Here is a 129,486-nt window from a genome sequence, read left to right on the forward strand (position 1 = left end):
GGGTATTTGCAGCTCTTGTTTTCTTAAAGAAGATAATTGCACATACCTAAAAATCGGCTTTGATGTGCTTCTAACACAAAATCAATGCATTTCATTAAGAAAAAAGGAGACATTTGGATCCATTCATATGCATTTCTTTTTTCTCTGTTTGCTTTGTCCTTCAGGACTGAATTCTCCAGCAGATTTCAAGCAGCCAGAAACCAAACTGGACAAATACGGTCTCCCTGGCAGGTTTTGCCCGCTGCCATCTGCTCCTGGCCCCTCACAGCACAGGGCTCCAGGGCCCACCCATCCCCAGGACTTCTTCCCCCGGTCCCTGCCCGGGTTCTTGCATCTGCCGTTTCTGCTCTGCCCAAATTGCCTCCTGGTCCATCAGGATGCTCTGTGCCCTCCCTGGGGGGTCTCCCAGGCGCGGGGAGCCCCCACTGCAGTTGCCCCAGAGGGATTAGTGGCTGCCTCGTCTGATGGGATGCAGGGCAGGGAGAGGGGCTGGGGCAGCTTGGCTGAGCAGATGTGAGCTTGCACGTTTAAAGCCTTCAGCTTAGTTGTACCTGGTTGCGTCCATGGAGTCTGCACTGAGGAAGCCTCCCCTGCCTGGGTCAGAGCTGGGGAAGCTCACATGAGACTGGTCACCTCGAGACACTTATGGGTAGACTCCTACACTGGGTGCTAAACTCACCCCGGGAAAACTCTGTCTTTCGAGGCCCTGTAAAGGAGACCATCTCAAGGGTGCTCTAGGCCTCTTGGGGAATACTTCTCGTTGGCGATGATGGGGAGTCCTAAGGTTTCTGACCCCCCCTGGATCGTTTAATACTTTGCAAAAGCTCTGGGAATTGCACAATGTGCAGTTTCAGGACCTGATCCCACCACATCCCCAGGCCTCCGGGGTCTCGCCACCACACGAGGAGTCACTCGCTTGCCTCCCCTCTTCAGGCCTGCTCTTCCCGATGCTGCGCTGTGGTGCTGCAGCCTCAGCCCTGCTCCTGACTTCCGTGCGCTGTTGAGTTTTATCAGCACGGAAAGATGTGAAGTTATGGAAAGAGCCTTAGCAACAGCCTGTGGCCTTCTAGCATGCTCACAGGTGACACGAATGTTCCCCCAGCGCCCTGTCCCCTCCTGCTCCCCTTTTCCTGACGGCGTGGAGATCTCAGCTCAGCGCTCCAGGGACACAGAGGGCAGCACCGGGCTTAGGTTGCTCCAGTGATTCACGCCTGTTACTCAAGACCTTTCGATCCATGAGGAGAAGGTCAGGGAGCCTCTTACATGCCAAAAAAGCCCGTAGACAAGCACAAACCTGAAAGGTTTTCTCGTGAAACCTGTTTCATCCCTGTTAGTGAGTCAGGGCACTGAAGGCTAAGTGGGGATGGAGCGTGTGCTTCGATGCACGATGCTGTTCTCCCGTGGCCTGCTAGATTGCTTGTCATCAGCCTTTCGAGCAATTTTCTTTCTGAGCATTTTTTGCATGTGGAGAAAGGAGGCAGGTAATAAACGCGGAGGAGGCGGCTGCATTACGCCGTAATGCCCTGGTGTGTTTGCTCCAGAAACGGCTGCGTTTTGGGACTGGCAAAATGAAGTTCATAGGTGCACAGCATTAGCCTTTGGGGATGCGCGAATGAAATGTGTTCTCCAAATGCACAGGACCTGCACAGATATTTTAGAGAGTGAGCACAAGGTGAGCCAATATGAACGCGTGTGGGTTCAGGAAGGCTATCGGTGGTGTTGCAAACTTGGTGTACAAGACTAGGAAACGCTGAAAGACATGCAAATATGTATCACTAGATATCCATCAGCAGATATCCATCGCTAAGGGTCTGCAGAGCTTATTAGCTAAGGTTGGAGGTACAACAGGATATTAAACAGACCAAATAAAAAATTGTAAATATCAAACTGTCTCATGAACAGGAGTGTTGGGCCTATGGAAAGACCCATGGAAGAAGCCCATAAGGGAATTCAGAGGGTTAAAAAGAGACCCTGACTGCACTAAGTGGTGAGTAATAAAAACGTCAGTCAGCAAGCTGAGATCTTTCAGTGTATGAAACTCTGCTTCATACTGGATGGAAATTTCCAGGTGTTCTGAACACAAGTGGATCCGAACACCAGAAAACTCATTATTACTTACCAAACCGCTTCCAGTTCCAAGGGAATCTCATTTTATCCCGGCATGGTCCTTCCAGATCATTAGCAAAGATGTTAACTCAGTTCGATCCTTAGCCCTGACTCTTTTTCTACCCTGATAAATGTGCAGTGCGGTGCATTTAGGACTAGTTTTTGCTTTTCAGTATGTTTTCAGTTCATACAAACCATATTTCAGGCCAGCGCATTTTCTTCTAATTTTTATTTCCTATGACAAAGAAGCAAACACGTTAGTCAAAACACAAATACGTGTTTATAAAGGCTGAACTCTCTTCATCCTCTGGCTGTGCCATTATTTAAAAGCATTTCTCTTCTCAACAAAAAAAAAAGAAAAAACAGGAAAAGAAGAAAACCTGGTGGGTCTGTGCCCATCACCCCAGGAGTCTGACTCTGAGCTCATGGTAACTTTATTCAGCCACTGGCTTCTGCAAAGTTTCTCAGTATTGACACTACTGCGCGGACAGAACCAAGCTCAAAGTATTTCATCATGACATTTTCTTAAATATTTGTTCTACTATTTTTATAGGCTGGTGATTGCCAGGATTATGCTCGTCTCCCCTTTTTGTTTTAGATCACCACTGCATTCCCTTTTCTCTGCCTCTCAGGATAGTGCTGTCCGAAGATTTTAAAAACTAGCCATCCAAGGATCAATATGTTTATTAACTATCATCTTAATGAAAGCTGAGAATGAATACCAGAGGATGACTGCGACCTGCCCAGACTGATTTATTAAATTTAAGATTTTCCAAGAACCTCTTCTTTCTCTTCATCAATAGCTACTTGCAGAGCATCTCCCTTCCCTTCTCTCTGCACTCTCTGAGGACAGCATTTTAAAGAGGACGCAGGGTATCGGCCTTTTGGGCTCGTCAATAGTTTCATTTCCCTCTTCACTCACTTCCCTGCTACATTTTCTGGTGTAAAAGCCCTTCTTACATCTTTTGATGAGGTCCAGCTAGTTTTGCCGCGTGGCTCACTGACCTCCTCCCTGCAATCCTTAACTGCCTCCAAGCGTTCCCGCTCGGTGACCTCCCTCTCCTCTGCAGCCGTGGACAGATGTTCGCCCCACAAACAGCTGTGCCAGCTAAAAATGTCACCACGCCCCGGCTATTCGTTGTTGTTCTCGCCTGGAAACGACGGCCTGCACAGCTCTGTCAATGGACGGTATCATGTGAGCGATCTCTAACCAAAATCAGCCGCGTCCACGTGAGGGATGCTGCTGCTTTGCACTAAGCTGGCGGATGTTGCTGGAGCTGCTGGTGGGTGGGGAGGAGCAGCCGGAGAGGGGAGCATGTCCAGTGGCACAGCTGGATCCCAGAGTGCACATCTGTCCATGACTCCCCATCCCTGAGGAACGTCTTGAGATTCAGCATTGGCCAGCTTTTACATTGGACAATCTTCTGGCCTCCAGCCACGAGTAGAGCCTTGCTTGGGATTTTCCAGGCTTCTCCCTCACTACTGGCTTTTACATGCTCTTCTTGCCATATCTTCAAGCAGTGATTTAAAAAAAAAAAAATCTTCCTTTTTTGCATTCAAGCCTTATGCAATCCTCTCCATGGTTTTGCTGAACTCCACTCAGGGCCTGCGTGTCCAAGATTTCCCAGCCATTCCCAGTCTGTAAGAAGCAGATTCAGGTGGGTCTTCTGAAGCATAGCTCATCGCAAGAGTCTGTGTGGCTCCTCTTGCACCGGGATGGGGAGCTGAGCTAGAGAGAAGTGGAGAGGAGGCAGAGAATGGGCTGGAAGATTATAAAATCTTAGTGTAGTCTCCAAACAGCCAGAGAGCAAGGTCCCGTGGTTTTTCGGAGGCTGGGGTGGTCCTTTGGCCTGACAGCGTGAGCTGTCTACTGCTGGTGCTGCAACGGGTGGTGCAGACTGGCCACGGGCTCCCTTTCGAACCGTCCTGTTATCCTCTGGCTCCAAAGAACTGGCAGCTCACCTCAGGTGACGCAACCGTAACGGACTGGGACAGCTCGGATTCTGCCTGCACTTGCCGTGCTGCCTCCAGACCCTGCTGCACGACCCAGAGGAACCGGCCCTTTCTCACAGCTTCGTCACCTTGGGCTGCCCGGAGCTCCGTGCCCCGACAGGAGACGCTTGGGAGGGCCGTTCCCTAAAATAGGAGGGGGGCTCCTGGCTTTGGGGCAGATGTTCCCTGCGTTGGCTTGGTTGCGGGGGATACACGTTGCACCTATATTTCTGTACTCACCACCCAGGTGGACGCTGCTGGAAGGGGGAAAGGAGGAGCCTTTCAAGTGCTGATGCGTTTTGGGGGTCCTCTCTTACGCATGCAGCCCACCCCCCTTGCAAGGAAAGCAGGGACACCGGGAAAGCCATCCCACTCTGCCTTCATACGCGCCGTCTGTGACTAAATCCGGAACCCGCAACGATTTAGGATCGGATTTCTGCCCTACGGGGGGGAACAATCAATAAATCACAGGCTCGACTGTCATCACTTCGCCGGGCAAACAAGACGGGTGATGTCAGTCTGCAAGCGTGCGGACAGCCTGCGTGTACTTTAGCTTTTAGGCTTTTCCGCTTTTCCCCGGCACGGGGCTGTGAATGGATTTCTCTGAGAGCAGCTCGTAAATTGGGTGCGATTTTGACAGCCTGTGCCCAAAGGATCCTGGTGCATGGCGAGAACACGCCGTTGCCCAACGCAAAGCCCTTGAAGGTCTTACTGCTTTATCTGCTCACCAGGTGGGCACGTAGGTACGGGAGACTGAGCAGCGAGGGAAGGTCACAGGCTGAGGGGATCGCGGGGCTGGTGGGGAGATGCCTGGCGTTGCGCTCTCCCGCCCCGGCCGCAGTTTTGCAAGGAAGAAAGGCAGGTCCTTCCCGGGAGGAGACGCCAGCCATCCCCCCCAGTCAGGATCTCACAGCCCGAACAAGCGAATCATTTCACATGGAAATACCCCCAAAGTCCTCATCAATTTGCCTGTCCTCACGTTTTTTCGCTCAAACTCAACCACAGCCTGGCTGCTCTATTCTCTTCCAAATCGCAGCAATTTGCCTTTTCTCTCCCAACTCCGTGATAACAATAGCTGGTCCTTAGAGGGCCTTTTCCCTGCATCACCCCATGCCGGGCAGCTCTGTTGTTCATGGTTTAAACAGAGGGAAACCGAGGCAGAGACAAGGCAAATGCTTTTTTCCCCCAAGCTGGAGAGAGCTCTTGGGACTTCTCCGAACTTTCGCCATCCCCCAGCATCCTGGAAAAAGCATGTGGAAAGCACAGGGAAAGAGAAAACGGAGTTATTTGGGAAGACCTTTCCAAAAAGAAGAGGTAAATCCTCATGCCGCCTCTGAAGGTATTTTCCCCGCTGCCACCGAGTTTATCCGGGAATCACAAATGAGGGCACGGAAAGGAGAATATTACTTAGCAGCGCTAAAACCCTGCCACGGGGCTATTAAGCCCTGGTTTTCTGAACCTGCGTCTCCTGAGTGTGATTTATCGGCACGTTCGTGGTTACTGTTTATTTGGAAGTCCTCGGTTAGCACCCAAACCTGGCCTGGAGGTGTTTTGCCCCTTCGCCAGGAGGTTTGCATCGGAGAGCCGGCCGTGCAGGGCACCATCCACTGCCGGCACGTACCGAACCATCCCAAGAGACTCAGATGAAACAGTTTTTGCCGTGTAAAAGCCCAGGGCCCAATGTACCCAGCCTGTATTCTCAAGGCTACGACAACGCTATTACTCGTACCGAAATCCGCGGTGAATTTTCCGTGGGCTCCCGCTCCGCAGAGTCAAGGCCTACAGATGGCACTAAGCCGAAATACGATTTACAGCGCTCTGAGCACAAGCCAAAGGTGGGTGGAAAACGCGCTTTAGTCACCGGTTTGGTATCACTTCTGTAGTCCTACCAGGATGGGAAAGCGTACCTGGCATTTTGTGGCTGGAAATACGGTCTCCGCAGTCATATACAGCGCTTCCAGCTGCACAGATGCTACTTATCTTTGTGTTCTCCTGGAACAAAACCTCGTTTTATTTTTCTCACTTCCAAAATAAACTTCCTTTCCTGCACTCCCACAGAGAATCGCCACCGGGAAGAAAAGCTGTGCAGAGTTTTCCATCCAGCAGATTGCCTCTCTGCTCTCTCTACCCTGAGAACCTGACAACAGAGCAAGGCTACTGTTTACAGAAAACCCAGGAACATTTAAAGCTGCCTCATTTCTAAATACATCCCATTCTGATTGAAAGAAGCTGAGCTAGCTGCATTGAAAGAGCTAATTAAAATGTAAACAGCGGCGCTTTTAATTGCTAGCGCTACAAATTGTCTTTATTTATTTTAAAAGTCGAGGTGCATAAGAATATGCGTTTAATTGCAAAAAGGAGGAGGAGGAGGCGAATTTTAAATGTGCTTCGGAGACGCCGCAGTCCAACTTTCTCGCTGGTTGCTCCCAGGATAAAATTCAGGGCGCTATTTTATCCTGCAAGCCCTTTGCTACAGCCACGCGATTTGATTTTTTTCCTCTTTTAACGCATTTGTTTGTTTGGCCTTTCTTACTTGTTTCACATCTTTCGCGAGTCTCACTCATGGAGGAGCCTGGAAATCAGTCCAGAGCTTCAGGATCAGTCATTACTGGATGCTTTTTTGCTCATGCTGGTAAATGGCTCGGTTGTGCATAATTAGTTAAAGATGTGAAGTGCCGACTAAGTGCTAAGTAATGTTACATAAGTGCAATGTATGGCAGACACACTGTGCCACAAAAAGCAGAAGCGTATTTTGCACTTAACTAGCACCTTTTACCCCAGGTTGGCAGAGCTCCTCGCTCACGCTGCCGGAGGCTTTCAGCACCCCGGCGAATTAGGATATTGCTTGCAGCTGGGAAAACTGAGGCACGGCGCGGGGAAGCGCCCTGTCCCCAGTCCCGCGGCGAGCCAGGAGCCGAACCGGCGGCTCGCATCGCCCTGCTGCCCGGCCACCCCTGCTCCGTCCCTCTTTCCGCAGCGTCCGTATGTCCCCCCCCTTCCTTCTTTCGGCAAGCGGACCAGGTGGGGACCTCGCGGCCTCTCCCTCCCTCTCCACGGCGGTTTCCCCGGCCCTTGGCTTCTTTTCGTAACTCTGCCCTCTTCGGATTTTTCAGCATCCTCTGGAAAATGTGATTTCACGCTGTATTTGTACGTTGAACAAAAATAATTCCAAACACCAAAAAACAAGCCGTGCCCTGCCTGGCGTTACGTAGCATTTGTGATAATTGGATTCTCAGAAAGCCAGGCACTTTCGGAGCTATAATGAGATTCAAACCCTAATTACTGTGTCCCTTTCCCAGGCATGCAGGGGAAGCGGGGAGGAAAATGACCGTAATCAGGTCTTCGGCATGCTGTAAGAGGCGGCCTCGATGGATCGCGTCTCGGCGCCTTAATGAGGGGGCATTCTTGCCACGCACAGTCGGAAGGCCGGTTTCTCTTGCCTCGTGGCCTACACTTCCATCCCTCGGGATTTTGACCACAGCCTGCGGCCACGTGCTTGTGGAAGATCTCATGGGAAGCCAGCAGAGAGAGCTCCTGGGCTTGATGCCCTGCAGGACAAGAGAGGGAGCCAAGGATGAGTTGGGGAGCGCCAACCCGCCTTTCCAGAAGGTCTTGAGGACCACCGATATTTTCCACGGGGTCCTTGGGCAGGCTACGGGGGACCCGCAGGAGCAGCATTGGCTTCCCGTGAGCCCCGTGCACGGCTGCTCCCTTCCTGCGCCGAGCAGATCCCAGGCAAGTCTTGCCCGTAAGGCTCGGATGACTCATTTGCTGGCTTTCTCACTTCCCCGCCTCCATCCCGGAGGATGCGTTGTTTTGCCGAGTCTTATCTGCGCTGAGGTTAGAGGAGGCAGATGAACGCAGGGGTTTCATGTCTGCGGAGCAACTGCTCCAACAGAGGGATGGAGGCATTAATAGACATGCTTAAGCTTTATCTGAGATCAGTCAAGATACTGCCTGGTCATCTGAGAGGACCTTCTAATTGCAATGTTTGGCCTGCGTGATGAAGTTCGGATCCAGGCCAAGAGAAAATAATTTTTAAAAAGAGGCTTTGTAAGACACGAGATCAAATTCTTCGTGAATGAGTTGATATATTGCCTTCACCGCGTTCCCACCATTTTGTAGACTGATAGAAAACCCTATCTGTCTAGCTGTCCTTCATAACCCCATGGCTTAACATTCATTACTCCACTATCTTTTAGATGCCCAGAGATTTATGTCGGGTCCTGCCTTTCCCCTTGCTTTATTTGGAAACAGAGTCAGAATTGCCAGGTAGAAATTCCCAAGATTGCTTTTCTTTCCATTTCCTAACCTCTTTCCCAAGGACCCTGCTATCTATCTCCCTGGTTTTCCATCGCTTAAAAAAGGTCACCGCTGCTGCTGCTTCTCCTCTCTCAGCAATCTGGAGTACGTGCTGTCCTTGCCTAAGATACAGAACGGTTTTCTTGGAATTACCATCTTTTTAGTCACTAGCTGGTTTCGCATTTGGTTGTGTGCTCTAGATGTCTACTCAGGGAGACGTGACAACCTCTCCTTGCTGGCAACCCAGGTCCAAGAGGTCAGGAGCTGTGGGTGGCCTGAGTCACTCACCACCGCTCTCTGGACACGAGACACCCCAAGCGTCAGCGCGGGCAGGTTTGGCACCTCCTGGTCTCCATCACCAACGTCATGCAGCCGTTTTCTCCGTTTGCCCACAGGGCTCGCGTCCGGGCTGGACATCGGCAATGCAGCTCGCTTCGGAGGAGGAACCTGCTCTTGGTGGCGGCGTCTGCAGCGACGGAGGCGGGAGCCGTTCTGCAGCGGTTGCCCCTGCGCTCGGCGCTTTGCTGCTGCCGCTGCTCCCCCGCCTTTCCTCTTGCCGTGCAAACCTGGCTTGACTCGTGCTTTCTTCTCCTCTTGCTTTGCCCTTTTCCATTTCCAGAATGAGTTATTTTTATCCTCAGAGCTTTGCATTCCCAGGGGGAGCCGCGCTGGCTGCCGCTGCCCTGCGCCGGTGGAGGCAGGGCTGCTCTGCCTCCTGGGACGGGTTTGAGGGCTCCTGGACATGCAGGGGCAGCAGGCATTGCACAGTCCGAGGACATAGGAGACAGGAACAACGAGCAACGCCGGAGCTTTGGGCCTGGAGCGTAGGGGAGGATTTGGTGAGGTCGCAGCACGCCCTTGGGATCCTGCCAGCTTTACACGGAGCCGGTGCGACTCCCCACCTTTGGCAACACCAGGTTCTCCGCAAAGGGCAGAAATAGGGACCTTGGGGAAGGTGACGGGGAGCCGGAGGGCTCCGCGGGCTCAGCCTCACCTTGCAGAAGGGCACAGCCAGCCTTAGGCAGCGGCAGGGCAAATCCCGGGAGCAAAGTGCCTGCGCAAAGGCTCTTACCCTGAGGCTTATGTAAAGCAAACACCTTCTCTTCCCAGGGCGATCAAGGACCTTGAATTTCTTGCGTGTGCCTCGGGACAGGAGCAAACACATCAGCAGGTAACGTGGGATGGCGTCTGTGGGAAGCGAAGGCCCTTGTTAGGCATCCGGATGGGAGAAGGATTAGCTGTCTTTCGGGGCGCTTGGTTTACACCCCGGACTGGGACACACTGGGGTCTCCTTGGCTTGTGGCAATGCAGCATGCCCACGGAGCAGGCAAGACTCCCTGCTCTGCTCTGACCTCGGATGTTGCCTTGTGTCCCAGCCTAAACCAGCAAGGGAAAACCCTGCAGGGTCAGGGTCCTGCAACGGGCTTGGCAAGAGCCAGGGCGGCATCCGTGCTGGATGGAGTTGGGATGCTTGTTTTGGGAAAGGAAACTCGCCTTTTTCCAGTGCATGCTGGGTTGATGCTCTCTGGACTGGGCTTTTTCCAGGTGATGCTGGAGACCTTTCCAAATATAAATACTGAGTGCTTATGGCTCCAGGCACTGGTGGGGCTGGATTCATCTTAAGAGACATCAGCACCCTGGCCTTGATGGAAGAGCCAAAAGTCCAGAGGAGACAGGGTACAGGCGCGAATGGCTAGAGAGCGTCTTGTTGGGCTTTCGCTTGACTCCTCGTAAGACCCTTGGGCCAAGAGCTCATTGCTGCTCGCCAGCAGCTCGATGGTGGGACCAGCTTCTCGGGCAGCTCTGGGACCTGCAGCCGAGAGCAGCCCGGTGCCAGGTCACGGCACAGCCGTGGTGTGCGGGAGCGGGTCAGGAAAGTGGCGCGGGTGGCACTCGCGCAGCCTGCAGACCTCGAGATCCAGCGGCCAAGACCACACGGATAACTGTCCGTAAGCACGAGCCTCCAGCAATCCCAGTGCCTTTGCCTCGCTGCTCTTTCCAGGAAGCAGATTGCAAAATCACGCAGCCGCGGAGATCAGCAGCGTCTGAACCGGCTCAGGCAGCCGTCCATGCCCATCTGTGGTTCCCGGGAAACAGCCTTCCTACGGAGCGGGAGAAGCCGAGCGTGGGGAGAAGTGAAGCCTCCTACCGGACACGCGACTCTCCTGCCTCCAGGGGGAACAGAAATGTTTTTCTGTAATGGACTGCAAACTCCTGGACCCGCGGGAAAAAGCGGCCGTCCCGGAATTTCAGCCGCTGGGTTGGGCTTCGGGGACCCGGCAGACCTTGTGCTCTAGCAGCATCCGCAGCCCCCTCTCCATCTCCTCATACAACCCCCCCAAACCACCCTTCCTACCCTGGAAGAAACCTCCTTGCCCCGGCGGCAGCTCCTGTTGCAGAGGACCGGCCATGATGTCCTGGCCCCATAGCATTGGGGCAGCCCCTGGGGTGAAATATCGGAGACTCGCTGCCTACGTGACTTCAGACCCCCTGAGCGTCCTGCCCTGAGAGAAGATGCTCCTTCACATGGGGAAATAATATTATTTTTCCCTTTGCCCTCGGGAAAACGCGGCCCTCTTCACGGGCGCAGTGGGCTCCACTTATCTTCCACTTGAGCCTGAGAGCTGAAGAGGGTCTCAAGTGGAGCATCTAGCCATGGATCGGAGGCCTTCTCGATAAATAGGTATATCCTGCCCCCAGCCCTGCCCTTCCCAGCGCCGCTGCCAGTATTTCCATCTACTTAATACAGAAACAGAAATAGCCAAAACAGGAAGCGATTTTCTAGAACATAAAACAAGCTTGCTGCGACGTCGGAGACGGAGACGATGCTGTCCCCAGGGGAGCGCTGGGACGGGGCCGCGGGCTTGGCACGCTTCCGCTCCCCGGGAATGCCGGGCGGCACCGCAGCCTTGCGTTCCTGATGATGAGAGGATGCTCTCCTTCCTCCAGCGGCCAGACATCCCTTATGGACGGCTTGGCAGAGATGGGGAAATGCAAGTGGTAGAGGCGTCATTCCCAGACTCCCAGTGTTTTTTCTCCTCCCTGCTCCGCGGCGATCCGGAGCAAGACAGTCTGCAGCCGGCCAACCACCGCCGGGGAAGAAGGAAAACGGCCGGCATCATCTCCCCGTGGCCTGCGGCAGGACGCTCAGCTGGCAAGGGGGAGAGCCCAGCAACCCGGCTGGAAAAGTCATCTTCCGCACAGAGCAAAGCGGGAGACTGTCTCCCAGACAGGAAACGAAACGGCGTGAGAAATCTCAGTTCGTTTGGAAAAGAGGCACAGGGAAAAACGCGCTCTCTTCGCACGGCCGGGGTGCCGCCCGGCGCGAGCTCGCGAGCCGCATCCGCGGAGGTGGAAGAGCGGGTCGCAGCAGCGCTCCCCGCAGCGCCCCGGGACGGCGCTGACAGTTGACTCATTTTCCGATATGACAAGAAGAGGTTAAAAGCATTTGTTTGCGAACCCGGAGCGTAATTAGCAGTGAGTCACAAGAAGGGTTGTTCCAGCGATGGTGAAAACAAGCTGGCGCTGAACAAATTTGCTGGTCATTTGAAAGCATCGAGAGCGTAAGCCCAAGATTTTTTTCTTAATTGCACCACTCGCTCTAAATTAAGCGGACAGGAGCACAAGAGAGCTAACGCACCGCTCTGAAAGGCAGACTATTAACCCAAGCGTCTCTCAGATGTTTAAGGATACACGACCGAAATCTCATCAGTTACAATCAGTGGACATGAGAAGGCTACAGAGGTCATCCATAACATAATTTGCAGAATAATAAAAAATAAAAGACGTGAAACTTCTTCTAGGTCAAGACTACTTGGCTGCCCGGGGAGGGTTGGATGGGTCTCCACGTCCCGGTTCCTGCTGTGCTGCGCGCATGCAATAAATGCAACGCGAGCAAACTTTCCCTGATGCACTTCCGTGGTTCGGAGTTGGCTGCTGTTTAATATTTATTTCACGATGACGGACATAGGCCCTTTCGGTGCAGTGCTAGGCGTGTTCCCTGCCCTCGTCTTCGTTCTCAGCTTGCTTTTGCCAAAGCCCATCCGGTTATTCTCACAGCTCCGCTCTTGGATCGTAAACAGCTCTCCGCTCCCCTTGGCATCCTCTTCTTCTAAACACTTAACACAAGTCCTCTGCTGTCAGCAGAGCAGTCAACGGGAACAATGAACTTAGGGGAGACCGTGACATTCCCGCTTTAAAAACAAGATTGAGCCCTTCATTCCCCACTGTGCTGCTGACAGCAACACTACTTAGCGCTCCTATCCTATGAAGCATTACCCAAACATTAGCTAATTATCGTGCCTGACTCCTTACAAAGTAGGCAATTAAGTAGCTAGCTCCATTCTCCAGATGGGGAAGCCCAAGCACGGAGAGAGGTTAATAGGGGAGAGGCCAAGCTCAGGTCTACGGCAGCGCCTGGGCTGTCCAAGGGAGCAATGCTGAGCTAGGGTTACCTGGCTTCAGCTGGCTTCCCCGCAGCCGAGCGTCTTCCAGAGTTGGCCAAAGAAGATCAGGAGATCTCGGGAGGGAGATTTGTCCTCGCCCGAGACGTGTCCCATGGACCCGTGGGCTGCGTCATTCCCGAGGGACAGCACGCAAGGAGTCTACCTTCCATACGGCCCGGCAAGGCGGTGGCACCGTGGACAACCTGAGCAGAGGGCTGAGTATTTCCCAAACTGTAGAGAGCAACGCTGCCAGGATTTGCGTTGAAGAACTCCTGGATCCGGGGAAATATTCTTCTGACGTCGTTTTTGCTGACCTTGACGGACACTTTGGAGCGCCCATGGCCAGAGCCCCGCGACTCCGACGGCCTGTGCACCAGGCTGCAACCTCCTCCTTCCTCCCTCCGATCCGGGGATCTACGCTCCAGCCAAACCACAGATTCGGGCTACCTTTGGAGAGAGACAAATGCGGAAACGAACTAATTTTAACGCACAAAGGTGGTGTATAATAGAAAGGTCTTTAAAATAAAGCGGCAGAAGGAGTCCAAACCCAGCAATAAGAGCTCCAGCCACCGTGACTAAGTACTCCATAAAACGTGTAATTAAGGCGCTATAGCAACTATTGAATTCCGAGGCACATTTTGCATCCGAAACGCAGGACGGAGCATCCTCTCGGGGCGCTTCAGAGGAATAATGACAACGCGCCCGCTCCTCGCGGGAGAACAGGGAAAAGCGGCGCGGCGCTGAGCTGCCGCGCGCGCGAACCACCTGCCAGCAGAAGGGACCAGCAAATATTTTTAGCCCGCGATACAGCCGGGAATATCTCGCCGGCTTCCCGGGAGCGCTCCGCTTGTGCCGCTCCCATCTCTGGAGCTTTTCCTGCCCTGGGGCACCCCGTTTCGGTGCGGATAGGGGCGGACGCTGTAAGAGGGGAGGAAGGGGACTCAGGCGGGTATTTAAGCGCATTGCCGAGGAGCAGATGCTCGGAGCAGGGCCCGGATAAGGAGTGTTTTATCGTTTTGGAGGAAGTATTGCTTTACACTGCTGCAAGGTACAGGCGACCCCTTCTCCAAACGGGTGAGGGCAAGGGAGAAAGGAAATAACCTGTCTCTGAGGCTTGTCCTCGCCTCTTCCCAGCGTGGAAATACGTCAAGGTCTCACAGAAAATGGGTCTCTCAATCACTTTTGCAACTTTTTTTCGGTGGTGTCACCAAAATGAGAAACAAAGTCATTAGTGAGGTCGGTCCGGGGAGTTTTTTGGAATTGCCCCTGGTCCTGCTCTGGCTTCGCTCACGGATTAGAGGTATTTTTCTTTGAAGCCGCTGTGCAAGGCGACACGTTTGGCTCTAGAAGATGCTTCCCAGGTGCTGCCCACGGCAGGCAGGAGGGTTTATCCCCCCTGCCAGGACTCGCAGCCCCCCAGGACCGGGTTAAAACGACGCCCCGGGGTTGCAGAGGGCCCCCAAATGTTACAGCTCTGCCTAATGTCCTTGTCTCCGTCCCACTCTGGAACGCAACCAGGGACTAGGAGAGCGGGGCCGAGCAGCGGTGGTTCCCGAGTCCCTCCTACGCCGCCGCCGCGATGGAGCGCCGGCAGCCGCCCAGGGCGGGACGCGGCGAGCTCGGCGGGACAGACCGAGCCCAAAAACCCGGAGGATGGGTCTGGCAGCGCGGTTCGGGGCCGCTTCGCTCCCCCCCGCCACCATCCCGCGCTGCGGAGGAGCAAAGGTTTTCCGGAGCTGCGGAAAATCTCACCGGCGTTCGGTCCCCGTCGTCAAAAACGTGCCGAAAATAAGGCGGCTCAGGGAGCGCGTTGCTGCGTCCTGCGCCGCCGGGTCTCGCCGGGAGCGGCGACGGGATCGCGGGCAAAGCGGCTCCCGTCGAGCCGCGAGGTCATCGCCTGCCCTTCGCTCCTAAATCCTCAAATTTCACGCGCAGGCTGGATTTTGGCATCACCGGGAGCTCCTCTCGCCTCCCAGTTACGCCGTAGCCTCTCCTGTTCTGGGGCGGGTAATATGTTATTAGCGAGATCCTTAGCAAACTGTTACTCCTGCGGTGGCTGGAGGGGGGGGGGGAAAAAGAAGGAAAAAAGGAAAGCCCTCCGGCAGAAGTTTGGGATGAGCGAAACCTTAAATGCCAGGGGAGGGCTGCAAACCCGCAACCCCGTCCCCGGAATGACCGCGGCGGTTCGCGCAGGGCTCCGGGGACGAAGCGCTCGCCGCCGCTTCGCAAAGACGCGGCCGCCGTTCGGCCGCCGAGCGAGTTTTTCCTCCGCCGCCGGGTTTCGTTGCGGCGCGCCAACTCCCTCTCCTAAAATAAAGGGGGTGGGGAAAAAAAAGAAAGGAAAAAAAACAAAAAAACCCCTTGTGTTAATTTAATCTAGTCAGGCGTCTCTCTGTCCTGCCTGATAACAACTCTCCAATCTGTCATTTCCAAGCCGCATCTGTCTGTTGGCTTTTTTCTCTCGTTCCCCGGCCTCGAAATATCGCCTCGCCGTTCCCGAGCGGCCCGGGGGCGTCGCGGCGACGTCCCAAACCTTCCCCGTCCCCGTTAACCTTGCCGTCAGGTGAAACCGTCTCCCTTCTAGAGGTCCCTTAAAAAAAAACAATAAATAAATGAAATAATTGAGGGAAAAAAAAAAAAGCCAGAAAAAGACTCTAACCACCGCTCCTGCAGACGCCTGTCTAAAAATACCCGCGCCACCAGCCGGGGCGGCTCGGCGAGTCGTTAAAGAAGAGGACGCAGGAGGCGTGGGAAACGGGCGGCGTTTCTTCCCGCGGCCGGGCCACCTCTCCGCGCCGACGGACAGACGGACGGACGGATGGACGAGCCGTGGCAACGCCTGGGGGAAAAGGATAAAAAAAACAACAAGGGAAAAAAAAACCCTTCCGACTAATTCTAGTTTCCAGTCGCCGGCGTATGGGACGACCGGCGAAACGCGCGACTCCGTTAAATCCACATGGCGATCCATCGGGCGGAAAGAGCCGCCCCGCCAATGCGCAGCTCCGGCGGAAAAAAGGGACGGCGAAAACACGGAGGGAGGCAGATTTGCCGCCGGTTTGCTCCGCGCAGCCGTTCGGGAGGCGCCGAGGTCGTTCGTGTCGTCGGACGCGCGAGCAAGGCGTCTTTAATCAACTTTATAGTTTAATTCTGCTTATTCTTTACTTTTTATCTGTTTATTTTTGTTTACATTTAATTGCTTTAATCCGTCTTTGGGAAAAAAAACCCCAAACAGCGTTTTCACACGGCATAATAAGCGTCCAGACTGAAGTATAAAAACACGCGGTCAAATACGTAGCTAATAAAACCGAGCGGGGCAGAACGCCGGCGGCGGCGGCGGCTTCCGACACGCATCGGCTCGAGAGCCCGCGCGCCCCGAAATCCCACTCCGGTTTCGCCCGACCCCCCTTTTCCCCGCGGCGCACCAGCGGCTTCGGTCTGATGGGCCGGGCTGTAATTTTAAGTTATTCCGGGATGGAAAAGACGACTTCACGTCCTAATTAAGTCCGTGTCGCGGCGCTTCGCCCGGGGGATGAAAACAAGACGAGGGGCGAGCGGCGAGGGAGGGGTTCATCCCCTTCCAAGAAAACCCGCGGCGGCGGCCGGGGCAAAAGCGCCGCGTCGGCCCGGCGCGAAGGACGGAAGGACAAGAAACTTCTTCCCCAGGGAGAGACGAGCCTCAAGGCGGGGAGGAAGCCGGAAATTGCCGTGAAAATCGCCCAAACGCCCACTGGTGACCCATGGCGCCTGCTCTGCCCCACGGCGTGGCCACCATGGGGACCGCATGGACCACAGCACCCACTGGTGACGCACGGCGCCTGCTCTGCCCCACGGCGTGGCCACCATGGGGACCGCATGGACCATAGCACCCACTGGTGACCCATGGCTCCTGCTCTGCCCCACGGTGTGGCCACCATGGGGACCGCATGGACCACAGCACCCACTGGTGACCCACAGCACCCGCTGTGCCCCACGGCGTGGCCACCATGGGGACCCCATGGACCACAGCACCCACTGGTGACCCACACCCCCCACTGTACCCCATGAAGTGGTCCCCATGGGGACCGCATGGCACCCGCTGTGCCCCACAGCATGGCTCCTGTTGGGATCCCATGGCCCATGCACCCACTGGTGACCCACGGCCCCTGCTCTGCCCCACGGCGTGGCCACCATGGTGATCCCATGGCCCACGCACCCCACTGGTGACCCACAGCCCCCGCTCTGCCCCACGGTATGGCCACCATGATGACCCCACGGCCCACGCACCCACCAGTGACCAATGCCCCCTGCTGTGCCCCATGGGGTACCCCACAGCCCACACACCCCACTGGTGCCCCACGGCCCCGCTGTGCCCCACGGCCCCCGCACCGCACCGGTGCCTCACGCTCCCCGCTGCGCCCCATGGCGCGGCCCCTGCGTGCACCCCACGGCCCCCGCACCCCACTGGCGACCCACGCCCCCGCACTGCGCCCCACAGTGCGGCCCCACAGGCGCCCCAGGGCCCCCGAACCCCGCTCATGACCCACAGCCCTTGCGGCCCCCGCCGGACCCCACGGTGCGGCCCCCAGGGGGGCCCCGCGACCACCCCCCCCCCCCCGCGGGGCGCGCGGCCCCTTTAAGAGCGCCGGCCCCGCCCCCGCGCTCGCGGTCGCTGCCGGGCGCCGCGGCGGCCGCTGCTGACAACAAGATGGCGGCGGCAGGGCCGGCGGGCCCCGAGAGCCGTGTGCTGGGCTACACCCTGCACCGCTGGAGCAGCTTCTCCTCCACCTACCTGCCCGAGTGAGTGCCGGCGCCCGCCCGCCCGCACCGCGCCCCAACCGCGCCGCCGCCCGCGCCCGCCACCGCCCGGGGAGGGCGGCGCTGCGCGAGCGGCCGGGGGGCGGCGGGGCCGAGGCCGGGCCAGGCCGGGCCGGGGCCGCCAGGGCTCCTCGCCGGGGGGAGGAAGGGCAGCGAGTGGGGGAGGGGCGGGTCACGGGCTGTGGGGGGCAGCGAGTGGGGGAGGGGCGGATCACGGGGTCGGGACAGCGAGTGGGGGAGGGGCCGGTCATGGGCTGTGGGGGTCAGCGGGTGGGGGAGGGGCGGGCCACGGGGCCGGGGGGAGAGCGTGTGGGGGAGGGGTGGGTCACGGGGTCGGGGCAGTGAGTGGGGGAGGGGCGGGCCATGGGCTGTGGGGGAGGGGCGAGTCACGGGGTGGGGGTCAGCGGGTGGGGGAGGGGCGGATCATGAGGTGGTGGGGGGAAGGAGTGGGGGAGGGAAGGGTCATGGGGTGGGGGGGCAGCGTGTGGGGGAGGGGTGGGTTATTAAGGTCAGATAAGGCAGTGGGGGGGGCCCTGGGTGTCAGGTTGGGGGTGGGGGGACGTTGTGGCCCTAGGTGGGGGGAGAGAGGGGCCGCCCGGGCTGTGGGAAGGGGGTCGCTCCCCAGGTTTGGGGACAGGTCTGGTGCCTGGGGGTGGGGGAGTAACCACCAGGTTTGGGGGGGGATTTTGTTTGCGTGTCAGGAGGAGGCCGGTGACCAGTTTTTGGGGGGGGATTTGGCCCCCGGGTTTGCACCCCCCCCCCCCACCCCGCCAGCGGCCTGCCGCAGGGGGCAGGTTTGGGGCACGTCAGGTGCCTGCGGCCGGGCGGTTTTTGGCAGCCCGGCTTCCTCTCCTGCCCCTGACCTCTGAAACGCGGCTGGCGCCGATGGGCCTGCAGCGTGGGCAAGGGCGAGCGTCCGGGGCCGTCCTGTCCTGCTCGGGTCTGAGGAGTTAGAGCTTGGGCAGAAGGGAACGGGATTTGAGCCCTCCAGTGATCGGTTTGCGCTCCAGCGCGAAGAATCCCACTTGGGATGAGCTCACCTTAGGCATAAGGCGGTCTTGTTATGACCTGCTAAATTTCTGCAGTTGCCGAAACTAAAATTCGGAATGACTATTATTCGATGTAGAGGTGTGCTTTTTCGCTGCGTTATCTTCAGCGCTGATGATCAGGAGGGTTGTTAGAAATACGCTGTTTGGACACCTTAGTCATTACAGGCTGCCGCAGAACTTTGTCTAATGATTGATTGCGTTGAATTTTTTTTAACCTTCGATTGCGACTAGATGACTCAAAGATATGTTTCAACACGTGGGGAAGTTGCCTTTTTCTTTGTTTGTTAACTTCATGGATTATCTCCGTAACCTAAAAGGAAGTAAAGCTTTGTCAAAAGTTTTTCTGACTACAACTTCTAATCGCTGCATCTATTAATACATCACACTGTCTCTTAATGCTTGGTTAGATATGAAAAGAATCGGAACTCTTTTCTCGTTGTTAGTCTTTGGTGATAATTAACTCATCCCTTTTCCGTATTAAAAAGATTTAACTTGCACAGTAAGGCATTTCTTTCGGGACTGTCGTCGTTCTTGTAGTTTTTCAGCGTTGTCTCTGGTTTCCATGATCATGTTAAAACGTGGTCCCTGAATGGAAGGGCAACAGTCCGTTATTGATCTCGCTGATGCAATATAAAAAGATAAAACTGCCTTTCTCCTTGATACTCCTTTCCCAGGCTGCCGTTAGTCCTTTTGCCACAGACTTGTGAGAAATTAATGTTGACGTGGTATCTGCAGTGCTGCCCAAAGTCCTTAACGTCATTGCCTTCCATGATACAATTCCCTTTCCTATAACGTGGTTGGCGTTTTACAAGTGTATGACCTTGCACGTGACTGGTTTTTAAGACAGTCTTTGGAAGTGCTTGTCATCCAATAAAAATAATTAGAACAGGTTTTAAGCTGTGTTCAATAATTCCAGCTATGGGGTTATTCTCTAGCGTGCTGACCTTGGTCCGAGGAGTATTGTTCCTAATATTTATGTGCCTTCTTCTGGCCTGCAGTGAAAATACTGGATAGTGTCGTGATGAAAGCTGCCCTTATGAAACTTTGTTTTTTTTTGCTTGATGTCTGCTAACTTTTTATCTCTTATATTCTGTGAGAGAACTTAAATGTGTTCTGAAATGGAAAGGGAAGGTTCTGACCTGAGACTTAAGATTAGATTCTCAAAAGGAGGAAAAAAAAATACACAGAAAATATATAGGGGGAAAATTGGGGAGGGAGTGCTGATGGAAATCCTTAAAATTGCTGGTAAAGGAATATAATGTGCTGTAGGATGAATATACAGATACAGCTAAAAGTTGTCTTGGTCTTTAATACATGGATCAGGATTATGCTTTCCTGAAGGAGTACTGGGAATTCTGGTTACACCATAGTTTAAATAAGGTTGTTTACAAGCGTAGGTACAGCTAAAAGTTGTCTTGGTCTTTAATACACGAATCAGAATTATGCTTTTCTGAAGGGATATTGGAAATTCTGGTTACACCATAGTTTAAATAAGGTTGTTTACAAGCATAAATAGGAAGAAACCACTTCCACCTTAAAGTGGGAAAGGGACTTCTCCCATAATATGTGCAGGAATACACTACTTTAATATTGTTGCTTGTCATTGGGAGCATGCTTACTACTGCTGCGCTATTGCTAGCAAACTGTTTTTTGGAAGAGGAACAAAATAGATTACCCATGTTCAATGTCAGCTAAATGTGATTTAAACGCACATCTTAAGTAATTGTATGGCTTTAAATGTAAAACAAAGCTATAAAATGCAAATTTTTTATCCCTGCTGTTCAGGGGATCTGCTTATCTGAAAACTGATACCGACACTTGTGTTCTGATCTACAGAACACTGTGAAATCATCTATTAAGTGTTCTTTTTCATAAAATTAAAAAAATAAAGTTTTCGGAGAGCTTTCTGGCAGTATTCTGATTTAGGATCAGTAGTCTGTTTAAAAAATACCAGCTTCCTTCCAATGACAGATTTTTTTTTTCTGATGAACCTTAGTGTCTTTTCTGTTTTGTTTGGTGACAGTACTGGAGGATTAGCTAGTGCTGAATCCAAGTTGTGGCTGTTTTACCAGTGCTACAATCATTTGTACGTTTGCAAAGACCCTTCCAAATGTAAAAATGAAGATTGTGCTTGAATCTGCTGAAAAATAGTTCTAGTGGTTTTTTAAACTGTTTGAGTTGCCCTCCATTGGTTTGTGGCTACTTAGCCGCAAGACTGACCTGGATTTTTATTTTAAAAACTCCATGGGTGGAACAGAAAGAGTCAATCTAGTTATGAGCTAGACTTAGTTCAGTCTGTGTTTTGGGGAAAGTTCTGCCTTTGGAAAGAAAGTTGATCCAAGAGCAAGTTTGTTCTTGGAACATCTGGCTTTTCCGGAGGCACTTTGCCTCCGCAGACGCAGCAGTGTACTGAGAGGCTTTAGCCTGTCCAGCTTGGAAAATGTTCAACCCAGCAAGTTGTCTGAAACTTCTACTGTCGGCTCCCTTCCTCGCCTCTTGGCAGTTGCTCTCTGAAGGAGCGGAGCCATGTGGGGAGACTGCTTCTTCCTGTTGTTTCGCGAGGGACCGGCCTAAGGATTCCCCCTCACCCTTCCCTTCGCACACCGGTACTTGTTTGTGTAGCTTGTAGTTTGACATACGCTGAGAAAGACGTGGGCTTTATTTCCATCTCTGGTGTTCTGTAGAAAGGGATGAGCTCAATTTCATCTTTTTTTTGGACAAAAAGGGAACAAATAGTTTATAGAAGGCAATATAACATCTGTTCAAGCTGTGTTTTTTTTTTGGGGGGGGGGATAAAAGTTTTTTTTTTGCATTCTGAGAGAAACACTTCATCTCTTGGTCTTTTTAATAGCCCTTTTTGTACCTGCTCTGGCTTAAATTGATTGCTCTTAGACAGAAGTGAAGTGTTGCGCTCTGCAGAATGGTAGCCATGTACCCCTTTCTGCTGGAAAATGCTGAATTACTGTATCCTAGGATCATGTTTTCTTGTGGTTGCATCAGACTTGTGACTCATCTTGTAGTCGGCTAATGCACTCAGGTCTTTCTGTCCCTATTTTAAACAGCTGAATTCCTGCATTAGAAATTCACAAGAATTGTTACTGTTATTTTGCTAGTCCTGCTCCTTTGCTAGGGAGTTTCACCTCATTTCTACTGCTCAGGTCTTCAGAGTCAGTCAGGTCTTCCTGTATGATATCTGTACAGAGGAGGGTTAGAATCTTTCCTAGATTTGGCATTAGGGTTTTTTTTCATTGGCATGCAGTTATTTCTTGTGCTAAGGTCATTAATAAGAATATAAAATAAGATTTGTTTTGAAGCTAATCGAGTTTCATTAGTAGCCTCCTTCTAGTTGATAGTCACTTTTTCACCGCAGTTCATTTTTATGTTTTTTTCCATTTCACTGTGGACTTCAGTTATTCTAGTAATCCCAGTCTTTTCCAGTTTGACATTTTATGTGGTGCTGTGTTTCCTTTCTAGAAAGCATCCTGGCACAAAGAGAGACTTAGCTGATTTGTTAGATGTTTTCAGCTGATCTTGTGCATTTTTGTCTGTTTTTTGTTTCCATCAAACCAGGAGAAGTGAAGTAGATTAAAAAAAAAAAAAACACAACTGCTACATTATGAAGGACTGGTAGCCTTCCAAAGAAAGAAGTGGTGTTGTTGTTTTTTTTTTTTTTTAATTAAGAGGATAAGGCAATAAGTTTCTGCCCAGTCTAACTAGCCATCTGCTGCTGTCTTTTGTGTACTCTGAAATATGGATATACCCTCCTGTGTTTTCAAATCTATGTATTATGCTGCACTAGCAAGAAGGTACTGAGATCATGTGTAACTAACTTTTGTTTGGAGTTGGTACGGTTTCAAAAACACTGAAAATACCTTGAATTACAGCTACCGTATTTTTTGAGTTTTCTGTAACCGAAAAACACAGATTTGTGGCCCATGGAACATAGAATTTTGAGTTTCTCTTCCTACCATGTGAGTTTTTCCTCTTGCCATGTGAAGCTAATGATCCTGATAGGTTCTTAAACCATTTTATAGATACATCTACGGGTTGGGGAATCTCACCTTTGAGTTGAGATCAGTCATGACTAATGAAGTCCCCCCCTTACTTAGGAAGCTCTGGTTCCTTAACTAGGTGAAGATATTCATTTGTTGGGATCTTGGGGTCTTAGCGGTGTTTCAGGACTGCAGCTTCAAATGATATTGAAAATGGTTTTAATCACTTTTGTAAGTGCCGAACTCAAGAAGAGTTTCAGTTGGTCAGGAGTAGCAAAACTTGACTAGCAAAGTGTGCTTTAGAGCTTTTCTGGCAGGGTGGGCTGTGCTCATCCACCATATGCTAGAAGTCTTAATGATTCTGCTCGTTTCTTCTGGTATCTTAAATGACGTCTCAGTAACTTAGCTGTGATGACTTCCGTTTTGGTTGTAGAACCTCAGCTTTGCTTTTTTTGCATATATGAACCTTAATCACATTTTTCTGCTGAGAAGATTGTCAGCATTTACTTCAGCATTTCAATTTAGCCAAATCACTTGCTTTGTTCTAACCACTTCTCTTTGGATGCACCCGCTGATTATTGGCAATTACGCGCTCACGATGTCTTTGCAATATTGATCGATACTTTTAACACTTACTCAGATGAGCTAAGAATACAAACACTGGCAGATCAAATAAGCTGATTGACTCTGTTCCCTGTAATAGTTGCACTCACCCTCTCCAATGGTTTTGGATTCCCGTAAACCCTGCGTATATAAATGTTCACAATTTTGCATCTTTGTTTTCATTGTCCTGTGGAAAGTAGTTTCTTGTTTGTGTGTCTTTTCTGGATGGTTTTAGAAAATTTCATGTCCTAACAGACATCCTCCCCTGCTTGCATCACTTCTGTAGCCTAGAATTTTCCTCTGAAACCTGAAATTGAGTACTTCCAAGTCTGAATACGTCTATAGAGGAAAAAAAAATAACCTGTGGATTGAATACTTAAGTAATACTCTTTGCTTCCCTGATGTCAGTGAAAAGGTGAGAAGGGAAAAGGTGAGGGGTAAAAAGGTGAGAAAGATCACAAAATTACGAACTTGTTCATGTCATACCTTGGCATCAGAAATCTGATAGCTCTTAACAGAAGTTCCTTCCCAGATAGGAGCGCATGTGCTATACTATGAGAATAAATTTCTTCAGGCTCCAGTTAAAATATAGTCATTATTTAGGAGGGTTTGGACAGAATTTTTTTCACTGGCTGAAGGATGAAGGTAAACTGCTAATCTGCTTTAGTTCCCTAGTGTGATTAATTTGGGAGAATCTGTATTAATCCGATTGTTCAGCCTTTTCTGGCTTGGTGTTTTGGAGGAACATTAAGAATGTAAGAGTTCCATAATAGGTGTTAACAACATCAGATCATGGCTCATTTGTTCTCTATATGGCTTTATGTCTTGCAAGTTTAATGAAGAATTTCTAGCTCCTGATTTCTAATTGCTTGTTTAATGAGTAAAGCACTATTTCAAACAACACGTTTTCCTTGTGATAACTGTTGTTACTGCTGAATTACGAGACAGCATGTACAGTCTATCTGATTATATATATTCTTTAATGGTGAAGTATATAGTTTCTTCTGTAAAATCTTTTTGTCTTTAGAACATCTCTGTTAAAATGCACTGTTAGTTTTATCTCCACGTTTGATTTTTGATGTGATCAAGCTTTTTCTGTTAAAATAAGTGGTGTATTCAGCATTGCTTCGGTGGGAAGTTCTCTAGAGGTTGATATGTTCTAAACTTCCAAAGTAAGTACTTGATTTGTTTTAATAACATGTTAATACAAAACTCTAAAAATGAATGTAGTTTTTCTTTTTTGACAAGAGCCCATAGAATTTTGTAGAAGCCGTGGATTATAATAGCCTGGTCTGAATCGAATAATATTCCAGTTATTGTTAGGGGAAGAGAAAGGAGCACTGAAGATGTTGAGTGGTTAGTCACCATTAGAAAGTTGCTGTTGCAGTCATTACTTGACACTCAGTATGCATAATCTTTGAGAAATTATTTCCTGGATCGATTTAAGTGAAAGAACACAACGGTATATTTGAGAATAGCATTTGATATGTCGGAATTTAAATTGCAAAAACAAATTTGGGTTAATAGAGCTTGCCGCTCTGCTAGTGTATTCTGCAATTCCTGGAAAATGGTATGATCTTTGTAATGGATAAAAATTGTGTGCTGGTTGTTTTGGGTCTGATGGTATTTTGCTCAGTCCTCTCTGGCTTTTCTCTCCAGACTGACTACTGGGTTCATAGTGTTACTTCAAGCTGTGGGAGAGAGTCTGAAGAAAAACAAAGCTATAGTTAGTATACTAACCATATTCTTAAATGTTTTTCTGTAACTACTTAGTTTAAGCAGCATTTGGATCTTAAGGTAACTATTTAAGTAGCAATTCACTAGCTTCCTCTAACTTTGAAACTTGTATTAGTAAAGGGGTGCTTTTAACACAGAACGTTAAAATGGAAGAGAAAATTTCGGATTAGGTAAATTGGCCTCTGAGTAGGGAATTGTTCCCACACTTCTCTTCCCTGACAGAGTGCTATTGCTAAATTTTTTTTGTCTTCTAAAAAGCTGTCTGTCTGAAACCTGCCAAATGTGAAAGTAATGTTGACTTGGGATACGTTGTACCCTTTGTCATGAATTTATTTACATTACCTCCAACTTAGGAATTATTCCATAATGTAGCTCTGGGGGGAGGTGTTTCTGATTTGTAGCAGAATTCCCCAAATAACCAACACTTAAGCAGGGTGGTATGATTTTTATTTTATTTTTTTTTGGTTGGTTTGGTTTCCAGAGTCAATATTTTGTTTTTTGGATTCTGCGAGTAGAGTTATATTGTTAGTGAGATACCTTTAGGTTTGAAAGTAAAGCTAATACAGTAAAGATGGTTCCCTCTAGAATTAGATGTTACTTTTCATAGAATTTTGGTGAAAAAGTTTCATACTTGACATTAATTTGTTGTGAAGGGTTTAAATCTGTTTTGTTAAACGTAGAACTTAAATGCAAGATTTCAGAGTTAGCTTTAAATAGGCACCAATCGTGTTTTTTGGGTGAACTTTTTACTAAGTGTGAAGTTGCAGTGCTGATGAATATTACAAGATGTGTTTATGGCTTACATTATGAATTTATATCTTTATGTGTAATCACTTAGTCTGGTTTTCTGTGGATTCCTCTTTTGAGTGGAAATATTAGTCATATTGTCACACATAAGAGCATTGTTGCAATACTGTGAAATCATGGAAGACTGAAAGCTACTTCTTGGCCTTCGTAAAACTTTTCCACATGGGTATTTGTTAAAGAAAAATGTCCCAATAAACTTGTTATGCTTCCAAAATATAACATAGGAGTTTCACACAGATGCTAGCCATTGCATTCCTCTAATTTTCTTGCAGCAGGCTTGTCCTTTTCCAAAATACAGAATGAAGGACAGGGACTGCTCATCTTGAATAGTCCTGTATTGTCAAAGTAGTCTATGGTTTACAGGGATAGTTGCATGAGGACAAACATGCTTATAGTATGTGTTTAAAAACACAAAAGAAAATTGGGGCAGAGATGGAACTAACCCAGAAAAATAACTTCTGTGGCCTGGCTGTTCTGATCTGTATATAACTGCAAGAAGCCAAAATCTTAATTTGAAAATGGTGGTGCTGAAATTTGTCTTTTGTACTGCACTCATTTTTATTTCTGGTTTAATATATATAAGAATGTAAGCTTCAGTCTAATTTTCTTGGTTTTAAAATGTGGTTGGCAAGGTGCATCAGTTATGAAGTGGAACTGTGTTAACTTTGTTTGGGTCTTGGGTAAAAGAAAGGAGAGGAATTGTTCTGAATATGATCCTAGAATGTGCTACATGTGAGGACAAACTTTGATCTTTTGAGGAGAAAATGTGTGTTTATAAGCGATGCAAAAGCTTAAGCTGCTTCTGATTTCATATCATTACATTGGAAATAGATCTAATGTACATTTCCCAGAAAGCTAAATTTGATTTATGGCTTATTTTGAAGTTGAGGCTTTATACTTAGCTTGGTAAGATCAAATCTGAAATGCATATAAACTGTAAGTTGCTGTAGAATTGGTTCCCCCCGCCCCCCCCCAAAATTAATCACTGGTAATTTAGATTTTTTTTTTTTTAATGGAAAAATTTAGATGTCTGTTTAGGTTTGCTTTCATGTCTTCTGTCTTATCTGTGTTGTTTTTAACAAAATATTCGTGAAAAGGAAGCCCTCAATCCGCAAATTCATCTAATCACTTCTGACAAATGGCTACTATTTTCAAGTAGAAATCGTGTCCTATGGAAATTTGTGCTCCCATAATACAATATGTATTTGCAGTTGTGATTCTTAGAACTGAACTGTTGATGAATAAGGCTGGAGAACATTGGAGTGGCTTTGTATGATGCTTTTCAACAAGTTCTTGGAAGTGAGAGCGATGAAGTACTGGCATGTGCTACTTCACCAGTGTTCTGGAAGATTTGGAAAGTATAGGTTTAGTGACTTTTCTGATGAATATTGGAAGTAGAAATCTTTGAAGTTCAAAAAATCTGAACTCTGTTTTCTCTGCAAGAAATGAAAACTGAACTTTGTTATGAAGTGGCTGAAGGCTGGTGGTTTCTTAAAATAGTCGAGTAAAACTTTCTGGAGTTTATCTATTGAGTACAGATTCAGTGAGCTGAAGAACTTAATCGCCTTGTCTTTTTCTCTGAACATTTAGGGTTGAATTCATGTTATTCTTAGTTTTTCCATCAAGCCTGGAGTTTATTTCTTTGCTGTGAACCTCCTGGAACCTCACCTAAGTTACATGTGCACCATGTTGCTTGTGTTAGTACCATGCTGATCATCAAAAAGACTGAATTTCAAATATCCTTGTGGTTTAGAAATGTAGAAATGAGCACTAAATATGAAAAGAAATGGGCAAAAGAAATGATTCCAGAGACCCTTAAATTCAGTAGTCAAATTTTGAGGAAATACGGTAGAGCACAGGTTATTAGATGAAGCAGTCTTTCTGTAATCGCTGATTAAACCAACATTTTAGGTTATTTTACTTAATGTCTATCTAATTTTTGAGAAGAAAGTACATGGAGAAGATCTGTTATTTCGGTCAGCTAATAATTCTTAAATTTAAAACAAAAGCTTGCTGTTGAAAAACTCTGGTGGGGGAGAGAACAAACTGATAATTTTTAAGCTTAAAGGTTCAGAATCTCTTAACAGTTAAATTGCATCTAAACTGTAATCCCTAAACATTGGGTACAATTAAGCTCGTAGTCATCTGTGATACTTGAAGTCGCTGTGGTTATCAATATATGCAAATATGCCTGACTTTATTTTATTTTTTTTCCCCCTCCAATTGTTTTTCTGCTGCCCTAATATTGCTGTTACCAATCTGGAACTGGGAACTCTTGCGGCTAAGGATTTGGGTTGCTCAGTGCTGTGATACAGTCAGAAGCTTAATCTGTGATTTAAGGTTATTGAGTGCTACTGAAATAGAAGCTGTTTACCAGGCCTCTGATAACTGGTTGGGAATTCACTATACTGCTGCAGTTTTAGTCAGGAATTAAGTCCCGGCATGTCGGGAGGAAGCACTGACAAATCAGAAATGTCTTGACTGAATAGGGGGAGTTAAAACGAGTACTTTCTAACTCGCGTTACTGGAAATGTCTGCAACGTTGTCATTTTGTAGTTAAGGATTAGGCTGGCCGTGGTGAAAAGCAGCTGTAATGGAGGAGGGGGGTAAACTGATCATTGGATGAAATAATTGAGAAACTGACTTTTAATGGTCCTATTTCTAGGCCAGAGCGAAATAATACCTGTTTCATTGTCCAGTGCAATCAGCTGTGATCTAAGTTCATCTCTGTAAGGTGATTTCTAAATTAGGTACTTTATTTTTATATGACCACACTTGCTTAGCTATTTTTCTTTTGATAGAAGTAATCTTAATTTATAGTAAGTGGTGGTGGTGGGGGGGGACGCAGTTCACTGAGTAGGTAGAAGCAAATTTGAACAGTAAGCTGACGAAGCTCGAAACAATCTGGACTTTAAAATTGCACTCTTTATGTAAGAAATTACCTGAAACTTCTTTTGCCTTATCATGCAAGAGGTCCCCCCTTAGTTCTTTGTAGTAGGATTAAGTTATGTGGTGGGAGAGGGGGGGGAAAAAAAAACAAACAAACCCTGAATGTATCATTATACTGCATAGTAATTGCATGTATTCCGACAACTAAATTTTCTTGACTTCATGTCTTTTATGCCATTTTAAGCAGAGAAATTTCCCAACAGAAAGGAGAGAAGCTCTATAATGAAATCTAAAGAGCTTCTTCCTTTAAACTGCTTTATGGGAGAGCTGTAGATAACAATATTGTTCTTTAAGCATTGCAAACCAAATAGTTTGAAATTAGCATTAGCTGCATTGACTTCCACAGAATTTCTCTCTAGTTTTTTCCAGAGCCATAGAATAGTGGTGTGTGGGTTTTTTTTTCTTTTTTTCTTTTTTTTTTTTTTTTAAATTAAGAATGTGTGCATATTTCTGCTCCTTTTTGTTAGGAGAAGCAGTCAGTATTTATACCAATGCATCTTGTTAGATAAGGACACCGAGTCTAGGCTGGGCAACAGCATCTCAGCTGTTGTTTTGTACTGATTAGGTTGATGGTTCCTCATGTCTGAAATAGTTGGCCCGCCGTGCCTTGTGGTCCTCTGCAAAGTGTCTGGCCTTGGTTGAAATTTTAGTCCGTGTGTGTTATGCTGCTGTTTTCTTGCTAGTCTTTCTTGGGATGGTTATAGGGCAAAATGAAAGTAGTATCACTTGGACGACCCTGAAGAAAACATTTTGTCGGTTTTCAATCAGACTATTTTCATAGCACTCTTAAGTCTTTTTTTACTCTTTAATGGCTTGTTACTTCAATGGTTTTCTAGAAGAGCTACATTTGAGTTCCAAGTAATGTAGAGACCCTCGTGCCCTGTTCGACATAGCTGTTCTTTGAAGAGTAATTCTGAAACTGCCAAACAAAGCTAGTATTTTACATTTGTTTTTTCTTACTTGAGGACTCATTCCTAAAATCGTGAATTTCTTTAATGCAAACTTTATGATATTTAGGTTAAATGCAAATTATATCAGAATAACATTTAATTTCCAGTATATCTTGCAGAGTCATCCTGTTTCTCTTTTCCTTCTTCCTTCCCTCAAAAGCAGACAAAAACTCACCTTCAGTGATTATCGTGTCTTAAGCTACAGAGCTTGTTGCACAGAAAAGTCGTCTGAAAATACTGGGAGTGGTGACATCTCTGTAATGTCCGTGGAGCTGGTTAGAGCAAAGTAGCTGATGTGCCGTAACATCTAATTTCTCTAATAGTTACTTGTCTGGTGGGACTGTGGCATGACGACTTTGCCCCAGTATAAACCCGTGGTCCGCATCCAACTGTTCATCTTTTTTTCTGCTTTTGTGCTGGCACTGGTGTTACTGTAACTGTGGTAAGCTGAATTGGAGAACTGATTTGACCGAAAACCAGTTGTTTATGATAGTTGTTTTTAGTATGGCTGCTGGGTTGGGGGGGGAACAAGCACGAGTGGGTGAAATAGTCCCTTTTGGCAGTGCTATGAATTTATGCTAGAAGAGAACTTGTATCTACAGTTTAAGAATATGACTTAAATCTGGTTTGAGTTAATGATTTGCTGCTTTTTTTTTTTCGCAGGAAAAGCTTGCACAAAATAATTGGCACTTGTAGCTTAAGGGCTTACAAATACCTTCTTTATTGTCTTGTGAAAATTACATGGAAAATTATCAAGTTATTGTAGTTTTCTCTCTTAAAGTTTCTCAAAGATTTTAATCCAGGTTTCCTATCTGACCAGCCTGCTTCAGGTACTCTAAGATTTCTGTAGTGTCCAGACGAAGAGCTTTATATGGAAAGAGTCATCTGTCATTAGGATATGCATCTGTTTTTCTTACTGTCTCATGACTGCTGGAATGTTTGAATTCTTCCAAGCTTTTGAGCCCATAAATTTTCCTGAAATGTTGTGGTAAACTAACTTCATGCATACCGACTTCTGTCTTCAACATTTGTTTAATCTTAATAAATTAATAACCCATGTGTTTTTAAGCATACTTACAAATCTCTTGACACTGCTTTTTGCTGTTTTAAATTTCTTTAGCCTTAATTCTGTGTGAGCTACCTGCCCCTTTTCTGTCTCTGCAGAAGGATTCTTATCTTGTCTAGTTGTACTGAATGAGGTCCTCTCTGACTGTGGCAAACTGATCTTTGATCTGGAGAAGCAAACAAATTTACTTCTAAAATTACAGTCTTTGGGATCTGTCCCGGTTATAAAATGCCTCTTTCCAGCAGGGCAGTATCTGACCACATAAGGTGCCAATTTCAGCAAATATTGCTCAACTTGTGAAGGGTTTAGGGTCTAATGTTTAAACAGATATAATAAAGGCATAAATAAAATGTGTTCTGTATGGTGAACTGTTTTCTTGCGTGCTGGGATAAAGCTCCATAAAGAAGAAAAGCTGTACAATGTTACCTGTTTTATGTCTGCCTTGATGTCCCTTAAGTATCTGGTATGAGATTCAAATCTTCAAGTACAGCTTCTCATTCTGAAATTATTTATTTATTATTATTTCATTCTGAAATTATGAAATTTCTAAATATCCTTTTACCTTGTTCCTGGTGTGACGTAGCAGAATAAGAGTACGATTCCTCTTAACTTGATGGTTCTGCCCTTCAGACGAAGTTGTCCCTCCTTATCCTATTATTGAGTGATTTGTTAAGCAGATTTATGCGTTCTTCTCACTGTCTGAAGCAGAAGGCTTCTCCAGTGTTAACTTTCCTACACATAATTTAGTCACACTGAAAAAGTTTGAAATAATCTAGAGCATTTGAGTTTTAGTGGGGAATCTCTTGCCTAAGATGTTTAGTCCTTAGTTTTCAAAAGCTGTAATAGAAGGGAGGAACCATTGGAAATAGAGCCAAAAAATTAAGTGTTAGGTTTTTCGTTAAGCTGTTTCGGTATCCGTCGTTGTTACAGATGTTATTTCTAGTTAGCCTATGTTTTCACTGCGTGTTCTGTGGCTCTGCATGGCTGGATTTCTGAGACTGAGAAAGCAGAGTTCATCTCTTGTATTTTGTGGTATCTGTCCGTGCTGCGTGCCTGATCTGCTCATTTTGAGCTCTTGTTCGAGAGGAAAAAAACAACTGGAGAAAGAAAACACAGAAATGTAGCAGTATGAGCATTTAAAAAGGCCAAAAGAGGGGCAGTGTCAGAACCTAGTCAGAGGTGACTGAAGAAGAGCGACAAGTAGTCGTTAGAAATAACTGAAATGCTTTTCAGAGTTCCCCGCAGAAGATAAATACTCCGTGCGTTTTGATTTCGAGCGGTGACTTGGCTTTGAGGCTGGCAACCTTGTTAGAAATCTGGTTGTCAAATCAATCCCCAAATTCTCCCCTTCAGCTTGGGGTTTTCTTCTCTTTTGTTTTATTGTCCCTGTTGTAATCGGGGAAGGCAGGAACTACGTTTTCTTTTGCAGTTGAGCCTCTTCGCACTGCAAATTGCAGGTTCCTTGCTGGATATGCAACTATCCAGACCTACGTCTTGACCTTTCCTATTTTGATGGGGGTTAAATTGGTTTAGAGCAAGAGGGTGGTATGTGTCCGTGTGCCGTTGAAATGCATTTCCTACATTGGAGGTGTGTGGAAAATCCGCTGTAGGCCTGGGCTGCTGGTGGAGTAGCTGTGTTACTGAATGCCGTGCTATGGTGGAAGCTAGTCCCATCATTTCGTGTCTTGGGATCTCTGGCGAGCCACTGGCATCTTTTTGCCTTTTTTTTTCCCCCCCCATTAGCTAAAGGGAGAGGGGGAGGGTCTGACTTTTGGATCTAGGACGTCGAAAAACTGCGACGTGCCGCCCGCAAAGTCAAGCGGATGGACAACGACTCGTGCAGCTCTGTTGCAGTACAGCCGGATTTTAAGGAGCCTCCTAGATCCAGCCGTTCGCCTCTTCCCCGGGCGCCGCGTTGGACTGCTTGGATACTGTTGCTAGTGTGGTGATTTTCAGTGTGGAAAGAGCGAGCTAATTTCTGTCTGCCTGTTAATGCTCAACCTCTGACTTCACCTCTTTCCCTTTTGAGCTTTTATATGAGCTTTTTTTTCCTGCAGCCCTTTGTAGTAGTCCAGATGCTTGTGTACTCTTCCTCCTACACAGCAGATGGAGATGGCATAAGCCCTTTTGATGACTACTTCCTTCTTTTTGCATAAGTTTTAGGAGCTGGCAAGTTCTTTAGTTAGACTTAATAGAAGTCGTAAGCCCTGTCCAGCAGGTGGTGCATCGTTACCTTGCCGACAGAGAGAGCCGAACAAATAGCGGAGTAAATGTTTCTTAATTTTGATCTGGGAGGTGAGTTGGGGGATAGCTTTGCAGTGTGGTTAAAGGCAAGGGGAAGGCAGGTCATTTGTAGGGTAATACTGGTTAATCTCGCTCATTTTAGCCAAAAACTGTTCCCGATTCGTGATGTTAATTACATAAATGCTGTAGTATTTCAAAGTGTAAGAAAGCAGTTCAGAGGTAACTTTGGATAAAGAGTTGAACTTCTGCTTTCCTGTGCGTTGTCCTAGACTTGTAGCACACGTGAAAAATTCTTGTTTAAATTTGGGGTGAGTTAGATGGTCATCTTCTACATTACACCAAAGCTTAAGTAGCTTAGCAGCTCCCTCTCTCCATGCCAGCATCTCCTGTCTAGTAAAGGACACTTTTTGGCTTGCTAACCATTATACTGCTCATCGTTTTTAACCTCATTGAAAAATTCTTATCCCAGTGAGGTGAATGAGACCATTTTTTCCACTTAATTGCAGGCTCGGGCCTATGTAAATTCATCTGTTTTACATTTATTTCACAATTTGGATTTTTTTTTTTTTTATTTCGCAACTTGGAGTTCTATTTCACAACCACAAGGCTTGGAGGCGTATTTTAATGGGTCCCGTAAAATAGCAATGTAGAAAACCTCCTTTACTAAAGAGGGGGGAGAACCTTAGTCTCTGCCCAGTAATTTGAGTAGTTGCATGCATGAGAATGTTTTTGACAGATCTGTGTGTATGACAGCTCTTATTGGAGATGTAAAATACAATGTAGCAGTTGCTTAAATTAGTTTTGGCTTCTCTTTTTTTTTTTTTTAGGAATATTTTGGTGGACAAGCCCAATGATCAGTCCTCAAGATGGTCTTCAGAAAGCAACTACCCTCCCCAGGTAAGCGTCTGAATCTCAGTGTTACTGTTCAGCCCTGTTGCAAGTTAACGTACTTTGAAATTTTTATTTTAGATGCAGGCTGCTACTATTTTATATTGGCAGCCTTTATAGGTTACTTACTCTCACTTCAACAAAATGTATGTTGTTGGTACACTAGGTATTTACTTTTTCAGCAATTTGTGATGTTTAAAGGAATGCTGGAGGGGGGAGAAGAAGGAAGAGTTTGGCATTTCATCTTTCAAAATCCTGGTAATATTGGAAGTAATCTAACCTCACAGGTAGATTAAATTGCTAATGAGGCATACAGGTGCCCCTGTGTCAGCACTATTGAAAACTATTATAGACTGCTGGCCTTGAATCCTACATGTAAGGAATTTGTATTTGTTACCCTTAATAGCACATTTATAAATCTAAAATCTGTCTAGAGAGAGAGATGAATGTCACCTCTTCTGTTGGTTAATCACCTTATTAAAATATGACTTATTGATTTTCATATCTAATTTGCTGTTTCACTTTTAATCAGCTTTTTAGGTTATCAGGAAAAATGGGCTTATTCTTCTACTTAAAACTTTCCCCAATAAATATGTAATCCTTCTCTTTATCCTAGATCTGTACCTTATAACTGCTGTACTGTTTGATCCGCTTCTCCTGCATCTTCTTATGCTGGGTGTTTTATATTCATTTGTTTAGCTACTGATGCACAGCAATATACATTTGACAAAATATCTCTCATGAGGTTTTGCTCTGCTTATCTGCCCATAAAAATAAAATATAAGAACATTTAATCCAAGTATTTTCTGCAAGTTAAGTCTCATAGCATTTTTCTGTATGCAAATCTTGCTACTTCGCTTTGAAGGAGTGTTTGAAAACCTAGAATCTGGACTGGCAGTTTCCTGTAGCAGCAAAATCATGCAATCTGGTTGAAAGGCTTTTTCTAGATTTTTTTGATGATTAAAAATGTGTTCTATACTGTTATGTCCATAAAAGTGAAGAGTTTCTTGGGGGGGGGGGGGGGGAAGGGAAAGCTATCTTGTCCATACCCTAAATGTTTTTCATAAAAACAAATGCTTGAGAAGACTGATTATGCGTCATGTGCTTTGATCTTCTTGATTCCTTTGTGCAGTTGCTGCTCTTTTAATTTGAGGTTTTTATCTTTAATATATATTTTGATAACGTAGGAGTTTATTCCATAACTTAAAGCAGTTTTAGTCTAAGAATAATACATTCAACACTCATTACCTTCAATCTATTTCATCGCGGTCTGCTATCCTTTTCTTCCTTTGGTGCAGGAAGCACATCCTTTTCTTGGGACTGTTTCATACACTCAGAAGGCAAGGTTGGCTTGTGGCATAGCTTTGGACTGGGTCTTTCATCTGAGGTGCTCTTAGTTCTGCCATTAATTTTCTGAGTGATCCTGAATATTTGTGCTGCTTCTCACCTGATTCTGGAAAGGGAATAAGGAGCCTTACTTGCCTGTTGTGGCTCTCTGAAGTCCCTAGGCAAATAGCTGAATAAAATAGATAGGCATAAATGTGCTGTGACTTAACTGAGGTGCTAAACCTTGTTATGCTTCTCTGGGTATGACGTTTGAAGCTAGACTCGTGTGCTTTTGAGACTTAAGAATAAACTGTTTCTAACTGTTTGTCACTTCTGATCAGTAAAGGGTGCCTTTTTGCGAAGAACTGAACAGATTAGGTTTTTGAGTAACTTTTTTTCTCCCCAACTTTCAGTCTGTGTTTAAAATTTGGGCACTTTTTTTTCCCCTCCTTTTGACCCCCAAATCACATCTTTTAACTTCCAGTTTAATAGATCACTTTATTTTGATTGTGGGAATCTAATTAGAAGTCTTGGTATTTGTAATTTGTTGGCCAACTGAACACCTGGTTCTGTAATATTTGAAACTTTATGCTCAGGCCTCTAATCTTTACCCCACTGAAATCTAGATAAGTAGGCATGAGTGCTTGTGAGCTTTAAGGGTTTAGAGGCACTTAATTTTAGTCCAGTTGATGTTATAGTGGTAGGCTTTTCTCAGACTATTTCTTTTTGTCTGCCTTTGGTAATAGTTCTAGAGTTGAATTAAGGTAAAGCAAGCTAACTTACTCTTTTAAGATGGAGATAAGTTAATCTGAATCAAGCATCATTTTCCTCTCCTTCCTCCTCTTTTCCTTCCATTCAACCATGATTTCATGGTACTTTTGGTGCTTTTTGTTCAGATCTTGCTGTAAGACCTGGCTCTATTATAGATGTGGATGCAGTTCTGTGGAATGGAGAATGATCGGGTTATAGGTTCACTTGGCTCCTTAATTTCTGCTTGGATTTATTTGCTTAAGGAGATAGCTTAAGAATTTTTCAGGATAAATATTCTGATCTTAAACAAGTATTGCTACAGACCTACTATTGATCTTAACTGACGGGAGCATTGCTAGAGGAGCTTCACTCTCGGCCCATGGATTGGGTATTTCACTTGTCAAGAAAAATTCTTCTATATATTTGATGCCAGAAGCATAGCACATTCATTTATCTCTCCCCATGTGGAAGCTTGTTCCTTTTCATTTGCTTTTGGAAATCTTCCCTGGATGACTGGGAGGGGACCTACACACTAGAATGCGTTTTAATATGCAAAGTTCTGTATGACTCATGAGACTTACTGCAGATAGCTCTTGAGATGCATATTTGATTTTAAAGGTAGTATAGCAAAACTTTTTTTAAGAGGCTGGAACACAGTATTTTCTTTCTAGTGTCAAGTACAACAAACATTGTATTTACGTAGCTGTATTTACGTAGCTAATACTTGTCTTTGTTTGTCATCTAGGGTTGGGATGTGAGGAAATACTTCTTTCATTCAGTTTGAACTAAAAAGCTTTGGGAAGTAATGCCTATAAGGTCTTGTGATGCTTACAAAGATTTAAAACATGTTCAAATGTCTATAGTAAGTAAAACTCTAAAGAATAAAGCTGAAACTTAATATATTATTGGAGAATTAAAACTGCCCCTGCAACCTTAACTTGCTTACCTGTGTATATGCATAATAGCATACCATTGGGAAAAGATTATATAGTTCACTGCATAAAGCTGGAACTATATATTCCTACATCCAGCTGTCTGAAGTGAAGGAATGTGTGATATGGGAGACTTGTGACAACTGCGGAAAAGACCCTATCGAAGAATTGGAGGGCTTATAATCTTACTGGAGATAAACATCTGTTCTTAAATTGGTAAACTATTTTGTGAATCTGAAAGTTTTTATTTGACCTGAATGTTGCTCTGAGGAAAACCTTCTGTTAAAACTGGATGCTTCGGAGTATTCACGTCCTATGTTTAAAATTGAGAGTGATGCAAGTTATATCGAGAGCGTAGATTAAGCAGATGATAACCAGAATTACTTAAATACAAACCACTTGAGCTTGTTTGAAAGTTGTCTTCCAGCAATTTTATGTATATTGAACATGGCAGCAGGGGGTTTGTGAATGAAGAAGCTGTTGCGGAACTACCTGAATTCAGCCCTGGAGAACAGGGCACTGGCCCTCATGCTAGGCAAGTCATTTAAACTAAAACTCTGTTTAAAAAAAAAAAGGGGGGGGGGTTATCATGATTTGAGGTCCTTTGATATGATTTGCAGGAAGTTAGTCTTTGTCCTGGCAACTGAGATGGGCAAGGCAGTGTTTGAGTTTTATGCTGTTTTCGTTAAAAACACAACAAGCCACACCTGGCTGCCTAAGTGGAGATTACCACCCATCCTGCTGGATTCCTTTTGCTCTGTAACCAGCATCCATCACTGAGAATATAAAACGGTGCATAGCTGCTCGTTTACTTGGCCATCCCAATCTTGAAGAGTGCAGAGAGAAAATGTATTTGGAGTGTCTCTAATATGTACTTTAGCTAATTCTCACGCTTCTAACTGGAGTGCTTAATTACTCATGTGAAGCACTTTTGCTGGTTTAACTTTTACATCGAAAAAAGAACAGGGAAGAGAGAATGGGGAATTGAAATTTGCAGAAGAGACCTGTGCGCAAAGAATGCAATTTCTGCTGTTTCTGTGAAGACAGAAAACCTGTTCCAAATTGTGTTGTCTCATACTTGACAAAAGAACTTCAGATTTGGGAGGTTGTATTTTGCTCAAAATAGCTGGGTTTTGCACCTTCTCCAATGAAAGACCGGCATGTTTTAATGCAAGTAAAACTTTTATATGAGTTTTCTGCATCCTTATTCTTGGAAACGGTTGAAGTTTTTAAAGGTGTTTTTGATTTCAGGCAGATTCGTAAAACTTCGGTTGAAATAGTTGTTGACCAAATTATAAGCATTTTGAGGGGAAAAAAGTTGGGAGGAAATAAATTGCTTTATGCTAGAGGGTTGGGTATTTCATATTACAGAAGTAATGATATATACACATATCTATGATTCTTTTTATTCCAAAAGTAAACATCAGGCATCCTATAGAAAATGAAGTCACAGTGTGTTTTATAGTTTGTGTATTGGCATCATTTCATTTAAAAATTGGTCGCTTTTGCGGTGACGCTCTTGTTAAAATGTATAGTTGGCCATAATAGTCCAGGAGAGGAAGGGAACTCAAACTCAATAAAATAAAGCTTTCCTTGTTTCAAACGTCATTAGCTGAAACTGGAACGAAGTCACAACACAAGGGCTAATGCCATTAATACTCACTGGAACATGCCATGAGATACTTTAATAAGTTACAGCCCTAATCACTAGTGTTTGTCTTCTCAGAGTTGGTATCACCTTAACGCAGGTGTTTCCTAATTCCCTGCCAAGATGGTGGTTTGTTCTGGTTCAGGGGTAGAAATATGGGTAATTAAGCCCCTAAGTATTCAGAGCTATTCCCTTCCCTGTTTTACCTTTTTTCGTGGCTGAGAAAGGGAATTATCTTTTGCATCCAGAACATTCCTCTTCCTATGATGAGCATGTAGAAGAATATAAGTAAAAAAGTGCAGATTTGTAGAGCAAGGAAGACCTGCTGTGTTGCAAGCATGCTCAAGTCCCTAGTAAAGTTTTTTGCAAAGGAAAAGAAATGAAAGTGGAAGTCTAGCCACTTGAAATACCGCCCTATGCCTATATTTAGTAAAGGGTTTTTCTGGCTATATGGCAGTGGTAGAGTTAAATATTTCCTGTGGTCGTGAAAGCCACGAGTTGATTATGAATGAGTGTCAGTGAAAGGAAATACATATGACAGCTGGTTTTCTGTTTATTAAACTAGATATCTTTCCGAAGCCTTGAAATAGAATGACCCAGAAATTATATATTCAATAATAAACCTGTTAGGTAGTAACCTATTCACGCAAAAGATGGCTGATCATTCTATTTTTAAACTAGCTCTAGGCTCACCTAGGAAGTGTTAAGCAATAAAGCTGGTAATATTGAAGACCAGGCGCCTGTAATAAATGCTCATCTTAATGGCTCCAATGATAGTTTGTCTTGGAAGATCGTATGCACACAAACATTTAATTCCTCTTAGTGGCCTGATTAATAATGCGTAAAACAAAAGCTTAGGTTTTTATTTAGACACAGTCTTGACTGCGAAAACCATGGTACGTTTGTATAGTGTGGCCCATGACGGCCCCTATCTAGTGTCTTGATTATTCTGTGCTTCTATTTTCACATGCAGTGCAACTTTCATAACTCCCTAGTGAAAAACCTTTGTCATGCCACAACACAAAGGTTGGCGAACAGAAATGGTTGAAGAGGAGGAAATGAGTCGAATACAATGTGAATCTAATTGCAGAAGCAGTACAGTTTGGAATCTGGTTCAGTTTATTCAATGTGGAGATGCAAATTTTGGAATTAAAGCATGTATATAGAATGGTAGTGGCACTTTGTCCAAACGATTGGTTTCAGTTTTGTATCTGAGAATTAAAGGCCAGTTTTCCTATTGGTTTTCATCCTGCTGTGTAGATAGTATCAGGATCTAATTTAAAACACATATTAGTATAAATTAACACTCAGTTATGTGATGCAAAAGCATGCATGTGGTTGTCGTCAAATAGCGGCATAGGCCAGAGCTTCAAAAAAGTTTGGCATGTGTTGGAGCTCTGTGTGACATGGCTGCGTTCGCTTTTTGGGCGTAGGCAGCAAGTTGTGGTGGTGCTGAAATGCCATACATGACTTGCTCTGCTCTGCTCTTTGCGCGTCTTCTCTCACAAATGTGTTTAATCACAGACCAGAAGTCTTGTTCTTCTAATACTTTGTAGCATCTTTGTTTTTATAAGTGTGGTAATTTGAAGCTTAATAATTAGCCTGAAGTTTTTGTATAATCTTTCTGTTAGTGTGTGTTTTTAACATGCCTTTAATGAATAAACCCTTTCGTTTATAATAATAATAATTATTATAATTATTATTTTTTTGGCGGGGTGCTGTCTGAATATTCCAGTATTAAATGTACTGATGTTTCTTGTAGCAATGGGATGGAGAAGTGTTAAATATATTTTAATACAGGTGTTTGTCTGAAGCCTCACAAACTTGTTCACTTCAGGCCTATTTATTTGATCTTGTATATGCTTTTATCATATCTTTCAGAGATGTAGAGCATAGTCTGTCACATCAGAAATCCTGGTAACAATCCAAAAATATCCCTGCAGCTGGCTGTTTGCGGTTCTTGAGGCAATTTGTTTTGTTTTTGGCTTCAATGAGATCTGTAGCCTGTACCCACGGTTATACAGGTATCGGGCCACAGGCTTTGGAGCGGACCTGTCTCTTGATTCCACATCGCTAAGCAGATAACTTCACGGAAAGGTTGTCTTCAGCCTTTATGTTTGTGTTTTCTTTAACGTCTGCCTAGCAGATGATGGGGATGTGCGGGAACAGGGAGGACTACAGAGTCCCTGCTACGTCTGTAGCCTTAAGAAATCACCGCTAACCATGTGGAGTGATTTTTCGAGCCTTGCTCCGCTTTAGGCATGTGTCTCAAGATAAAAGGTTTAACTGCAGTCCTGGATTTCTCCCCCTTAATTTGAGGTAAGAATTGAGTATTGCAGTATGAAGTTTGGTGCCCCAAGCTTTTGAAAATCTTGCATAGCGTTTGAGGGAGAGTGCGTCTTCATGGCCCGAGTATTAGGCTTGTGATTCCAGCAAGGTTCAGAATTGCTCTTTCTGATACTGGTAACGCTAGCTTCACTTCTTCAGCTTTGAGAGAAATCTTCAGAGAAGATATGATGATGGAGGAGTTCTTGGACGTTGTTACGTACTCTCTGTTCTGTATGGGAATTTTGGCAGCGGGCTGTGCCACATATTAACTGTGCCTTCCTCGTGACTGAACCCTCCTCTTGCTCATTCCTTCCTCGTCTTTAAAAGCTCTAATTTTTTTTTTTCATAGAACTTCTTTTTTTTTTTTTCTGGAGTTTGGGAAGTACTTTGACATCAAAGCATGGTTTACTGCTAGTCAAACTTGTTCTGACATTCGAATGGTTGGGGTTCTTCACAAAACTAGAAAATCTCATAAGTTTTCATCAGAATTCTCCAGAAGACTTCTGGAAAAGCACCAAATTGTTTTTCCGTTGCACCATAGCACTGCTGACTGGTTTATTTTCTTCATTCTGAAAACGTATTGAATTGCTGGAAACATCTTTGGCAGCAATTCCTCCTTATTCTAGATGGGTATCTATCCAGTCCACATTATTAAATGGAACTGCTGTTTGCATTAAAGTATTTTTGTTAAGCTAAAGTCTTTGTAAGCATGGTGAGAACCGGTCCTTGAGATCATGCATCTATCCTAATGTTCTGTAAAGTGACATCAATTTTCATGTTGGATTCAGAATTGGTTGCTTTGTAAGGCCATGACAAAAAGGCTGAGAACTAAATGGACAGGAATTAATTTTCTGATTCCCGCCCAAAAAGGTACGTTTCCATGGTAAGATCAGTCTACTGATGTTGTTGATTAGCACAAACAGAGGAGTAATGCTCGCTAAACTTTATGAAAAGATATCAATTTCTTATCTTAGAAAGCCCTCACTGTGTGTAAATAGTGTTGATGAAGGATTTGAGATGCTATGTCATGCCTGCTTTGGCAGTGCTGCTTTTTGCAGGTATGGGCCATCCGGAGCGCCGGCAGTGGGAGGTTTTCTGTGGGCACCCTACATATTTATTCCTAACCTTAGCTGTGATCGTAATTTTTTTTTTTTTTTTTTTTTTTTTGCTAACAAAATCCTGTGCGTTAAGTAATTTTGATTCTTCACTTCCTCTGCTGTGTACCACTTATTTCTGAAAAATCAGGAAAGAGAATTAAATGCGTTTTTTAGGTATAAATTTCAAACTATTCTGCTAGCAAGATATCAGCAGACTCCCGCTAAGACCTGTTTTGTAAAGGAGGGTTAAGTAAACTTGGTGCTTGATGGTCCCTAATGAATGATGCAAATGCTTCTCTGCGAAAGTTTTTCGAGTGGAATAGATCTTTTCTTCCAGTGGTGCTGGTGAAGCTGGTAGCTGGGGCCTGAAAACTAATAACCTGCTGACTTCATGCACTGTAGAGGGACATCTGCATATGGGTGAGCAAATGTTCATGAGCTAGAACATTTTCATTTTGTGCATAAATCCCCTTTATTGCCAGTTAAATGTCTAGGTTATGTTTGGTATGGTTAATAAGCAGTTGGTTCCTTTGTTAGCCACAAATCAAACATAGTCTGTGTTCAGTGGTTAAATAGTGTCAGCCCAGAGAGGAAAAGTAATTTGATGTTCTCTTAGCATCTGGAACATGCTGTATTTATCTAATTGCGTGTTCAGTTTAGGTTTCGTTTCAGGCTTTAGTGGGAGTTTTAATCGTGGTTCTCCTTAGCTTGAGCCTATTTGCCAGATTTCAGGAAGTCTTGCATCCAACTTGAAGGAATATATGTAAGACTTCAACAGCAATGCTAGAAATAGGCAGTTGGACCTAATATTTTTCTTGGATAGCGTGTTTTGTTTTTTTCAGTAGTACTTCTACAAAGTATGTTGTCTTTTGCTTCATCTGTGCATCTGTGGAACAACGGAGAGAATATAATTATAGGGATCATCTTAATTTTCATTCTCTGGCTTTGTAAGCTGAGCATTTGAAGGCTCTAATGCTTTTCCATAGTGTGTTCTGTAGCCTTGGCTTTAATATTGAAATTCACTGTTATCTCTTCCACAGTATTTGATTCTGAAACTTGAAAGACCTGCCATAGTCCAGAGTATCACATTTGGCAAATACGAGAAAACCCATGTCTGCAATTTAAAGAAGTTTAAAGTCTTTGGTGGGATGAATGAAGAAAACATGACAGATCTCTTATCCAGGTAAGATATGATTTCATCAGCTATGGTAATCATAAAGGCTGGACCAAAATGCTCTTCCCCTTCACTCCCAAGCAGACACTTGGCTAACAGTATAATAGAGCTGTGGTTGTGAGCCTGCAATTAGCTGCCCTTGTGTTTATGGTCAGGTCAGAGCAGCAATCCCAACACTCGCTCCAGGAAGCCTTCCTTATCCTGTTCTAACCACAGAAGATTTGTAGAGAGCGAACTCTTGGAGGTTTGGAAGAGCTGAGAGCAGGGTGCAACACTTTTGGATTGTAATTCCTTTGTTCTGCATGCTTGAGGCACAGTAGAAATGATTCCCTAGTGGGGGTAACTTCAAAGTAGCTTTTAAAAGCCCAAGTAGCCTGCCTGTGTGAAGAATCTCATTGCAGCTGTAAAGGCCTGAACTAGTCAGCTGCTCTGCTTTCCTTCAAATATATAAATAAATCTAATGAGCAAATAGAAAATGTGTTTTCCTTTGTTCAGTTTCATTTGGTAGTCATATTGGTAGGAGCTAATGAAAGAGCCTTTTGGCTATTCATGCCTTATCCAGAGCTTCTGAGTAATGTAAATTTGCAAAGGCCTTTTAAAGGAGTCTTCTGTTTTGGAACGGGAAATGATATATAAATATCTATGAGTACAAGAGAAATAAGTAGCAAGAGCCAGTCTAGTTTTGGAGGCTTACAGAAGGAGAGTCCACCGCTAGGGAATATACTGGTGTACCTCATCTTTAGTCAAGTAGAATAGCTATGGAGAAACATGGGAAGTTCTTCATGTCACAGGTATCCTTCAAGACCATATAGAAATTAGTCGCAACCCCTCCCACCCTCCCCCTTTGGATAGACCAGTCTTGCGATTTGACATTGTTGCTACTAGAATTGTGGGGGAAGAGCTTTTAGCAGTATACTAGTTAATGATATTTAATGTCATTTCACTTGTACCAAAGTTAGAACCCTTCATTTTGGGTCCTACAGTTGGGGAAATCTTAAGTAAAGGACTTAAGATTTTTAGTAACTTATACTAAATACCTGATATTTTTTTTTTTTTTATAATATTACTCAAATGAGTCTCAAAGGACTATGCCAGTGTGATAATTTTGTGAGCTGCTCTGCCTTCATCTTAAAAAAGGAAAAGGGAGGTTCCGACGGGTAGCTTGCCGCTGAAGTCGCTTACAGGGTTACTAGCACGGGCAAGCAACACCGATCTGCCGTCAGTTCCCTCCTGAAACCACTAGCCAGTGCTGCCTCTCAGGGAGATAAGATGGTGGATAGCAGTCCAGGCTTTGGTCCAGCATGCATACTTATGATTCATAGTAATATGAAACAAGCATCACATTTCAGGCATGACCTAGATTGCGTTTATTAGCTAGTCCTAAAATACAAGGTAAGATTTAGTAACCTTATTTATTTTTTCCCACAGTGGCTTAAAGAATGATTATAACAAAGAAACATTCACCTTGAAGCATAAAATTGATGAACAGATGTTCCCCTGTCGATTCATTAAGATAGGTAAATGCATTTTTTCAGCATTCTGAGTAGAAAATAATCTCTTCTTATACTTGTGCCCGTCTTGGCACTTGTGACTTCATTGTACTCAGGCAAAGTATCCAAAATAGCTGTTCCATTTTATGATCTTTTAGGCTGGTTAGATTGGAACACAGTGAAGTCCTGTTACTAAGAAATAATAACTTCATAATTTAAATCTTAGGGATTGAAAGCAAAATACAGTGATTTTCAGAAATGCAGTTGTTGAGCCAAGTAATTGCTGAAGAAGCTGCTTATTGTCCTGCTATAAATTACTATACAGAGCTTTAAAAAAAATCTTTAAGCTAAATACTGGTAGAAGTTTCAGCATTGACAGCCCTAGAGTTTGAAAAAAGGTTTCTTTTTTTCCTCAAACGTGCTCGCAACATGTATAGCAACAGCAGAAACTTTTCCTTGTTCTCTTCCTGCTATTCTAATCGTTGTCTCAACCCTGGCTAAAGATGGCATCCAGGAACAACAAAAATAAAATTACTCCGCATGATGTCTAGTCTTGTTTCTCTGGTGAAGCTTGCTAGTAGGGCTGCTGATGAAGGCCAGGTACTGGGACTTGTGGTGGGAGTGGGAGTAGAGCTTCCTTGTCTCATGCAAGCCAGAGAGAACAAATGTCTTGCGTTAGCCATTAATGATATTGTTTGGATTTAATCCAAGAATTTAAAACCTTTTATCTTTACGTAGCTGAGTAATTTTATCCTTTCCTTCCTACCTGTTGAGATAGTTAAAGAATTACTGGTTTTACAGTAACTGTTTAAGGTTTAAAAAAAACCCCAAACAAACATGATTCCATTGACTAATTCAGAGTAATTTGGGAGTGTTTTGAAGTGTTGGGTAATTCCTGCACCAAGACTTGGATGATGGTGGCTGTTTGGGGGCTCCCCTTGGAAGCCTTTCATGTTGCTCTGGTGTTGTCTTCGCAGCTTTCTGAATCACCGCTTGTGTTTGCCTGAGGAAGTGAAGGTTGGAGTCTAGGAATCAAGTAATCATTTGTATGTCGTAAACTGTGTTCTTTCCCATTCTTACAGAATGGGAGAGAGTTTTGAGGATGTCTTTTTTTTTTTAATGATTAATAAATGGCAAATGATTCTTGAATGATTCTCGGATGGCTGAAGGGGAGAATAGAAATGTGATTAGTTACAGAAATGAAAGTGTAACTTGTAACCCTTGAAAATGTGCTCTTCTGCTCAGATGTTATGAAATTTAGCTATATACTGAAAGCTGTTAGGCAAGTGAAATGCTCATTAATACCTACTAATAGGATTTTTTTTCTCAGACTTAACATGAGTAATGTCAATTCTTAAGTGATACTGCTTTTTGCTGGGATGGGTTCCTCACATAGCGACAATTGTTTGGCATTATGTACATTAATATTTGATTTGTATTTAAATGTCACTTGTTCACTAGTTACAATTTGAGACGAGTTTTGCTTTTTAGCTACAGTTATAGTCTTTCATTTCTTGCAGCTATCTTCTACGATGAAATTCCAATATTAGAAGGACAATTACTGCGATGATCTTTGACCAGAACCTATTAAAATTTCTAGCTGATTGCTAGTGTTGTTTTGTTTGTTAAAGTTGTGAAAGTGTGTCTCTACTCTGAAACAACTGTAAAATGATGTTAGGAAATTCTGTTATTTTCTAGATTCGCAGCTTGACTGTGTTTTCAGTTTGTTAAAATTTCCAAGCTGCTAGCCAAAGTAACTCGAAATTTGAAATGCGGCACTGTGTTGCTTGTAACGCTGCCAGTCAACATTAGGCCAAAATCTGCCCTTTTGGACTCCAAGAGACCAACACCACAGGAGTTACTGTTATCAGAGAGGTTTGTGTGTTTGGTGAAGGCATTATTTAATTCTGCAGCCGCTTGCATCAGGCGTTTGCTTTATAATTCTGTCCGTAAGCACACTGATCTATATGCCGTAGTTAACGGTAGAACAGGAAGGTTTACACCGGGGCGGGGGGACGGGACTTTCTAAAACTTCCATTGCCCAGATATTAAATGATGTTTTAGACTTGTAGAAAGCAGAAAAACTAAGTTACTGCTCCCCTCGTTTGCCAAGAAAAGATCTGCACTTTTAATTAGCTCGACTTCCCTTCCGTAGAACGGAGGTGCCCAGTTGTGCAGGCTTTTGACCTACTTGACGAGTAATTCTTACCTTTCATGTATGTAGAACCTTACTAAAGAACTTGGGGACGGGGAGAAGATACTTATCTGGACATGATATCGAAGACTGATCTTCATGTCTGTCAGCTTTGTTTCTGTCTCTTTTTGTAGGTTTTTTTTTTAAATGTGTCCTTGAAAGCAGAAGGTGTTTTAAAGACTGATCGTCATGGAACAAACTTGAAGAAATGCCTGGTGTTAATTCTCATGCCAGTCTGTTACGAGCCTGGGAGTTACTAGCTAGGCTTCGTGATTCTCAAGCTTTGGTGTGATAAAAATGAGCAGTACTTTCCTTATAAGTGTTTCGTATATAAGTGTATTGACTATGTCTCTGCCTGCTTTTGCCAGACACGTCTGTGTGACTAAGTATATAATGTCTGTAGTGAGGGCCACAGAAATTAGGTTAAGATGTATTTGAAATGATTGCATGCTGTGTTAATGCCTCTGTTGCTGTCTTCTGTAGTATACAAGGTTACAATCCTTTTCTAGGCTTAGCCTGCAATTATTAGTGAAAAATATGACCTAAAATCATCCTTGTGTGGATAAAGAAGCATTTAAGTGACCTAAAAACCTTCTGTTCCTGTAAAAGGGATATTGATTTCTTTTCTGCTGGGCACCTCTTGATCTGGAGTGGCAGTTCAGCTGGTCTGTACAGCTGTTTGCGTTTCAGGATGGATTATTGTGGTACATGCAGCAAAAAAAGATGCTGAGGTGGTTTTATGTTCAACTGTTGAGAAGTACCGTAGCTTTAGATTTTGGATTCAATGCTTTGAGGTGGAAAGATGCACTGTTTAGAGGTGCTTGGGGTGAAAAAAATGCTAAAACGCATAGGGAATAGAATAAGACATGACTTCTGCAATGTTGCAGAACAGGATGTTCATTGATTTATTTTATTTGTTTGAGAGGGATATTTCTCAACCTCAGTAGGTCTGTGCGTACCTAGAAGGCGGTATGAAATCAGAAGTTTGTGAAGGAGGAGGAAAGAAATGTACCCAGCCGTTTGGAGATGTGAGAAAAGAAATGGAGTCCCACACAGGTGGGCTCATTTCCTCACCCAGGGCTCTTGACTTATGTAAAAATAAAAATTAGCTTCCTGTGTCACAGCAAGAAGCGATGCTAGTAATACTTGCTCCTGCTTGTGTGAATGTTGCTACTTCCTTGCGGTACTTTGTGCGTTTCCTTATTTCAGGTCTAAATTAGATTGTTGCTGCTCTAAAAAGGAGTTTTATCTAAAGCGCTAAGCGCACCTGTGGAGGCTTTAAAAGAAGAGGGCAGAGGCTGTGAAAGGAGGATGAGAGACTTCTTTCATGTTGCCTGTGAGCCTGTGAAGAGATTCAAAAATAGGGACGTGCTCCAGTAAAATGCTTAAAATAATATTTGCTAAGGCGATAGAAGTTGCGTTGCTGTTTCAGTGTTTGTGCTTTGTTTTTTTTTGTCCTCTTTCGGAGTAGTTCAGGAAGATCAGATTCAGGTTTCTTTGCCTGTGCAGCGCTGGAGAAACACTGCGTTCCCTGTGCAAGTTAACGTCTGTTCTTAAAGTAGATGATTGTCTCATGGAGATCTTGATGTTAAAAATCACCATTTCTGATGTTTAGTTTCTTTCTTATGAACAAGATTGAAAACTCAGTGAGTTAATGTGAGGGGGGGAAAGGACTTAACAAGTTGGTGGCTTTGCGCCTTGCATTTTTGTGGTAATAGCTACTCAGAACTCTTATGCCCCTCCAGGTGGTACTTTAGGGCTGTAGTTGGCCACCAAAACAACTGGGTGGACTGTTAAATTTTTCCAGGAGAAGCTGGTACAAGTTTTGAGGCTCAGCTTGAAAGAAATAGAGGTGGAGACCTTTGCTTTTTTTCTGGAACGAGGTGGTAATACTTGGGTCTGGTTTTCACCCCCTGTAGACCCAACATTATGAAACCAGTGGTGGGTTCTCGACCATGAAATTTATGGTCTTAGTCCATGTTAGGTTGTCTGTAGGCTTGGTTTGGTGTTTCACTGTGAGAAGCTGATGAATAGACTTAGATTCTTCACAGCTAAGCAAATAATAAATTAAGCTTCAGTTTGGTCTTGGTCTGTTTGCTCAGGTCTGAGGACAAAACGAAGGTGCGGTATTTTGGCAGTCTGCTGCCTTAATAGGTGGGATGCCCCGGACTGTCCACGAGCTCTAGCAGTTGGCAGTTTGCTGTCTGCCAAGGACCATGAGAAAACAGACTGCTGTAGCTGCTGTTCCTGTTCGCTGAGCATAATATTGTTTCATACAGAGCTTGCATCAATCACTTCATCAATTCCCAAGGTCTCTCTAGCAATTTTAAACTTATCTGTATACTTCGATTTATAAGGAGCAATGTTTTATGGTATTAAGGTACCATATTGGCAGCGCTGACCTTGTCCAGAAGGCAAAACCAGGACAGCAAGACAGACGTTTCTTGGGCAGGATGTACCTGCCTTTCATCCGCATTGTGTGACTCTTCGTTTTCCCGACTAGTTCACGTCTCTCCTGTCTCCCTGAGCATGCATCTACTATGAATAGCTCTAAAAGCATCTCATCTTGAATACCGAACAATCGAGGAATAACAAGCTATTTGAATGCGATGATTTGAGAGCTTATGCCAGCCACATTGAAGAAAAAAAAAAAACTTTCTAAAAATAATTGATGTTGCTTTAGAACTGGAGTAGAGAGACGGAACCAGTTTTCAGTAGATTGACAGGAGCATTTCCCCTAATGTATGTGGTACCTAGTTATGCACATTAAAATCAATTAAGAATCACGTACATTTTCGTTGGATCCTTCCTAAAAATCTGTTCTCCTGATGGCCATTGCTAGAAGTTGTCATAACAGTCTTCACCAATACGTTTGTAGAAAAACCCTTTAAAATTTGAGTGTCATGCATTTGAACATATGTTTTGTGCCCAGGTACATTACAGAAAATAATCAATCAGGCTTGATAAAAATCTGCATATTTAAGAACCTTTAACGGTTCGGTAACAACTTTAAGATGAATTTCAGTTTTTAATCCTCAAGGAGTAGATCAGAAAGCCTTAGTTCAGCAAACTAGTAATCTAATTTCATAGTGCTTTGAAAGACAACTAACAATTTTATTTGTGGCAAGAACAGTTTGTCTGCGGAAGAGAGGAATTAGGGGGCTCTCTATGCTGTTGTTGGTAACTGCTGATTCATCTCTAATGCTGACCACCCTTTTCTGTTTACCAGTTATAGTAAAAAAAGAGATTGAAGGTATTTAGAATGTAACCATTTGATTTCACTGCTGTTTTAAGGAGTTAAGAGTTTATATATAAAGCTTTCTGGGGGCTGGAATTGCTCTGAGAAGCAAAAACCAACTTTTAATCTACAGGTTTATCGACAGATTAATGCAGGATCGTAGATGTTAACAGAGTGATAGAGGAGCCTTAGAGAGGCTGCAGTGTGCTTCACAGATCTCTCAAAATATTGAGTATGTTTGTTCTGATACCTAGATAAAACAACACTAGCCAAAACAGCTGCACGGGTTTCAATTCATAAAAATTAGAAAGGCTTTTTAAACTGGCAACTGACAGTTTTCCCTCCCACCCTTCCTCCCTCCTCCACAACTCGAAGTTGCTAATTTTGTAAAACTTAAAATACCCAAGCTTCCTGTCTTCACCATTAGGGAAGAATAATTGTTGCTGACAAATGTTGAAATAAATGTACTATGAGGAGCAAATATTGTTTCCAGTATGCTCATGTGACTTCCATCCATGTCAAAGCTTGTTGCATCTGTTGAGCTGTTTTAAATGATAGTATTTACGCTCTTATATATGCAAGCTTCTGCTCTGTACAGATCTGCTATGTTAGTGTTCCCTTAGTGCAGGTTGCTTTAAATGACAGCTCTAACGTGACATATTTGGTAATTTTCTTAAGCTTACTAAACAAACTAGAACATATGTGAGGAAAAAAATTAATTTAACCTTCAAAAGTCTTCCGCTGAAATAGTACTATGTATAGACTTATAAGACTAATGCAATGGTTGTTTGATGTTACGTATCTTTTTCTCCTTTTCCTTTCTTCTCCAGTTCCACTCTTATCCTGGGGACCTAGCTTCAATTTTAGTATCTGGTATGTTGAACTTAATGGCATTGATGATCCAGATGTGGTCCAACCGTGCCTCAACTGGTACAGCAAGGTAGGCCTGCATTTTAGGTGCCTGTTTGTTTGAAGATGTGTAGCCTCAAAACCTTGTGGAACTTCTCTTTCTGGAATCACATGACCTTTTCATTCCTTGAATATCAGCTATTAAAACAACAAACACATAGTTAAAACTCAAACCACATTGCTGACTTTAATTTAATCTTTTTGAATTGTATCTGCAGGTTCTGTAAAAACTCCTAAGTAGACATCCCAAGGAAGAAACATACCAATAAGAAAGGAGCACTGAGTCAAAGGGGACAAAGTTATTTTATAACATTTGTATTGGAAAGGAAATGAGTCTAAATAGAGACTTGACTTTTATTTCTACCTCTTCATGCCTTTTAATTAGTAGTGTTGTTTTTTTTAACCATACCAGTCTTGCTGCAGATCTGTATGTGAACCTTTCTGGGTTATATGCTGTTTGTTACAGGGTATAAAAAGGACCTTTTGCCTCTTGTTTAAAGAGAACCCACAATAATGTCCTACCTACTGCAGCTCCTTGTGCTTCTGATGTTTCCGTCTTACTATCTTTCTGTTGAATATTCTGCAGTAGAGAAGGGAGCTGGCACTTCTAGGTTGAGAGATGAGATGATTTATGCCATCTGTCACTTTGGACAGAAAGTTCAAAGGGTTCTAAACACTATTTGTAGAAACTACTTATTGAGTACAACAGATGCCCCTCCTGTGGGAGAGAAGTGCATGTTCACAACCAAAGTTAATTTTGTTGCTGCTCTTTACGCATAGTTCTTTTGCAACGATTCATGAAATTCATGTTGCGTTACAGAGAAGAGACATCCTTCCCAGCTGAATAAAATTAAGCAGTGGAGTAGCATATCTCTGCTTACAGTAGGAAAAAGTCAAAAGGGAATAAAGTCTGGGCATGGTAGTACTGAGGCCTCCCTCATCAGTTTATGGTGCTGCCAACTGCATTAAACTGTCAGTGGGGTAAAGAAACCCTGTGGCCATGTTCTCAAGCTCATACAGGTTTGTACCAAGCTCACAGGCTTCTTTGGCAGGGATTAAAAAGCAGCAGTAATGGTCACAGTGGAAGTTGGCTGTAGCTACTTATTCTATGTTTAAAGCAGTGTCAACGTGCTTTAGTCTTCTGATTACAGATGTCCAAGTCTGAAAGTCCAGGCTGCTGATGGTATTTGCAGACTTAATCATGAGGCTGTTGAATGTGTGACTTGTCAGTTGGTCTCGTGTAAAGCATGAGCTCAAGTAATGGAATTGGGACATTCTGTGCTCCTTCCTGCTGACTTTGCACATGGTGGTGCTTCTGGCACTTTTTTTTTTGAAATCAGTTGCTACAGCTAGGAAGTTAGTGGTTTTTTTTTTTCTTCAATCAAGAGCCATATGATGATGATGTCAGTCTGTCTTGTTCTGTCATATCCTGTGCAATCAGCGCTTCATGGCTAACGTGTATCTAGTGACGGTTAGAACGGCTTCTTCAAGGGTGCCAGCATTGTTCTTCTAAAGCTTGGAGCCCTAAAGCAGCAAGGCAGAGCCTTGGTCACAATTGTTTGGCGACTGATCCTTGCAGTGCCCAAGTTTTTGGTGATCAGTACATATGTCATTGATATTCTCCTTTCCCACAGTCCTGAGAGGCCGCTGTTGCCAGAGCTGTATAGCTGGGTGCGTGCTGACCCATATTTGGGGGGATGCAGAAAGGTCGATCTGAGTTTCTTCTAATTCTTTGAGAGGCTGTGGATGTTTTCACGCCTGTTCTTGGAAGTCTCAAAGACCATGAATTTTGAAACTGGAGAATGTGAGGGCACTGGGGAGCTGGAGCATGTGTGCACAGCCTTGATGTACAGCTACTGGACTTCAAGCAGCTGCTTACAGTACGCTGTCCTGTATGCACAGCAGATCCTTGCTGTTTTGACCTAAAACCATGTCTAACTTGCATCCAGTAATTCTTCTCTACTCCCCGAGACATCAGACAAGGAGGAGGTTATTACACACTGACTGCCTTTCCTGTAGTCTGCTCAGCTACCCTTCCTTTCTGTTGTGTGTTTTAATCGAAAACCACCTCCCTTAAGGGGGTGGGCTTGGGGGTACCAGGTAAGGACTTGAATTAGCAGGCACAATCCTCGATTTCTTCTTAACTGCTTCCCCCTTACTGTCCATTTGAACCTGTCCTTGTTGCTCCTGCCTCCTGAAAGCCTTACTGCTTGGTTTTCCTGCAGTGTGAGAATTTTGTCAACTAAGAAGTGGCATTTTATCTATGGTTATCACTTCTTGTTTTTGATAATCAGCAGTAAAATATTTCTAATTCGACTCCTACGTTTGGTAATGTTAGTATTTTAGTCTCATGCTCTTGTTACGTTTTTTGAACCAAAGTGATTATTTACAGCTTCAAATCAAAACCGTTCTTTGGATTGTTGTCTCTTTAAACCTGTGTGACAGCATGTAAAACAGAGCCTTTTATTTACTTTTTTACCCACCTTACTGCCTTAAGAATTTTACATTTAGCTTTAGTGGTATTACAGTGGTGTCACTTAAATATGAATCTTGATATCGCATAAAGAGTGGCCAACTTGCATCCAACAGGCATTAGATGTTTTATGCGAAGTCTGGATTTTGTCTCATGGCTAAACTAGAGGAGCTGAATGTGCAGAAGTTGGTTATTACTGGTGTGCAGCCATCCTTTTGCTTGCTATCCCTCTGAGCAGTTGAGAGTCTAATGTGGTTTTGGACTTGAGTGATGTAAGCGAACATTTGTTTAAAGACAGTGTATTAGGTATCTCTTTGAAAGGGAAAAAAAGAAAAACCATGAGGTTTTTCCAGTTGTGCTGTAAAGCCGTGTTTTAGCTCTGGTATTCTGTTGTCAGTCTTTCATTTTTATCACTCCATGTCCTTGGCCTTTTTTGTGTGGGCTGGGAACTGATTTTCAAAAAATGCATAGCTCTGGCTCTTTGCAGCTGTGAAATACTGGTGGATTAAGAACTAAAAATATTGCACGTGGCTGTGTTTCTCTTTAGCTATTTCAGCTTATGAAATTCTTGCTATTTAGTCATTATTTCAAGAGCACTAACTTGTGTTTAATGTTAGTGTCTGTTCCAGGTTTTTGGAAAAGTTGTGTTCATTTATTAGACTATCATAAACTTCACTTTCAGCAGTTGGCATCCATTTAAAAAGAAAACCTCTTATCTGTAGCTTGATGAGTCTTGTAGATGCTTAAGTTGGATTTTTTTTTTAACCGGAGTATATGATATGTGTTTAAGATGGAATTCAAGAGGAGACTTTTTTAATTTAGAAATGGAGGTTCTGTTTAAAATACATGGTTCTGAAGGTCCAAGTTACTTATGAACTTCAGAAAAACCTGTATTCCTTACGCGAGTTGTTAGCATCTCTTAATATGCAGTGGATCATTTGGTAGGATAACAGCACGAGCTGTAGTTTTTATGCAGAAGGTACTCTTTTTGTCATGTTTCCGTGCCTTTATTTTTGATCCAGCTTGGGTTTCTCTAGCTTTCCTCACTCTTTCCTACAGTGGAGTGGGACATAGACAACTTTGGCTATTCTGTAGCATGGAAGCGGGGTTCGACTGCGAGGTGTGTGGAAATGTTTTGAAGGTAAAATTCTGGCATGCGTGCCCATACTTACTGTCGTGGATTTGAGATCCTTGTGAACTTCAGGATTCGTGGCTAGCCATACGTTCTGCCTTTCCATTAAAGCAGCGATGGTCATTACGAGTGTTCCTATTCTAATGTTTTTTCTTCTGCTTCTAGAAAAGCTGTGACCTACTTACTCTTCTAAATTATTTTGTTATGTAAGAGTCATACAATCAAATTATGTAACACTGGCAGAGAAGGCTCTTTCCTGCTTCTGTGTTTCGTGTAGGCCTCAGAAACAGCAGGACCAACCAGATGGGGAAAGAATAGCGGTTGCTTTAGAGATCTGGGACACTGTGCGATCTCTTTCTGTGTGTTTATTAAATTGGGTAATATCAAGCTGTATAATTTCCATACTGTTGGAAAGTAAATACTTGCATAGCTTCTGATTTCTTTCCTGTAGCATTCCTCTGTAAGCTCGTGAGCAATTTATGTGCAGTACGTATAAGAGATCCTTTTTTTGTTTTTGTGTCTCCAGGCAGGTTCATGGGTAGTTCCCAACAATGCTAGTAAAAGAAAAATCTACATGTCTCATAGGTTTTCTTGTGTTCCAGTAGTACCGTGAACAGGAAGCCATTCGCCTTTGCCTAAAGCATTTTCGTCAGCACAACTACACTGAAGCTTTTGAATCGCTGCAGAAGAAAACCAAGATTGCTCTGGAGCACCCTATGTTGACAGACCTGCATGACAAACTAGTCCTGAAGGGAGACTTCGATGCTTGCGAAGAGCTGATAGAAAAAGCTGTGAATGGTAAGAGAATCGGAGGTGGTCTGTTATCTTTGGGGGTTGGGGTGGGATGGGGGAAGCTTATTTAAATGTCCACGTACATAGTGCTAGAATTGGCTAGTCCATATGCTGTAAGCAGCTACTTCATATATAGTGTGCTGTCCCATCAGCTTTTGGACTTGTGAGTATGTGCATAAGGAGAGATAAAAAGTCAGTTGTGAAAGCTCTTATCACTGCTACTTTTGGAGCCCTTCTTTCCCTCAGAGCTGACGATACAGTGCACTAAACAAAAGTGGCTTAAGATAAATTCTTCATTTAAGTGGCTAGCAAGCTGAAGGTGGGCCTAACACTGTCAAAAGCATCACTAGTGATGAAAGCAAGGGGAGCAGAGAAGTCTAGACCTTGTGCGTTCTTAGTAAATACCTGTATCATGATTTCTGGTTAGTGCTTGTTTTAACACCCACCTAGTTGGTATGTCAGCAGAAACAAGTTTTCAGTTGCATTTAAGAGAATGCTGCTTTTGCCTGTGGGAAAAATAATCTTTCGAGGATGGCTTAGAGGGAGTCAGGGCGAATGGGAGCAGAGGCTTTCTTCACTTCCAGATTAGGACGTTGGCAGCCAGTTTCACTGTAACTGCTATTGTTGTTATTATTATTATTATTATTATTATTATTATTTGGAACATTTCAACTTAAAAGCACTGCATATGAGCAACTCTCAAATCTTAACATGAGGGAGATGGAGCCCATCCTATTGATAGGAAGTATAAAAACAACTGAGCCAAGCACTGGAGTGTCTTCTGAAACCTGTGTAGTGGTTTTGGACCACAGATTTGGTAAAAATAGAGGTTCTCTTGGCTCTGGGTGTAGTGCTTTTTGACTACGCGCAATTGCATTTCATGAGAAGCTTGTACTGGCCTAGGAAGAGAATCTTGTGTCTCCGATTTCAGTGGAGTTAGTGACTTAGCAGGTGAATTTAATGGATGCCTGGCACCAGAGAGTAGTGTGTGTGCATGTATGTTTGCTTTTTTTTTATTACTTTTTTTATTCTGGTCTGATTTGTCACTTTTGTAATACCTTTTGCACAGATGCCAGCATACCTTCTGGACAACATCAGCGTGGTTTGTATCACTGACGTTGGAATTGATTCCTAGGATATGATAGAAACGATAGCTTTAATTTTAAAGTTTGTCTTCCTTGAAAATCGGCGTCTCTTTGAGGAAGCTGTTCAACTGAGCCTCTGTGTTGGGGAGTTTGTTGCAACAGGTCGTCAAAAACAGCAGCGAGCATCTCTTTCCATGCGCTTTGGCTCAAGGTTCTCGGCTCTGCAGGCAGAACAGCTTTGCTCTGCCCTGCGCTGACCTCCCTGAGCAGCCACGAGCGTTGAGCTGGAGCGATTGCCCGCGTTCATCCTCGCTCTTCGGAGCGCTGCCTGCCCTCCTGAGACAACGTCGTGTTGCTGGCTGGGAAGGGAGCGTAAACAGCTTCCTGCAACGCAGGGGCGTTGTGCAACTGGCAGCTTTCTCCTCCTGCAGCCCTCGCGTGCCCTTGGGTTCAGGAGGGAGGAAGCGGCAGGGAGCTGTGGCCGATTATCGGTGTTGCTGCAGCGTTGCTCAGGAGGCAGGAGTGCCTGAGGGGGCGCGTGGTCCCCCCCCAAAGCGAGGCAGGATCTGCAGCTGCTGCTGAGGGCCAGAGGGGTGTTACATGCTGATGCTGATGATTTTGCCAGTGCATCAGTCTGCTGCCTTGGCTGTGGCTTAATCTGTCACTGCCTACAGGCTGTCCTCTTTCCACTTCATTGCAAGCAATAGTACACGCTTTTTCTTGAATGGAATTTCACTAGCATCAAGCAAGAGATCTAGTATGCACCAAATTAATTCCCTCAAAAATAGAGTTTTTTCCTTAAGCAGTAATTAAGTGAATGTATATGGTCACATTTTTTTAAGCTGTTATGTGTGGGTTTTTTTTTTGTTTTTTGTTAAACCTTTTAATATTTAACACACTGAGTTTATTCTAGTCACCTATTTTCTTCTGGGACTTCACCTGAGCTGAGGTGGTGCTTCTGCACCTCATACTTTGAGAGTGGAGTTGCTGTCTGCAGTGTTCAACTTTTCCAGGAGTGGAAGTACTGGCAAAGGCTGGCATGATAGAAAACCCTAGCTCCTCTGCTGTATTGACTAACAAGACTACACTTCCTTCTTGTCAGGTTGGAAGTGAATAATCCTGATTCCTGAAGTGTAATCACGTCTCTCTTTGGAGGCTGGAGAACTCAGGATCGTTTAAGCAAACTACAGAAATACTGTACTTAATAGTGTTTTATTGGTCCTCCTTTTTTGTTGGGGCAAATACAAAAGCAAGCGTTGTATGGATAACTTCATGTTACTTGAAGACTCTTCTGTTGTTTTGTCACTGCTTCTGAGGGCCAGAATAATATGTATGAGCATGTTTATGCTGTTTCCTTTTAATCCAACACCTAGCTAGCCCAAGTTGAATGTCAGTCTGTGCATCTTCCATTGCTCCGTTGCTTATCCTTAATGATTTTGCTTGCCTTTGAATGCATTAACCTTCCTTCTCCCCCACCCTGTCCTTCTGCAATTCTACATCCTGTCTTCAGCTTTTGTACCCATTTAAAGCTCCATCACCTCCCAACACCCTTCTGAGAGAAGTGCTACCTGCCCTGAGGCACTGAGGCTGTGCTTCATATTTGCCATAACCTGACAGACCCATGAGCTTTTACTACTTGGGTCAGTCCTGTCCTTACCCAGGACAGTGCGTCACGTTGCCTCTCTCTTGCTGGCAGTGGAGCTTGTGCTGCCACATTGTAAACCAGGTCAGGGCCAAGATACCAAGATCTGACTTGAAGCTTGTTCTTCTGATCAGACTAGCATGAGGTGGGGAGGATAAGACAACCTCTTCTGGTCGCCACGAAAGAACTGAAACTGCAGCTTGAATAGTTTGTCCGTAGTTTTACAAGTTGACTATAGAAGGTTGAGGAATTGAACTTAGCTGGTCCTTAACAGCTGCATTCTTCTTAGCAGCATGGGAATAGATGTTTTCAGTCTTCTACCTTTTTTCCTATAGTATGGCTACTGTTTGCTCAGTCCTGTCCTTGCTCTGTTCTGCATGTCTCAAGCCCCTTTGCCTGAAAGGCTCATGTGCACCCAGCGTTTTACTTTCTTGGTGGCTTTGTTGTGAAGTCTCCATAACTCGCTACTGAATCCCTAAGGCTTGAGTGTTCTTATGACTGAACTCCTATCTGGTGTGTTGTCTTCTCAAATAAAAACAGAGTAACTTTAGTCCTGTGTGTTCAGTGTCGTGTTGTTGAAGTGTGGAGTTAATTTAAGGATCTGTATATCTCAATTATTCTTAAAATTGTTCAGAGTGAACTGTTCTGTAATAGCCTGGACACGAATATGTGGACTTCTGACCTTGCACTGATCTGACAGTTCATAGCCTTGAAGGAACAAGCAAAAGTGAAATGAGGTTGACAGAGATGCTGCTCCGTCTGTTCAGCATAAAATTTCTTCTGTAGAGGCTAATATTTGCAGTGATAGGTATTGAAAATGTGAAATGTGATATACCTCTTGCAGGCTATTTCCATAGTCTTAGTCATATAGAAAAAGAGTAGGTGGTCAAGAATTAGTGCTAGCAGAGCTAAACTTTTGTTCTTTTGCATTGCTAATGATGAACACTGTCTTCCACCTCACGTCACCAGATGATTTCTTTTGAGAACTTAGTGGCAGGCAGCCACACTTTTCCCGCAGATTCTTTTGACTTGTGCATTACGTTTAGAAAACGGGCAAATGGAAACTCTGGCAGCTGCCTGACTTCCTCTCAAAAATAAAAGGTTCCCTAAATCTCAGCTGGTTCGCAGACTTAGTTCAAATGCTTCACATTTGGATTCATTCCTATAGCTTTCAGACAGCCTATATTATTGTAGGAAAATCTGCTTAATATTCCTACAGAGGATATGCAGAGCGCAAATTACTTAGTGAAACCATGCGCAACCAGTGTAGATATGCAGAGCTGCTTGAAATGGATTGAAGTTCTGCTAGTTTTGTTAGGTATTGGTGTGTCCCAGGCACCGAGGTGTTCCTCCGGGCCGTTTTCATGTCAGGATGTGACATGTGATTATCTGTTGACGAGTGAGCCCCATATGACGAATGGGAAGTTGTGATGCACAGCCTGCAGTGCTCAAAGGTCTTCAGAAGTTTGGGATGAGAGAAGAACAGCTACATCCTCCTGGAAATTCCAGATGGACATTTATAGCTTAGTTTAACTTTCAGTGGTTTTTGAGTTCAGTTCTGAGAAAGTATGGGTACTGCCTTGCTTGCCCTGTAGTAGGGATATATGCAGGGGAGAGACTTAATAGGGGTCTAAAACCTTTGATAAGTAGATGATAGGGCTTGCACAGAAGAAGCATATCTTGTAGGGAGTTAAGAGCAAATCTAGTATCGTGTTTCATTTTTCCTCTGATTAAGAGAAGAATGTGAGAGAGGATATTACAGCTTTGAGGCTGGAAAATTCCATGTGTTCCCCCTCTACTCCTCAGTCTTGAGGAAATTCTCCAGTAATGGCTGGGCTTTCATCTGGGGTCACCTTTGTTTTCTGCTTCAGATTTTGTTTGGAAGGATTTTTGTGACTACAAAAACTCAGTCTGTTTCAGGTTTTTTGTTTGCTTTTTTTGGTTCAAAAAAAAATGTCAAAACCCTACAGAAATTGTGGACTAAATATCACTCCAAAGTTTTTCTTGCCATTGGCAGTAAAACGAGTAGATTTTAGTAATTCTATCTAGAGATTTGTGTTGTGTAAAAAGAAACTTAATATGACTTTCTAGTTGTTCATGGTCAGCTTCAGCAAGTTAAATATTTTTGTCCTCAATGTTTGTATTAATCCTTTCTCTCTAACCTGTAATTGGTTGACAAAATAAAGCCTTGAGTTATCAGTTAGGTGGAATTTACTAAGCTTTAACCATTGTGAACTTGATGTTGTTACATCCAAAATGCGTCACAGCTTTCTGTGAAGGACTTGAAAATAGTACAAAATAAAAGTACCATCTTTGGCCGTAATTTTAAAGTGTAAACATGAACATTGAAATGAGAGCCTCAGGGGCTGAGAAAAAGACTTCCTTTAAAAATTTGCTCTTAATATTTTTCTCTGCAGTGGATTCAAAATGCATTTTAAACTACTGATTCATTGGAAACAGCTGACTTAAACCTGAGCAGGCCTAGATCTGATCTTCAGTGTCTTGCAGAAGCTTTGGAGACTCTTCAGGCAGGTTTCGGTCAGCAGTGCAGTCCTGGCAAGAAACACAAGCAGTGCAGTAGAATAGGTCTGGCATCAGGTACAGAATCCACCTAGAAATCCTCTCTTCCCCCCTCACCCCCCCTTTCCTTTCCCCCTTAGTGTCAGGCAGGTGATGATTCAGCTTCCAAAATGAGCTGCTGCTGGTTTGTAGTGCGAGTAGAATGAATGTGGAACTGCTCCCAGCAGAAAGAAACATTTCTGGGAAGCAAGCTGGACGCTTTCCAAACCAATGTCCCATGGAAGACAAGAAGCCTTATTAAAAGAAGCTGAAGGCACAGTAGGGGAGAAGTGTCCTATCTTGACAAGTGCAGCCTGTGGGTGTTGAGTATGGGAGAGAGGTTAAATCACCCTTTCAGATCATATGTGGTGTAATTCATCCTCTTGAGCTATTTATGTCCAATTATCTATTGGCTGCCATAAGGATAAATACTGTTTTGCATTCTGTCTTGACCAAGCACTCTAACGATATCCAAAAGGCTGGATTTCTATCTAGGTTTGTGGTTAGAAAAATCTGCCTGAGTCAGTATGGGATTTCTTACAATGCATATATTTGTTCTGTTTGAAGTTGGCATTTCTGAATCAGAATTCATGAAATCTCGAGTTTAAAGCCAAAATTCACTCAAAGTCTTGTCCCAGATTTATAAATGCTGAAGAAGCCTGATCTAAGAACCGTAGTCTTAAGAAACCAAAATAAACCACTTTTTCTACGTACTTAGAACAAACTTTTGGCTTTCCTCAATTAACTAATGCTTGGATAGAGCTGATGTTTTTGGCACTAAGATAGTAGAAAGTAAAATCTGTCCTGCTTTCGCAGAATATTGAATTTGCAAAACTTGCAGAGCTGAATTTGTGAAGTTTGGAAGCAGTTCTGTATTTTAGGACCCAATTCAGCACCTTTAAGGAGCTCTTCAGTGCCCTTATTTCCCTATTAGCCTGTCACTAAATAGAGTATTCATCTTCTCCCAGGAAGTTCTTGCTGACTTAGGTTTTAATTAAAGCCTGGATTTTAGTCATGACAAACTACAAGACACCAGGAAATGCTTTAAAATCTGCTCTGAACGTTTTCTGTGTCACGTGTAACAATTTTTTTAGCTTTTGTAGATAAACTGGGACGTGTGCAGTAAGGAATATTCTTTTTCTGTCTGGATGCCAACCAAGGGATTTTGTATGAACAGAGGTGTTCATAATCTGTTAAATTCTTACCTCAAAGCTGCTATTACTGGGGTTGGGAGAAGTAAAAAGTATTTAATATAACGTAACAATTTCATTTTTCATTCCTCTGATGGAGAACATAAAACTGATTCCTGAGCAAGTTTGCCAGGTGCCGTTCTACTAAAAAAGCTGTGTAAGCATTACGTGATTGAGGACTGCTGAATGCATCCTACATTGGACTGAACAGTGTATGTGCAATGTACTATTTTAATAAAAATCTGTCTGTCACGTTGCAATTCTGAATCTGGCTGTTTTAGTTATCATCACAGCACTAGTGATGTAAAGTGGATGTCTGAACTCCCATTTTTTTTTCAGGCACCGCACAAACGCCAAACACAAAATTATGGTAAAGAGCTTACTGCATGAGATGGCAGGGTAATGGGTGGGATATAGGCAGGTGAGTGCTATGGGGAAGCAACGGTTGAGAGACTGGACCTTAGTAGTCCAACAGTTTGTTATGCCTGCAAAAAGTGAAGTGGTAATTTGAGGAGACATTTGTAAAGAGCACTTGCTAAATTCCTTCCCGACTGGTGGGCAGTCGAGGAGAGTGTGAATTCCTTCTTCAAAAAATTGACATTTGTGTGATAGACTGATAACATCTGTTGATTAGAACTAGGAATTAACTTCTTGATGCTGAACCGATTAAATGTGGTAGGTATACAGAGGAAGCTAGGAAGGCACGCAAGGAACTTGGGCAGAGTGCTGGAGTTAATGCTTCTTACTTACAGAAATGCTGCAGTTGGCATATCTGGTCAGTGACCTAATACTGTGTTTCTTCTGTTTCTCTTCTTGCTTAACTCTGAGGAGAATGTAAACGATTATTTTGTTTTTCATCCAGTGCTTGGTTCTTCCGTATCGTAGCACTTGAACAATCTGCCTTTCTTCCCTTTTCTTCTTAGATGAAGCTCTAGAGATACTGTCTGACCTAGTTTTAACTTAACATGTAGTAAAATGGTTGAATTTTACATGCACTGGCAACTTTATTCTTTGGCTTAAATAAGGAGGAGGGATTCCATTCTTAATTAAATACACCACACTAGGGATTTATAGACAATTGGCATGACCTGGCAGGCAAACAGAGTAATTCTTGATTGATCTAGTAATGAGTATTCTTTTTATTTTAGTGCTCACACATTTAGTTCATTAGCAAGTTGAACAAACTAACTGACATATATAGAGAATTTATTTAAAATGAAAGCTCTGGAGAAGCATACAGGATTGAGTTAGACTGAAATAACCCGCTTTAAGAGTGGGTTTGCCATAATGGAAGTATAAACATTTTACAGAGCAAAATTTTTGTTTTGCAGATGGCTTATTCAATCAGTACATCAGTCAACAAGAATACAAACCTCGCTGGGGGCAGATTATCCCCAAAAGCACCAAAGGTAAGGCTATTTCTTAAGATACAGCCCTTCTACTGCTAGTGTTATGATGCTGCTTTGTGGACATAAAGCAAGAAACTGATGCAAGAAAGCCTCCTGTAGGACAATTTTTCTAGGGGATGGTATTGTCAGTGAAAAATTTGCATTCGTCTTCAAAGATAGTGAAATGCAGATTGATCTCTAGTTGAGTAAGGAATGCTTCACAGGAACATTAGCTGTAACTTCAAGCATAGCTAATCAGTTCAATAACAAATCTCAGGTCTAAGTTGAAACTAAGAGCAGTTACCTGTATGACTGGATTTAATGCATGGAATAAGCTTAAATCTGGAACTTTACAGCTAAGAATGACAAGTAACTATGTTATCTTGGTCTATCATATAGTGCATCCACACTACAGAATCTTTTTCCAATACTTTCTACCTTAAAGGAATCCCATAACAACAGCCTTGACTACAAAGTACAAAAATTACAGTCATACAGCATGTCTGGGATTCAAGGTGAAAATTGCTGAATGTGTGGAGTACCATACCCAAAACCTCTTGGGAAGTGTCATCTATGAGTACAAGCAGACTCCTCTCCCAACAGAACGAGCGTTGCCTTTCTAATGTCGCTTTGCATGGATGAGTCCTGTCCTGAATGCTTTAAGAAATCTAAAGTGGTTGGGAAGCTGTTTTAATTGGATAGTTGGAATTCCCCTTATACACGAGAGTAATTGGTGCAATGTTAGCTGTGCTATGTCTATACCGTTAGCTCTTTGCTTCTATCCTGTGGGTAGGTTGCTGTGTCATTTGAGTATCCTTTTTGGCTCTTCTGCCTTCAGGCAATTCTGAAAGTGGGGAGAGATGGAGAGGGGAACTAAAGAGTGTCTGTGTGTCCAGTATTGGAGAGAGGCAAAGATCACGCAAATGGTCAACATTTGAGCTGACCTAGATGTTTCAGGAACTCTTCCTTTACAGGTCTCTCAGAATAGCAGTATAATACTGCATTCACTCTAGCTATCTATAATATCTTTCAAAATAATTCAATATAAAGCTGTGCAGTTTTATAATGCGTAGATAAAATAAGAATATTAGGGAGAGAAGGTGTTTTGTTAATATCTTAAAGAATGGTGAGCTCTTAAGTTGGCGGCTTCTATATAGTATTTAGGCTACAAATGGGATTGTATCTTTCTTTGGTTTAAAATCTCGTATAATGCAAAACTCTCCCCTTTCCCTTTCTTTAAAGGTGATGGGGAAGACAGCCGACCAGGGATGAGAGGCGGCCATCAGATGGTTATAGATGTTCAGACAGGTGAGTAGTAGTTGCCAAATTCCTTAATGAACATATAACATAGTTAAATTTGCAAGTGTGTTCTTTCTTCATAGAATGTCTTGAGGTAAAAAAACCCTACTTTTTAATAGAGCTGAATTAAATATTCTGCTTTCTCTATCAGGAATTATGCTCCAACTGCTTTTTCCACCTCCTTCTTTTCTATTAGTTCTCCTTTTAGGCCTCAGTCTCCTTGTTTGGCTACTATGAGACCAAGAACAATTGTTTAAAAATTTTTTTTGTCCCTCCCATTGATTTTTTTTGAGCAGGTCCTTAGACTAGAGAAGAGAAATTACAGACAATTATTTTCCTTATCTGCTACATGCTCTGCGCTTTGGAATAGCATTCAAGCAATAGACCTGATGTGTTAAAACATTCCTTGTATTTTGGCTGGAGTGGCTTCTAACTTTCACAATAACTCTGTGACAAGCTGTATTTAAGTATAATTTATTTGACTCTTTTTGCAAAAATGTTTTCTACAGCATTTTAACGAATGGTTCAGCCTCTCTTCTAAAGAGCCCACAGAGGAAAGGAAAGGGGGGTATAAGTAACAGGATTTTCTCCAGCTTTTCCAGGATTATTCTCCAGGATTTTCTGTAGCTTTGTCTTGCTTTTGTGTGTCAGATTTCTGTCGTCCTTCGTTCCTTACTCAGATAACTGTCCTGTTATGCTTCCCTGCTGATATCTTTCCTTAAGCAAATGATTTCTAAGGGTAATAGAATTTCTAGCAGGAAAGGAGAAACAAAATCTGGGCTGCGTAGCACAGAATATATGACGACATTGAGGGAGTTAGGAAAAACTAAGGTGGCCATGTCTCTTGTGGTCATATGGACCAGGACTGAAGCATGTGACAGGATAGTACGTTTAAGGGTAATTTGCTAAGTCATAGTGAACAAGCAAAAATGCAACAGTAGAAGTTAGTCTTTGGCCTTTGCTCAGAGTGAAGTTATTACTCTAGAGAAAGCTCCCAAGTTATGTTGTATGTGAAAGTAAACTTTTTTTTTAATGGAAGAATTTTGAGATGCGTTAGAATAAAACGCTGATGTAGGATTGCTGGTGTTTGTGTACAAAAGAAGCTGTGAAACGCACCCTAGTGGCCTCGGAGCATAAGTAGAAAGACCGGGTGTTTCACAGGTATGCTGGAGAGATCGGAGGCTTCTCAACTTTGAAATGAGATTCCTTTGGACTTGCTGAGAGTAATATATTCATGGTGGTGCGAGTCTTCATTTCCATTCCTGTTGGTTTTCTGAAGTCCTAGTAGGGTGATTATCTCTGACTTAAGTTTTCACTTAAGTTCACTGCTTTCAACAAAGCAGTAAAAAGCACCATTTTCTCCTTGCAAAAAACGGACTGGAGCATACCTACAGACGTAGAGGCATATTCTGAGAGCTGGATTTCCCTCTGTCGCATCAGCTCTTTCTTGCTGCGGAGTTATCCACTGGCGGCAGGATAACCTGAAGGAAGGTTTTGCTGTAGAGTATTTGGAAAGTTGCACATAGTCTTGCTTCCAGGCTCACTGAGGCCTGTAAAAGCCCATGTATTTTTGAGATTTGTTCTTGCTATTTAATTTGGCTTATGAACCAGCCAGGGCAGTTCCTCGAACTGTTTGTGTTCTTAAAAACTTGCTGTTGCTGACTGCTTGAATTTTCCTTTCGAGTATAGGTATCATTTAACGAGACTAGGAATTTGGCCGGTTATGTGAGGATGTGTTTTACAGATTGGAGCTAGTCTCCCTGGCTAGCCTTGCGCAAATCTGGTGTTAATGGAAAAAAGGAACAGCAGCGTACACTTTTCCTCAAAGGCAGCCTCCTCTCTTTACCCACACGCTTCTTGTTTTCTCAGAAGTCTTTAGAAGCTGAAGAAAAACTAGTTCATTTTGCATCCCTTATTTGAGAGGGTGAAGTCCTTCTCAAAAAATGAATGTTTTCCTCAACTTTAATCTTCTAGAGAAGAAATAAAACTCCAAAATTGGAGGTATGGAGAAGTTTCATATCACATAGAATAGGTGTTGGAAGCAGATTATAATATTTATGTCCAGACCTGCCGTGGATGTAATTATAAGCGGTTCTGCTTTTTGATTAACTTCCAGTAAATATTAACCAGTTATTACTAGTTACAAAAAGATAAGTTCATTTTTACTAAATTCTGCAATAGTGCTAAGCCTGCTGGATGCATGCGTTTAGTGTCAGAAGAGAGGTTATGGGTTGGTAAGTAGCTGAACTAGTTATCAAATTACGGAGAGTGAGCTGAGTCACTGGCTCTGTTTATGCTCTGAGCTTCAGATACAGCATAGTTTAACTTGGTTCAAGCTAGCTCTTAGCATGTCTTGTCTTCTAATGAGGGTTTAGAAGTTTAGAGTAACCAGAAGAACAATTATGGCATCTTTGGCAAACAGCGACTTGTGTTGTAGCTCATTTCCATCTGATCATGTTCATGCTCTTAACAGTTGCTGCAGTTGATTTAGAATAAGTGTAGTGTTCTTTATGAACGTTGGAATACTTACGTGTATTGAAGTGAAGGTATAGGCTACATTCTCAGTTTTATATCCCCAAATGCTTGAGATCTTCCCAAATCAAAAATTTGGGAATTACTAGTTCTCAAAATGTCTCCCCTGTTTTTTAATCATATTAATGTTCCAGCTGGAATGACCATTGGGTTGCAGAATTTAGGAAGTTGTTTTTACTGTGCATGTATAGAGATATTTATTAAGAGGCTTTCTTGGTATCCAGTCGGGATACCACTGTTGTGTACTTTAAAGCTCTAGACTCTAAATGAAAATCAAATGCATAGATTATTTCCCCCTTTTCCTGCAAGGTGAAAATATTTTATGTAGCTTTCTGCATGGAAGCAAGAATGTTTTCTGCCCTCTTTTAGGAGGAGGGAAGAGAAGTATTTGGGTAGTCCTAACAAAAAAGCATGGATTAAAAAAAACAAAACAAAAAACCCCACAGAAACACAACAAAAAACAAAACTCCAAACTGCCAAAAGTGAAAACAACTCAAAAACTTCCTGAGGACATTAAGTGCTCTAAACATCAGTCATGAAAAACTATACTACTTATGTATTTGTGTAGGTCCTGGTGAAATATCCAAGCAGTGAAGTGCGGACTTGTATTTAATACTTTGTTCCCAGGTACGTGGAACTCTGATAGAATGATTGCCTTAATGCAGTTTTGGAAGAGGATGTAGGCATCTAGCACTGGTATCTTAACGAATATATTTTTCATTATGTTCTCTCAGGCCTTTCTGTAATTCAGATATGACATGTTTTGAAACACCACAGTTTTCTGGAAGAAGGTGGGAATGGGTAATCAGACTGCCAAATTCAAGTTTTAAGGAATAACCTCTGTATTTTAGAAGAATATGCTTACTGTGTTTTGGAGGTTTATTATTCCATAGACATGGTGGAATTGGTGTTTGCTCTTATAGAACAGATACAATTTTCTATGAAAGAGATAATGTAGTCCAGAAAGCCATTTAATTTATTTTGGTTACTTTTTTTAAAGAATTTGCAAAGAAAACAACAAACCTGCACAGGAGTTATCCTATTAAAAAAAAAAAAAGTCTTATGTGATATCTCCTAATTGTTTGAAGGTTCATCTTTATTTCATTTAAATAAAATCTGAAATTTTATGATGAATCTGTTAGAAGTAATGGCTGAGCAACCGTTATGGCTTTTGTCTGCATTTCTTAGCTATGTATGGCAAGTGAAATATTTTCAGAAGGAAAATATTAGTGAAATGGTCTTTACCAAAGTGTGTTACCCCTGTTCACTTACTGAAGTACTGAAGTGAAAATAAACTGTAATTTTGGAGGCGCGTTATTTTGCATCTCCTTCTGTGGCAAGGCATTCTACTTAATTCGTTGTATTAGATAGCTTTCAGACTTTGTCGTCTGAGAGAAATGGGAGATCAAAGCAGTGGGCACAGGGGAGATGGTGCGGTTGGCTGAGAGGAGACATAGAAAGATGAAAAAGATGGAGTGAGTGAAAGCAGCGTAGACATGAAGAAAGATACTGTTTTGCCTGAGGAAAACATTTCTATCCCTAAGATATTTTATTCAAGGATAGGACTTGTGTACAAGATGAAGAGATCTCTGAAACAAAACACAGATGGCTTTTAGGCCTCCAAAATGCAAACAGCTGCTGAATCCTGGAGGTTATTCAACCTTACGGTGCCTTCATGTTTGAGAGGAAGACATTGTATCTGCGTTATGTGCCTACCGAGAACAGTCCCAGTCTGAGCAACTTTGCATTTAGCCGCCATCTGTGTCGAATTGTGATTCGGAAACTGAGTGGTGTGATGCTTCAAGCAAATGTGAGGTCTGACTTTGTAGTTGTGCTCTGAGTGCTCTTCGCAAAGTGCAAACTTCAGCTTGGAGATAACTTAAAAATGTAGTTACTACAGAAGATGCTGTCCTTTCACAGAAGACTTTTTAGATCTTTTACACCTAGATTTTCTGCTTCTGAGAGAAAGGCCTTCTTAGGCTGGTGGAGGGACTCTGAATCTGGACGTTCCCCTTACTAGGTGAGACCACTAGCAGGTAGGACCTTTTGAAGCTGTGTCTCTGCTCTGTGAAGAGTACAGAACTTGCGCAGGAGGAGGAGTACAAGAGGAAGCAGAGCTGTTGTGTAGTGGTTGGGAACTTGTTGGGAGAGAGGAGATCTTGACCTGGTCATGCTCCTGTGTGTTTTAGGCTGTGGAAGAGGCTGAGCAGTTTGCAGCTGTGGATTGTTATGCAAAGAGTGAGCCCTGTTTCCTTGTGTGACTTTTAAAGAGTTGGGGGTTCGCTTTTATCTGCAGGAGTTGTTTTTATTTTTTCTCCTGAAGTTATTTGGGAGTCTGAATCCTAACTCAAATGTACCTCCAGCAAGTTTGTAGATGATACCAAGCTGGGGGAATGGTTCATAAACTGGAGGATAGGGCTGTGAGTTGCCAGGACCCTGAGAGACTGGAGGAGTGAACTGACAGAAGCTGTGTGAAGTTCAGCCAAGACAAATGCAGAGCCCTGAACCTGGGATGTAATTACTGTGTAGGCTGGGGGACTGACTGGAAGGAGAACAGATTTGCAGGCACTGGACAGTTAGCTGAATGTGAGCCAGCAGTGTGTCCTCGTGATGATGGTCAACCTCATTTTGGGCTGTGTTAGCTAAAGTACAGCCAGCAGGTTAAGGGAAGTGATTTCCTTCTATTTGGTGCTTGTTGAGACCACATCTGGAGTATTGTGTCCAGTTTCAGCTCGCCACTACAATAAGGATGGTGATGAACTAAAGTGAGTCCCAGCGGAGGACCACCAAGATGGTAGAGGGTTGGAGCATATGATGTATAAGGAGATGCTCGGGGAGCTGGGTTTATTAGGAAAGGCCAAGAGGAGCTCTTACTGCTTTCTACAGCTAACTAGTGAGAGGTGTGGAGAAGGTGGAGCCAGGCTCTTCCTGGAGGGGCACAGGGAAAAGATGAGGGGCAATGAGCACAAATTGCAGCAAAGGAAATTCCAGTTAGGTATGACGAAAAAGAAATGGTAATGAAGGCAGTCAGTCATTGGAACAAGGGTCCAGAAGAATCTGAATTCTCCATCCTTGGAGATATTCAAAGCTTAACAGAGTATGTTTCTGAGCAGTGTGGTCTGTCTCTTAAAGTTATCCCTACTGTGAGAGGTTGGTGGGGAGGGCTGTTGGACCAGATGGCTTCCAAAAGTCTTCTAGATCTTAAATTATTTCATATTCTGTGGAGAATTGTTCTAGCAGAGACATGAAATTACTATTTGACTGAATCGTTTGGTTAAATATATCACTAGGGTTGGAGCGTATCCATTTTGCCAATGTTACATCGGAAGATAACTTCCGCAGGGATGCTCCAGGAGATCAAACATCCTTTATCAGCCTGGCGTTACAAGTTTACTGTGCTACATTCTGATGATGAGGAAGACTCACTGTGCTGAATCCCAACAAGGACTTCACCATGCAGAGAGGATGGAGTTAACAGGAGGAAGGAAAAAATGGTTTTGAGAACATATCCCAATCTAGACTGAGGTTGACAAGAAATATTTTTCTTTTCTGTGTATGCTCTCTAATACTTTGAGGAGCGCTCTGGCATCTTCTAGCCTTTTGGACAGTAAGGGAAGAAAAGAGTTTAGACATTATAGAAACATTTTTGACTGAGCAAGCAGTTTAGAAATATTCATAGAATATATTTAAAATGTTGAATTCATATTCAAAAATAAACATAGTGGAGGTGAAGATAAGATGCTGGGGGAGAAATTTGATTTCCGAAATGTAACTGGTGAAAGCTTTGAGGAAAATGTAACTGCTTTTATGTTTTTCTTGTTGCCCTGCAGGTAGAATTGAAAATTCTTCCAGTCTGTCCCTAAAGCAGAATGGGGGGTTGCTTTAGTAAAGCAATATCAATATTCCCGTGTTATGTATTGCTCAGATACAAAGGAAAAATCCCTCCCTCTGTTGAGGAGGGGTGCCCTGCCTCTGTTTTGAGTTCTCTGTTTCTACTAAAGTAGAAATAATTATATTGACGTGAGGCTACTGTGTCCCCTTAAGCTTCCCACTCTTGCTGCCTGGAAGTTGGGAGTCCGTTCCCTCTGTCTGCTGCCGCCTTAGAGCATATTGTTTACTGATAGGTTGTCTAGGTGTTGCATCAATGTTGGAGACTGCCAGAGTCGTGGACCCCGGAGCCTGTTGCGCTTGAAGCTTTGCTTGCAGGGTGAAAAACGGCCCTTCCCCCAAAAGTCTAGATTGAAAAATAGAGCAGAAGGTGCGAATCTGGCTGTGGAACTGAGTAATAATTTTACCTAAACCATGGGAGAGAACAATTGCAAACTTTACAAGAACTATGAAAAAGATGTTTTCTTTGACCTTATTGGCAACTAATGCATTTATATGTTGAGAAAAGTTTCTGTATTTTTAAAGGAACTTCATAGAAAGATATGTATATAGTTCTGTAATAAATGATGAAAGATTGAGAAAGTGTTAGTCTTTCTAGGTCTGGATAATGATGGAGTTTTATCTCTCACCTAGACCACAGTGCTGTACCAACATTTAAAATAAATTTGGCACGCTCTTCATGTACACTTGGGTTGTCGTTGTTCTTCTGAGACTCTAGGGATGCGATTCACACTAACTGTATGGTTCTGCCTCTTTTTGAGGACTTACATGCAGTTTAATTCTGTCAGCTTGATTTAGGTAACTTTTTAAATCTGAGTTTTCATCAGATTCATTCAGGTTTGCTATTAAATTTCATCTCAGACAAAGCCTTTACAGGCAGGCATGACACTTTGGCAAGAACCCAATAGGATACTTAGCCAGTGCCAAATCTTTTATTTTCCTCAGCTATCAATGAAGCTGTTGTGGTAATGTGGGTTTTGTGAGCTGTGAGAATTTATGTGCACAAAGGGACCTGCTCTTTGCAGGGAACACTGGGAGCCCTGAGTCCAGGAGGAAGGGTAATTAAAGTTAATGAACCAGGGTAACCTTTCCATGGTGATGCCCACTATCCTGATGGTAGGTAAGGGTCAGGGACTATTCCCATTTTCTATTCGCACTTCTAACTCTGCTCTTTAATTGGTATTGGCTTAAAAATGGCCGTTACCGTCATAATAGAACTGGTTTGTGGGTTTTAAAGGAGTTTTTCAAAACTCTGGAAGTCTTCAGTGGCTTGTTCTTCTTGGACTTGACATTGTGTTGCGTTTTAATGTAGTCTAAAAGTGAAGTATTTTTAGCATTTGAGACGAGGTAGTTCTGTTTCTAGAATGGAAGCAGCTTAGTCACCTCTCCATGTCAGAACAGAGACTTCTCCTTCCTTATATCCTTCCTGAGTCCAGAGACTTCACCTACTTCTCTCAATGTGACTGAGAAGCAAATGAACTTGCTCTGCTGTCAGTGGTTGGAGAGGCTGTGGGTTTAAGGGTAACATGCTCTAAAGATGGACTTGGAATACTGACTTCAATCTGTTACTCTTTCACTTACTTGCTTTTGTGGCCTTGGATAGGTTACTTTACTTTATCCTCGTACAAAACATTTCCTTGATTTTGTAGCTGAAATATATCTTCCTTTATAAGTGATGGACTAAACAAAAGTTCTGTTCTCTCAGAAGTCTTTCTAATCTATAAATCTTGCACCAAACAGGGTACAAGCTAAGGTCTCAGTAAAGACTAATAATGCATAATAGCCAAAATACTAAATATTCTTAATTTGTCTTTCTCAAATCTTAATTACACGCGTATGGATTTGATTGCCTTGTGTGTATCTATAGTAATAGAGAATGATTCTTTCAGAACTGGCTGTATATCTATCCTGAAAATTTCCATTGCTAAACCAGACTATCTTTCTTTTGGTTCCTGTGACTGGTATTGCATTCCAAGAGGAGCTGCGGAGAGGAATCCATTTCAGTTTCTCTTTTGTTAGTCTTTAAGACCTATGGTCTATTTGTCATGGGCTTTTCTAGGTATTAGCCTGTTTAAAGGCATATTCTCTCTATTAATAAAATTAATGTATGTTCTTCCTTTTTTTTGTTTGTTTGTTTTTAATAGAAACTGTTTATTTGTTTGGTGGCTGGGATGGGACTCAGGATCTTGCTGACTTCTGGGCATACAGTGTGAAGGAAAACCAGTGGACCTGTATATCCAGAGATACCGAGAAAGAGGCAAGTTCTGCAAACATCCATATTACCAGTATGCGAATTGTTGCACAGAAAAATGCCATGCTTTTGTAGTGCTTGTGTTGATGGTATGCTATAAGAGCCACAAAATTCAGACGTTCAAGTTCTGATAGACTTTTGAAATGCTTACAGTGGGAGGGTGTGAAATGGGTGTGAATTTGAAGGGTTACGATTACTGCAGGGGAAAGGTTTATTTCTCAAGAGCAGACTAGTCAACCAAAAATTAGTTTAATGAGAAAAGTACAAGTTAAATAGTTTGACAGGACTCGACAACCAGACTGCTTAATAAACATTTCAGACCTGATGCTGGCGTTGGACTTCAGAAATGAATTGTTTAGCTTTTGTCAAAAATGTGAGTAAAGATGGACAACTAACAGATGGAAATCTAGAGAACACGGGTAACTGCCGGAGGCCACACAGTCCCGAGAGCTTTTGTGGCATTCGCTTGAGCCATTTTGCTTGGCCTGTTCTCGTCAGTATTTGACGTATGAAACCTCTGAGATGACTGTAGTTTGGGTTGTAGGAGGTAACAAAAAAGTCCAGGACCCTTGGGTTGTGTAATTCACATCATTGTATACTGTGAAACGTTAAAGTTTCATGTGGTTACTGTGCTTTGAGTTCATTACTTGTTTGTCAGAGCGTAATTTCGAAAAATTCATCTCTCCTGTTTGTGAAGGTAGTAGAAGTTTGAGGTTCCACTGCTTCTTTTGGTAGCCTAATTCAGGAGCTGATCTCCCCAACTATTTGTAAAAGGCATAAGAAACATCTTAGTTCCCATTTGAATTTTTCCAGTCCCTTGCCACTAGTTCATTTTATGAGTTTCTGTACCAGATTAAATAACACTTTAGTACTGTTATTTTTTCCTGGCAAAGGTGTTTAGAAATTGTAATCAAGTAGAACAGATAGCATAAGCTGAAAATCTCACAGTAAGGCACTTCCCTTGCCCTTCAAGTCTCTCTGCGTGGCGCTTTTTTCAACACCCTTTACAAAATGGGGAGCAACAAAACTGAACAGAGTATTCCGATATTTTAACAGTGCTGTATAAAGGTAAAATTGTCCTTACGTTTCATATCTCTGTAAATGTTTTTTTGTTTGTTTTGGTTTTACTCTCAGCTCTTTTGTTACTGCTCTGTACTGCTCACAGCTACTCATGTGTTCGGTGATATGATGCTGAAGCAGGTTTAGGCTTTCAGGGTCCGGCCTCCCATCCTCTGTAGGATGGCCTTGTATTGCTTCTGTTTAGATCTAGAATTGTGGATTTTATTTAAAGAAACATTCTCACCGTTTACCCCCAAAATACATGACTGTATCTTAAGGAGGCTGTGTGACATAATAACAAGGGAAAATTGAGATTCATCTCCTTTATCAACTCATATGGTAAAGATAAATGGCTAGACCTTCCTCTACATTGTCTTCCTTCAAGGAAATAGGGAAAATAAGTAAGTATGTTGGACAATGAGTGATTTTTTTTAACTACATTTTTTCTTTAATTTTTTTTCCTACTTTGTAGCTGTTTAGCATGTACGTTTGTCTAGTTCAGGATGCAGCGTAATAGCAACGTCCTGCCAAAAGGGGCTGCCATATCTTCTTCCCACACAAACAAGCATGGGTAGTTTGGATTTTTCTTTAAGGGATTCATTTCCTTTTCTGCCGGGATCCTGTCTTATCCAGTTGAGGTCCTGTAGAGCTTGGGAGGCCTGCCTGGGACACAAGGACTCGGCAGTGCCAGAAACAGCGCATGTTTTCTCTTGAAGTTCCTCGTGCCTGTCTCTAGCTGGGTGATGCTGGGATGGAAGAAAGCAGGAATACACAGTGGGCAGCTGTGGAGGAGACAGCGGAAGAGTTGTGAGTTGATACAATAAAGTGGTTATAAGGGGACTTGGGAAGGGAAAAAAGGCAACAGGGTGCGGTGGAAGGGCAGGAAGAGAAAGTGGAAGATTGGAAGAGTCTTGGAGAAGAAGTAAGATAAGGGAATTAAGGAAAAAAGGAGATTAGGTTGAGTGTACTGGGAATTTTGAAGAGACGGATACTTAAGGGAGAAGAATGGAAAGAAATGTGTGGGGTTTTTGGCATGAGTTCTGGAACGACGTTATGCACTGGTATAGTCTGGAATGGCGTTCAGAAGAAGGCCGACAGTATAGCTCATTTACGTTGACTGTTGGTGCTGAGGCGTAGCCCAGAATTTTGTGACTTAACTGAAGCACGGTGAACTGGCTGCTGCTGTATTTGTAAACTGGCAGTGCTTTTTCTGGATAAAACCTGATTTAGAAATGAAAAGGTCAGTCTCAAATGGAGAAGTAAATTCAAAAACAAAGACTCCAGATGTTTCTCTAATAGGAGCATCAAATGTTCACAAACAATTTGCTAAAAGGAAACGTCTGTTGACATGGAATTTTTGTAAATATTCGAAATAGATTCCAGTGGAACTTGCTCTTGTTTTTTGCTTTATATTGTGCTTGTTCTGCTTCTAGCTCTTTTGTTCTAATTAGTCAGTGACACTGATTAAATTAGCCACTAAATAACTAAACTTGGACAAGAGCAAAATATAGTAAAAGTTGCATATTATTCTGTGTCATCTTAAGGGTAACACACTAACACTTGTGGGATGAAGGTGCAATGCCAGTTTATTATTGTCTTCCCCTCGGCATTGCATTGTGAAAAGTTTGTGACCTTTTTAGTAAACTGTATTGCTGCTGCTGCGTTTCAGCTGTGTTTTTGAAGTTTCCTAGTGAGCTAGAGCAGCACTGCTGGGGTAGCTGATCACTGCTATTCTTAATTGGGAGGGGGAGAAAAAGGGCGGTCTCCAGTACTGCGTGTTGGGCTGAACGTCCAGGATAGGTATCACACCTGCTGCTGGCCAGGTGGAGCCGACTTCCCCACCATGCCTTTGGTGTATGGAGCTGGAACGGCTCCTACAGTCCCTGTCAGCTTCTCCTGCTCTGAGCCCACGTCCTTCCAAGGGAGATGCCAACATGGATTAGCCCATGACCTATCCACTGGACCCACAACTGCTGCCCTTCTGGCTGTCTTCTCTATGAAATTCTTCTTTGAGTATGCAACAACTCTACAAGTAATCAGCTGGCATGAGGCAGGGCGGAAACATGTGAATTCTAAGAGCCTTAAAGAGTTTATACCCTGAACCAAGGGGATTGTTCTGACAAGTGCTGTTGTCTACTAATCTACAACTGCTAATCAACCTTAGAGATGTTTTGAGGATTTGGGATTTGAGGATTTTTTTGGAAAAAAAAAACAAACATTGTCACTCTTTAGGCATTTTAGTCTTATGCCACTGTCAGCTGATAGAGAAACTTAATGTGTATGTTTGGGGTTCTACTATTTCTATTTCCAAGCAGTAACCTTCTCTTGGAAAGGCTAATTTAGTGAAATTTGGTGCAGGAGGGCAGTTTAATGAGTAGGTGACTGTAGGAAAGACTTCACTTGGTGTGTACTGATAGTTATGTGGCCTTTTAAATACACTCAAAATGATGAAGGATGTTGATAGCTTTGGAGATTTGGCAAGTGAGAAACATGATAGTTGGCATATTTTGTCACCAGTATTTTTGTAACTTCTCTCAGTAGTTTTCAGAGAGAGGATCTCCCTTCAACCTGTGTTTTACTGTCTTAATATACAAGGCACAAAAATGGAAGGAAAAAAGATGCAACATATACAGCCAGGAAACTGGGAAGTCGGTATAGAAAAACTGACTTGTTCAGAGCAGGTTGAAGATGGGTAGCATGGGTGTTCCCATCTGTCACCTCTAATTTAAATGAATTCTAGGCTGATGCGTAGTATGGCAGATAAAAAGTTTTGACTTCTGTATAGTGCAAACTGGTAGATTCTGTTGCTGTGCACATTCATAAATATGGTATGTTGACTCATCCCATTATGGTCTTTTTAGAGAGAAGTTCTGTCTCACAAATCAGAGCTCCATGAAAGACATGGAAACTGTGTAAATAGGTTAGGATTAGGTGGCACTGTTTTCCCTAAAACTTTTTAACAGTGTAGAAGTGGAGGTCTGCTCATGGGTGAACTGGTTAAGAGGATAAATTGCTTCTCACAAGTGAAGGAAAGCATAGGTCAACAAGAGTCTAATGTTCAGTAGGTTCAAAATGGTCTAGAAAATCCGTGTATTGTAAGGCGACAGTTGGCTGCTGGCAAGAAATGTTTTTCTAGGATACTGAAAATAAAAGCTGACAAATGTAGAAAGATCTCATGCTAGTGAGAACCAGGGTGATTTTCATCTGCTAGTGTATTTCTGATTAAATTTTCCATAGTGTCTGCATGCATTGATTTGCATTTCTTGAAATGGATAAATTTGCCCAAAGTTTCTAACCTCACGTTACTGCACAAGCATTTTATGCTTTTGTAAGCATTTGTGACACCTATGACTGGTTTTGGGGTGTGTTGCTGAAATATGTAAGCGTATATATGCAAAGTTCCTATTTTATACTGTTCTAAGTGTACGAACTGAACTTGTTTCAAATATTGACTCTTCCCCCACAGATCATGTAGTTTGGAAGATACTTGGAATAACTTGCAAGGTTTTTTTTGCTTCAAACACTGTGAGGTTTATGGACTTGAAATCTAATATGCCATTTCCTACTTCTCAGTAATACCAGCTGTGCAGATGCTCAGTTGTACTAGATGCCTGGTATCACAAAAGCACATAGGGAGAAAGCAGCTGTCCCAAGGAGCCTGCAACAGGAACTTGGATCCTGCAAACATACCTCTGAGCCAGCTTCCTAAAGAGTGTAAATGCCTACAAAAGTAGGGGCAAAGAGGGCAGGTACATGTCATTGAACCCAATAAAAAGTATTCTCAACTGTTTTTAAGTATCTGACGTTAATTTTCTTTCCCACCCACGCTTAATAGCATAACGATTTTAAAAATGTTCTAGCCGGTATTCTTTCTCCAAAATGTCAGAGAGGCTTTCAGATGGATCTGACTCACTTTTCCAGAGACTTCCACATAGGAAGTCTGAAATCAAAAAGACCCCATTGAAGGCTATCTTGACTTGAAGCATTTTTAAAAATACTTTCTGCTTTAAAAAGTAACCTTTTATTTGCTTATACTACCTTGTGTACCTAAACAGCTCTATCTTCTTAACCCTTGTTTGTCTTTCAGCTTTTTCTGAAGAAAAAAAGCATCCTTATTTTAAAACAGCTGTGAATCTTTAGCTTCTCAGTTCTATCAGTACCAGTAGTTCTTGCTTCCAGCATGAAAAAAACTGCAGAAACCCAGCCAAGCTTCAGTTATTCTTGACACCAGATGTTTCAATGCGTGCAAGTCCCTTTCAGATATTGAAGGTGGTCTCGTAGAGGAGGGAGTAGTTACATAAATGCATTATGCATGGTGTTCTGAAGGCTGCAAAACCCTGGCAGTGACGGAGCTGGTGTGTGCCAGTCTTCAGATTATACACAGAGTTTCAAAGCATCATCAAGCTTTTAGCTGCAAAGGGGTATTGCTTGCAAAACTAAGAACTACTCTTACACCTTGTAGTAATGTGTCCTGGATAGCTGATTTGTAACATTTATATTCCGATAAAAATCATCACTTTGGCTCTAGCTTATGATGGGCTTACTGGTCTGCTCTCTCATCAGGAATGTAGCTTTTTTGTACTTGTATGACTTCTAAGAAAGTCATTGCATCATCCAATTCCCAGTAAACTAAGGATGATGCAGTATACTCATACATGCTGGCCTGGTTATGAATGCCTTGCAGGGAAGGCAAAATTCTTTTACTGCTTAAAGTATTACAAAATTTTCAGGTAAGAATTTAGTGAAGCAGTGGATATTGGGCTAAGAAACACTGATTTATGTCATTTCAGGTTTGAGAGACTTAAATAAGCACCTGTAAGACAAGAGCCAGCTGGAATTCCTGGAAGTGTGCATTTCGCACTAAATGCATTAGGAGAAATGATTTTAAAGAAAGAGGAGAGGAAGCTGGGTTAGAAGAGGTGGGAGGAAAGCTTATTTTCTGACCAGCAAGGTGAAAGTAGCTTTATACGCCAGTCAACTTTGCCTTGGGAGTAGTCTCTTATTTCAGCTAGGCAGTGAAAGACTTCCGTTATATTAACACTGCTCAAGCTGTACAAATACAGAAATTCCTAAAGAAATATCAGTTATCCCAGTATGGTAACACAGCGAAAGCTTTCTTAAGTAGTATCATAGGCAAATACTTAGCTAAATCATCTGGATAATTATATGCTTGAAAATCTGTTAAGTTTTGTTGACATTGCTGCTCAGAATGGGTGTATTTCTGCACCAGCTTTTGAAGGTAACTAGTACTTAAGCTTTCTGGACTGTGCTTAGAGCAAACGCTGCTGAAGGGGTAGCACATTGATGTTCTGAGTTTTCTGCCCTGAAGGGGCCTGATATGTTTAATAGGACTTAATTGATGAACCTTCCAGGGCACGCGTGCCTAGGTTAGATGTTGGAGGAGGCCAAAGATCTTATTCATGTTGTGATTCAGAACTGTTAGGTTCTAATCCTTGCAGTGCCCCATGCATGCTTTATTTTTAGTGCTCTCTCTTTAAAAGCTTCTCTCCGCTCATCTGCTATTTTATTTTTACTTTCCTCTTTAATATGTGGAAGAGAAGGATTTAGCATGATGCTTCACAGACTTTAGAGAAGAGCGTAGAAAATATTTTGCACTGTTTCTTGATTGATTTTTATGTGGCTTCCTGGATAGATTACTGCAAAACTGAAGATGCCTTGGTCCTAAAACTGATACAGCAGAGACTAGCTTTGTGCCGCACTTCCTTTGGCAACTGATGCAGTTCCTGCAGCTGGGTGACTCAAGTGTGACCTGAGAATAGCTGAAAGGTGATATAAATGAAAATTTCACAAGCCACATCTTTCCTAATCTGCCAGTCAGTTCAAAAGAAGGCCATATAAATTCCACAGTGCTGTTTTCAATGTAGAAAATACTTCGTTTGGGGGCATTATACCATGTCCCCAACCCTCTTGCCATGTAGAAACCTGTATTAAACTGCACTTAATATCTGTATCCCTGAGATGGTAGTCTCATAGTTGTGGAATTGTCTGAAGAGAAAAAATATACACAGCCGCTTCTATCACTTTCTAAAAGCTCTAGCTACAAACTACTCCTTTATCCTCTCTGTAAGACTAACTTTTACAGAAACATCTGAGAGCCTGTATCTGTCATAGTCTACTTAAGACTTCTGATTTCCTATTGATCTATCACCAGCTTTTCAAAGACAATCAAAAAACAGTTTTTTAGCTATTTCTAGCTCTGCTGTATCCTTATGCAGTTGGAGAAACCATGACATATCTCTCATAGCTTTGTGGATAAACAGTCCATAAATTACTTCAGTCTGCCTTCCAGTTGGTCTGCAAGTATAGCTGTAGCTAAACCGAATAGTTAGTATCTATGGAAAATTGCTCTCTTGGTTGGACCTTCCCTAGCTATTGTACTGGGAATAAGAGGACAGCGTGAACATAGGATGTGTGTAGAAATGGCCTCACTCAACATCCTGCAGTAACGGGTTTAGTCAAACTCAGCACGCTAGGGATGCTGTCCTGAGGGCCTGTCTCTGAGCTGGTGAAAGCTCTGGTTCTGTGGTGCGTTCTCTGTTATATTTCATCAATGTTATTGAAAGCAAAGCTGAGCAGTTGATGTGTAAAATGACCCAACAATTTACTTGTTAAAATTTAATAAGCTGCGATTCTTCTTATTCACTTTTCATCAGTGTGAATAGCGCTTGGTTTGCAGGTAAATTGTGCTTTTTCTTAAAAAAAAAAAAAAAAAAAAAAAAAAAAAAAAGGTATTAATACCCTTTCACTGCATGCTTGTCATGTGCTAGGACATTGCATTAGTGCTGCTCCTGTTTGCATGTGTAAGCTGAATCATGTAGGCTGGATGACTTATTTTTGACTGTAAACTAAAGCCTGACCAAGATTTTCAGTAGCCTTCTTGTAACCTACTTCACCTAGATGAAAGATTTATTTCACATTGTTTTGCATACTTGAAGTCCTTTGGGTTTTTTTCTTTCCACTTGCTTGCCTAGAAAGTCCCTTGGTCATAGGATGACTTGGTTTACTGTAACATGAGAGCCACAAAGTTATGCAGTGCTGAAAGACCTCGATGCTACCTAGGTGTGAGAGCAAGGCAAGGGAGAACATGCAACTCAAAAATGACCTGGGAATGTGGCTCCCTGCACTGGCAATAACTCAGGTGTGTCTCTTGCCAGAGTTGTTTCTGCCCTGTAGATAAACTCATACAGCAGAACTGTCAAAAATAGGATATTGGTGCCTTGGTAAGTTCTTGAGTCAATTCATAGGCCACATTTTGTTTCTTCAAAGTTGTATTACTCAGTGATCATCTGAAGCCAGTAGTTTGTGTACTTTATGAAAATACATCGGAATTAGTTGCTTCTGCAAGCAGGCTTGCTGGGGGACTTATTTTTAACAGGTAATTTCAAGAGAGGTAAGCATTAAGCATCCGTTCATTTTCAGAGCACCATTCACGTGTACTGAAGCATGTGCTCATCTGTGCCGTAACGAACCTGCGCTGATCCCTGAGGGCTGGAGCAGACTGTCTTAGTAAACTCCTATGTAGGACTGGAGGGGATGACCCCTCCTGGGTCATCAAACCCAGTGCACTGCTATCATAAAGGTCATGTCATATGATCTCTGATCTTAGTCTTTTGATTTATAAGCTCATCGAACCTTCTTTTGAAAGTAGAACACCAGACCGTTTTTTTTTTTGACTGGGCAGAGAAAGTCTCTTTAGGAACATTTAGCATGAGGCTGTGAAGCATCCAACACTGAGAAGTTAGGACTATCCTGAGCATGTACACGCTTTTAGAAAAACCTAAAATGTGGCCGTGCGGCTTCATCCTGTTTAATTTCTTTCTTTCCTAAAGCAGGCAGAGCAGTTGAATCAAAACTGTGTGCTAAAAGCTGCCTCTGGCTTTAATCTGTTCCATCATGTCCGAGTCAGATGCCCAGAAAGGATTTTGCAACTAAATCTATTTAGTTGCATTGCTATAGGAGGACACTTGTAAGCAGATTAGCCAGAGCTCAAATACTATGTCAACTGCTTGAGCAAAGGATATCTTCGTCTTGTCTTGACCTTTGCCTAGATGCATTAGTGGTCAGTTGTTTACAAATACTTGTCAGAAACTTTCTGGAGTCTGAATCTAGTATTTATCCTTAGAGACTTAATTTTTTTGTGGGGGAAAAATTGTAGACCCATGTTGCTCCATAGTGGTCCTGGGGAGTTTTAATGTCATGCTTCTTGGCCAGGTTCTGATCTATTTCATAGGTTTCCTAAAATATTAGTTGACAAAACGTTCTTAACTCATGTATTCTGAGACTCTTCCTTGTAGCTGATTCAGGAGCTGTAAAAGTAAGTTGGAATATCTGATAGCTTTCATAAATAGTGGCAAGAATATCTTAGGGTAAAAATATATGGCTGCTGCCCTGGTGTAATGGTGAACTTTGTATGCTGCTTTAAGCTTAACTCGAGGCAAATCTGCAGAGTAGTTGAATGTAATGAAGTATGCATTCACCTTCTCTGGTCACGAGAGCTGTCGCGATTCTCCTGTTGCATGGTTGGATGTGCTGGATGCTGCTCCATCGTGTGCCTTGGCACTCCTGGCACATGGTTGGTATTTGTATAGGTGTTAAAAGTTTATATCCACTCAATTTATTTTGTGCTTTGGGCTGACGGGCAGTACAAATGCCCTGCGCTACCATAGAAAGCACTAGATTGCACTCTTTTGATAGGTTTCTGGTACCCTACTTTATGAGAAATTTAAAATGCCTTCTGTGAGCAACTTATGTGGGATGGAAGGTTTTTTGTGTATAATTGTAGTTGTTTTTCTTGCTGACTTCAGTACTGGCGTATAATACACCAAATCCTTTTGAACTACTGCTTAGATTAAACATTTTTGGGAGTGTGAGTTATCTTAAGACTTGATAAAGGACTAACAAGTTCTAATCTTAAAGAGCCTATAGACTTGGAAGCATGCCAAGAATAATACGCATTTCCTTTTATTTTCAATATTGTAGAGAACTTTCTCTCTTTTTCTTTTTTGGGGGGGGGGAGGAAATAAATCATACTCCAAATCTGCTGAAACACACACTGAAACTGGGAAATGAGACCAATTAATCTCTGCAGCAGTGTGTAGGCAGGAGGGACTATTTGTTGCATGACAGCCTGCTCAGAACCAGAAACAAAGTAGGTTGTTTGTGTCTTTTTATGTCCTCGTCCTAGTTTGCTGTAGGACAAGAGCATTTACCTCCTGACGCTTATTTTTGAACTTTCTACTGGAGGCAGCGTTCACATTCCATTCAGTCTTTTAAAGCACGAAGAAGGGAGAATTAGTCAGCTGTTCTTTGTTTTTATTTCCCTTACTCTTGAACAGCGTCCAGGCTCGCTCCTGAGGTTTTTCATCTGGATCGGTCTGAATAAAACAGATCTGCTTGCAACTGAAAACCCTTTATTTGCTAAAGGTTATGACAACCCAAAGTAGCCAAGCTCCCCGAGTTTTTGTTTGTTGAGGGGAACGGGGGGACTGGCTTACCTCAGTGTTGTTCACATTAAATCAGGTTCACAGGATGTGTATTAAAAAAAAATATATATATATATACACACACAGAATGTAAGCTATCATGTTTGTGCCGTAACAGTATGCTGTTGCTAAGATGATGCACGGTGATCCTGGCATAAATTAATTCTTTGAGCAGACCCTACCCTAAGGAGTTGTGTTCCACTCCTTTCTCTTCCGTATACGAACGAATCAATTATTCTGAGGAGGCAGTACTGTCTCTGGGTGCCGTTGTGTTGCTTTTTGAAAACGTTTTGTAAGTTAGTCCTTAAGTGGGATAATTGCTTTCAGCATTTGCAAGTTAAATGAAGAAAGCTCTAATTAGATTTTATAAAGTGGCTTAGCATGTTGAGAAGGCCTTTCATAAAGTATACTATGTATTCACTTGGCATTGCACAACTGAGTTTCATGGAGCACTGAAGAAACCAAAAAAAAATCCTCTCTGGCCTTGGTCACTCCTGGGCACTTAAGGGATGGAAGGCCTGTCTTAAAATACTGTGTGCTCCTAAGTCTACATACTTTCTCCCTTTCCCTTACCTTCATCCTATCCTCTTCAGGGCATTTATTTCCATTTTGGAGACTGGAAGAGTTATGATCAAGACCAACATGTTTGAAGAAGAGTGTTCGAGCAGGGAAGAGAAGCTCGGCATTTAGTGCCGTTTTAAAACGAGGCCATTGCGCATACTGTTTAATCTGCCTTAGCCGTTATTATGCTGCGCTAATTGTGCGGCGATGCTGGGTGGCAGAAAGCCATTTTGTTGAGGTTAGTCTTAGCTCCGGGTGGGTGCTTGTTTAGTTCCATAGAAACTGAACGGTGCTGATGCTTAGTAATGTTTGGTATTGTTTAGTACCCCGTAGATTAGAAATGTGATATGCTAATGCTTTATTATTGCCACTGCAGCCTTGGCATAAATGCAAGCGACTGGCCAAAGCAGTAATGCGTTGTTTGCCCATCTGAATAAGAACTTAACCTAGTCACAAGCTGCTTTCATGTGTGGTTTCTGCAGTCTGCGTGCCAGAGGCTTTGTGATGAGAACTGGAAAGAGTCCCCAAAGCCGGTGCTTGTTCAGAACGATTGCGCACCGTTGCTAGATGTGACTTGCTAAAGTCTGTTTTAACCAGATGCGCTATATTTGGGAAGTAGTGCCTCTACTAAGTCAGCCAAGCAGTTCTTGAAGTTTCTTCTGCAAAAATGTAGATCAAAGTTGCTAGTACGTGGGAAGGCGATTGAATAGAACCAGCTCTAAAGAAGTAGTCCTTAACAACGAGGAGTCTTGCATTAATTTGGTATCGCTTCCGATATTCGTGAGAACAGATAAAGAATAACCTTGACTAGTTTGCTTTGCGTTGTGCTACTCTTTCTTTTGGTACGTTTTTAGTCCCGTGTTCTGCCTTTTGGGCGCTCTTCCTCCCTACAGTAGGCACACCTCTCTTGTCAGGCAGCCAAGCGAGAGCTGTGTGGTTTAGGAAACAGTCGAGCCATCTCTCGCTTTCGGAGCAGATGTGGTTGTGAGCAGAATGCCACCGAAGACTCGGGCTTGTTCACTCAGTAGTTACCAAAGTATGATGAAACTCTTAATTATCTGCAGGTGTTTGTGAATGACAATTTAATGGAGTAGCGAGGCCCACAATAAATCAGGCACTTTGAAAGTCTTCGCTTTATTTTTGGTGATAAGGCCCAAATTTGTGAGCGGGTACAGAGATGTAGTACAATCCCATCAGTCTGGGCCATTGGCTTGTGCACTGAGTCCGCATTCTGGGGGCAGGAAAAAAAGGCAGTTCTCTTGCTCTCTAACCACACTTGATGTCTTCCACTGTAGGTTAAACAAGGCAAGTCATGTCTATTATGGTTGATTTTTCTCACTTGTTGCTTAATAAGGGGTCAAGCTTTTTTGAACACTTCCGGAATCAACAAACTCTTTCCCATTTGAATTTGGTGGGTCACTTTCTCCATAACAAGTTGTTCCAGCGTGTTCTTTGTCTGAACAACAGGCTCACTATTGTAGCTGTGTGAAGTACACTTCTTTGGATGAACATTCGCAACCGCCCACAGGCTCTTGATTCATTTAATCACGTGTGCCTGGAAGTGTTTTATTCATTTTCAAGTGTCTGTACATATCTATCCTCGTAAATGGACCCTGTGTCTCCCATTAAAGTATATTTGTACTGCAAGGACTTCTGCAGGCAAATTTAGTAGCCCTCACAGAAATGCGGGTTTAGGCTTTTCCACTCTTCTGCCTCAAATGTCAAACTAATGTGTACCATTGGTTAATGGAGTTTTTTACTTATTTTGGTAAACGTGGGTGCTAAAATGATTGGAAGCTTTTTGCCAGGTTCCATGTGACCTCATAAGTGATATACAGGAATAACTTAAGTTTTCAGAGAAAACAAGATTGTGGATTGGATGAAGCTTTCTATATTAGAGTAGACAGACCATGCTGTGGCAGTTTCTTCAAGGTGGTAAAGTTAAAGGTAAAATTGTAGACGTAACCTTGAGATGGTGACGTTTCTGCGCCCGCAGTCTGAACAGATTAAATGGTCCAACTTAACATCTTTAGGAGCCCTTTTAAAAGGTAGACGCTACTGCGTGAGACCTGACCAACGCATAGTTCTTACCTTTTAAAAAGATGAGAACTTGCATATCTTTCCTGATTTCTTTTCTCTTTTTAACATGGTCTTAGGATATGAAGTTCCTACGTTGTAAACTTATCCAACGTAGTAACTTTGCTTTTGATGCCTATGGCTTGAAATTGGTATTGTAGATGTTAAAGTGACTAAGCCTCATACCTGTGCTCAGACAATCTTCAGTTGAAGATGAAATTTTTCTTCTAGATGAGACAGGTCTAGAAATTAGTTAAATTGGAGTTTTGTTCCTGAATGTGCCAAAACTTTATTTGAGCGGATTTGGTAGGATTTATGTAGCGTATAGAGACTGTCATTTTGAGATGGGGGGGAAAAATGGTACTTAGATCAGCACATTCAATTAAAGAAAAGTGCAAGGACGTGACAGAGGGAAATGTCTGAAAGCACCTATTTCAGATAGACAGGTCTTAATGTTTCCTCTAAATGGTGGCAGTGCCAAAGCAAATATGTGCTCTTTGGCAGGAGAACAGTGGAATGTCTTTAAGTGTCCCGGTTATGTAACTAGAGATGGACTTTGTCTACTGGGGTTACTTTCTTGCGGATCAGGGAGAACCTTCGCGAATACAGAAGTCAGTACTTTTCGTGCAAAGAGACTACCCTATATGTTTTGAATGCAGTCCTTTGGAAAATACTGTTACTAACTTGTATTTTTTAGAAACGAGATTGAGCATGCTGCTTTCTTTGCTTTCAGCTTCTTCCTCCGCGTGATCAAAGGCAATGAACTTTTGCTGCATTTCAGAATTTTATGCTAATGCTTCACTTCTATCGGTCTTTTTAAAGAAAAGTAAATTATCTTAATTACCATGAAGTAACTAATCCTCAAAACAGTAATCATTGCTGACATAATGCTTCATATTTACAAAATATGAACAATTCAGTATACCTCTTCAGATATTTTAGCTATTTGAGTTACTGTAAACAGTTTTCTGTAACTATTCTTTAATCAAAAAATTGAATTCTCTAACATGAGTATTAAAGTCTCTTGATTACAAAAATGAAACATTTCCTTTCATGTTTTATTCAGCTCAGTGAAATGTGTTCCATCAGTAAATTTTAAATCTTGGTAATAGTTCCAGTACGTTTTTACATGAAATAGTGCAGATACCAAGATTTTATGCAGAAGACAGTATTTGCTAGCATATGGAGTAAGTATTATGCTGGTTATTTGGTGTGGCATAACTAGCTTTCTTTAACTATAGGGCCTTTAATAAATTGGAATTTATATTACCTCTTTGTCTACTTGCATAGCCTTTATTTTTCAGTGGATTTTAATAGTTTGGTTTTTAGTCTTTCATACTTCAGTTTTCTGTGCATCTTACCTTTTTTTTTTTTTTTTTTGGTACTTAAAATCTCACTATTCATGTTGATTTTCAGATTACCTTTTTCAGTTTCTCAGTACATTCTCAGTACTGACCTTTGATACTTGACTTTTTGTTCAACTTCCACACAGCTTTTATTTTTGGCCTTGTGGACTCTCAAGAAGGCTCTCAGTTAGCCAGCCTTGTTCTGGCATTGTCATTTAAAGAACGCCATAATTGCACAAACTAAGATTAAACAAACGACTATAGAACCTACCATTAAGCATGGCTACAATTTTCCCCTCTCTTGCCTAATTTTTTGCAAATAAGGCTTTGCACATCTTGACCTGGTATTCGGGAGTACTTCATGATGAGTGTATGAAAGCTCTCAAGACTAGACTCAGCTGAAGCAGAAAGGATACTTTGCTGTACTGTGGTGCATCACCTTAATTTCATTGAATAAAATATCTTATAAATTGAGCACTCCTGGATGGATAAGGTCATTACAATTTGGCAACGTTCCTCCGTGTCTCTCTTTAAAGATCATAACTCGTGGCAGTTTTGCTTACCGTGGGAAATTTTCTTGTAGTTGGAGGCTGGAATGGCCGTATCTATTTGTGAAGGACAGGGAGTGCTTTTGTTACCTCCAAAGACCCATTACAGGATATGATTGCTTGTGGGAGTGTCTGGTTATGATCTGTTAGAAAACATCCTATTAATAAAACAGAGCCTCTTGTAATAGAGCACTTCTTAATCTCCTTCCTATGTAGTTATTTATAGGCTATGACATCTTAACTTGCCTCTCATGTGCATCAACTTCTGTTATTTTAAAAGATCAAGTAGCTTTCACATGCCTCTGAGAATCACTTCTGGAAGAAACTGTTTTCTAAGAAACCTTACAAAAAGGCTTCATGTCAAAAGCTTGTTTAAAAAGACACCAAAAATTTTTTTTTAAGCACAGATAGTATATAGAATATCCTATTATATAGATGTTTATATATTTATCCTGTATTTGTGTGATTATAAGCAGATGCTCTTGAATGATCAGAGGATTTCCAGTTGCTGATGGTACTTATTTTCCCGGAGTGAGTGTGCGTTGATCTACCTGGAACAATATTAAACGTGTTGTTCTCTTTATTTTTGTGGTTGTTCTCTTTATTAGAATGGTCCTAGTGCCAGATCTTGTCACAAGATGTGCATTGACATTCAGCGAAGGCAGATATACACGCTGGGACGCTATCTGGATTCCTCCGTGAGGAACAGTAAATCTCTGAAAAGTGACTTCTATCGCTATGACATTGACACAAACACATGGATGTTGCTCAGTGAAGACACTGCGGCGGATGGAGGGCCAAAGCTGGTGTTTGATCATCAGGTCAGCTACACTGATAACCTTAATGAAAGTTCCTGTACCTTTTCCTCCATGCTTGTGAATCGTAATTTGAATCATGGCCTGCTAGAACTTAATGGCTGCATCGGGTACCGAGGCAGCGGAGGGTTGCTGTTTGCACTTCAGCTAAATCCTGACGATATCATTGTCCAGTGCTATTGACTACTGGTATTCTAATGAAATTGAGTCAAGAGACTCGTAAAGTCTTTGCAAAGTGATTCATTTTATTCAGACACACACTTTATTAAAGCTGGAGGCACAGCTCATCTGTTTTCAGTTGGTTTTGCTGAGCTGGGTTTGCAGCTCTGCCTACTTGGTGGGCATTGGGGAACAAGCCACAAAGCCGTTCGTGCTACCTTCAGGAGAATACAATAAGCAAGGCAGTGAAATGAGGCCAGCAGGATCAGGATTCTGTCAAAATCAGCTACACAGCAAATGCTGTAGAACCTATATGCCTTGTAGGGACTGAAACACGTTTTAGGAGTGGCTACCAGTTTTTTTTGAAGTTACAGCTGTTCATGTACTCAAATTGAAGACTTTTTTTTCCCTTGAGTTGTGTTAAATGGCTTCTGTGTACTTGAAAAAGGTATTTCATTCTTAATTTAAAAAAAAACATGGCCAAGAAGTAACACAACAATGTTCCTTTTTGTAAAGCAGCCTAAGAATTACTTTTATCGGTACTGGTTGTCTTTTGTAACCAATGCTGTTGTCTGCCAGCGTGATGGGCATTTTTGCTGAAACCGAAAATTATTATCTGCGAAACAAAAGCCAATCAATCTTTCTGTTTTATTAATAAAGAGTACGAGTCTCCTAGATTTTGGGGAAAAGGCAAAATGAAATGGCCAGCTAGCAAGGCTGGTCTCGCTATCTTGTTTTGCTGCTTCTGAAATTGTTTCCTCTTTCCATGCTGTCTTTTCTAAAAGAATATCCTTCCTGAGTTCTTTATCAATCTACAGCCCTTCCTCTTCTCTCCCTCTGTACCTACTGGGATAGCTGTTTTTGTTTAACCTTCACAAAAATGCGCTGCACTAAAAATGTTTTGTATAGACGTTGCCGAGTAGCATCTCTGTCTTATTGTAATCTTATCTTTTTTTTTTCCCCCCCGATGTTCTGTAACACTCAGTGTTGCAGTGTGTCTGAAAGCATTACCTGGAGTCACTTTTGATTTGCACTTGTGATGCACGTCCTGTTTGCCATAACCTGAATTCAAGCTTTGGGGATAAACATTTTTTTTTTTTTTTTTTTTGCTGCAGTATCACCAAAAAATCCTTGGCCAGGTTACGGCCCTAATTGAGATTGAAGTAATTAGGATAACATTAAGTATATGCTTGGGATGGAATACGAGTAACGAATCACAGGCTGTTCTGGATCGATTGGATGGCATTCAGTAAATAAGCAGTGAATTTGACTTTTTCCCTTTCATAGCCCCTGTCAAGGGCAGTATTCAGTGTACTTTCTGGCAGAATTGACTACAGATGCTAGTGAAAAAACTCGCAATTTTTTTTCTAAAAAGAAAAAAGCAAGTAGAACAAAGTTTTTAGATGCCAAAAGGTACATATAGCCTATCTCCCTTATTAAAAGGGCAAGATGAAATTGGACTCATACTGTAAACTAAGGAACTGGGTTTTGAGATTAGCACCTGTCAACCATGAAGACATTTGCGTTCTTTTCCATTCACTAGAGGTTTAGGAGATGTGCAGTGCACTGTCTGACTTAATAGACGCTTGCAGGGGAGGGATGTTTAATCTTACGTCTTAATGTGCTGACTTAGAACTACTTTTCTTGTCCTTACAGATGTGTATGGATTCTGAAAAGCACATGATCTATACATTTGGAGGTCGAATTCTGACCTGTAACGGCAGTGTTGACGACAGCAGAGCCAGCGAACCGCAGTTCAGTGGACTGTTTGCTTTTGACTGCCAGTGTCAGACATGGAAACTCTTGCGAGAGGATTCCTGTAATGCTGGACCTGAGGATATCCAGTCCCGAATAGGACACTGTATGTTGTTCCATTCTGTAAGTATCTGCACTATACTTTGATTCATGATGCCTGACTTTAAGGAGAACATCTGGTTTTAATTTCCTTGCAAGCTTGAAGCTTTTTAATCTTCTGATTGGCGTGTCGGCTCACTTGATTTTATGTTCACTGACATTCTGATGCTTTTTTTGGTAAGTGCAGGTGGTATTAATTTGAGTCCTAGTCAGAGCATTCATTACTTTAACTGTGAATATAATTTCAAAAGTAAATAAATAAATATTGGATTTTAATTAAATAATGATAAGTAGACCCAGAGGCCATTGGTTCAATTTAAGCTAAAGAGATTTTTTTTTTTCCTAAGTTGGTAAAGCATCTTAGAATCTTCTGATTTCATAGTGCAGGGGCTTATTGCAAATGTGTAATTGCGTGGGCCTGATGCTCTTTCCTATGCTGGGCGCAGGTGACGTTACAGGCATTTCATCTAGAGCCTGGTGGAAAGTCAGAGGTGTGAGATTTGTTTTATTTATTTTTTTAGTGTAGCACTTCATCAGTATTAGGTATTTCAAAAAATCTTCCATTGCCTGTCCAATTGGGCTAGTCAGTCATACGTATATTTAAGCACAGAACATGGGAATTATAGGATGGGAAAGGGAGGATGGTCAGTGCCGGCACTTGCAGGAGGATAATAGTGCAAAGGGAATTTGTGTCAAGTTGGACTGCTTGCGTAGGCAGCCGTCGTACAATGGCCATTTCGCACTGAATTTATATGGTAGCTTCTTGTGGGAGCAAATGGAGTTTGCAGAGCTTTGCTGACCCTGAACTTTGAAATGGGGGGTTAGGGAGAGAACTGAAATGAATATTATGACACTCGAGCGTTTCCTGATCCGTCCATTTGAAAACTGTCCACAGATTTTCAGTTTGAACAGTTCACTGAGGTTTTTCTTGCTCTCTTTTAAATGAAAGGAGAGATCAGAATTTTTATATGGAATTCTGTGCTTTTACAGTTTTCGGTTCCGTTTTTGTCATCTTGAGGTTCTCCAAAATCTGGTGGGGGGGGGGGGGGGGGGAGCCACAAAAAGTTTTGCATAGGTACCAGCGAACGTGTGAGAGATGCCTGTGCTAAACATAAGAATACAGGTTTCTGTAAGCACGCTTCATGGAAGCTTAGATCCTTTGCTGTTTTCTCTACCATTTGGAAGAAAAATAATCTGCCTCTTGTGGACTTTCCACTTGGCAAAACTGAAAGAAGTAATAAACCTGGTATTCTTGGCTTGCCATTTGCCTGTTCTGAGTTTAATAAGTGTGCTGGTATCTGAATGGTTTCTCTTACAGTCGGTCTTTTGTTCCTGTTTTTTATAGTGAAATTATGATCTTGTGGGTTTTTGACATTGAGACTGTTTGTTCTTTTGTATGAAACTTGACAAATGAATGGCTGTTTCAGTGCTCTGAGGCTACAGCTTGATCAGGTGTGGCTGTAACAGTTAAATATGTGAAATCTGCTAGCTCACTCCTGAGCTGATACCCTGTGTTGGATCCAAATCTGTGGTCCCATACACAGATCATGAAAATGAAGTCTGTAGAGTTGCATGTGTAAGAGGCTTTTTGGGTGGGGAACCTGGGAGCCTATAAATGTTTAGCTCTTGAAACCGAAAAATCAAGACCTCTTGAGTGTTTTTTACTGAGTTTGAGAATAATATAAACTGTTTTGCGTAACTGTTCCACTGTGAATCTTTTTGGAGATGGAAGGAAAAATGTTTACGAAATCAAGATTAGTGGAACTAGTAGTTAAGGCGTGACTTTAAGCTTATAAGAAAAATCTCTTTCTTACTCTTTGTGATTAATTAGTGTTTTTGTGAATGGTCACAATTGGCCAATAAACTTTCTTGAACTTCGTGAAAAAAAAAATTGTTTTTTCTCCTCTTTTTTAGAAAAATCGCTGCTTATATGTGTTTGGTGGCCAGAGGTCGAAGACTTATTTGAATGATTTCTTCAGTTACGATGTAGACAGCGACCATGTGGATATCATATCGGATGGCACTAAGAAAGATTCAGGGATGGGTAAGAGTTTAACTGTGTATTAATTTGTTCCCGTTGGTGCAGATGAGATAAATACATTGTTAAGTAGATGAATGGCCAACTTCAGTATCCTGGCATGTCAGGTTAACGTCCTTAACTAACCCTGTGTATCCAAGTAAACTCCACAATATATGGGTTATGCTTATGCCTGTCTGCTGTTCTTCCAGTCATTTCATACTTGCCGTCTTTAGCACGATACAAATAATGGATACGTGTGCCCACGTGGTCTCTCACAAGAAGACGTTTTCAGCAAAGTAATAACTAAAAGCATCTCCTCTGAAACTCCGGCCAAAAACAGGAAAGACTGACAAATAGTTGTCCTTAAACCAGGAAAGGAGAACTCAACCTTATTTTACAGAGTATCTTTCACTGGGGGGGGGGGAAGAGCTTGCAGCTCAGAAGCTGAAATTTGTGTTGCACTGTATCACAGAGAGAAGCTTTGAGTATTTCTCTTATATATATGCTTGATCTTGTCCTCTCTTCCTCCATTACCAAAATCCCTGGAAGCCGATTTATCTTCAATTTAGGCTGCCCTCTTTATTTTGATCAGATTTAATTTTTAGCAAGTACTCTAGTTCAACTTTTCAAGTGTATTATTGATGGCAGTGAATTATTGCTTGCTCGTTTTGTTTAGTTATGCTGCTGAGGGAGAAGAGTACCCAACCTCTTATTCTTTAGAGTGATTTATTTACTTGAGTGCTTCTAAGAACCAGCTTGCACTGTTTACACTTCTAGGTGCCCTCATGTTGCCTGATGCTGATCTACAAGCATCCACACACTGTTTCTTGTCCTTAGAACTTCTAAAAACCTGACTTTCTTCTGAAATTGCTAGCATTCTGCCATTTTGCTTTTTATAACCAAGTTTCTTGGTAGCCAGAAGCTTTAAAACCTGTGGCTTCAAGCAGACACCTGTGATAACTTCAGATCTGAAGAAACTGAGCTTGTCTTACTCCTAGTGAAGACAGAGCTCCGCTGCTCAGCTGAGTATGTTCACTGCAAGGTTCAGTTTAGCAAATGCGAATATAATATTTAGCCCTCCCCTTTCCCACAGGCTCCAACGTGGTGAATAGTAGGCTTTGTAAGAAAATGACTCATTGGAAATAATTCATGAGTAGATTTTCAGTTTACTGTTCTCCTGTGCGTAAAAAGTAAACAAACAGATTTGAACATTTCCCTTATGAAAGAAAATGTTAGGATTATTCGCATTTTAACAAGAAGAGAACAAAATGCCTGTTACATTAGAGCAGCAAGTGCTGACAACATTACTTTCACCCAAAAAAGCAAGTTTTTTTTGTCGTCTTGCTAAGCGATGATATACTGTTTTGATCAGTACGTACGAAATGGTTCTCTGGTTGCTGTGAAGTTTGTGCTGTTCAGTGTGATGAATCAAGTTGAGGATGTCTGACCTAAATGTTCCTATAAAGTCCCATGATTACATTTTGTTCCTGGCTCACATGTGGCATTCAGTTCTATTCTTAGTTGAGCTATTTTGATTTTTACCCTAGGAGAACTTAATTGCGCGTTTGTTTAAAATTTCTGTTGGAGTAGTTGGAAGATTAAAAAAAATAGTGAAACCGATAGGTAAGGTATATCAATAATATGGACTTGTTACAACATTAGAAAACTATGGCAATGATACATTGCTCCTGCTGCTGTCTGTTTTTCTGGATGAGATATTTATGCTGTTTAGTGATTCTTGCTGTCCTTCAGTTGTCCTTTTGGTGTTGATCCCGGGAACAGTTTCTCATATTGATGACGTGTTTGAGGGAGTAGTGAGTGATAAGTCTTACTTAAAGTTTCTTACTTTGAAGTAACGACATAATGGGTAGCAAGCTTAGACATGCCTTCATTCCTGGGAAAATGGCTCTGCTGTGATCAAGGTACAGTGTATGAAACATGGTTTTGTATATGGCAAGTAGAGCTTTTAAGATTTTGGCTGCTAAAAACCTCTCAAGCCTTCATCTGCTTTGAGCATGGGTATGCTTTGCAGCTCCTTTTGTCTCCCAGCTGCTCTAGCCATCTCCACTGAGTGAGTATTGGTGCTTTTTCCAGCTCACTGCATCAAAAATAAACTGATGCTTTCTCTCCCTTGTCAGAGGAGGGCACCAAAATGAAATTAGGCCATTAGTGCTGGTTGTCTTTCTCCTGCATGATAGGTGTTAGGAGCAAGAAATTTGTCAGATCAGCTAGAGAACGGGCAAAGTGGGACGGAGGGGAAAAAACGCATACAACTGCTGTGATGAGTCAGATATGGAGAGAGGCAGAAGTGGAACAGATTGAAGGGTGTGAAGTACAACTGAAGAGTAGAACTTGTGTTTGGAAGACGGGCAGAAATGTGTGTGTTTAGTGGGCATCCCCTTCACAGCAGTGATATACTTCTACTGATAGACACTATTTAAAACAAAAAAACAAAAAAACCCTTACATATGCCAGAGCATGTTTCTACAGCGTGCACATGGTTTAGAGATGCCACTGACACCAGACAACTTCAAAAGGCTATACTGATGGCTTGCCTGACTCGCTGAGCAGACAACCCAGGACTAATCACAGGCAGTTGCTTCTGCCCTAGCAGAAATAATAGAAACACACAGTTGTGGTCAAGGTCCCCGTGATAATCGTGTTTGGCCCTGACTCAGGTGGTGTGTCGGAATTCTTGGGCAGAGGGAGAATTTCCTTCTGCAGGAGAATCAAGATCTTCTCATTTCCCTCAGCATTGGGTAACTTCCAAAGTCAAACGAGAACAAGCCCTAAATATTCTTGTAGCTCCTTGTAATGGCAGAAGTAGTTCTTATGGGCAGATAAACTTCAAATATTTTTTTTCAGACACCTGTGAGGTTCCCAGATACCTTGCAGATGATTGCACGGTGTAGCAGATGCTCCATCCAGATAGACTAGTGATTTCACGAATAAGTACCACGGACAGGGACTGTACAGCCAAGTCCAGGAAATCCTGATTTAAAGCAAGATGATGTCAGAAAAATGTTGATCAAAATAGAAAGCACAGCTAGCCCAACCTGGCCAGGAGCCAACTCAGGCTAGCAGTCTGAAGATATCAAGATCCCATTTTGACTGTTTGTAACACCTGACATGCTTTGCCCTTGTTCAGTGTAAGGTCTACCTTGCTAGTGGCCAGTGTGTTTCTTGCCATGGAGACCCTTTTTTGTGACTGACTTTACATTCTCTTGATCTTGCAAGGTGCTTCTCTGAACCACTCTCAAAATACTTTGTCCTAGTTATGAAGGGAAGCTGGAGAGCAAGCAATTGCCAAAGCCTTCTAAGAGTGCTCTATAGGGATGGCATGGTAGCAGAGTTCCACTTGGATTTACTAAATGACCTATTTTTTCCAAAATCCTATGTTACTTGAGTGAGAACTTACATGTATTGCACATTGGGTTGTTGCTTTTTCAAGATGACAACCAAATTATTTAGACATTCTCCTTAGTTGTTCCTGACCATGGCTGACTTCCAAAGGTGGTCTCATCCTGAGAAAATCCAGGAGGAGAATCATTATCTTGCTGCGTCAACAGCTGGCCTGTGTACTCTATCGCTCATCTAAGTTCACTCCATGGAAGTTCAGGAGAGGTGCTGCATCAGTTTTATAGATTACAAGTAGTGGTATTGGACTAACTTGCTGATCTATTAAAATTTTTTAAACTGATCTATCAGATCCTGGGTTCTGGTGAGCAGTGATATCCTTGTGATGTAGCATTCTCCTCTTACAATCACAAGGATATTGCAAAGAGAGAAGATATTGCAAGTTATTCGTAGTGAGATTAGCAGTAACGTGTTCTGAAAGAACAGTAATTTAGGTGACACTGTCTGAGGAATAATTTGTACAGGTGCTTTGACCACGCTTTATCCTGATCTAGGAGCTGTTGGTTCTCATCAGCTTTGCAGTTTGAGGGAAGAGCACTAACCTTTGGGGTGCTGTGCATTTTTATAGACACTGCTAATCAATACTGCTTGTGTAAGGCGTCTGCGTGCACTTGCAGCAAGGTTCGCACTAGCTACATTTATTTCTGTTGCAGAGCAAGTTTATATTAATGGTTTTCAGCCTTTCAGTTTATGGAATCCTCATTTTTCTAATGAAAGCAAGAATCCTTAGGAACTCTGCATGTGTAGTTACGTACGTCCTACCAATGAACTTGCTTCCCTTAATTGCCTTCCATGAATTCTTCAGAAGTTGTCTGCAGACTACATGCCTTGTATCACTGTTTTCCCAATGCTATGTTTCAAAGCTGTTTAAAAACATGCTGTAGCATCTCTTCAAAGGAGAGAGGTTGGGTTTAATTTCCAAGCTTTTTAGTGCTATGAGAACCACCTCTGTGTGAACTCCGATCTACTGCTTTGCAAGCTCTGCGTCTGTGAAAACTCTTTTCTTATTTATGCACTGGCAGCAGCAAACCTTGTGCGCAAAACAACAGTATCTGCACATGCAAACCAAAAAATGCTCAGTTTCCTGAAGTCATCGCTATGATCAAATGCTTGTGAGTAAGGGATCTTAGAAGTGCTGCATGATCTTCTATAGAAGCTTTGCCATACGTTACATTTAAATGAAAATTATACTGTAGAGGGTAAGACAGCATCTTATGAAAGCTTTGTCAGGAATTACTACTTGTTTGTGTAACTGGCTGCATGTTCAGAACTAAAGGCCTGTTTGGCTGAATATCACTTTCAGATATTGAGGCCATAAGCTTTATATTTTTGATATTTAAAAATAAATGGAAGTGAAAAGTTTTGGAGAGAGGATTCAGACATCTAATTTTCAGTTACTTATCGCCCTTCTGCTCTGGACTGCTTAATGAGGTTCTGGGATAAAATGCAGCGGGACATGAAAAATATTCACGATCTATTGGACTTGCTTACAGGATTGATTGTGTTTAGTATTTTCTTGGTACTGCTTTTCCTCTTTAATCAGTAACGTACTGTCATGGGAGCCGAATTAGCATTGCTGTGCAACTGGCCACATTCAAAACAAACTGGGTTAAGTTCTCGGGCGCTGTTTTATGTCCTTTGAGCTGTCTGCCCAAGGCTGAGCTGAGCAGTGCCTGGGCCTGAGAGGCGTTTTGAACGGGCGTGAAATCAGTGGAGATTAGCTCCAAAGCCAATTTACATCTACTTATTTATGCAAAGAAGTGGAGGAGTTAAGGGGACGGGGATGGAGCGGAGCTCCCGTGCAGCCATCCTTACCTCTAATGGACCCTTTGAATCTAGTGCGTTGCAAAATAACAGTTGTTATAGGCCACGTGTATCGTCGCATCTGATCCTCATCCCGTGTTGTTTATCGCTTTTTACTCGTGATCCTGAAACTTCAAAGAAGTAACCGGTAAGTGGTTACTATCGCAGGTTCAATTTAATTTCGTATGTGCAGGATTTAGTTTGCTTTGTAGCTTACGTTTTGTTAGCTAAATGTCCCGAGTATCTTTCACAAGTTTACAGCCTCTCTTTAATACGCCGACCTCAGTCGGTTGCGTTACATCCCCTATTTACTGCAAGTCCTTTGCGTCTGCAAATTATGAAGCTCTCTTACCCCCTAGTGGAACTGTTTGTCAGTCGTCATGATTTTATTAGTAACCCTTGTGCTCTGTGTAGGATCAGACTTTCTGGGCAAAGATGTTTTTGAAGTTTCTGTTGTGTTTAAAATCTCGCATGTTACACGGTAATAGGGAGGTGCTGTGGTAGTTTCTCATTTCCTCTTCATTTTATTTTCAGGGACTTGTTAACCTTTTTATTTATTTATTTATTTATTAAGTTGCATTGGCTCTAACTTTCTCGTTCTGTCTCTGAAAAAGATTGGGTGTCAACTTTGTCTAATCTAAGGCCCTGCTTAAATGTGGTTTCTAAATAATTGGTTAGACAGGTGAAAGATTTTAGTTTATATAATAAGTTGTTCCTCGTCTTAGACCCCCTACAAGTGCAGGGATATGTATTTTTGCTTATTTAGGAGTTTTACATTTTGAACAGTGTCAATAAGAGATTGATGTACAATTGAGGGAGGCCTGGTATTACTTGATTTCAGTTTTGATTATAGTTGCTGCAAATAAACCCTGTTCTTATTACCAAAAGTGGTAAAACAGATGCTGACCTTGGGAGATTTTTTCCTCCTCCATTATTTAAAGAATAATTTCAACTTCAGAAAATCAAGCATAAACTAGATAAAAAATCATTTATTTAACGACATTAATGGGATGGGACTTCTCTAGACAAGTTTCGTGCGTGCTTCCTGTATCAATGGGAATATACTAACAGTGTTCCTCATAATTATAATTTCATTTCAGTGAGACTGAGGTATTAAGGCTCTGAAGACATGCATGCTTTTTTTTCTTTAAACCTGACATGGTCCTTAATAGTCAAACCAGCAGATAAGGTTGCAAAGACATTTTTTATTTACATTAACAGTGCTGATCAGATGTGGATGTCTCTCGTGCCGGGAATTTCACAAATATGCCTTGAATTCAATCCTTCTGGGTCCACGCTTATGCCAAACAAACATGTTGCATAATACTTTTCAAAAATTGATATTTAGTCTATAGTTGTTTCTTTTTTTGCTCTCAGATTCCTTATTGGGTGGCTTCTACAGTACCTCATTATTCTGATTTAAAAACTTCCTTGTGGCTTGTAACTAAAACAAGCTACGTAGTAGTTCTTGTGCCAGCATTGTTCCTTGCTTTGTGTTGTTTTTTTTTTTCCCCCTACTGCTCTGTCACCCATTTGCCTATAAACTGGATGAATTTTCCTCGGAAACTTCATGACAAAATTAAAGGTCAAAATAGGCAGGCTTACGCTGGTGAGCGCTTCGACGGCTCTGCTACTGCTTTCTGTAAACGCGTAAGGAAGGATTTTGTCAATGTGACTCTGAAAATGCGGTATTTGAATATACTTCAGTTTCTACTTATGTTTACGTATGAATTAAGCACTTTCTAGAAAACAGTTTGTTTTTCAATTTTCGTAAACATTTCAGTAAGGACTTAAAGAAGCTGTAGCAAACCAGATGCTGTCTAGAAGCTTTAAACTGACTTTTATTGCCTTCCTGGCCTACCAGCTGAGAACAGTGAAGCATCAGACCAAAACCTATTACAGAATAGGCTTGTAAAATACTGTTTTGTCCATTTTTAAACGGCAATATTAAATGGTTTGTTAGCACGGGGCTTGTTTTCTAGGCTGTGTGTGCAGTTCGTAGTTAATTGCAGGGAAGAATTTGCAAAATACAAGAGTTCTGAGAATTTTTCATGCCAAAAATCTTGATTGAGGGCCAGGAACCTCTACCAGCCTTTGTAAACTGACCCAGAAAGAGAAATGAGACAAACGGGATCTGTAAACAAAGATCACGTGCTCTTCACAAATACATTTTGGAAGCATGGTTGCCTAGGGAAACAGGAAATGGGAATTATACAACAAACAGCAAGGACTGCCAAACAAATTTGATGACCTTTTTTTCGGGAAATTATGATGAAAACTGCTGGAATCCTCAGTATTTTGCCATATTTCTAAATCTGAAGGTGGAGCAGAAGAATAGCTTAGTAATTACACCACAACTCTTTAGAAAATACAGAAAACTTCCTTTAGGACAAAGATTTCAAGGAAGCAATGTGAGGCTGTGAGCTGCGTAATTGAGTTTCATCTTCAACTTTTATATTGAGCTTTCAGGAATCAGTGCTTCCTTTTGCAGAGGAGATGATAACAAAATGACTTCCGATCTGCAAGGATCATCTAGCTCTATCCAAAGGCAGTTTAAAAAGTGAAATAGCACCGTCCATACCTTTCACTAGGAAGGAGCAGCTTTCAGCATGCGTTTTGTGCTCCCAGGAGTTACAGAAAACAAGGCAATAATCAAGAGAATTTGTAGAGGACTTGTCCTTGGGAGGGAAGGAGTCGGTCTCTGGCTGTTGTGTCCTCCCCTCTTCCCTCTCTCCCTCCTTTGGGCCTAGGGAAGAAGTGAATTGTTTGCTCTGTGACTTCTTCACAGCTCCTATTTTGAGATGTGCCGTTTCATGTTTAAGTTGTGGTAAATAATAAGGGCACTGGAGGAGAGGTCATAGAAACACCAGCTTGGGATCGCTCAGTCCATTGCTCTCTTTAGTATGACAGATGAAGAGGTGAAACTAATTAAACTTTAAAAAGACTAAAATGGGGAAACGAGGTACTGAAGTTAGGCTTGAGACATTCTTTATCCCAGAATACTGAGAAGACAGCTGTGTAAAATTGCATGCTTTGTACCATAGATACTGGTAAATCTGCCGTACTGCAGAGGGAGGGAAATGTCAAAGTTCAATTTCTTGGATTCTTTCCTGCATCATCTTTTGTTTTCCGAGTGTAACAATTTTTTTTTTTTGTCAGTTCCAATGACAGGTTTCACTCAAAGGGCTACCATTGATCCAGAACTGAACGAAATCCATGTCTTATCAGGGCTCAGTAAAGACAAAGAGAAGCGGGAAGAGAACGTTAGGAACTCTTTCTGGATTTATGACATTGTGAGGAACAGCTGGTAAGTAGATGAGAGCTGAATTATTTCTAACATCTACGCTGACTTCCTTTAGAAAGCAGCCCTACATGATCATGTTTCCCAAGTAACTCTGTAGCCTGGTATGACCAAGCAATGGTAATCTTGAAGACTACTGAGTTCCTTCCAAGTACCTGTTTTTCCTATATTCTATAGGAAGAGAGAGACCATAGAAATAAAACAAATGAAGGAGGGAGGTTGTGCGAGCTCCTGCTTTGTTAGAGACAGGTGGAGGGTCAAGAGGGAAAAGGAGGTAAGTCTTTATAAGGACTTTTTCCCACAGGAAAAGCTCAGGTCCAAGGTTCATCATCCACACAGCAAATTCAGTCAAATGAAAGTTGCAGACTGATAGAAAGCCAGGTGTCATTTGCTCCAGTGTACATGGTACTAGTTATTGGAAATTAAGGAAGCTGTTCTGCTCTGTGTGTGAATGGCGATGGAGAAGAGTTCATGCCAGATCTGTCAGCTCTTTCCAGACTGTATACAGTGGCATTTCAGGTAACTGCTAGATCCAGTGTTTTGAGAGAACGTCCCCTCATCTGTTTGCTGTATGGTACTTGGTAGCTGGTTGCCACTGTCCCTTTCTAGAGCTGGCAGTGTTTCTCTGTTAAAGTTCTCTTCAAAACTAGGACAAATCACATTGAAGGGTGAGAATGGCTCTTAAAAACGGGCCTTCAGTTAGGGGGAAAAAAAATGCTTTGTTAAAATTTGCAGCCTAGGGTTCCCATAGCACTAATGCATCTAAGTTGCTACTCTGCCTAAAGAAAATTCTTCATGCAGGCGATTCTCTTACTGAGCAATATAGCATCTAAAGATACCTCCAATATATCTATGTGCTAGATACACACAGCTAATGACATGGAACTTGTACGTTTTCTGGATTTTTTTTTTTCTTCTTTGGCTTGTGCTCATGGACTGTTCAGTCAAGATGGCATTTTGTCAGATTGTTGGATATATTTCTTTGCAAAGCTAAAAACAGGGATGGGATTAAAGAGGACAGTATATGGAGAAGTAAGAAAATGGTCAGTGTTGTATGCCAAGTGGTTCTAATTGAATGTTTGTAGCCTTTCAGTAACTTTTTCTACTTCCTGTAGGTACTACTGACCATTACTTACTGCCTTGTATTTCAGGTCTTGCGTCTATAAGAATGACCAAGCAGCAAAAGAGAATCCCGGTAAAAGCCTTCAGGAAGAGGAGCCCTGCCCAAGGTTTGCCCACCAACTGGTGTACGATGAGTTGCACAAGGTATGAGTGCTCAGATACAGGGGCAGTAATTTTAGTCTTGTCACTCTTCCAGTGTAGTCGTTTCTATTAGGTCAGCTTCCATTTCATCAAAGATGGTACAGTGAATATGGCTTTTTATTTATTGTTTGGGCTTGTGGGGTAGGTAATTTCAGTTAACTTGTCATTGCCTTTTGAAATAAAGTGACGAGGTACTTCTGTGAGTACAAAGTAGACTTGGTAGCTTCTGGATACAATCAAAATGCAGGCAATGGGATACATTAAACCTGCTGAGCTTATCAAGTGGCTAGCTTGTGGCTGTTCTTATATTTGAGAACAACTGAAGCTTGGTGCCTTATTCTCAGGGACTTAATCTCAAAACCTCTTTTAGTGACTTCGGAGTTATTTCTTTTCTCAAGATCATCCCTCTAAATGGTCACAGATAGTTACCAACACTTCTGTGAGAAAGTGTGTTTGAATGAGCTAAGCAAATGGTTAAGAATCTGTTCCAACAGAGATGCCTTACTTATCCGGTATGTCAGAAGCAAAAGTCATTCTTTAGCATTATCTGACTTTTGCACACCTGTGCTTGGTAATTATAGTTAAAATGAATTGTTTATGGTGTACATGACCGCTCAATAAACTTAGGGCTTTGTGTATGTTAACCAATAAAATCTAAATCCAAAGATTAGGTTACTCTAACTTCATTAACCTATGATTTTAAATTACTGTGACATGCTCACTTACCCTTACTCCAGTATTCTGTGATTAAAATCAACTGTTTCTAAATTTTGTTTTATTTATTCTGAAACATGGTCTGAACTGAATTAGACTTATCATTCCATAGGATGTTAATTCAATTTGGGAAACCTAACTAGTTTAAAAGTTTGGGGATGTTTAAGGAAGAATAGATGCAACTTCTGTATGGAGAATTTGTATTGTTTCTTTGTCACATATATTAGTGATAGAATGTAAATGTTGTTATACTTAAAAGTGAACAATTGAGGGTAAAGTACCATGAGACTGAACAGAATTTTGTAAGTTACTGTGAGGGTTTCTAAATCGTGGCAGTTGCCCAGCTTTACTCTGTCTAAAGAGCTGTTTGATGTGCTTGTTTTGAAGAGTCTTATTTTTAGAAACCTCTGTTCAAGTGACCTTTCTAAAGTCCTCTGGTATAAATAAGGAGAGCCTACATCAGTGGGATGTAGAATACATTGTTTTGAGTGATTATTTTTAAAGCTGTGGAGAAAGGTAGCCTGTTAGACTTCTTGAACCTCAGTATTTGAGAATCCTTTGTGACGTGTTTAATATCAACAGTTCAGAATCTGAAATACCAAATGATGTGGAAAAAAAGTGAAGAAATAAACAACCCTCTTTTTAATGCTTCCACTTTTCTTGAGATTTGCCTCTCTGAGACTGTAAGTCTAGCCTTGTATTTCAGAAGCGTATCTTAAAATGAACAAAAACGCTGCTAAAGACTGCTTTTTTTCTTTTGAGCTACCTTGAAGAAAAAATGAATTTTGTGCACAGTTATATTAAGTGGCAGGCTAATTAAACAGACATTAAAGTGATGTTCAGTATCACGGTTTTGCTAACTTGCAATTGCAGTAACAGTCTCTTCCAGAGACTATGGAAATATTTTTCTCTGCAAATCAAATTAAGGCTAGCTGGAGCCTATGGGACAAGCGGGGGACACCAGCCCTATTTATGTCATCTCCCAAGATTAGTTGAGCATGTTGGTCACTTCTGAGCATCTTTAGGACTTCCCGCTCATGTTGCCAGTCTTTGGGGAGCATAGTGGTCTTCTCTGACCCAAGGAAAGGGCTGCTTGCCTGCACCATGGTGCTTTCGTTAGTGTGTCTTCCCTTAGAATACTTTGCGTGGAGCAGTTTTGTGAGTGAGGTTGTAAAAACTCTTTAATGCCTTTGATTGTATTTTGAGACAGCTTATATTTCAGGTGGTCTATAAAGTCCTCTTATTGAGGCTTCCTTATAAGCTTATAATGTTTCTTCTTTAAACAAAGATGTACATAAACAATCAACTTCTTGATCTGCATCTCATTTACTTAGGTTCATTACTTATTTGGAGGGAATCCTGGCAAGTCCTGCTCTCCAAAGATGAGATTAGATGATTTCTGGTCTCTGAAGCTCTGTCGACCTTCAAAGGAATACCTGCTAAGACACTGCAAATACCTCATAAGAAAGCACAGGTATAGAAACACAAAAGATTTTCTTCAATTATTTCTCACAAGTGCCTGGTTATATGATGGTCTGCAAGTCTTGTGATTATTTAAAAAAATAAAAATAAATAAAAGTAGTGGGACCAGGATTAAACTATAGACTTGCAGTAACTGACTTTTCTCTAGTTTTACTGCGCTTTTCTAAAGCGAGAAAAATCTGGAAGTTGTGTGGGAAATCATGGAGAATTTTTAAATTTTCCTTTTCACTCTGCTGCTCATCATCATGTGTTTTGGTACTGTCACCTCCCAAGGAAATGGAGTATGTTTCTGAAGCAGCATGCTAGGAGATAGTAACAGCTCACAAGGATGCTAATGAAGTCTGGGGGTTGGATTCGTTTGCACATCTGAGACTCATCCGAAGTTGGGTCATCACTGTTTCCCATTCAGAATCACTTAAAGATCTCACTTATGCAGAATTCAGCTACACTGTGTGATGCAATGCTTGCACTCCGGATGTTTCAGAGCCTCCTTATATTTGCTAGTTAGAGCAAAAGCTTTTCAAAATCAGGCTTATGGTATTGCCTTAAGCAAGAAATTGCAGTAGTGAGAGAGCCTTACAAGATCCAGCAAATGATTTGAAGTTGATAAATGTCTCTTTCTGCATTCTTGGTGAGAATCCTTCATTATCGAGCTCTGCCCAGAGTTGGAGGTCAATTTTTACTAATGGTATTTTACTTCAGAGGCAGCAAGCAAATCATTATAGTCAAGGGTCTGTGGCTGGATGAGCCCTTTTGCAGAGTAGCCGTGTAACAGGGGGGGTACCTACAAGAACCAGTAAAGGTCTCGCCAGTAACCAGGGAGGCTTATTAACTCATGATGTATTGCCTGCAGACACTGCTTCGGGTTACTTGTTTTCACTTGCTTAAATTGCGCTCCAAAGAAATGCTGCTGCATCCTGTCTGGCAGAAGTTTGGTTTTTATGCACCGTGTTCCCATTTCTTGGAGTATATGGGAGGGAGCCCAAACGTGACCAGCCTGGGACTGATATGGTGGGTGCATTGCTGGAGTTCATATGCCTCTCGAGGCCTGAGCTGACCTGCACAGTCACTTGGATATCCATTCACTGCACTCCCCAGAGCTCTAGGCACCAGATAAGGTGCCTAGACCACGGTGCAGATCTACTGGATCAGCTGGAATCCCGTTTGACCTGTTAGCTTGTTTAGTACCAGCCAGTCATAGTGGAGCCAAGCTGGTGTGGTGTAGAGGTGAAGTCTTGATGGCATTTTTTAAGGTATCTCAGCTCTCTGGATCATAGAGATATCTAAGAAAATCTCTGTAAATGTTTGGAAGAAATTATGTTTAATTAGCAAAATGTTGGGTACATCAGTTAACAGACAAATTTTTTATGCTCCTTGGATTGTCTAAGTGACTTGGATCTCAAGACAGTTTCAAAACTTGGGCTGCAGATACCCTCAGCAGTGTAAATAGCCACATAGATGACCCGAATCAAAATATGATGACATAGTTAAATCCATTCCACATGACTTCTTATGGAAAATAGCCTATCAATCTGATAAAGAAAACTGAAATATATTATGAATAAAATACCTTGCTTTCTTGTAAGGCAGCTGATACAAGGCTAGTACAGTAAAGTACCTGAGAACTCTTTTTTTTGGTCCTGGTCTCCGGAATCCAGAATTCTGTCTCAGCCATTTTTAGTACAACACTGTGGGAAAGTTTGATGTTATGTGTTGATGATTCAGAAGACGGCACGCAGTGTGAGATACTGCTGAGAACTAGGTGATAGGGGGGAGAAATAATTTTAAACCTTGCCACTATCTAGGCTTATGTGCCCAACTCAGTGCTCTATCCTCAGTGAGCAGACTTACTTCCCTACTGAGCCCGAAATCTTTTTCTGAGAGTAGATGGGTACATTTCTTTCTTCAGAGAATTCAGAGGTTACCGTTTCCCTTTATTAAAAGAAAGTGGGAAAAGAATGAGGGTTGTCCACATTTGAACTGTTGGACATGGGGTGCTTCTCATACCTTCCTTCTCTTGTGTGTGGGAAACCTGTGCTAAATGCCTTTATATCCATGTATAGCAACTTCGCATGCTTTTAAACAATTCTAATAAATGGAGCATCGTACTTTGCTCTTGCAGTCTTCCCCCCTGCACCCCCCTCACACACACAAAAAAAAGAAAAGGAAAAAAAAAAAAAGAAAACTCCTCATGTTTCAGTCTGGCCTGAAAGCACCTACTCTAGCAAAAATGAGGCTGAGATGCCATGAACATTTTTATTTGGAAATATTTGGCTGAAAATTTTGTAAGATAAGTTTTGCTCTGGGTAGAGGTGGTTGTATTTAGTAATGAAGGAAACGGTTGCATTCGAGTTGTCTGTCTCTTCTTTCTTTGCAGGTTTGAAGAAAAAGCTCAAACTGACCCTCTTAGTGCACTGAAGTACCTACAGAATGATTTGTATGTAACTGTGGATCACTCGGACCCTGAGGAGACGAAAGAGGTAAGGATGAAAATGTTCATCTTTTTTAGTTAAGAAAGAAATGTAAATCCTGTTCTCATGTGGAAGTTCTAGCACAAATTTTAAGCATCTTAAATCTTGTTTTTATTCACTTTGAAAAAAGCTCTACCAGTGCATGACACTTTATTGTATATTTTTGCCATGCTGAAGATCATACTACCTTAGAAACAGTGGTTTTACAACTGCAGTTCCAGATAAAATAGCATTTGTACTCTTACTAGTGAAGACTAGGCCTTTGTTTTAATTCCTACATACTGTTGTGTATTTTGGGAGCTTTAATTGAAATGTAGACTCTCTTAAATGTCATGAGTCTGTGGTTGGTTGTGCAGCAGAAAGCGAATAGAAACTCTTATGCACGCTGCCCTTGGCTTGTCAATATTAAATAGCTCTGGGAGAGGGAAAGACCTTTTCTCTAGATTATCTGTATTTCTGAAAGTAGGTTGTATATATACATTGCTTGCTAACCTTAAAACTCTTATTTCCTCTGCCTTTTGAATATTATCCAGTGAGCATGTTCTTTGGTTTGTTCCAGGAATTTGTTCCCATTTCCTGTTTTGATTCCATTACCGCAGTATGTGTCACTTTACAAAAAGGATTAAAGAAATAGTGTAAAGTGTCAGATAAGACGGTTGATTTTTGCCGTTAATTTGCACATGCGACTTCAGGCAGCCAGTTAGCTGTATGAGCATTCAGCACTAGTCAGGTAAATGAGGAAGAGGAGATAACATTCCTTACGCTCTTCTGTTACTGACTTCTGAAGTCAGTTGACGATTCCTTTTATGAAATTTGCAGTAGGAGAATGGACACTGTTAGTCTGTGCTGAGTCTCTGGATTAAATCACTTAATCTTCTGGTTTTAACTCATTACTTTAGAATTACCATGATACAGGCACTAAAAGGTTTTTTTTTGTTGGTTTTTTTTGGTGTGAGTAGGAATATCCTTATATTTGCGCAGTATAGAATTGAAGTGTTGCAGAAATTAAGAAGAACGTTTATTCTTATCAGGATCTTGGAATTGATCACATTTGATTGTCATAAATGATGCTTAGTCTTTATGAACTTCTGTGGCCCAACAAAACATTTAAATTAAGTGTCGTGTCAATAAGTTCTCTGTTAGATAGTTTCTTACTGAAACTATCCGTTATCAAGTATCTTCACATCTTTTCGAGCCATTTCTAGCACAGAAGAGAGAAGTAACAGAATACGTCGGGGTGCTCAGCCCAATTAGGCCCTGCCTTACCACTTTGCTCTTCCTATTTGAACCTGCCGCAATAACCGTTCTGATGCCCTCTTCCCCCCCTTATCTCCCCTCGTCCCCCCAAACCGCTATAACAGCGTCCTGTGTCCTGTCCACGTCATGCCTGTGTTCTCGTAGCCCCACCATGCCATGGCGTGTCCTTGCCAAGCTGTTCCTAAAGAGATCTGGCCTAGCTGGCTGTGCCTGAACCAAAAGCGTGCACGGTGTGGTCAGCGAGCTCCTCTCCTGTTTGGTTTCTGGCTAAAGCTGGACGGCTCGTGCTGCCTCCTGTCCCCGGTAACCCAAAGAAATTGCCCTAAAGGTTGTATACAGTGCGTATCTGGCAAGGAGGATCCTTTAATATGTTATGGCACCTGATATTCCCGCTTCAGTGCATGGTATTTAACTTGTCTGCCTTATAAGGCTGACGAATTTACCTGACTGCATGAACTTCTCAGGTTTAGGGGAAAAGTGCTAGTTCTATTACACAGAATAGAAATATAATAATTGAAGGGGAGGGGAAAAGTGCCCTCTTTCACAGCAGGTGCTGATGTTCTGCATTCACTTTTATGCTCTGCTGTGTGAGCTTAGGTAGCTTGAACCGACCGAGTGAATGTGTTGAGCATCGTTTCTTTGTGGGCCTAGTGCCTGAGCTAGGCCAAATTGATTAGCTTCCATCTTTCCTGCTTGTCTGTCAGATCGACACACACATGCTGCTCAGCAGAATTCCAGCTTCAGTTCCAGCGGTCTCCTAAATTTGTTTAACGATTTTTTTGGGGGTGCTTTTTTTTTTTTGTTTCTTACTATTTTTTATTTGTTGTCCCCCCCCCCCCCCCCCCAAAGTGTCCTTGTCAAAGAGTTTTTAACTTTCCAAGCTTCTTGCACTGGAACAGAGCTGCTAGCTAGCTGGCGTAAAGCCAGCTACTGCACTGGTACTGACTGGGTGCATTTCCAGTTGACGTCAATTTACCTTCCGGTTATCACATCGAGTTGGCTTTTTGCTCTGGCATTACATCTTCAAATAGCTCTTGTGCTTTCCGAAGGACTGACGCAGGCTTTTTTGATCCCATATCAAATTTCAAGCGCCAATTTAATTGTGCGTCTCAGCACAGACACCTGCATACTCTGTCTTTATTTGTAGTCAGGATAGCCTTAATTAATATCAAGGGCTATATATCTGCTCGGTGTGCTCGGAGCGAGCTGCAGTCGTCCAGCATTGCAAGGCTTCGTAGTGTGACAAATCTTAGAGAATCAGCTTCCTTCTTGCCTGTTTGTCTTTCTCTCTAGGCAACCGTTAAATTTGGAAAGGACCAAGCTGTATGAGTTTGTTCCTGACTTTGTTACACTTCTCTTAAGGTGATTAGAGACTGGCCTATATGGTTTCATGTTTTATGTTTCATGTTTAATGGGTTGAGATATAGGTGAATTATTGTATGTTACTACAAGCAGAATTTCATGTTGGCATAAAGCTTGCATGCTTTGTAATAGAAATAATTTATTTACTTTTAACTTCGTTAGGCAAGTCTCCTCAGCTGTTTTGAGTTGAATGCCAAAGAAAATAAACAGACTGTTCTTGAAACTTAGTTTGGCGTTAGTAACTAATTTTGTTTAAAGTAGCATGAATGATTGGCAGTAAGAGCATACCTCCAGATTTTTGTTCCTTCGTTGTGAATTCTAGTGATGTTTATAGGATTATAGTTTCATTTCCTTTTTTTTTTAATTATTCTAGAGTGAAATTGTAATGCCTGCAAGCAACAACTATCTCATGGATGCTTGTTTTAGTAGCCACCATCTGTATGTCAGCTCTGGCTCTGCTGTTGCCCACAAATGCAGATCTAGTTCTCTTAAATTATGATTCTGTTTGAAATCACTTAAACCTCTTCTGGGAGTTTAGTATTTTCAGATCAGTGAGTCTTTTTACTGGCTGAAGATTAGTAGGTCTGATGTGTATGTGAGGAGGCTTGATCTCCAGAGCAAAATGGAGGTCTACCCATGCATTCTGGCTCATGGAGAGATGGGTTATATTAAAGACTGGTTTTTATAGTTGCTAACTGAAAAAAAAAAAAAAATCTGCTGGCATGGATGCTTTTCTGTCTCATACACAGATACACATTTAATGACAGTTTGGAAGGAGAGGCTTTCAAAGATAAGGGTGATCAAAATAGCAAATCAGAGTGAACTACAAGTTTGGTACTTATGTCAGGTAAAAAACAGGTGCTATTAAAGCATGAAAACATCAGTAGACCACCTATAAAGCTAAAGGTTTTGTTGCTTGAACACTGGCATGATCCTACCTGGAATATTTGTGTTTCTTTAGTGGGATGTAGAAGAAATCGAGAAAATAAAGATGACAGATGCTGCCCAAGGAAAGGAGATAAGATGATTTTGTACAGTGAGGCTGAAATGTACCTAGTGGTGAAGAAGGAACTTGTGCTGGATTCTGAGGTTGTCCTAAAATAGAACCAAAGTAGGAGTAAAACTTAGTCTGTTTTTCTTGGAGCATGTAAGGAGAAAGGAGCAGGGACCTGGAGGCCAACTCTAGGCTTAACTAGCTTGTAGTCTGGGACTCAAGGCCTCTCTTCAAGGCTACTTCATATTTTCCATTCTTGGACTTTTTCTTTAATAAATTTGCCAGATAAAGCAAGTTGAGCCCAAATGTGTTGTTTGGGTCTGCATTAGACTGAAATTTCTGGGAAAATTTAAGTCCAAATAAGAAAAATAGTTCTAGGAACAAGCCAAGAGAAGCATGTTTCGTTTCTTCATGTCCTGCTGTGATTCTTTGTAAGGCCTCAGTGTTTTGAGTGCTGCATGAGCAGAGATTTCGGAGCCAATGAGCCTTTGAAAAAGCAGTGTTCAGACTTCAGCTGTTGAAACCTAAGGCTCCATCCTCAAAGAATTTGAGCCTCTGATCGCCCCTTCGCAACTACACCACGAGGCACCATCCCCATAGAATTGGTCGAAGCTGGGAAACTGGTTTATGCTGTAATCTGAGCACTCGCAACCCACAGACGTTATGGGAGGAGGAGGTTATTCCTAGTTTGTACAACCTACCAGGTGTCCCAGACAGGAGTTACTCATTCCCCTTTAGTGTTAACTGTTTCATTTGAACAAATAGCAAAAACATGCAGCAAATAACCCCTGCAAGTTTGAGTATGCTGCTACACAGTGGAATTTTTTTTTTTTGCTTTAGTTGAACATCTAGATAAGGATGCATAACTGTTGGAAGAACGATAATGTTGGATGCATGATGGACAAAAGTTGGAAAATGCCAATGTTAATATTATCCATGCACATACACCCATTTGGATCTCTTTCTGAATGTGGTTGGTGAGCCTTTTCTTAGTTAGGTGATACTTCTCAAGAATCCCTGCCTCGGTTAGGAAGGTGGGTTGGATCTCTGAGGGAGAAGTTAACTGTAATGAAGAAAACTTGTCTTTTGCATGCAAGTTTAATTTGAAATAGATGAAGACAGTGAGCCAAAGGGATTGTTAGAAGAAAACGGGTGGTGTCACGATTAAAGCAGTTGGATGCTTCTGCTGGATAATTGAATTCTGTTCCTGTCTCTATAACTGAGTTGCTATGTGATGCTAAGCAAATCACTTTTTCGAGATGGTCATTAACTGTGTCTTTCATTCTGGTGTCTGATAGGAAATCCAGCATGTAATTTGCTGGGGACTTTGCTCTTTTGGCTGTAGCTGAATTCAAAAGAAGCTGTATAAGACCAAACGTTTTGAAAAATCAGATTCTGGTAGTATCAAATAGGGGATCCAAAATTAGTCAGTGTTTGGAGTACTCTGATATGATAGCAGTAAACATAATAGAAAAAAACTAATGAAGAAATTAATTCCCTCTTTCGAGAAGAGTTTGGACTGCGTGAAGTAATTATAGCATTGGATGTATGCTGAAAGTGTGTGGGAGACCTGGTCTTAAGTGAACAGTGACCATTCTATGCACTGGGAAAAGTAAGGGTCCTTTGGGAGAATATCACGCATTCAGATGGCGTTGAAATGCAAATGCTGAATGGGCTGGTTTAAGTGCCGCTGCTGTCTGCTCTAATTGATGTTCTGAACTTAGGCACTTGACTTTCCTATCAGAAAGTGCTTTTTAAATGTGCGGTGGTACATAAAATACCGCTTTTTTAAAAAGCTCAAGATTAACTGAACTGTAGTGGCATCAGTGAAGGAGACGGGATACTCCTCCACAAAGGCTGAGGAGGAAGCTAGAAGGAAGCTCCTGGCGGTGGAAATCAGTTGTGCCAAGCGCAGATGAGACCAGAATACTTGGCATATGGTCTTCCCAGCGGATTTGGGTCTCGGTTGCTAACTGGATTCTGCGTTCCTGGGGAAGGAGGGGAGCCCCTCAAAGCACGTGCCACCCGCTTGGTCTGGCTGTAGCTGGCTTAGCAGCTGTCAGCAGGCCTGCAAGGCAACTGCGTGCAAGGGGAAGATGGCCGGGACATGGCACTTGCCATCAGAACCAGCACATGTTCAGCCACTGGTTTTATTGCAACTTTTTGAGCTAATTAAGCTGGGCATTTGTTTAAGTACGTTACTGAATCAGAGCCAAGCGACTCTTACGAGTTATCATAGCAGTGAAATACATGCGTAGCGTTGCAGTCCCTTTTACTTTCATATAATCAGTCCTCTCACTCAAGGGATTATTTAATCAACTTCTCCCCTCTATTTTCCAGCATGTCAATCCTATGTCTTTCTAACCTGTTCTTAAATGCCTCCAGTGATAGCTTCCAGGAAAATCTGCGAATTTATTCCAGTGTACTAACAGTCCGTGTTTTAGGCAGTCTTTTTTTCTTTCTGGATGTCATGTTGAAATTAATCTTGCTGAAGTACTTTTGTGAGTTCTTGCAGCTAGTTGTAGATTTACCTTTTTATACTAGCCTTTTACGCTTGTGACTTTCTGCTGTTTTCATCTTTGGACATTCTTCTGTGGAGGTTATGCAGCTCTAACTCGGTCAAACTTCCTTGTAGAACTTGATTTTTTTTTTCAGAACACTTAATATTTTTAGTGCTTTCTTCTGCTAATTAATGCAGGGCACGCAAAAGCGGCTGTATTACTGTAGATGAGACCTTCTGAGCCTTGATAGCAGTAGGAGTACCTGATTTATTTTTAGACTTACCCCTTTTAATGAATTTGCGTTTGTCACTTTTTGCCATAGGATGATGTTCATCCGTTATAACTCCTCAATACGTTTGCACAGAGCCCATGTAACCCTGTACTGTTTTGTGTAGCTGATTATTCCTTTTGGAGTATGTTTTTGTACCCGTCCTTGTTAAATTGCATGTTGTTTCATCCGGATGATGAGGATGAAATGAAAAAGCAGTCTGAAGCCTGTCTGCTAACTTGCTGGCAGTCTGAGCTTGGTGTAAGGCCTGTGAGCTGAACGGATGTATCCTGCTCTCTCGGGCTGGTTTCCGCTGAAAACGCAGAATGATGTTGAACCTAGAGCACACGTCCGAGGAGCGTTCCTCTTGCGATTCATGGTTTCATTTTGATGTCAGACCGATGATGGCTACCCTCAGTAAAGTTATTTGACCCATTTGCCATTCCCTGCAACCTTCATCTACGCGACGCTTCACTGATTTGCCTTGGAAATATCATATAAAAGCATCAAAAGTCCTATGAAAGTCAAGACGGATAATAGATATTGCTGATATTCCCATCCCTAGGGCCTGCTGCCCTGTTGTAGAAGAAATCAGATTGATGTGATACAATTTGTCGCCAGATCTATATTGGCTGCTATTTGTCACCTTCTCCTACTCCTAGATGCCTACACATTGTTTATGTTCCTTTTTTTTTCTCTCTCTCTCTCTCTCTGGGAATTGCAGTTAAGCTGATGGAAATATAATTCCTGGCTGTTCTTCCCCTGCGTGCACATGCACCCCTTCCCTTAACATATTTGCTTCTCTTCTGGGTTTTTTCTCCCTTTTTTTTGCATTGGGCTGTGCACAGTGTGCTGCGGAGACGCGCAGACAGGCAGGAGACAAAAGATTAGGAGCCTGTAAGGGATTGGCTAACTTCGTAAGGAAACACGGAAAAGCGCTAAGCTTTGCTAAAGCACAAATAACTGAAAACAGCAGCCGGGGTGGAGGAAGATACCGCGTTCACTGTCTATCAGTAAGACGTTAAGGGAGAATAATACTGCGAACGTGTTACTTGAAACATTTTTACTCTGAATTCTAATCTTCCCAAACAAAGAACTTGGTTGTGTGTGGGTGGGTTTTTTTTTTTTTTTCTTTCTGCGGGTTGGGTGTGTGTGAGTGAGGTTTTTTTTTCTTCAAGTCCTTGCCCCAAACAAGCTTGTGAGATGAGCTGTTCTGGCAGCAGAAAAAGGTTACCATTTAAAGCTTTTTTTTTTTTTTTTTCCTGTGTTCAAGATGTTCACGCTCCCCAGGAACAGTTTTCCTGTTGTAACGCTCACTGATGAGACTATACCCCGTTTGTCCCCAGGAATGTTGTTGTGTGGAAGAAGGTTCACCTTATTTTGGTAGGATATCTGCTGAAGAGGCAAAAATAAAATAAAATAAAAAGGTTTTAGGGTTCTCAGTCAAGTGCTCTCAGAACCCTAGGAGAAAACATCCAACTCGCTCTGCCAAGGTGTCAAACTCTATTGCTTGTGTGAAAGCGTCTGCTGCCGTTATCATACCTACGGTACAGTAGTTCTAAAGACTGTGCTAAGTAAACCCAGCAACTCTAAAGCCATTTGGACTTCTAAGAAGCTTTGGGGTTTTTTGGTTGTTTTTTTTTTTCCTGTGCAGTTAATAACACTCTTATTTTTTCTTTGTCCCTCAACGTCCCCCTCTGCAGTTCCAGCTTCTTGCCTCGGCTCTGTTTAAGTCTGGCTCGGATTTCACCACTCTTGGTGAGTATTATGTATCAGAAGAATTATACTAAATATGTTTGCTGTAATGAGGATCATTACTGCTAGTTTCTGCTGGCTTTCTTGACAGCAAAAGCTTACAGCTCGCATGAATGTTCTAGGTCTTTTTTTCAGTTTAAATATGCAAAGTGCCACTAGATAGATATTCGAGAGGGAGTACTTACAATGACCGGTATCCAGCGCCTCAAGGCCCACATTTAAAAGGTCTGTCACCAGTGGTTTTAAATCCATGTCTCCGTGGACCGTTTTGTATCTCTTATTACATCTGATGCTTTACTGTTATCCAAATAAACAGAAGCTTTGGTTGGAATAAAATAACTTCTGTCACGTCACTTTGGAGTCTCACAGCATGGTTACAGATCTGTTTGCTGTGATAACTGCAATTCCTGGAGTAGTTTGGTTCACTCTGTTCTTTGCACAACTAGTTCTTTGGGCAGCATGTCAAGAGCGATGAAGAAAACAGTGGTGTGTAGGTCCGAAAACAGGAGAACTGAGCCAAACCCATTATTTATTTCACTATTATATCTAGTTAATGCTCTTAAATAGTTCAAGTTATAAATCCTGGGCAATCTTTAGGAAGATTATAGGCATAACTTGCATTGTTGTAATAATGTGTTGCCAACAAGTTACTGAACTCTTAGTAAGGGCATGATGCCTTCAGTCTTCAACAAAAATAATTCCGAATTTAAGGAACCGAGGGAAGGAAAAAGCCCATCGCACTCCTTGCCCCACTGAATGAGCTACCTACACTGCTGAGCTTGTGCAGTTTAGAATATGTCACTTAGCTGATGCTGTAAGATGACTTTTTTTGTTTCCCAAAGGAAGCAAACTCAGTTTGAGAGTTAGTTTTTTTCCCTAGTTTTAAATATTCTAAAAGTTTAATTAGTTTGCCATAGTAACACTTAAAGAATGACTTACTGTTGTGCTGTCCTTTTATAGTAGCCACAGAACAAGTTTTTATGAAAAGAGGATACCCACACTGTCAAAGATATTTAGCATTTCAGTTGTGTTTTAATAGATCAGTTTCTCCATTTATCTTATGCACTAAAATATTCCAGCTTTTAATTTTTTTAAACATTGATTTGACACTCTAAATGTGCTTTAATGGTATCTCTAGACAACTATTGAATGCAAAATGATGTAGTATCATTTTAAGGAAATCCATTAAGATGTATTTACAGATTGGCTTTACAGATAGGAGGATACATACATTGTATTGCTTCTGAAATAAAAAAAAAAGCAAGTCCTCCTTGCTTTGATTAACTTAGTTGACTTTGATTAATTGAAGACTGGATTCGTTGAATGAAAAGAATATTCCTTTGAGATACCAGTGATGTAAATAATACAAAACAGCGGAAATCCTTGTATGCCCACTCTATTGTTCTTGGCTGTTGAAGGTTTAAGTGTGGGGATCTGGATAAACATGCTTCTCTGGGAGGCTAAACCCAGCCCCTGTCAGGAGGAGGCACTTCGCAAAACGAGTTTGCAAGGATCCCTGGACCAAGGCTCAGCCTGAGTCCTTGGTGCAGCCTAGTGATTAAATGGCAGCTCCACAACTTTGGACTCCTACGATCACCAGAGCTTGTCTCAACAAAAACAAACCAACCCCAAAACACCCTGCAGGAAATGCTAGTTCTGGTTAAGAGAGTAGTAGGATAATGAGGAAAGCCTGAAGGTGGAAGAAACGAGGCACCTAATAGTTACTCGGATTCTGTTTTCTGGGGCATCAGAGCAGTCCCTGGGACTGCTGCTTCCCCAAAGCCTTCAGGACCATCACTGAGCTTGACAGCTCTCTCCTTGCTCCTGTTTGTGGTGTTGGGATGGCAGCGTTGGCTTGGGGTGACACGAACTCCGCTCGTATCTGTGCGTTGTGGTGGGATGGGGAGCGAGCAGCCTTGTGAATGCAGTGCTACAGGTGGGAGCTGGGCCGTAGTTGTGCTCGTAACTGAGTACAAGGCTGGGTTTCTGAGAAGAGGGGTTGGGGCAGAAGCAGCAAGTTTAAGAGCCGTGCAAAATGGGCAACTGGCATATTCCGCAGCGAAACTGAACGTTTAAAGCAGCGAGCACTGACTGGCTTTCGCTTTTCTCCCTCCCTCAGGCTTTTCAGATGTCGATCACACTTACGCGCAGAGGACTCAGCTGTTTGATACACTAGTCAACTTCTTTCCGGACAACATGACCCCTCCTAAAGGCAACCTCGTAGACCTCATCACGCTGTAACAGAGCAATCACTGGACATGCGGAAGAGGGGAAAAGCATCCATTTTCAGTATTTTAATTTTTTTACTGCATTGATTGACTGCTGGGATGAAGTAATATAGTAACCCCTAGGTGTTTGAAAGGGGTTTTATACTTGTATGGTGAATCCCTGAAGCTTTTCCCTTGGAGTAGGTTAATAAAATGTAACTGACATACTTCCGACTAAATATATATATTTTTTTCTGACTTTGACTTTTGAGTTAGCAAATGTAAGAAATAAATAGGGGTGGCGGGGTGGGGGGAAGAGAAAGAATAAAACCCAATCCTACCGTGATCGTTTTTGCCTGTAAGGGGAAACTTTGAGTTTCGTGGGTTGTCCGGAATTAAAGATGATGGGTTTTATTTTGGGTTTCTTGGGAAAAGGGGGGTGGGTGGGTGGGGATGGGGTTGTCTCCTTTCTCATTTGTAGCTAGTCATGATATATTGCTTTATCCTGCAACTTCACCCTCAGCAGCTGAATAACTTGGCAGCAGGACACTGGTGTGTGTTGAGGTAATAATAATGTATGTGTCTTGAGTCTTGTAATCGCAGTGTGTCATGTGAAGGGGAGCATACGTTACAGATTTTCCGTCTTCTAGTCTGAGAACCGGGCTGACAGTGGTGTATAATTGCATTTGATACCCAGTCCAGACCTAAATACCTAAACGCCTAGCTTCCACTCTCTGAAGCCTCCTGCTTAGACTTGACAGTCAAGCGGAGACCTCAGAGAAGCCTTTAGAAAACGGGAGCGCAGGAGTTGTCCGCACAGGCCCGTTTTCGGGGATTGTTTCGTTTCACTGTTGTGCTCCTGCAGCGAGAAACCTCGCAGGTCCTTGCAGACCTGGGTCTTCCATGCACGCGCTGAACCTCTGCAACCTGACTCTGGGTTGAGTGTAGGATTTCTGCAGCAGGTTGTCTTCGTTTACGTACGTATATGCTTCCGCGTGTGCGTTTGTCAATGTGTAAATGTGAAGAGGGTTGTTCCAGACGGCTCGTCTCCCTTCTCTGTAGTACAGCTCATTCACTTTTTTAAATGCATTTGAGACCTAGCTCTAAATGTGAGGGAGGCCTTTTTAGCATAAACCTCTTTAAAAGCAAGCTCACGCGTATGTATAGAAAATATATTCTTCCTTACTGAAAGCCTTTATAAATAAGGTAAGAGCTTGGTGCTGCCCTGCGAAGTGGCATGAAGGACGTGCATACTCACCATTAGCAACTGTTCGCGTTCGGTGTCAGTAAGCATTCAGTAAAAAAAAAAAAGGCTAATGTAAATATTTATATCCAACTGCAAAGCTTTATGTCCGGAAATGTTCATGCCGGTAGGGTATCATTGCTGCATTCACTATGGCTACGCAGCTCCTGTTGAACTTGATGGAAGTCTTGTGTCTGCAAAGATTATTTGGACTCTTTAAATAAAGAGGCAGTGAAGTGTCTTTCTCAGAGCTCGAGTGTCTGCTTGCTTTGATTCCATTGTATTCCCTTTTTATCATGTTCTCTGCGCGACATATGTAGTTCTAGAACATTGAAAATAAATTTAAAAACTAGTGCTAGCATTTAATCACCGAGAAAGGAACAATATGTTAGAGGCTGGGCTTTGCTTTTTCTTCAGGGAGGACTATACAAATACAGTGCTTTTAAGGAACCTGTAACTTGATACTGTTTAGAAATTGTATACTTCAGCGGATAGCAAATCCATTGTCCGCAGAAGAATCCCCTGAGTCCATAGTGCAGTACGCGAAATCTGATTGAATTGTTTCTTTGAAACATTGCATTTTTTTTCCCAGTGACATGGAAAGTTTTACGTCACTGCTAGGCTTTACGGTGTGCTACCTTTGATGCTCTCTTAACTAGTTAAAGTAGAGCTTATGATATGAACGTAGATATCGGTGGTCCTAACCTTAGGAGTATTCCAGCTGAGGTGGTGTTTCCACCAAGATCGAACTGAGCGCTTTGGATACAACCGACCAAAATGCTTCTGTCCTCCAGTTCTTAAACTTCCAGTGCTGTTGTGCTCCCTTATCGCTCGATCTCATGACCTGTGTACTCTTTTCAACTACAGTCAGATGATCGGCTGCTTTTTTTCTTTTTTTTGTAGCAGCTTTCTAATCAACCAAGCTCTTTGTAAAGTTTTATTCGTACCACCTGTTATAACTGTGTGAGGCTGAACCCAAAAGAAACAATTAGCATGAGAAGCAGTGGAAAACAGTGGAAGTTTAGGAATACCAAATGCTTTGTGAACAGTGTTGCTGCTGAGCAGTGCATCACTTCGGGCTGGGTTTGCCTTGTAGAAATTTGATCAAAACACCTCGTTCTCCAAATCAGGTGTGCATGCAGGGCTTGGCAGCCTGGCCCAGTTTTTGTAGCATAGCGTAGCCGAATTGCTTGCATTAAGAGCTAGGCGAACATGACTTCTGTAGGACCGAACCCTGGCTGATGAGAGCACCTTGGGATGATCAGATACTGACCTACCTTTATCCTGAGCGAATCGATTTCAGCTCACCCCGGTACAGTTTATGGATTACAGCAGCTTCTGCCGGTTAATCACCAGCTATTTACTCTGCTTCTGAGTATTTGTTGAGCAGCAGAGGCACCCTGTGGCCAGAGAGGTTAATCCACAGTGAAGGCTTCCTGTGGGTTTGCCAAGGGTATTCGCTAGTTCCCTATCCTTAAAGCTAGCAGTCAGAATTAAATAACTTTTCTTTACCTTGTTATATAGTATACTGTCTGATTAAAGAAAAACAATTAAAAATCCTGAGCAATGAAGTGTAAATTTCCTTTTAAAATTAGCCATTAACAAGCTGTTACAAGGACAGTTTGCTGAATTTAATTACGTGCAGATCTTTAAAGATACTGGTGATATTCCAGGAATGCATTGCATATTAGCATTATGGAAATACTCAAGTGCAAACTGCAAAGAAATCCACTTGATCTGAAAACAGCCACTTGAAAATGTTTCTTAGCACAGTGCATGCAATGTTATAAATACACAAGCTGTATCTGAAAAGTATTAGAACCTCAACTTATTGCTTGGAAACTGTAGTAGAGTCTGCTTTTTTAGCTTGAAAGATGAGACTAATGTGTATTATATTTGCAGGTGACTATAAATTTAACACTGCGTAATCTTTGCACTACAGTAGTTTATCTCTAAATCGTATGTTAGCTTGTAAATAAGGCATTGCAAAAGAAAGCATTGTTACTTGTCAGATAGGGGCTAGTTTATAATGACTGGGGTCTTTAAAGCCAAAGTTACAAGGTTGTGGTATGTTTTATAATGCTTTAGAAAGCTAGGACGGGATAAATTTCATACAGATGTATCAAGACTTCGGTCCTCATTCAGCTTTCTTAAAATTCTTTCGAGTTTGAGTTGGTCTTCACTGACACTAGTCTTCGGAGGAGTTGTCCTTACCATATTGTTCAGCAGATCAGCTTTTTGGAAAACGTGAAAGCATTCTTTATGCAAACAAAGTTGTTCCTATGAAGTGATAGACTTTCCTGGAAGAATAAAGCCCTTCAGGTTTGATTTTTTGGGGGGCACTTGGATTAGGCAGAATTAAGTGACTGTTTTAATGTTTGTCTCGTACAACCCCTCATAGTGGTCACAAGGCAGATGTCCTTAAAAGTGCTTCCAAATTATTTCTTCAAGCAAGTACTTCTATGGTAATATGACTTACCACGTTGTTTCAGTGTCAGGTGGCAGCAGGATCTACCTAGATGTTGTTACAAACGAGAAGACTAGCCACTGCTTTGCTCTTCTCTTGGAGGATTTCTTTTGGTAGTGTCACTCCTGGGGAGAGCTGAATGGTGTTGCAAAGTGGTTATGGAAATTAGTTGGGTTTTTTATCCATTCTGGCTCTTGTAAAGACATATTTGCAATGCAAGTTGTGTGCAAGTGTCTCTTCCTCTTGCTGAGTATAATGAGGAATGAGAACTCTGCCTCAAAAACGTTTAGTTTGCCTTTTCTCTGGGCAGCATCCCATATGTGTAGTTTAGATAGTCATATGCAGTCGCGTAAATGGATGACTGGGTTTTGGTTCCGTTTGCCTGTGATTGCTCTGGGTGCGCACAGGGGCAAGTTAGCTCTTGGGGTCAAGCTGTATGTTCCTGCTGCTGGACTTATTGGCAAAGTCGTGCTCTCATTTTGAAAAACCCATCTGTAAAGACAGTTGGAAAGATTTTTGTCTCTGAAGTATTTGCCTTGTTTGGTAGCAGCAAGAGTGAAATTAGGAAACTTTCCTAAAAGAATGAATTAAAGCTTCAGCTGTATGAAGATTGTACTGGAATAAGGATGATGACAGACTTGCAGGCTTAAATGGATTGCGGAAACCTTTGGGTCACTGATTATAATAACGCAGCCTGAAAATTGTAACGATTGAGGAGTGAGTTTTCAAAGGGATGAGGAACCCCTGTTTGGAGGAGGGTGGCATCTTGTCAGAGGCGTGGGGCTAGTGGCAAGGGATCACCATAGCTTGGTGCCTGGTGTTTTTTTTTTTTTTTTTTTTAATCATAAACCACAAGTGTCACAGCCTCTATTGGCTCATTCTTCTTCCAGAATCATAACCTTCCAAAACAAAGTAATTATTATGGGCCACTGTTTTCCGCAGGGACTTTGTGGAGCAGCTGTTTTTTGAATTACTTTCCTGATGTGCAAATTCTTAGAAGGGAGTTTTCTTGGTCACAAAGTTGTACAGCAGTCCTGCCCTGCTGTGTGAACTTGCAATTGTGGGTGCTGCAGGCAATGAGTAGTAAACTTCGAGCAGTGTTTTGGGAGGAAAAAAAAATGCATCGTTTGCTTCTCTTATTGTAATAATAATAATAAAAAAACCCTATCCAGAACTAGAGTTAACGTTGCTTGTTTTAAATGCAGAAAGGTAGCAGGTAGCGGTTATGTTAATGCTGTTATTTCTCTTGGTACTGCCTGTATTTCAGAATCGAGAAGGAATATAGAGTTTATTGAATGAAACTCTCAGTCTGGCCTAGCTCCGTGCAGCCTAAAACTTGAATGCTTTTACATCTTGGTACATGCAGTAATTCTGCTGATGTGATACTGTACTGCTACATCTCCATTTGGTACCTTGTATTTGGAAGCTGAAAAATGTCTTGTTTAAAAAAAAAAAAAAAAAAAATCCTTGTGTTTGCTTTGAATTTTAGCCTATTAGTTATGGTTGGCTCAGAGTTAAGGAATGTTTAGCTATTGTGAAGAGAAGTCCTGACGGTAAAATTAATGTGTATCTCCTGAAGTGCTTTGTACTGTTGTATGGCTGTAGTTATGATAGAAACAGAGGTGGACCCAGCTATAAAAACTATTGTTTTTCTCATTAAGGGAAGAATTCTAAAGCTCTGAAGATCTTGACTTGGCCAATTTTAGAAAGTACACATGGTAATTTGGAGACAGGACTTATTCTGTGAAAGGAGAATTTATTTGTAGTACATAAGCTGTAAACATTGGTGAAAAAGAAATATAAATGTACTGTCAGACAAGGAGCCAGAAGCTTTTTAGTATTTATGAACACCTTATGGGTACGTTAGACCTTCTAATCATATCCTATCATGGAAAAGGTTTTGCTAGAAATTTGTTCAAGTTGTGGTAATGAGTTATAGGCAAAATCTGTTTTGCTGAAAGCTTCCATTATAATGAAAACTCGGAGTGGAAAACGTCTACTGCAGTGGCCCAATTATAGCAGTACGTGACTAAGCGCTTGGACAAACTGACTCCAGGTGCCTCCATCTGTAGGTCATGGATCCAAACTCAGTTTTATAATGACTGTGGTTGCCATCTGAGAGAGTCCCACAAGAAGGCATACGTCTGTGGAGTGCTTAAGGACGAGGGGCTGTATATAATTCCAGTTAGGTCTAGAGGTTTGCAAGGCTGCATCTTCCACAAGCACAGTTCCTAAAAGTAACGTATTGCTGCTGTCTCCTTGCTTTCATATGTTTGAACTCAATATGTCAATGTGGTGAACTCCAAATACTTTTTACCTGCTGTGACCCAAATTCAGTGCTCTGCTTCTGCGTATTTACAGCCCCAGACTTGCTTAAACTGCTGTCAGTACATCACTTCAGTACCCTGAAATCTTAATTTAGACATGGCAGAGACACAGGTATGTGTTGTCTTCGCTTCCAGCTGTGTTTGCTATAAGGCAGCACAGCTTATGCTGACAAACTGGAGACTGTAAGCATTCGAGTGCTGTCAGAATTCGTTTGGCTGATTTCAGCTCTAGTGTGGCATCGCAGTTCGTTCCTGGAAAGAAGCAGGGTGAGAGGAGAGTTCAGGGTTTGCTCTACCAGGCTATATTTGTGGGTTTGCTACTAATCTCAAAAGAAAATCTGTTGCTAGCTTATCTGGTGGCATGATGAGCAAAGTGTGGTCCCCTGGTGTTCCCCAGTTCCCTCTGACGTGTTCTTTCCCCATGGGACTGTTCGTTGCTGTTAAAATGGACTGCGCCTTCAGACTTTCCTAAACTTAGAAAGAAAATCTGTTGAAGAACCAGAGGAGACTAGAGTTGGATGGTGGTTGTGAGGCATCAGGTTCTCTGCTGGATCATCATACTCTAGCCACTTGCTTGCAAAGCTCCTTAGTGCTGCCCTGGAAAGGGTCAGGAAGGGATCTTTGCGTATTATGTTGCCCTCCCCCAGGGCCATTCCTAAGGAAGGGATGGGGACGTGTGGGTGCTGATTTCCGGCAGCAGCAGGGTGTGCTGTCAGCACAGGGCTTTGCAGCATGCATCTAGTTAGCTGGGCCCATCCGTGAAGCCAGCATTTGGGGCTGTAATAAGCCTTGCCTCCTGTCTGAGCGTGGTCTATTTTGTGTAGCACCAGGGGTGTGATACCCACTTGGCAGAAGGTGATGATAGCTGCCCTCTAGTTCATATGAATTGTCCTGATTTTCCACCACTTGCTTTCATAATCCCAAATTTTTCACCAGTGTAGGCGAAGAGGTAGTAGCTGGGGTATTTAATCTGTTTCTACAGTGTAGCAGTACAGAGGAAATGAGGAAAGACATAGGTTTGGGAAAAAGAGGTGGCTGATCATGTGAGTATGTGTTTAAGATGCAGTCTGTCTTTTGTGGAATGACTTTGAAGACGCTCTTATTGAGCAGCTCTGCCATCGAGAGCTGACTTCTGCCCGCGACCTGGATTCCCTGGCTCCGTTTCAAATGGGACTGGTGCAAGACCAGTGTTTTCAAATCCTGGAGCTTTGCCTCGGCCCTCTCTGCCACACTGGCATCAAAAAGAAGCTGATGAGGATGTTGAGCACACCTCTTAAAGATTTTTTTTTTTCCCCATTCTCTCTGCTGCAATTGCAGAGAAGCCAACTGATTTTAAAAGTATTAAAAATATATTAAAGGTTATGCACTCTAATCAACTGTCAGAGCAGAATTGGCAGTCTTTAAGACTGTTAAAATCTAAAAATGTTCCACGCTTTCAAATGACAGTTGCTAGTGGTGTTAAGAAGGTCAATTTTAAGGGAATCTTAGTCACTTTTTAATTAATATGGAGGGAAGGCTAGACCAAAACAGGTGCTCCAATAGTTGTAGCCTTCCCAGCTGTCCAGACACCAATGGACAAGTTTTTCTCGCCTGTGATGAGCAAACAGACTTCAAATATCCTCACTTGGTATCTAGTCACCCGTGGGGTTGAATGAATTGCTGCATGTGTTTTCCTAAATAGAAAAGTACTGCAGCATGCAACGAGGGCCTATGCATTGAATAGCCTGCTTGTAAGGGTGAAAAAAGACTCTTTTTTTTCTTTTTAATCTTGATAAAAAGCTCAGCTCTTATAAGGCAAAAATGGTTTTATAAACTGCTTACAAGTCAATGACTTCACAGCGAAGAGTCTCGTCTGAGCAGCAGCTGATTTTTCTACGTTTGTTTATCCTGCAATAATTTGTCCCAGTCAAAAGATGACAGCCTGCTTTGCTTTCCCAAGCAGTGTGGCCTGTGCCGAGACATAGCGAATTAGTTACCTTGAATCCAAAATTTGACAAAAGCAAGATTTTGGGTGCATGGAGAGCCTATACTGGATAAAGACGTTTACTCTTTTTCTAACCGTGGAGGATAACTGTTGTACAACCCATGTGATTTTTCCCTCTTGTCTGCTATGGTAGTTGGAAAGGCAAACCAGCAGTGGAAGCGTAATATTTAATTCCTTTCTTCCTTATCATTCCTGTTCTTCCTCCCTCTGTCCCCCCTGTTGATGTGTGGATGTGCAAAACTCTTTCATTCTAGAAGGGGCCGTACTGGAAAACGAAACAACCCCTGGTAGCTGTTACAGTTTACCAAAGCTGTATTTTTCTGCTATACCTCCTCCGCGATTGGAAATGGGCGGAAGTTGGGGGAGGCTTGAGTCAGAGAAAAGAGCTTAATTATACAAACAAATATGTTCATGGGAGAATTAAGCTGTGGGGGCCCCAAACCTTGCAGACCAGATTGCCTCGGGGAAGAAAACAGAAGCCAGTTGGGTCGCTCTCAGGTGGTGGAAGGCAGCGTGCCAGCACCTTGGTTGGGGGTCAGTAGTTGGATGCATCTTGGACATTTAGATGTTGAGGTGCTACGTGCCTCGTTTTAGAAGTATCTGGGAATCTTGGTAAATATCTTCCCTTTGAAACACTGTACTTTGAACCTGCTAAAGCAAGCTGTCTCTTGCGGATGCGTTGATTGCTTTGACAGCATCTCAGTAGCTTGCTCGGTTACTGGAAACTTCACGGTTGCAGAAACTGCTTGGAGAAGCTGCTCTGGCTTTGTACAGAGGCAGATGGGAGGTGGTTTGGGGGGGCAATGTGTGCTCTAATTATGTTTCCCACAACCTTGTTGCCTTGCGCAAAGGATCGTTTTTGTGTTTCTCCGGTTTATTGGCACTCAGAGGTAGGGATGGGATTAAACGTCATGCATGCTAGCTGGACTTGCGCCTTCACCTGGTTAGGGGTAGCTGCATATCTTCGAACTGTTTATTTCTTTGGGAAGAGCTGTTGTGTATACTCTTACCTTAGCACTATACAATGTGGTGGTTTGTTTGTCCGGACCTTTGATGTTCGTCATCTTTCTTGTCCTCTACACTGTCGTGTGGTCCCCAAGAGGTGATTATCCCCGTGTAGTGCTTGGAGTTTTGAGTGTTCGTTCCCTGTCCCAAACTTGGCCCTTCTTTCTGTTTTGACATCTGACTGGAAGAAACTGCGTTTCTACCGCAATCCCACGGACTCGGGTGTCTGAGTTCCTTTTGGCGCATGTGCCGCAGTCATTCGTCTTGGACTCCTGAGCAGAGGAGAGCTGAAATGAGAGGTATGGACGGTCTTGGACTTGAGGGGAACATCTGTGGGACAAGCGCTGTGACCTGCATAAATGTTTTAGTTAGCAGGAAAAATAGTGACTAGTCCTATGTGGAGCCCACGGGGCGTTTGTGTACCGTGGTGGTAAAACATGGTCCAAGTTACAGGCATCACTGTTGGCCTGTGGTGATTGCCCTTCCCACCCTTTTATTACAGCTAAACGAATTATCTTTTTTTAGCCTGGAATGTTAATTTACTTCCTTGGTCATTTTTTATAATTTCTGGGTTGATATGTAAGCCCCATTCTGTAAATAAATGAATGAGTGATATGAGGAATATCTACCAATGTAGTTATGTTGTATGTAATGTACATAAGGAGAGAATGTATTTTGTTCATTTTTTTCTTAATAAAAATATATATGCTAGCAGGGGTGTTTATTTAATATCTGCTCACCTTCCCATCCCTTGCTTCTGGGAATGGGAACAAATCTGTGACCGTCTCTTAGAAGCAGTGCAGAAATTGTGACATTTTTGATGCATAATGTCTGGGCACCAAACTTTGTTCCTTCTGAGATGACTCTGTCATGTCCCTCTGTACCGCAGAAAAACTGAGAATGTATCTCGTCCCATGAAATCAGTAATTAGCTCTGTCTGTATCCCATAAATCCAGTGTTGTGAGAACTTTTATTGAGAAGGAACACAGAGCTAGAACATAGGCTGGTGCAAACCACTGACTTTTAGTACTTGAACCAAACTGAATGCATATTTTTTTTCCCCCTTTCCTTGCGTAAGTGGAAACTTACTCCGTGCAACCTGGAACAAAATGTTTTATTTTGAGCACTTGAAGGGAAATGGCAATGCTGAACTGCCCACGCTGCTGCTGATCCTGCTGTTGTCTGACGGCCCTGCTCCGCAGGGTGTTTTGGCTTGGCAGCGCTAGGTTCGATTCCCTCCTCCGCGTGGGGAGCTGTACCCACGTGTCGATGTCGGGAACATCCCGCAGCACCAGGCTGGAAGGTATTACCAGGTTGTGGAGAGCCCTCTGGCTGGCTGATACTGCTCTGATTTTTTACATGTGTGATGAATTCAGCTGTTCTAGTCCTGGCTCCGCTGGTGTCTCCCTCAGAGGGTTGTGCCCACCACCGTCCTATGGGTGTCCTCGCCTGTTCAATATTCCCTGCGGAGCAGTGCAGGTGAAAGGGAGGTCTGTGGTGAAGTACCTCGGCGAATAGCTGCTGAGACAGGTTATCTGCGAGGGTGGAAAGGAGTCCAGACCGTATACAGTCACCCACCTGGGGTAGTCATCTCGGCTACGCTTAACGTCTCTTGACCCTAGATGGATCACGCGTGGTGCTTATGTTGGGGCTTCAGTGTTCACTAGTGACTCCCCTGAAGCTCAATACCTGCCTTCTGGCTGTGACCCACCACGATGTGAAGCCGAGCAGCTTCGGGGTGGTTGTAAAAACCTGATGGTTCATGTGGAGCAGCAAATTTCAGCCCAATCCTGAATTCAGCCAGGGCTTGTCCCGTATCAAAACCACCTGATAAAGGATGTTTGCATGCTCGGCTCTGACACCTCAATTTGAGAAGTGTGTCCTGCCGCTAGGACTAACTTGTGTGATGGCTTACCAAAAGGAGCGTTTGAGGTGCAGGGTTGTGTGTTGGACTGCCGACTGCTTACCACCCTCCAGCGCTGCTCTTCCAGGGTGAAATCCCGACCCACTGATGTTTTGTGTAGGAATGCATAGGGAAACCTGTGTGCCCCCAAATGTGATTCATGACAGCTGCGCTGGGGAGAGAGGAGCTACTTAAGTGGCAGCAATCCCGGCTTGTCCCTATGCGCCCAGCGTCCCCGTGGCATACCTTAGGAGATGAAGCGAACTCTTCAAGGAAGGGTAGATGCTGGTGGACTCCACCGCAGAGGCAGCGTTCACAAAGACGTTTTTTGATGACTGCCTCTAGCTGGAAAGCAGGATTGCGCTGGAAACTGCCTCTGTCCCCATGTGTCAGAGACCAGACCTGAGTTTGGCTACTGCCTCTGAAAAACACCCCGGATAGGGTCAGAAAAGCAACCGATTTGGTTCTGCTGAGCCTGGCTGAGGAGCCTGGAGCTGTGCCACGGTTGGAGGAGTGGGAACGACTCGGGCTCAACGGCCAGGACCTTTTGGGGTCATTTGAAGACACTGTTAGTTCAACT

At 42.4% G+C, this 129,486-nt stretch overlaps 1 protein-coding gene and 1 long non-coding RNA gene across 3 annotated transcripts; one reads left to right on the forward strand and one right to left on the reverse strand.

Annotated features, from left to right (window-relative positions):
- Positions 1-6,393: 6,393 nt before the first annotated feature.
- LOC136991171 (uncharacterized) lies at positions 6,394-10,027 on the reverse strand. Its single transcript, XR_010883221.1, has 3 exons — positions 9,895-10,027; positions 9,473-9,588; positions 6,394-9,217 (listed from the first exon to the last, which is right to left on the reverse strand). It is a non-coding gene; the product is annotated as an uncharacterized lncRNA (long non-coding RNA).
- A 7,464-nt stretch (positions 10,028-17,491) lies between these two features.
- Positions 17,492-118,220, forward strand: MKLN1 (muskelin 1). 2 transcript variants are annotated; one of them, XM_067317516.1, is made up of 18 exons: positions 17,492-17,621; positions 33,864-33,933; positions 43,046-43,188; positions 44,608-44,696; positions 50,932-51,041; positions 55,221-55,413; positions 63,215-63,292; positions 64,514-64,579; positions 73,135-73,247; positions 88,943-89,155; positions 90,965-91,186; positions 93,077-93,206; positions 101,562-101,709; positions 102,855-102,969; positions 105,015-105,154; positions 107,540-107,642; positions 115,719-115,773; positions 117,890-118,220. In XM_067317516.1, exons 1-18 carry the CDS (start codon positions 17,530-17,532, stop codon positions 118,009-118,011), a joined length of 2,202 nt encoding a protein of 733 aa, XP_067173617.1. In that variant the 5' UTR covers positions 17,492-17,529; the 3' UTR covers positions 118,012-118,220. The 2 variants fall into 2 exon arrangements, with proteins under 2 accessions (XP_067173617.1, XP_067173618.1); XM_067317517.1 differs by lacking the exon at positions 17,492-17,621 and adding an exon at positions 42,343-42,425 and having other exon boundaries at positions 33,868-33,933.
- The last annotated feature ends 11,266 nt before the right edge of the window (positions 118,221-129,486 follow it).

The sequence above is a fragment of the Apteryx mantelli genome, chromosome 1 (genome assembly GCF_036417845.1).
Source record: "Apteryx mantelli isolate bAptMan1 chromosome 1, bAptMan1.hap1, whole genome shotgun sequence".
NCBI lineage: Eukaryota > Metazoa > Chordata > Aves > Apterygiformes > Apterygidae > Apteryx > Apteryx mantelli.

What these genes read in the sequence shown, in the direction of transcription:
- MKLN1 (XM_067317516.1), top strand. Translation starts at nt 17,530, where the DNA reads ATGGCGGCGGCAGGGCCGGCGGGCCCCGAGAGCCGTGTGCTGGGCTAC. An exon ending in GGTTATAGATGTTCAGACAG is followed by an intron (nt 64,580 to 73,134) that starts GTGAGTAGTAGT and finishes TGTTTTTAATAG; the next exon opens with AAACTGTTTATTTGTTTGGT. An exon ending in ACTGTATGTTGTTCCATTCT is followed by an intron (nt 91,187 to 93,076) that starts GTAAGTATCTGC and finishes CCTCTTTTTTAG; the next exon opens with AAAAATCGCTGCTTATATGT.